The following is a 136,284-nucleotide window of genomic DNA, read 5'->3' as shown; positions in this document are numbered from 1 at the left end:
TTCATTCCTTGTGGTAGGAGGGGAGCGCCCTTAGTCACCCGAGGAGGGGGAGGGAGGGGGCTGGGCAGTCCCGGCATCCGGTCACCTGCGTGACCTTGGCCAACTCGACATCCTCTCCGTGCCTCAGTCTCCCCGTTTGTAAAATGAGGGGCTCTTCCCAGGTGACCTCTTCCAGCTCCGCATAGCCGTGCATTTAGATAAATCCTTAAATACCGACATCTCTCAGCCTATAGGCAGAAGTGACGATGGTGGTAAGCTCCTTGAGGGCAGGGCCTGGTTTTCCCTTCCTTGTAAACACAGGATTTAGCACCGTGTCTCGCGCAGAGAAGGCACTTCATGAAGGCTGGCACCGTGCCTAGCGCAGAGAAGGCACTTTATAAAGGCTGGCACCGTGCCTAGCGCATAGAAGGCACTTCATAAAGGCTGGCACCGTGCCTAGCGCAGAGAAGGCACTTTATAAAGGCTGGCACCGTGCCTAGCGCAGAGAAGGCACTTTATAAAGGCTGGCACCGTGCCTAGCGCAGAGAAGGCACTTCATAAAGGCTGGCACCGCGCCTAGCGCAGAGAAGGCACTTTATAAAGGCTGGCACCGTGCCTAGCGCAGAGTAGGCACTTCATAAAGGCTGGCTGACTGGGAGCCGCACCATTCCCAGAGACTCGGTAGGAACCCGTCTGTGACCACGCAGATCGGCAGTGAGCAAGGGCGGCGCCATCTCCTCTCCGCGGGTCGCCCCCTTTGTGTTGCTCATCAGCTCCCACAGGTTCAAACATCATCTCTATGCGGGTGACTACCAGATTCCTGCACCCTGCCCTCGGCCCTCCCCGAGTTCCTGTCCCACCTCCTCAGCAGCCAGTTGGACTTTTGGAATTAGATTAGATGTCCCATAGGCATCTCACGGTGTTTCCAAAGCAACCTTCGTTCTTCCCCCAAGTGACCTTCTAACTTCCCTATTCTCGCAAAGGGAACCACCATCCTTCTCTTCCCCCAGGTTAATCATCTCAGAGCCCCATTCAACTTTTCACTCTCCCAAAGTGCTCCATATTCAATCAGTTCTAATACTTGTCAATTAAAATGTCTCATGTCGATTCTATGGGCTCTCAGATGGCCCAGAGGATAGAATGCAGAGTTTGGAATCAGGAAGAGGAGTCAAAGTTGGCCTCATATTTACTAGCTGAATGACTCTAGACAAGTTACTTAATCTCTGCCTCAGTTTCCTCAATTGTAAAACAAGAAGAACAACAGCGCCAACCTCCCAGTGTCCTTCTAAGGAACAAATAAGATCCTTTACAAGGGTTTTACAAGATTTACAAATAAGAATATTTGTAAAAAGTGCTTAACACATTGCCTTTTGCACAATATGCTCTATATAAATTCTTATTCCCTTCCTGGTGATCAATGGATTTGGAATCAAGAAAACCAAAATTCAGATCCAGTCTCAGACCCTTACTAGATCTTTGAACTTGAGCAAGTCACTCAACCTGTCTGTCTCAGTTTCCTTATCCATAAAATAGGAATAAAATAGTTCCCAACTCCCTAGGTTGTTGTAAGGATGAAATCAGATAATATTTGTAAAGCATGTGGGTACATAGTAGGTGCTTTGGTTGTGTTCAATTGTGCCCTACTCTTCATGACATTGAGGGTTTTCTTGGCAAGGATAGTGTGAGGTTTGCTACATCCTTCTCCAGCTCATTTTATATCAATTCCTCAAGTCACAATCCTAGTTCAGGTCCTTATCGCCTCTCCCCAGGACTATTGCAATAGTCTCTCCCTCTGGTCTATCGAGCCTCCTCAATAATGTCAAACAGATTTCCTTAGAGTGCAAATCTGCCCATACCAACTCCCCATTCTTTTTTCCATTCATCACCACTAGCTCCTGACCACCTCTATGATCAAATATCAGACATCAAATCCTCTGTTTGTGGTTCAAAATCCTTCCTAAGCCAGTCCCTTTCTACTTCTCTAGTCTTATACCTTACTTCCCTGAGATCTGATGACACTGGCCTTCTTTCTATTCCTCCAATGTTACACCATCTCCCTGCTAGTCCTCCATGACTAAAAGTCTCTCCCTTCCCTTCTCTGCCTATTGACTTCTGGCTTTATCTCAGCCAAAGTGCCACCATTGAGAAGTCTTTCCGGATCCCCCTTAATTTCCATGCCTTCTCTGAGGCGATCCTGTCCAGTTTAGCCTGCTCATAGCTTCCTTCTACATAGTTGTTTTTCCCATTAGACTGTGAGCTCCTCAAAATCAGGAACTGTTTTTTGCCTTCTCTGTATTCTTTGGCACTTAGCACAGTGCCTGGCACTTGGGAGGCCCTCAATGTTTGTTCACTTCACTCAAGAGCGGTCTCCCAGGAGGCCTTTCCAGATCTCCTAATTACTAGAGCCTCTTTCCCAAACCACTTTGCAAGTAACATATTTATATAAATAAGCAACATTATTCATAATAATATATAATATAATAATAGCCAACCTATATAAAGTGCTTTAAGGTTGGCAAAGAGCTTTACATATATTATCTCATTTGTTTCCTTTATCAAAATGTAAGTTCCTTGAGAGTGGGGACTGTGCCCAGCACATAGTAAATGCTCAATAAACGTTATCTAATGAAGGCATAAAACAAATGGAAGGAAAATTTTGTGGAGCTGCACTCGGCCTCAGAAACTGCTTCTGGTTTTAGCCTAGAACAATCTGGATTGAGCAACTAACCCAGGATCACACAGCTAATAAGTTTCAGAGGCAGAATTTGAACTCAGATTCTCCTGACTTCAGGGCCAGTGCTCAATCTTCTGTGCTACCTATCTGCTCCCATCTTGTGAACTTTCAATCAGCCAAAGCTTTTTTTATCATCACTAGAGAAGGGAGGGGGACTTCTTTTCCCTTTCCAATTTCTTTTTCTTGGAAGGCTGCCTTTGGTAGTCCTTTTAATTCATGCATGAAGGACAGAGAGGAAAACCAGGGCCCAATTGTGAAATATATACAAAAAAAAAAAAAAATTGGCAAAAGCATTTGGAAGAAAGATTATGGTTTTTTGGCTTGATCCCAGAACCGAAGAACAATAGGTAAAGGTACAAAGAAGTGCTTTTAGTCTTGACGTCAGGAAGAACTTCATAATAATGAGAGCTGTTTCCAATTGGCACAAGTGTTTGGAAAGGAAAGAAATAAGCACTTATTAAGTGTCCACTATGTGCCAGGCACTGGGCTGAGGGCTTTACAAATAGGATCTCATTTGATCCTCACAACTACCTTAAGGAGACAGGCACTGTTATTATCTCCATTTTAGAGATTTCTTTTAAATGGAGGTAGACAAAGATTAAGTGAGCTGTTGAGGAGTTACAACTAACTCCAGTCTTCCTACTTCCAGACCCATTTTACTGTGCCATCTTTTATAATCATGATAGGACATATAGGTTGGTCAGGGCACAAGGAAGAGTAGATTTCAGTAGAAAAGTGCTGCAAATTATTTTATCTATAGGTCAAAGAATCATTAGGCCTTTGAAGAATGAAATGATATATTCTTTAACTGCTCTCTAGAAAGGTGATGTTATCAAAAGACCTTGGGGCAGAAAGAATTAGCTCTTCTCCCACATTTTACAGATAACAAAACCAAGGGAGGCTTAGAGGTGTGTCAATTCCGGTTGGACTAGATTGCCTTGGAGGATCCTCCCAAATCTGATTCTTCAATCTTGATTCTGAGCTCCCTCAAGTTAAGATTTGAACCCAGCTCTTCTGCTTTTAAACGATATCCTTTCCTCCCCTATCCATTCAACAAATATTATAAATTGGGTCTACCCTAGGGCAAAGCGCTGGATAAAGACAGGGGGGAAAAAAAGGAATAGGTCCTTTGGAAGTCTATATTCTCCATGTATCTATACCATAATGATCCAAATAACTCAAACTGGCTTCTTTTTAACAAATGGAGCTGCTTTGACTAATGAAGCAGGCCGGTTTTGAGATTCCTTCTCAGTTAGCTGGCAATTCAGTCAGTGAAGCTGGTAAAGCTCCCCCTTGTTCTTCTGATCATCCCTCCATCCCCTTCTCTCTGTGGTCAGCAGCTTGCTTGAGGAGACGGAATGAGGTAAAAGAAAAAAAAAAAAAAAAAAAAAACAGTGGGAAGCAGTCGTTGCAGCTTCCCACCAGTCTGCCTCTCCAGCAGAGCTTGAAACTTGTCTAATCCTTTCTTCTTTGCCCAAACCTGTTCTTAACTTTCCTTCAGTTCCCTGAAGGGCTTATATTACCCATGGGATCACTTTACTGTATTAAATTCAGGAAAAGGAGGAATTTCAGGTACCACTCTCCATCACCACTCACCCGGAAACTATGCCCTCTTTTTCATCAGTATGGAATTTCCAAGAGTCCTGCTCCACCCTAGTCATGGGATGGGGCAAAGGCAGGTGAGCTGCCTCTGGCTCAAGTCATCACCCATTGATGTCAAGGGTATAATTTAAGGGCAAATATTTATTCTGTGCCTACAGCCAGAGATTTAATGGTGCTTGGAGGGAATTGCATTATGGGGCACAGTTTCCTTTTCCTAGGGTCCTCAGAAAGGTTTGTCCTCGATGAGGAGCATAGCAGAATGAGCTGTTTGGAGTGGGAAGAGTTCATCTGTAATCCATCTGCTATAAATGAGCTAAGCTCTGGGGTAACTTCGATCCTTAACATTTCCTAAAGATGACTGCTACCTGTTCTTCCTATAATCTTGATCATGTTTTTATCCAACAATCAATCAGTCAATCCACAGTTACTTAGCAAGTATCTACTGTGTGCCAGGCTCTGTACCATATACACATAAAATGAAATAATCCCTCCTTGCATGGAAATTACATTTGGGGTGGGGAAGGAAATAAGAAGGGACAATAAGCACATTTATAGTTGTATATTTAGCTATATTATATTTATTCACTATATTTATCTATATTTCTCTATAGTATAACTTATATTTATTCACTTATATTTATTCACTTTTCATTTACACTAGATAAATGTAAAGTAAATAAATTCAGTTATATAACAAGGCAAGTTGGTAGGGAGAATATTAATAGTGAGGAGTGAGGAAAAAGTTTCATGGGGAAATCTGAACTGACCTTAAAGAAAGTCAGGGCTTTGAAGAGATAGGACAGATGAAGTCAGAGAGTATTCCAGACATGGGAGACAGAATAACCAGGGTAAGGAAGAGAATGAAGACTACTTTGTCTGGATTATAGGGAGCAGAGAGGAAGAAAGCCCCCTGACTCTGCAAAAAGAAGTTGTAAATAGCTTTAAAGACTGAACAAAGGAGTTTCTAGTTAACTCTAGAGGTGATAGGAAGTGTATGTAGTTAAGGATCTGAGGTTAAATCACTTTGGAATCAATGTGAAAGATGAACTGGAGTCAGGACAGGCCTAAAGAAATAGCACATGTCATGTACTCTGCAATGCTTAAAGCTTTATAAACAAATGTTTTTTTATAAATAAAATAACATGTTGTAAATTGTTGTAAAATCTTGTAAATTCACTTGGACTGTTGTGAAAATCTTCTGATGAGTCTTCCTGCTTCAACAACAACAATAATAATATGAATATGAATAACTGGTATTTATTTCTAAAACTTTTAGGGGAAGCTATGTTGTGTTGTAGATAAAATGCTAACCCAGGAATCAGGAAAAGTCATCTTCCTGAGTTCAAATCTGGCCTCAGATGCTCATTATGTGATCCTGGACAAGTCACTTAACCCTATCTTCCTCAGTTTCCTCATCTATAAAATGAGCTGGAGAAGGAAATGGAAAATGACTCCACTATCTCTGCCAATGAAACTCTAAATGGAGTCATGGAAAGCCAAACACAATTGAAAAATAAAAACAAAATTTATAATATGTTATTTTATTTACAAAAATAGTCCACAGAATAGGGTCCAGAACAGAGTGCTGGGGGAGAGACTGGGATGAAGATCCAGCAGAAGATTTAGGTGGCACAGTAATAGAGCATCGGTCCTGGGATCAGGAGGAGCTGAGTTCAAATCCAGCCTCAGATACTTACTAACCATGTAAGCCCAGGCAATTCACTTAACCCTGATGGTCTCCAAAAAGGAAAAAAAAAACAAACAAAAAAAAACATTAAGAAGGGGTGAGACAGGTAGGAGAACCAAGAGAGTGAAATTCCAGAGACTAAGGGAAGTGGTAGTGAAGGAAAAGAACTGGATAATTAACAGTGTCAAATAGATTAAGCAAGATGAGGGCAAAGAAAAGCCCATCCAACTGAGAAATTAAGAGGTAATTGGTCTTTTTGGAGAGAATGGTTTCAGTTGAAGTCAGAAGCCAGATTGCTAAAGGTTGAGAAGTGGAAGCAAAAGTTACAGATATGTTTTTTCAAAGATTTTGGCTAAGAGTAGGAAAAGAAATGTAGACTGTTAGTTCTTGGGGATGATAGGATATAATGTCAGTTTTCTAAGGATGTGAAAAATTGAAACTTTTTTTATAGGTAGCAGAGAAAGCAAGGAGCCAGGGAGAAATTGAAGATTAGAAATAGATGGAGATGATCTTAAAGGCAATCTGCTAAAAAAAAAAAAAAAAAAAAAAAGAATTCTATCCTCTAAGGCCAAATATGATAAATTGGATCTTCAAATATTCAAAGACACAGACATCTCCACAAAGTCTACTCCCCTTTAGACTAATCATCACCTGCTTTTTTAACCCATCTTGATAAGACATGAGTTTAAGACATTTTTCGCCATCTGCTTGTCCTGATTGGGATGTTTTTCGGTGTATTAATGTTCTTTCTGAACCACTTATAGTTATGTCTAGCAAAGATTCTTTCTCGGCTGGATTTGGCTCTTTTCAAAAACGAGGTGATTTAAGGCCATTCCAATAGACTTGGAATGGAAAGTGCCATCAGCATTCAGTGAACACTAGGGAGACTAGTGGATCAAAGCATAGTATTTTCACCTTTTTGTTGTTGCTGTTTGTTTGCTTTTTTTTCTTTCTCATGTTTATTTTCCATCTTAATCTGGTTTTTCTTGTGTAGCATGACACATATGGAAATGTATTTAGAATTGCATATGTTTAACCTTTATCAGATTGCTTGCCATCTTGCTGGAGGGGAGAGGGAGAGAAAAATTTGGAACAAAAGGTTTTGCAAAGGTGAATGTTGAAAACTGTCTTTGTTTGTATTTGGAAAATACTATTAAAAATTTAAAAAAATAAAGGACCAAAAAGAAATATTTCTCAGTAATGATTTGTACTAGTAGTCACTGAGATCCTCTCCAATTTGAAAATTCTGTGATTCCATAATGCTTGTATTTAACAAGAACTCCAGATAGGGTCTGACCAGAGCAGAGAATAAAGGGGCAAGGATCTCCTTCTTTCTGTACACTGGGCTGAACTTCTGCCTTCGGCTTTAACATTTAGTCATTTGGCTTCAGGTATCTTATCCGTAAAGTAAGGATCATAAAACCTTATTACCTGGTCGGCAATTCTGAGGTTTAGTTAATTAGTACTTAGGGCCTTGGAAGTATATCATGATATCAGAAAAACAGATAAAGTCCAAGACACAGAGCTCTTTGTTGTGTGTGTGTGTGTGTGTGTGTGTGTGTGTGTGTGTGTGTGTGTGTGTTTCTTTTAAGTTGGAAATTGCAGTTGGAGAAAGGATTATTGTCAAGAATCCTCTTAGAAGCCCTAACTGCCTTCAAAGCTCAAACACCCGTGGGCCCATGATGCAGGGCCCTCCCACTCCTGCTAGGAGGTCTCAGTTCTAGGTTTAAATCAAGGAGGTTCTTTTCCTCGGGAAACTTGATCCCAGAGGAATAAGGTTCTTTTCATGATCTCTGGTTAAATAGACCCAATTCACTCTGGAGAACTGGGGGGAAGTCCCTTATAGGTTACACTCATGCCTAAGATCTTCTCCAAAGAAACTAACAGGATTTAGCTTAGAGAGCTATTGAAAACATGTATTGACATTAAAACTTGCAATAGTAACTCTTTTTGGTTATTGTTTAGACATTTTTAACATGATCATGACCTCTTTGGGGGATTTTCTTGGTAAAGAATAATTTGCCATTCTTCCTCTAGCTCATTTTACAGATGACATGGAGGCAAACAGTTAAGTGACTTGCCCAGAGTCCCACAGCTAGTAAGTCTCTGAGATCATATTTGAGCTCCAGTCCTCGTGACCCCAGGCCCAGTATTCTCTTCACTGTATCACCCATCTTCCCTGGATTGATACTTAAAACACTGAAACCTGAAACACTGTTACACTGCTGAATAGTAGTTTCACCTTCACCTCAGTTTTGCACTGTCTCAACAATCCGCTCAAGTCCCAAGTCTCCTAGAGAACCAGAATATGGTTGGAGCTTATTCTCACGGTGATGGTCATTTTCTTCTCCTCCTGCTTCTGAACCCAGAACTCCTGACCTAGTAACCCTAACAAGATCACTATTTGATCACTCAAAGTTTAAAAGTTAAAAGTTAAAAAAAAAAAATGCAAGCAGAAGAGGCAATCGGTACCTGAGATACAATTCTAGACTTGCCTAGACATTTTCAACTACAAGGTTAGAGAGAAATATCTTCTCCCACCTCATTTGCACCTGAGGAAAAGGCTCAAAGAGTCCTGAGGAGCTCAACAGAGGACAAAAGAGAGAAAAAGTAGAAGCTATCTTTCCTTTTAGTGTCTATTGAGTGGGTCATCCATCCTAATCTTTGATGAAGCCCTGTACCATAACAAGGATCAAGGATTCAATAACGCTTTCTGGATCATCCCAAAGAAAAGGTCCTTCTGCACTGAACTAAAGCATGTCTCTCCCTCAGTGGCCCAAGGATCAAGGGGTTTTTCCAATACCCCCATTACATTCAATTCAAGTGCAATGTCCTAAATGAGGCCTTCGCTGATCCCCTGCAGCTAATGCCTTACGCCTTCCCTTGTGGCTCTGTCCTCACGTCAAATATATGCACATAAAAAGATAGACAAGATAGATCATCCTGGGATGAGTTCCAATGAGGAGTAAGATCACTAAGTGTCACAGATAGAATAAAATCCTATATTCCCAAAGAGATCAAATACATTCAAAAATACTTATAGCAGCTCTTTTTATAGTATCAAAGAACTGGGAACTAAAGAGTCCCTCATCTGTTGGGGAACAGTTAAACAAATTCTGGAATATGAATGTAATGGAATATTATTATACCATAAGGAATGATGAAGTGGATGATATCAGAGAAATATGAGAAGATCTATATGAACTTATGTAGAGAAAAATGAGTAGAAATGAGAGAACAATTTATACAACAATAACATTATAAAGAAACACAACTTTAACAGGTTTGAGAAACCAGGACAGTACATTGACCCTAAACTACTTACCTGTTGACCGGAAGTAATAGACTCAAGATGCAGGTGCAGAATGCTGAATGGGAGTTGAATATTTGTTTTGCTCAACATATGTATATTTGTTGAAGGGGTTTGGTTTTGTTTTTCCTGGGAGGGCTGAGAGGCCAACAGGGAATAAGGAGAGGAGAATAGGGAAAGAACAGAAAAAAGGTTTTTTGAGGCAAAAAACAAAACAAAGAAACAAAAACAAAAAAAGAGAGAAAAAAAAAAAAAAACAGAAGAAAAGTGGGAAGAGGCCGGATAGATAGACACATAATAACAATAATATCGAGCATGTATTCAGTGCTTTAAGATGTGCAAAGTGGTTTCTACATGTTGAGACAGTGGGTAGAGCCCTGAGCCTGAAATTATGTTCAAATCTGGTTTCAAACACTAGGTACCTTTGTGACCTTGAGCACATCATTTAATCTCTGTTTTTCCTCAGCTGTAAAATGGAAATTATAAAAATAAAGGATTCAACAAGGGAATGGAAATTATAAAAATAAAGGATTCAGCAAGGGGAGAGATTTAATAAGATAATATGCTTAGGTCATAGTAAGTGCTATGTAAATGTTTATTCCCTTCCCATATTATCTCAGTTGGTCTTCAAAACAACCTATGGGGTAAGTGCTATTATTATAGATTGAAGAATTATGATCAACACTTTGGAACTGAACACATTCCAGAAGACATGATAAAACATGCCAACTGCTTCTAGATAGAGAGGGAATAATGGATTCAGAGAGCATGTATACATATATGCATAGATACACATACATATCTAAGATATGGTTAATATGGCCATCTGTTTTGCTTGACTTTATATTTGTGATGAGTATTATTTTTATTGCCTTCTCAATGCATGGGGGAAAATGTGAGAGAAATAATTTGCACTTGAAAATAAAATTGTATTTAAATTTTTTAAAAAATATGATGGGGATAAATTCTTATGCTTAGATTTAAAAAATTGATTTCACAAGTACAGGACTGGAGAGAAAAAAGTTTGAAAAATAACTGGGAACTTAGTGGACAGTAATATAGTGGCTGAAGAAGTTAATTCAATCTTACACTATATTAAAACAGGCATCATGTCCAGCACTGGGAAGGTGATATTCCCAGTGTCTTCTACTCTGGTCAGACTTCATTTAAAGTGTCCTGGCAGTTCTGATCAGTGCTGTTAAGGAAGGAAACTGATAAGCTGGAGAGAATCCAGATCAAGGCAACCAGAACAATGAAAGTCCTTGACTTCTGTTTTATGGGGATTTAGATGAAAAAATTTAGCCTAGAGAAGAGAAATTGTCCCTTTTGACCATTTAGGGCAGAAGTAAGAACATGGGATTCAGGTTGCAAAGAAGCAGATTTAGACAAAGTGTGGGGAGAAAAAAAGAAAACCATATCTCTTTTTTTTTTTTAAGCTTTTTATTTTCAAAACATATGCATAGTTTTCAACATTCACCTTTGCAAAACCTTGTATTCCAAATTTTTTTCTCCCTCTCTTCCCCCACAACCTCCTCCCCTAGGATGGCAAGTAATCCAATATATATGAAACATGTTAAGTTCTTCGATACATAATTCCAAAATTATCATGCCGCACAAGAAAAATCAGATCAAAAAGGGGACAAAAAATGAGAAAGAAAGCCAAAAAGCAAGGAAAACAATAACATAGTGAAAGTACTGTGTCGTGATCCACACTCTCTGGATGCAGATGGCTCTCTCCATCACAAGAATTGGCCTGAATCATCTCAATGTTGAAAAGAGCCACGTTCATCAGAAGTGATCGTCATATAATCTTGTTGATGCTGTGTGCAATATTCTCTTGGGAACCCAGCTTTCTAAAATGAGACTTATTCAGAAATGGAGTGAGCTTCACCTCATCAGAAGTCTTCAACCCAGGCAGGGCCAGATGATCACTGTCGGATGTGCTGCAGATATTTTTCAGCCACATTTTGAACTAGAAGGCTGTGATTCTACAATTCTTGAATACCACTAAATATTACTGTACTCCTACTTGCTTTCACAATCTGGCACAACATATATACATTCATGGCCAGACTAGGGTAAACAAATCATATTGGATAACGAGGACATTTTGAACGATTGTTCATAAAGCACAGAAGCTTAGCTGAAAACTGCAACATCTTTGCTTTAATTGATTGATAAGCTTTCCGTCCTCCTCAAAGCCAATCACAAGTGGACTCTAACCTGTCATTTTGGAGGAAAAAGAAATCGATTTTGAAGAAGACTTTGATAACTGAGAATTTATGCCCCATTCCATAATGCCCCATTAGCCATCAGCCTTTTGTGCTACACTCTGGTTGTCTCTCTGATCTTTCCAGGATCCGGGGTCATTTCCTCTCTTAGCAGCAACACTCCCCCACTTAGCAGCTGGCTCCACTCTACCCTCCCCAGAAGGCTGTCTCATTTCCCCTGCCACCCCCAACAACTTCCTGCTGGACTCAAATATTTTCATAATGAATTTCTGCTGACCTTGAATTTAAGCCATAGTCTATTTTTGGCAGCTTAAAACCTAGGAAGGAAAGCAAGCCCTGCTTGGGATATGTGATGGAGGATGATTTCTGCCCAATGAAATCCACATTGAATTTCAAGGGGAAAAGCATGTCCAAGATAGAAATGTTTGTCTACTTCATAATACCTGACACCGTGTCTCTTGGGCTCAAGATAAGTGACTGATTTCATACCACTTCCTATTCCTGAAATAACAATGAACCATTTATAGGAGGCTAACAGTGAATGCATAGAGTGCTAGATCAGCATTATCATTCTCAAGGTCAGGGGCCTTGTCCAAGTTCACCCTCAGAGACACTTAGGACATTGTGGGGAGTCTATAAATATTATTTATATTATATTATATATACATATATATATATTATATATATATTCATGTATTCAACTATTTTAAAACCACAAATGTTCTTGGAATGGTGGGCAGAAAAATTAAAGGCAAACTACAAGAAGAAATCTTTAAATTGTTTTCTATCTACCTTTCAAAATGAGGATTAGAAAAGTTAGTCTATTGAGTTGGGCAGAAATCTCTTTAATCTGAATTTAATCATCAACCTATAAGAGCGATCTTCATTCACTTAACTTTGAACCCTGGTTTTAATATTGTCCAATGGCCCATTTTCCTTCTTCAATATTAATTTTTAAATCATGAGAAAATGAAATATCTGAATGAATTTTTTTTGTTGTTGTTGTTAGATAAGGAAAATGTGATCTCAGAACATTGTAGAGGTTTCCCCCCCTAACTTTGGCCATGTTCCAAAATGTCAAAAAAAAGGGGGGGAGAAAGAAAGGAAGAGTTTATGATGCTGAGTGAAATGAGCAGAACCAGGAGATCATTATATACCTCAACAACGATACTGTTTGAGGATGTATTCTGATGGAAGTGGATCTCTTCGATAAAGAGAGCCTTAATTGATCAAAGATGGACAGAAGCAGCTACACCCAGAGAAAGAACACTGGGAAATGAATATAAACTGCTTGCATTTTTGTTTTTCTTCCTGGGTTATTTATACCTTCTGAATTCAATTCTCCCTGTGCAACAAGAAAACTGTTCGGTTCTGCACACATAGATTGTATCTAGGATATACTGCAACCCATTCAACATGTAAAGGACTGCTTGCCATCTGGGGGAAGGAGTGGAGGGAGGGAGGGCAAAAATCGGAACAGAAGTGAATGCAAGGGATAATGCTGTAAAAAATTACCCTGGCATGCATTCTATCAATAAAAAGTTATTAAAAAAAAGAAAAGAAAAGAAAGGAAGAGTTTAAAGGGATTATAACAACAGAAATAAAAGTTTAAAGATTTCATTGTATTTTACATATTTTATTTAATTTGATCTATTAACTGTTATTGAACTCCACTAAGTACAGTTAAAGAGTTTAGTATTAAGAATCTATACAAGAAAAATTAGCTGGATGAAAAATGGCTATAATTTGGCTTGCAATATAAAGTTTAATATCCAAGCAAGGATTTTTAATGTCATAGCCCCTTTAGATAGTCTGGTGAAGCCTATGAAGCCATTCTCAGAATGTTTTAAAAAGAAAAGAAAAGATATGATTTTTCCCTCATCCAAGTTCACAGATCTCCTGAAATCTATCTCCTTAGGTACAGACTGAAGGTTAAGTTACTGTCATAGGATTATTTTCTTTAGTGAGGTTTTATACCTCTTTTAACATTTGGCCAATTCTACTTTTTAAGGCAGCCTTTTCTTTTTTGAATATTTTATTTTTTCCCAATTACACATAAAAACAATTTTTAGCATTTAAAAAATGTTTTTGAATTCCAAATTCTTTCTCTCTACTCCCTGCTCCCTGAGATGCTAAGCAATTTGATTTGGTAATACATGTGCAATCATGCCAAACATATTTCAGATTAGTCATGCTACAAAGAAAACACAGAAAAGGAAAAAAAAATAACATAAAATAAAGAAAGTGAAAAATAGTATTCTTGGATCTGCATTCAGATTCCATCAGTTCCTTGAGTAGAGGTGGATAGTATCTTTCATCATGAGTTAAGGAGCTATTTTCTTTAATATTTTTTGTGCCTCTTTTATCAAACTTAATTTTCTTTTCATAATTTTCTTGCATTGCTCTTATTTCTTTATCCAATGTTTCCTCTATTACCTCTATTATTCTTTGATTTAAAATAAATTTTTTTGCTCTTTCTTTAGCTCTTTCAGAAATTATTTTTCCTTCTTCAATATTAATTTTTAAATTGTTGAGGAAATGAACATCTTTCTTTCTTTCTTTCCTTCTTTCTTTCTTTCTTTCTTTCTTTCTTTCTTTCTTTCTTTCTTTCTTTCTTTCTTTTTTTCTTCCTTCCTTCCTTCCTCCCTCCCTCCCTCTCTTTCTTTCTTTCTTTCTTTCTTTCTTTCTTTCTTTCTTTCTTTCTTTCTTTCTTTCTTTCTTTCTTTCTTTCTTTCTTTTTGCTGTTGTTAAATAAGGAAAAAAAACCATCCATGATCTAATCTGCATTTTTCTTTGAGATTTTGCTTATGGCTGTTTTCATATCATTGGTTTTTTTTGAGTTCATAAATTGATCTTTTCTGTCACCATGGCAGATTTTTAGTCAATTGTTGTTGTTTACTCATTTTTCTAACTATTTTTGCATTTCTCAATTTTGGACTTTATGTGAAAATTGGGCTTTGTTCTCCTTGAGGGTAGGGAAGGCTTTTTCAAGCTTCTGTTATCAGCACTATTTGGGGGAGGAGGGGTTGTAAGTTTTTGGTACTTCCCAGGAGATGAGTCGATGTCTGGACTCTGATCCTAATCCAGGAAGAGCCCTTTCTTCCCTCGAAATCACAATTTCTGTCCTCTCTGGAACTTTGATTTGTAAGTGGGCATAAGGAATGGAGTAGCTTAACAGCATCTAGTTTTGAGCTCAGTGCTAGCGCAGGGGTCCCTATAACATTTTTCTGATCATTTGTCTGATTCTTTTACCACCTCTTGCCTGAGAGCTCCTGAAACTGCTTCTGCCATTGTTGCCACTGCAATCACAATCCGTAACTGGTGTTATTGCCAGGCATGCCCTGGACCAACCCTAACTCTGGTATCAAAAACCTCTCATGACCTCCTACATTGTCTTGGGCTGAAAAACTGTCTCTCTCTGAGTTTTTGTTAGTTCTACTCTTTCAGAATTCAATTTGAGGCATTATTTTCCAGTTTTTTTTTGGAGGGGAATGTTGAGAGAGCTTGGCTGTAATGCTTCCTCTATTCTGCCATCTTGCTTTTACCATTCCCTCATCCCACCCCATGTGTCTATCTAGGACAGACACTGCAGATGGACAACGAGATGGAGACAAAATTGAATTAGTTGGATGGGAGCAGGTTAAGGACAAAGTGCTTTTAAAGCCCCCACACTTCTCCCTGAAACAAAGGTTCTTTTTCCTAACATCCATATTTTTCTGCTATCTAGCTGGGAGTCTTTAAACACTACAGTTAGTAAAATTAACTTTTTATTTCATCCAGAGGGCTACAGAGAGGTGCAAAGTAGACATTTGTGAGCTGTATCATTGTAACCACAAAGAATTATGCAAAGAGAGTGCCAGAGATGTCATTAAAAAGATCCAAGACAAGAATAGGAAGCATGTTGGTCATGCACCAAGCTCAAACAATAATAATAAACCTATGAACCAGCCTGTAATGAGATCTAGAACAGAGGGATCAAGCTCAGGATCCCCAGGCTGAACACAGTGCTCCCAACCCTCCAGATTCTTGGATCAAATTTAAGTGGAATTGAGAAATATTACAAAATAAATAAAACTACAATACAACTGGGTAATATTAACTGGTGGTTTTTTAAGTCAATGTGTGACTGACAATTCCATAGCATAAATAAGTATGGATGACTTGCAATTTTTGAAGGAAAATTTACATCAATGAATTAAAAACAATAGTAACAATAGATAACATATTGCGTTCAAACATTTTCAAAATTCTTTACATATATAATAATTGTAATAATACATATGCTATTCCTTTTGAGCCTCATAACAATCCTGATGGATAGGTGCCATTATTATTCCCATTTTTCAGATGAGAAAACTGAAGCAGGCAGAGATTAAGTTACTGGTCCAGGTTCACACAACTAGTAAGTCCTGACAACAATCCCAGATTGCTAATGTACTGTGGCTCTTCTTAGCTGAAATCAAAGCTTCATGGAAGTATCTCTTTTTTACAAAAATTCTTCTTCATTATTATCATTTAATAGACTTTCAGGGAAATTAATCCAGTAGATATGCTCATTAATTTGACATTCTCTTTGAATCAACCTGTATTTAGTGAGTGCCGACAGTATATAGGTCCAGGATTCCAAATTGTGGGAAAATGGATGGACACAGCCCTTCCTGTCCCACAGGTTATAATCCAGTTGTGGAGACAAGAGAAGATAAAACCTAATCTGATGATAAATTAAATAGCACAGATTTAAATAACAGTTCCAGGTAACAAGGAAAAAAGAAGAGAAACAGAAGTGCCAAATGAGGAGAAAAGACTAAATCCAGAGGAAGGAGAGATGGCTTCAAGTTGGGAGATGTCAGGGGAATTTTCAGGATAGGCTTTTCCTTCTTTCAGGGCAAATCTCTATAAAGTTGCAGATTGTGCATATTTTTTCCTGACTTCAAACCTAAATTTGTCTCCTTGTAACTTCCACCCACTGGTCCTGGTTTGGTCCTTTCAGCCTAAATAGAACAAGTCCAAGCTCTCTGCACATAGCAATCTTTCCAACACCTAAATGTAGCCACTATGCCCCTCTGGGGCTTCTTTCTTCCAAGCTAAACGTGCTTAGTTCCTCCAGTCATGAACCAAGCACCCTCCCTGTCGTGGTTGCCCGTCTCTGCACATCAGCCAGCTTGCCAACGTCCTCTTAAAGTGAGATCTTCAGAACTGAGCCCAAGACTCCACGTGATGTTTAACAGGGGCAGAATTGCAGGAGGGGCTCTCACCTCTCTTTTCTTGAAAGAAAGCTCTTCCTAATAAAACTTTAGATTTCAATGGCTTCCTGGGTTGTCACTTCACACAATTGCCTCATAGTGAGCTGTCCACTAATACACTCAGATCTTTTTCAGAACCATTACTCTTTAATCATCTCTCCCCCATATTACACCTGTGAAAGTGATTTTTTAATTTTTGTAGCCAAGTCGAAGTCATTGCATTAATTGACTTTCATTTTGTTAAGAGTTTGCTCAAGGTATATATCCACATATCCACATCCATGTATTTGTCTATATCCATGTATACATATATGTATCTGTATGGAAATATATCTTATATATACTCATAGAGTTATCTGTGTGTATATAAATATATCTTTATGTATCTATATACATACATACATACTATATTTATATTTATTTCTATATCTTTATCCAAACTACTGATTATAAATGTTCAAAAGCATAGAGCCTTGTGGTTCTTGAGACTTGAGACTTCCTATCAAGTTGATATTGAACCATTAACAACTATTCTTTGAGTTTATTTATCCAATTAGTCTTCAGTGCATTTGATTATTTTATCATCAAATCCACAAGAACAATATGAAATATATTATCAATAACTGCTCTAATCTAAGTAATGATAGCTAAAATTTGCTTTAAGATTTGCAGAGCTTTACAAATATCCCCTCTTACAAAGCAGCTAGATGGTGCAGTGGATAAAGCACTTTGCTTACAGTCAGGAAAAGCTGAGTTCAAATCTAACCCCAGATACTTACTAGTAATGTGACCTTGGATAAGCCCTTTAACTTCTCTCTATCTCAGCCTCCTCAACAAGCCTCCTGGCTTGTTATGAAAATCAAATGAGATAATATTTGTAAAATGTCTGGTACATAGAAGGCGTTTAGTAAGTGCTATTCCTTTCCCTTATTCTCTTATTTTATCCTTATAGTGACTCTAGGAGACTTGTTCATCCATTCTGCATTCTCAAAGATCATCAATGACCATCAGGAGGGAGATGTCTTGATTTGCAAGTTAATTGGATTTAAGTGAGACAGAGCTGTAGAAAGTCACCAATTCCTCTCTTTCCTCGAGAGGCATCAGAGTCCAGTGATAATGATGGGGGGAACCCTGAAGCTGGCCTCTGACATTGGGGGGAATGCTCCAGGGTTCCCCCCATCAATAAGACGTGCATCAGGATGACTGGCAATGGGACATCCTGGCCTTTTTAAGGTAAGTTCTTTCCCCCATTCAAGAATTAATTAGGTAAAAATTGAGGCAAAAGAGGGCTAGTTTGCCTTAGTGAAAGAATTAATCTGGAAGGAGAAGATCCTTCGAGTTTCTGGGAGAGAATTGTTTGTTATTATCCCATTTTATAGTTGGGAAAACAGACAGAGGTTAGGTGATGTGACACATTCTTGGTGAAGCCATGTAGACTCTTGCTAATCACTACCATGCCAAGCATCCCTTTAACTAGCTTTTGTAGAATTCCTCCAGGAATCAAAGGCAAGCTCATTGGCTTATTATTTGCAGGGTGTTCTCTTGCTTTTTTAAAAAAACCAGGTCTCCCTTTGGCCTTCTTTTCCGACATGGTCCCTCTCCCCCTTTCTATGATCTTTCACATATCCCTGACAATTTGGTCTGAAGATATGATTTATCCAGGCCAGGTGACTTGGAACCCCCAGGGCAGCCAGGTGTTCAGCTTCCTTACTCATCTTGGCCACCACTCCCTATTAGTCATTTTTTATTCAGCACTTCCTTTAAAGGTCATTTGCGGAGGGAAAAAAAAGGTGAACAGTTCTGCCTTTTTTTTCTTTATTTTCACTTGTCATGATCCCTTACTCCCTAGAAAATGTCTTCTGCTTTCTTTAATCTTCCTTCTTCTCCCAATGTCTCTTAAAACCAAAACCAGCAAAGCCATGATGCTGCCCTCAACTTCCTTCTCCAGGCTCAGCTCATTCTGACCTTTAGCATTCCTGATTTTTTTTTTTTTTGCTTTTTATTATTTTTTAATAAGAATGATAGCTTTTTATTTTTCAAAATCCATGCAAAGATAATTTTCAATATTCACCTTTGCAAAACATTGTGTTCCAAATTTTTTCTCTCTTCCTCCCCACTTCTCCCCTCCCCTGGGCAGCAAGTAATCCAATATAGGTTAAATGTGCAATTCTTACTCTTTGCTCCAGCAGTGCCATGACCGGGTCTGTATCCCAAGAAAATCATAAAGGCCTATTTAACATGTAAAGGACTGCTTGCCATCTGGGGGAGGGGGTGGAGGGAGAGAGGGGAAAAATCGGAACAGAAGTGAATGCAAGGGATAATGCTGTAAAAAATTACCCTGGCATGGGTTCTGTCAATAAAAAGTTATTAAAAAAAGAAAAGAAAAGAAAAGAAAATCATAAAGGACCCACATGTACAAAAATATTTGTAGCAGCTTTTTGTTGTTGTTGTGGTGGTGGCAAAGAATTAGAAATTGAGGGGGTGCTCATCAGTTAGGGAATGGCTGGATAAGCTGTGGTATATGAAGGTAATGGAATATTATTATTCTATAAAAAATGATGAACAAGTTGATTTTAAAAAGGCCAGGAAAGATTTACATGAACTGATGCTGAGCGAAACAAACAGTATCAGGAACATATTGCATGCAATAACAGCAAAAATATGCAATGATTGGGGCAGCTAGGTGGCACAGTAGATAGAGCACCAGTCCTGAAGTCAGGAAGACCTGCATTCAAATTTGACCTCAGACACTTCACACTTCCTGGCTGTGTGCTCTGGGCAAGTCACTTAACCCTAATTGCCTCAAAAAAAAAAAAAAAAAAAAAAAGAGTGTGCAATGATCAATTATGAAAGACTTAGTTCTCAATGGCTCAGTGATTCAAAGCAATCCCAACAGATCTTGGGTAGAAAATGATATCTGCATTCAGAGAGAGAACTATGGAGATTGAATGCAAATCAACCCATGCTATGTACATTTCTTATTTCTGTTTTTTTTTCTCTTTTCCATGGTTTTTCTCTTTTGTTCTGATTTTTCTCTTCTAATGTGATTCATCAAGCAATGTGTATTAAAATTTTAAAAATGTGCAATTCTTATAAACATATTTCATGCTATGCAAGAAAAATTAGCTCAAAAGGGGAAAAATGAGAAAAAACAAACAAAACAAAAAAGATCAAAATACTATACTGTGATCCACATTCAGTCTTTATAGTCCTCTCTCTGGATTCGGATAGCTTTTTCCATCACAAGTCTATTGGAATTGCCTTGAACCATCTTATTGTTGAAAGAGCCAAGTCCATCACAGTTGATCACTGATGGTATTTTTATAGGATTGACCATACTCTTATAGTCCTGGACTTGACTCAATTTTCTATACATTCTTTTTTGGGATAATAATAGCTTTATATGATAATGATAATGCTTTACTGTTTACTAAGCACTTTAAAAATATTATTATTTGATCCTTATAACAACCTTATGAGGTGGATAGTATTATTATCCTCATTTTATCAATGAGGGTACTAAGGCAGAAAGTGAATAAATGACTTGCCTAAGGTCAAACAGCTAAAGCTATAATTGAACATGTTTTCTGACCTGGAAATCCAGCAGTTCATCCATTGTGCTCCTGTGTGCATCACATGGCTCTCTTCAGAAAAATCCCCTTCTTTTTTTCTCATTGGATTTGTTTTCTTTTGGGTCTACAGATTTCTTTGTTAAGAACCTCCCGTTCTTCCTGGCTGACTGTTCTTCCCCCTGCTTCTTTTCCTCAGCCTTTGAAATCTACTTTCCCCAAATCTAGAGGGGATGTCAGACTACACCCAGATTTCCTCTCCTGTCACAAATTCTTCTGAGGTAAAGTGGGTCCCTGTCCTCAAGGTTCCCATCATTTCTACCCAAGCCTTCCAAAGTATTTTTAATAGCGCCAGTGAGATTAACCAAAATGATCTTGGGAAAGTTTCATGTAGGAAGTGGGACTTGGCTGTGCTTATACAATGAAGATGAGGATTCCTCAAGGGGAGAGTGAGAAGGGGTCTTTGACAAAGGATATTTCCATGTCTGGGGCAGTAGTGGGGAATATAGTATAAAAAACCTTTTAAAGAACCGCGCCCCTTCCCCCCACTCTTTCCTCCTCTCCCTCCCCCCCCTCCCCCCACTGTTTTTGACTTAAGAGCTCATAGATCTGGAACATGGATTCTTCCCTTGGGGTGTCTGAATTTTAATAAAAAATTTGATAACTTTATTCCAATGCAATTGGTTTCCTTTGTGCTCATATATTTTATTTTATGTATTTAAAAGCATTATTCTGCGGAGGGGGTTATAGGCTTCATTAAACTACCAAGGGGGCCTTAAAAAAAAGCTAAGGATCCTTGATCTAGTGTTGGATACCTCCAGTGTCATCCACACCCAACTCCCTCCATTGAATCCCATCAAGGTAAAGGGACTTCTCTAATCACACAAACAAATAAACATCAGGATTTCCAGACCCAGGTCTTCTATCTCTAGAGTTGGTGCTTATTGACTCTCATTTTCCAGAGAACTGGGATTTTCTGCTTCTTCTTTGGAAAACAAATTACTAAAAATATTTATAATTGATGATATAGTTGTGATATTTGTGTTACTAGATTGCAAGCTCCTTGAGGACAATGATTGTATCTTCTACTTGACCTATATTCAAATGGATATGTCGTACACTCCCCTCTCCCCAAGAATTGGCGCAACCGGCTTTGAAATAATTAATAATTGAGAACCAGTATCACCTGCACCAAACAGGAGCATCTTGAGGATCTTGCCAACCAGGTGACCTTCTATGGTGGAGCTCCTCTCTCACTGTGGAGAACACCCAACTTTATATGGCACTTGCTGTTCACATACAGAGAGTTGTGAAACAAGGTATCTCTCTTAAGCCTTTGAAGGCATCTTAAGTGATGGCTGATTTATGAGGGAGCTCGTTGGAAGAGAGCCTTCAAGGTGGCGTTTTTCTCCCCTGAAGCTTTTTTTCATAATCCACAAACAGTAAGCACAGGGGTATCTTGTATCCTCTACAACTGAAATATTGCAAGGCATTCTGGAGTTTAGCCTGCCTACCCACACATGAAAGACCTAACGTGTTGACAATAATGATATGGACAAATGATACAGCCTATTCATTGCTATGTGTATCTGACACAAATGGAATAAATGGATGAGAAAGATCCAGATTTCAACAGGAGGAAAAAAGTGAGTTTAGATTGCTTTCAGGAAAGTACAAGTGGGCCCCAAACTTCTCTGAGGAACAAAAGCTGATCTCTTAATACCCATATTTTATGGATGTTATCATTTGCTTTTATTGGCCACTCAAGCATTTGAGTGCTTTCTGTGGGTCGGGCAATGGATTAAGTGCTAGTCACAGATACAAAGGCAAAGAATGTTTCCTGTTTTCAAGAAGTATACAGATTAATCATGGAGAATGTGAATAACTCTGATGTTTATGGAGTAGATATAATCTGAAAGGGAAACATTATCATCTGGTAGCATTGAGGAAGGCTTCTGCAGAAAATCAAATCAACAAGCATTTCAGTATGCTAAGCTCGGGAATATAAATAAAAGAAAGAAACACAGGAAAATCTGCCCTCAAGGAGCTTACATTCTAATTGGGGCAGAATAGTACAAAAGTATTCCTTGCAAGATCATTTTTTTTAAAATTGTCAAGGAGAGACAGGAATTCAGTCTGGAGATCGAAGTAATGGGTAGTCTGGACATCCCCCTTAAAAATGGAACTTCTGGGAGGAATCTGCCTATCAGAAAGAAAAGGGGCAGAGGTTTCTTCATTATGTAAAGTCCAAGGGCAGAGTGAATTTCTAGAGTGAAGAAGTTTCTGGGATATTGTGGCTGTCTGTTCCTTGTTTTTGAGAAGGACCCTGACATCGGGAAAGTGAGACGAGGACATGTAAGTGAATTGGATTGAAGTGATGGAGGGCTTCACTTAGATGAGCCACCAGCCTTATTTTCTCCTCCAGAGCCACATCAGTCCACTCAGTGAGATTGTAGAAAAAGAAGGGAGAGTCAGAGCAGCCCGAAGAGAAATGAAGGATTTTGTTCTGGGATTTAAGCTGCCTGTATTTATTTATTTATTTATTTATTTATTTATTTAGTGTGTATGAGGCAGTTGGAGTTAATTGTCTTGCCCAGGGTCATACAGCTAGTATTATTGTTTGAGGTCCATTCAAACTCAGGGTCTCCTGAATCCAGGGCCAGTACGCTATCCACTGCACCATCTAGCTTCCCCTAAGCTAGATCCTGAAGATAGACAAGGAGATTGTGTCCGAGTGAGGGGCAGGGTCTCCTGGTATGGATGGGAATCTGAGGTAGGGCCATAGAATCTGCGAAAGGGAGAACCGTCTAAGAAAGGAAGGAAGGAAGGGGCTCAGATGTGAGACAAAGAACACAACCGTCTCTGGACAAATGAAATGAATATAATACAGAGAGCAAGGAAGAAGTGAACGGCGGGGGTGTGCAGGATGCAACCTAGAATGAATGACGAGCTTTGGAGAAGATGCTTGGAACACGTCATCAGTCAGGGAAATGGATCAGTGAAACCGACCACGGTCTGCCGAGCAGCATCTCTGCGGGAGGTTAGGGGACCCTTGTTCATGCTATCCCTCGTGGTCCCCCCAGATCAAAGGCTAGCGGGCCAGTGTTCCGGAGCCCTTTGGCCCAAATGAGCCTTGACCACAGGGCAATTTAATGAGGCAGCTGGCGGCAGGAAGGTCCCCTCTCCGTTGCTCACTTCAGTGACTGTCTCCTGACTTTGGTGACTATCCCTCTGAAGACACCTTGATCTAAACACCAGACAAGTCACTCGGCGCGCTTTGCCCAGTTTCCACATCTGTCAAATGAGTTGGAGAAGTTAACGGCACAATTGGCTGTTCAGTTGTGTGGGACTCTCCGTGGCCCCATTTGGCAAAGATACCGGAGCGGCTTTTACTTCTGCAGCTCATTTGACAGATGAGCACACTGAGACAAACGGAGGAGGTGACTTGGCCAGGGTCACACCACCCGAGGCAGAATTTGAACGGGCGAGTTCTGCCAGGAGCCCGCACGCTGTGCACTATGGCTCCACCTAGTGCCCAGTGGGAGTGTTCTCTGCGGCTGACGATCCGGCCGAGGCGTCGGCCCGCGCAGCACTTGAATTCTGTTCCTTTGGGTTCCGAGGCCCTCGGCGCGCCAGGCTCTACCTTCCTCCCACCCCCGCTCCCCGCCCGCTGAGCTGGAGGGGACGTCGGGGGCGGGACTCGAGAGGAAGAGGAGAGGACGGAGCCCGAGGGCACGAGAAACTCGTGGAGGGGAGGGAGTTGGGCTGCGGCCGAGGGCAAGGCGGGGGAGCGCCAGTCGCGCAGCCCCACGTGACCTCGGCTCCGCCCCACGTGACCCCCACTCCCGCCCCGCGCCCTCTGCGCGCATGTGCAGGCCGCGTCAGTGATGGAGGAGAGAAGATGGCGGAAGCGGAGTGAGTGACTGGCTGGGAACGGTGGCGGCGGCCCGCGGGGCGTGGGCGGGAGCAGGGCCGGGACAGGGGCGCGCGCGGGCCGGCAGGCTGGCGGGGGCGCGCTCTGCCTGGGGCTCCCGGCCCGAGGCCTCCTTGGCACGGCCTGGGGGATACTGCGGGCCGGGCCTTGGGAGGCGCTGGGGCCGGGCAGGGGCGGGACGGCGGGGGAGGACACGCCCTGCCCACGGCGGGCCGCGGTCACGCGTGGTCGGGCGTGCATCCTGCTTGGGTGCAGGGGGCTGCATGCTCCCTGCTCTGTTTCAGTTTCCCCAACGTTGTCCTCCCCCTTAGAAGGTGGGGGCGCGCAGAACACAGACCACGGCAGGGTTGGGCCTGTGGCCCCCGTGGGCTGCATGCGTGGGGGCCCTTCCTGCTGGCCGGGGCGGACCTCTGTGTCCCGTGGGCACCGTTACCAAGGAATCCATGATCCAGAAATAATTAACAAGTTTTAAGATTTTTTTAAAATCAAGTGGGGACCGCCCACGGGAGACGCCCCCCACGCGGGTCTGACCCCCTTCTGTGAATGGGCCACCGTGAGCCTGCAGTGATTGGGCGCTTACTGAACGGAAGTGCTGCCGGGCCCTGCCCTCCAGGACCTCAGCTTCCCTCGGGCTCGTGAAATAAACTCTTGTGAGTTCTTGTGGGCTGGGGGAGGCAACCAGAGAACTTCTCTGCCAGCACTTATTAAGCGCCCGACGTGGTGTGGGCACTGCGCTGTTTGTGCATGGCTGGAGCCAGGAAGGGGCTCGTGCTGACCCTCACTGGTGTTGTGGGGCCCTCCTCCCCGGGCCTTTGACTCTTTGGGGGGGCCCTGGCTCAGCCAGCCTAGGTACGGTGCCTTGGAGGTCCTGGGGAGTGTCTGTGGCCGAGACATTTCACCCGTGCCCGTTCCTTAAGGACTTTAAGATACTTTATCTTTGATGAAAGATGCTGGAAGAACGTAGAATACATTTTATAAATTCCTATGTTAAGATTATTAAAAATATAAATCATCAGCCTACACGGAATTTTCTGTTATCAAATAAACTTTTTTTTTTTCATTTAATGCTTTTTAAATTTGAGCATATCATGCACAAGCTTTCATATTGTAATTATTTTATAGAACTGATAATAAAAAATGAGATTTGTACATTACAGGGAAACAAACATGAATAGATTTAAAAGGTCGTTAAGATCATCACGCTCCATTCTTTTCTGTGAAATTGTAGCAGGATCCTCGTGTTGCCTTCTTAATCAGTGCTATTGCTGTGTAGTGATTCAGATTTTATTTCCAAATCACAAAGAAAGCTGCCGAGGGATAAGGAATCTTATATGCATGATTCATCCCAGGTTGGCTTTCTGAAGTGGGGATTCTCTAGAAATTAATAGCTGGGATTGTACAAAATTCTAGCAACTTGGAAACCCTTGAAAGTTGGACAGGAATAAAGTAGAGTGATTTGTATTCTGTAGTTATCAGTATCTTGACTTCAAACAAATGGAAAAAATGAAGAATAATTCTTAGTCTATAAGATTCAATAAATGATACTATTTACAAAATTAGACCATGCTAATTCTTCAAGCAAAGCCTTTTAATTTTTTTTTTTTAAGGGATTTAGACATGTTACTGATACCGTGTTTCCCCGATAGTAAGACACTGTTTTATTCTTTTTTTGGACAGAAAAACACCAGAGGGCTTATTTTCAGGGGAGGGCTTATTTTAGAGGAATCTTACACAGTAAGGGGAGGGCTTATTTTCGGGATAGGTCTTATTATCCAGGAAACACGGTAGTAGTTTCTCTACAGCTTCCCCAAATCTGCTCTATGCTATTGTTGTTTTAATTACAATATAATTAAATTCTATTATATACAATAAGGCTAACTTGAAATAATTGAGAAGTAGGCAAATGTGAATTAATGCAAAGTATGGATGCATTGTTACTTAGAATTACTGCTCTGTTTTGAGGGAGGTGTAGTCTAGGACATGCAACTGTAATCAGCAAAGAACTGTGTAAGAAGTCCTGTGGGAATCTAATGAATTGATCACAGTAGTTTTTATTTGGGATGAACAGAGCTGTTCTATTTAAGTGAAGGCTATTAAATTCCAACAATAAGAGTCCTCTTTGCTGCCATCAGTGACTCCTGGGAGACATGACCTTGCTTGATCTCCTTTTTCTTCATTTGTTTAATGTGAGAATTGATTAGAGCAGTGTTGTCAAAGTCAGAAGTGGGAACCTCACATAAAGATTCCTTTGGACTACAGGTAGACTTAGAAAAGCACCTATTGACATTTTTTTTTTTTTAATTTAAATACTTCCTAGTTCTATTTTAATCCACTTTGGGCTGCACTCCAGAGTGTTGCAGCAGTTTAATACCTCTGGATGAGATGATCTCTCAGTCTTTTTTATCTCCAAAATTTTGTGATTTTTTTTTTAGGAGGGGCTTAAGGCCCTCTTCCTGTAATCTCTTTTCTAGATATCAATTTGCTTTAAAAGCAAAAACAAAAAAAGCCCAACCTTTTTTGCCAATGCCAAGATGAACGTGCCATTCTTTTGAGTTATTACAAATTCTGAATTGTTGAAGTATGACTGCAGGTAGGTCACATTGGTGGATTCCTCTGTTCCCCTTGGGCCTTGCTAAATTCATGAAGCATGTGTCATTTTTCTGGAGTAATTCGATTTTAAAGCACTTGGATGGTATAAGGCACTGGCCTAACAGCTATTTGTGTTCTTTGCTAGGTTTAAGGAGCACCATACAAGTATGGATAATGAAGCAAACTCGGGAACATCATCAGTGTCTACAGCTCCTAGCAGTACAGCCACCACCACGATCAGCACTTCCTCCTCGAGGACACCACAACCACAGATCTCTGTTTATAGTGGCTCTGACCGACACGCTGTTCAGGTATGCCAGAAAGGGTGAGGACGAGGAGATGGATCTCTTGTTTGCTTCTGCTGAGGGCAGGAGCAGGGAAAGCAAGGAATACTTTTCTCTTTCCAGAATTCTTCCCTCCTCACGATAGGTCTAAGTAAGGCCATCACTGTCTTGCAGCTGTTAAGTATAGATGAAGCTTTCACATATCCTGAGACTCGTGATACTTACAAATGTGTGGCTTGTAGTGTCTGGAAAAGTTAGGGTGCTCTCAGTCACTGCTGCCTCATCGTAGGGGCACAAGTTTAGTCCTGGAAGGTGAGAAGTTCACATTTTTGCAGCAGCTTTGGGGAATTCTCTTTGGACTTAACTAACCTCTATCTAAATTTATACTTTGAAAAAAAACCTTGCTTTGGGGAATAATCTTTTTTAGTCCTAAATAAAATATTCCAGGATTTTTTTTTAGTGAGAGTTCATAATCTCTAGGGAAATTCCTCGAGTTTTGATTGAATAAAGATTTTTTTCTTCTCTGTCTCAACACTCTCCTTCATTTAATTTCCTTAATTGCATTACATTTTGGAATCAACTCATTTCCCTGAAGGAAGAGTTAGTCTTTGCTTAAGAGTGGATTCTTGGTATGGTGATATACTTAAATTGTTCTCTGATTTAGTATCCCAGATTCTAAAGCTACATTAGAGTGCCCTATATGTGCACCTACATATAGCTATATGTAAATGGCTTTGGGGAGTAGGTACTTAAAGCCTTGATCTTAAAATAAGCCAAATTCTTCAGGGAAAATATCCATATGTTTGAGCAGAGTCTGGTATGTGACATACTGATTTACTAGTTTGTTCTAGGAAACACAGTTTCCTTAAACTTTTTATTTGACTACAAGAAAGTACCATGTTAGATGAATTACTGTTAGAAGGGCTGTTAGTACAGGGGGAACAATGTTATAAATGAATAAATAATCACATGAAGTTAAGTGGATTTTTTTTTTTTTTTTTGACTCCATGGTGGTTTCAGTTACCCTAAGAAGACCTTTTTTTTTTTTTTTTTTTTTTTGGAGAAATGGAAGTAGGCATGCATCTCTTCCTTAAGACTTTGAAAATAAGGTTTTTTGGCTTCACGATTCAGGACATTTTTGTCTGGACCTTGACCTTCTTAGTTTAATTTCTTTTGTCACCACAGAGATGTTTTTTCATTTGTTTTTGGAGTTTGCTAGCTTTTGTACTGTTGCCTTGCTGTGGCTTAAAGATTCATGAGGATACATGATGAGTTTGGCATATGGCAACAGTGAATATCAGAAGCCATTAAGACTCAGGCTATTTCCCATTTTGAGCTGAAAAGTGAGGATTTTCTTTATTCCTCTTTTCAGGTGTGGCCTGTGACATTGGTCCATTTGTTATATAAAGTTCTCAGATTTTATTTTCATTACCAATAGACAGATATGTAAAAAATGAATTAAATGTTCATAGTTATGAGTAAAGTAATTTCTAAATATTTCCTTTCATTCTACCATCTTTAATACACACACACCTGAACATGACCAACCTTGGTGAAAGTTATTATTTTTTTGCAAATAGTATTTTATTTTTTCCAATTACATGTAAAAAGAGTTTTCAAAATTATTTTTTATATTATCAATTCTTAATAGTTCTCTTTATTTTTTTAATTTTAAATTTTATTTATTTATTCATATTTTTCCCCAGTCACATTTGAAAAACAATTTTTTTTACATTTAGTTTTAAGATTTTTGAGTTCTACATTCTCTCTCTTAGCTCCATACATAATTAAGAAATTAAATGTAAAGTTATGCAAAACCTTCCTATAAAAGTCATGTTGTAAAAGAAAACATAGATCTCCTACCCTAATGAAAATTAAAACCATCAAGAAAAAATAAGTTAAAAAGAAAGAAAGAGAAAGAAAGAGAGGATGTTTCAGTCTATTTGGCCACAATCAATTCCTTTTCTAGATATGGATAGAATTTTTTTATCATAAGTCCTTTAGAGTAATTGTGGATGATTGTACTACTGAGAATAGCAAAGTCAGTTACAGTTGGTCATCTCAGAATATTGCTGTTAGTTTTTATACAGTATGTTTCACTTTGTTTATGGAGGACTTTTCAAGTCCAAAATTCAGTTTTTAAAGATTTTGAGGCCTTCAATTTTTCTTCCTTCCTCCCTATCCTTCCTCTTTAAAATGGTAAACAATCTAATATAGGCTATACATGCATAATCATGTAAACATATTTCCACATTAGTCATGTTGTGAAAGAAGAAACAGAACAGAAAGACATAAAAAAGTGAAAATAGTATGTTTCTATCTGCATTTGGATTCCATAATTCTTTGGATGTGGATGGCATTCTCCGTCATGAATCTTTTAGAATTGTTTTAGATCATTTTATTGCTGAGTAGAACTAAATCTATCATAGTTGATTATCATATAGTGTTGCTGTTACTATATACAGTGTTCTCCTGGTTCTGCTCACTTCACTCTGCTTCAGTTCATGTAAGACCAGGTTTTTTGGAAAACCACCTGTTCATCATTTCTTATAGCACGAGTGTTCCATTCCATTCATATACCACAACTTGTTCAGTCATTTCCCAATTGATGAGTATCCCCTCAATTCTTTGCCACCAGAAAAAAGAGCTGCTATAAATATTTTTGTATAGAGGTCCTTTTTTATGATCTCTTTGAGATACAGACCTAGTGATGTTTCTGGATCAAAGGGTAAGCAAAGTTTGGTTGCCCTTTGGACATAGTTTCATTTGATCTCCAGAATGGATGGGTCAATTCACAATCTACTAACAGCGCATTAGTGTCCCGATTTTCCCTTATCTTCTTCAAAACTTAATTTTCCTTTTCTATCATGTTAACTAATCTGATAGGTTTCAGGTAGTACCTCAGACTTGTTTTAACTTGCATTTCTCTATAATCAGTAGTGATTTAGAGCATTTTTTCATATGACTATAAATAGCTTTAATTTCCTCATCTGAAAACTGCCAGTTCATATCTTCTGACACTTATCAATTGAAGAATTATTTGTATTCTTAGACATTTGACTTAGTTCTTTATATATTTGAGAAATAAGCTTTATTAGAAACTTTGGCCATTAAAAATATTTCATGGCTTTGTGCTTCCATCTAGTCTTGGTTACATTGGTTTTATTTCTGCAAGAACTTTTTAATTTAATGTAATCAATAGCATCCATTTTGCATTTCATAATGTTTTCTATGTCTTGTTTGGTCATAAATTCTTCCCTTCTGCATAGATCTGACAGGTAAACTATTCCTTACTCTCCTAATTTGTTTATGGTATCTTGGTGAAATATCTTGCTTTAAATTGGAGTAGCTGCAACAAAGAGGATGTTTGAGAACATCCTGTTTTTAACAATGATAGATGCATATTCAGAGTAAACTTTAAATTATAGAAATTAGTGAATCCTGTTAAGCAGAAGGAGAATTTAGGAAGAAATTCATCGCAGTGAGCATCATCTGAGTTTTTAACAATGATAAATGTATATTCTGAGTAAACTTTAAATTGTAGAAATTAGTGAACCCTGTTAAACATAAGGAGAATTTAGGAAGAAATCCATCGCAGTGAGCATCTTCTGAGTACTGAAAATTTACTGGCGGACTGCAAGCCAAACAGCCAAGATGAATTTCTTGACCTTTTATGTATTAGTTTGAAACCTCTCATTTGTGGTTTGACTTTTTTCCATTGCTCCCCAATTGCCAGGTCATTCAGCAGGCTTTGCACCGCCCCCCTAGCTCAGCAGCTCAGTACCTCCAGCAGATGTATGCGGCCCAGCAGCAGCACCTAATGCTGCACACGGCAGCTTTGCAGCAGCAGCACCTGAGCAGCTCCCAGCTCCAGAGCCTTGCGGCCGTGCAGGTGAGATGGACGTTAATGGAGAACATGCAGGGCTCCACAGGAATACTTGGATATTAGGATTTCAAGGTTTTCAAGTATCATTTGACTCTTTCTCCTAACAAAATTAATTGATAGCAAATCATGTGATAGCACATCTTGTGTGTGTGTGTTTATTTGTGTGTGTCTGTACTAAAGGATCATGTAGCAGAGCTTGGACTTTAGCAGGGAATAGTTTAGGGTTATATAAGCTGTGTTTGCAGTTTCAAGAACATAATTTGTCATTTAAACATTTTTGACAAGTGTTTCCATTATTATTAGACCAGAGATCTGTTGCAATAAAAATCATTTAACATGTAACCCTAAACCATCTTAGTAGGTCCATGTAAAAGATCTCAGTTCCTGTAATATCTGAAAATATATCTGTTTCACATGTCAACAGATTCCCAGTTGCTGCTGCTTCTTACTAGGTTTTTTTAAATTACAAAATATCCTGGCATAAGTGAGGAAACTGAAACCTTGGGTAGCCAGTACAGCTCTAATTTCTCTATCAATGACATAGCAGTTGAGTCATGGTTTGTCTGGGCTTTGAACTGACAGCAGGAAAGTGGTGGTCAGTCCTGTAGGGCCTGGTAAGTGTAGCTGAGAGAAAACACTGCTCCTCCTGTCTTCAGATTTGTTCTGCTGGAAGCTTGTGCTTTGTGGGCCTTAGAGGGAATTCATGGAGTCTTAGACTTTTTTACTCACTGTGCTTCATAAACTCACTGCCAATAAAGGTTTAACTTCAGTTTATAAGAAACATTTTACTTGTTCTTTTAGGCAAGTCTGTCCAGTGGGAGACCATCTACATCCCCTACAGGGAGTGTCACACAACAGTCAAGCATGTCCCAGACATCTGTAAGTGTCCTTAATTGTTTCCTGGCATTAAATATTTTAATTATTAAGTTTTCTAAAAAATAAAATATTGTTTAATCCTTAAAGAGCTTAGCGAAAGCTCTTTGAGGAATAGATACATAATAGTAATTTTTAGAAGGAATAACACCTGTCAGAAGTTGATAACTAATATTTTCTGAGACCTCAGTCTCAGAACTGGTGTTAGCTTTTTTTGGATTTTTTTCTATAAGTGATTATTTCTCATGTGACACAAAATCTGTATTTTTGAATTGGTACCCTTTTTTGCTGATTACTTCTTGATTCTATGTGTTTAAACTAATTAGTATTTATGGAGAGCTCACTATACCAAGGAATGTATTAAACAGTTACACCCTGCTATTGTTTATTGATTATGTCTCATTATGTATAAGTAAATTTATATATCTAATTTTGTGCAATTAGTATTTTTAAAGTATACTTTTCATTTTTTAGCCTAGTTAAATAATATGACCAACTTTGCAAATATCTTCTTATATACTATACTTATACTATATTCTATATGTATATATACTATACATATACTAATATATTATACTTTTCATATATATACTATACTTATATACTATGCTTGAAAAACCTGCATATAATTATGTAATTGTAAGTTAAGAAAATATCAATAAACAATAAGCATTAATAGTAAAGAAAACTGTTTTACTTTACTATTTAAATATATAATTTTAAAAGATAGTAGACTAAATTGATGAGGTAAAAAATTCTAGAGCTATTTTTTTTTTTGAGATTGATTTAAATAGATTACAACAATAAGCTTTAGAAGAATTCAGAATGTAGTAGAGGTATAGTTATGTAAATATATGTCCTAAGTTGACTAAACATTCTGTTACACCAAATGCTGAACCAATCCCCATTAGTCTTATATTTTCTAGTTGAAAATTCCATATATTAAAATGCTACTTTATAATTTCTTTAGAATAGCAAATTTGCAATTATCCCAAAATTTTTACCTTATGATATGAAAAAAATTAGTTGTGAATTAAAGATTTATAGTCTTGCTAAGAAAATAAACATTTTAAATAAAATTGAAAATTCAGCCCTGAGATCTGCTTCAGTTTTTATATCTATAGCATTTGCCATTGGGAACTATGGAAAGAGCTGATACATATTTCTCAGAACTAGTAAAAGGAAAATAAGTTTATTGTCCTGTAAAACTGCATGATAGAAATCTGGAGGGATTTCTTTGAGAACTCAGTCACTATTTATATCCTTTTTTTTTCTCTATTGGGGAAAAACTTCTAGATTTGAATCTGTTCCTTATATATCTTGAAAATGAGACCTTTGTCAATGAAACTTAACTTCAAAGGTTCCTCTTCCCTTCTCCCCCAGGTACCGGTTTCACTTCTCATTTTTACTATACCATATTTCTTTGTGCAAAACCTTTTCAATTTTATGATAATCAAAATTGTCCCTTTTATCTTGGGTGATCCTCTTTTTCACTTGTGTAGCCATAAACTCTTCCCCATCCAAAGCTCCGAAAGGTAATCTCTTCCTTGCTTCTCTGATTTATGATGTGACCTTTCATATCCAGATCATGTATCATTTGGAGCTTCTCTTGATAAATGTGATGTATACAGTACAATAGTGTAAACCTATTACTGGGCCGTTTCTTAGCAATTTTTGCTAAATAATCCTTTCCCAAGTAAATTTGGTCATTACCTTTATTTAACACTGTTCTGCTTAACTATGTATGTTTGCATAGTATACTAAGTTGTGTAATGAATCTATTCCACTGAATGACCTCTTCTTTTTAGCTAGCACCAAATTGTTTTATGATCACTGCTTTGTAATACAATTTGAGATCTGGTATCGATACACATATAACTTTTTTTTATGATTACTCCTTGAGATTATAGACCTTTTGTTCCTCTATGTGAGTTTTGTTATTTTTCCTTTTTTTTTATTTTATCATTTTTTCTAGAAAATATTCCTTTTGATTTGATTGTTATGGCACTGAATAAATTAATTTAGGTAAGATTGTCTTTTTTGTTATATTGATTTGATTTACACATGTGTAATTATTTAAATTGGTCTTTATTTTCACAAAGAGTATTTTTAGTTGGAATCACATAATTCCTAGGTTCATCTTGGTGGATATACTTCCAAATATTTTATATCTGATGTAGTTATTTCAGATCAAATTTCTCTTTTTAGCTCTTATTGATGGGTTTTGTTGGATCATACACAGATGTTGATGATCTATAGGGATTTATTTTCTATCCCACAATTTTGCTGAAGTTATTGTTTCACTTTTTAGTTGACTCTCTTAAATTTTTCTAAATAAATTGTATCACTTGCAAAAAGTGATAATTTTCTTTCTCTTTGCCTGTGTGTATTTATTCCCCTCAATTTCTTTTTTTAAAATTTTACTGCTGTAGCAGTTTATTAAATAGTGATGATAATGTGCATCCTTACTTTAAAACTTCATCTTATTAGAAGGGCTTCTGACTTTCTCCATTACTTATATTGTTTGCCCTTATACTTTGCCCTTGAACTTATTTACTATATGTAAAGAAAAGACAGTTTATTTTTATGCTTTCTATATTTCTATGCTTTTAATAGAAGTAGGTCTTGTATTTTGTCTGAAAATTTCCCACAACCCTTTAATATAATCACATAGTTTTATTGTTTACAATATTAATCTGATTTGTTATATTTACAGTCTCCTTTAAGCTAGAATAGTCCTGCCATTTTTTATTTAAATTTTTCCTAGTCACAGTGTATAATCTTTCTAATAGGTTGTACTGTTCATTAATGTTTTATTTAAAATGTTTGCATCAGTGCTCATTAGCGATATGGTGTATAGTTTTCTTTCTTTGTCTCTGATTTACATATCAAGACCATATTTATATGATAGGATGAAACTGAAAGAATGCCTTATTTTCTCTGTTTATATATAGCGATTTTAAGCATCTTCTTGGCTCTCGCTGAAATGAAAGAGCATCCTGTTAGCCCATGTATTCTTCTGGTGATAGGCTGTAAGGCTTTTAGTCATAGAAATCTACTGTCTTAGAAAAATTATTGACGGTTACAACAATAAATAGTTGTATCGTGGGCTTGGTTAATCATGAATAAACATTACTGTTGCCCAATAAACTAGTGTAAAGGATGTCACTACAGACATAAGAGTAGAAAGAAGGGTCAGCCAGTTGTGTGGCAAGAGCAGACAGCATATAAGCATGAATCTTATCCATCCAATGTCAAGAGAATTGAGGAAGATCCCTAGCCTGTAATAGTTATAGAAGCACATTGACTGAGAACTGTACAGAATGAAAGGTTCTGGATCCTTGTGATTGGCCTCTGGAAAGGTGTGTCCAACCTGGCAGAGAATGAGGCTCCATCACAGTCTGCTATCAAAGCTCTGGCTTGATGCTTTATCTTGGTATGGAGATGTAGTCCTGGCTTCACAAGAGGCTAAGGCAGTGGAGTTCAATCCCTTGCTGCTCCTAAGATTAAAAGCCTGAGTTTGAACCTGAGAATAGTTCCCATCATAAATTAATCAAACTTTGTTAGAAAAGATCACTAGAAAAGCAATCTCTGACCATGGTATACTTTTATTATTTTAAAATATCTGGTTTCATCAACTTTCCCTGTCACTATCAATACATATTGTAAAATTATCTCATAATTTTCATAAATTAAATAATTTCATTAATTAAATACATTTATTTCATTAAATACATTTCACAAATTAACAGGGCCTTCCAGTAGTCATTCTTGTGGATAAGCCTGAGTTTAACTAGATCAAGGGAAGGGAATGTTCCTAGCTCATTTAATGCAGCTAGTAATGGTTAAAAGCCCTTCTTTATGATTAATCAGAAAAAGAAAATAGAATTTCTTCAGGTCATTATATTATAGATTTGTGAGGCCTGCTACACTTAATTTCATGAAACTTGATTTTATGACCACACAGTGACTTAATTAGAACTTATCTAATAGCTGGGTTGTGATCTTGGCCAACTCATTGAGCATCTTGGGCTTTTGGTTGCCTCTTTTTGCAAAATGAGAAGATTGAACTAAATCATCTCTGACATCCATTCCAACTAAAAAATGTTGTGATTATTTGAGTGTTCATACAGCCTATCACATAGCCTATCAACTAGAAAATTCACTTACATAATTCCTTTTTTTATTCTTTGTCCATAACCTTTGGTTCATCAGATCAGAGAGTTATAGATTTAGAGCTGCTTATCCATGCATGATTCAAGAGATGCTTTCTTTTTGCCTAGAATGGAGTCACAGGGCCAGCTTTGAGACCTGCTTCTGATCTGGTCCTTCTGGGCTGCTTAGTGATCTTGCTGCTTTAGAAATCGGGGCAGCACATTTTGTTGGCTGTCTGTTATTGCCCAGCACTCTGTGAAATGCTTTGAGGGACTTGAATGTGGTTAAATACAGAGACAGGATTAAAATCCAGAAACAATTAGGAGATAGTATTAGAAATGGCAGCACATAGCACAGCTCTGGTCACTCCGGTACTCATTCATTGGAAGTAAATAGCAGTTCCCCCAGTGGCTGCCCTCCATTCCTTCCCCCCATCATTTTATATTATTTTGTTTTAGCCTGTATGTTAGTATTCAGTAAACATTAAGTGCCTGCTATGTGTCAGGTACTATATTAAGCTCTAGGGATACAAAGGAAGGTAGAAGAGTCTATGCTCCTGGGGAGGCCATGGTATAATTGGGGGAGAGAGAGTGCAACCAATGATGTTCAAAGATTAAAGACAAGATTAATTGGAAATAAGAGCGGGAAGCACCAAAATTAAGGGTGTTTGGGAAAAGCTTCCTAGAGAAGGTAAGATTTTAGCCAAGACTCCAAGGAAACTAGGAGAGCCAGAAGTTGGAGATGCTGAGGGAGAATATTCTAGGCATGAGAAATGGCTAGTTAAAAATAGAGACAGGTAGAATAGCCAAGAGCCCCTTGCTACAGTCTCACAGAATATGTGGGGTCATGTGAAATAGAAAAAGGCTGAAAAGGTGGGATGGGCCAACTTAGGAAGGGTTTTGAACACCAGGTGGAATTTTCAATTTGACTCTAGAACTGAAAAGGAGTCACTAGATCTTAATTGAGTAGGGCATAAGGAAACCATTGAAGCCAAGAGGAGGATGGAAGGGAGTGGGGCAATCTGTAGAGCAGGCTCACCATCAGCAGCTGTTTGGCTAGTCCCGGTATGAGGGATGAGAGCCTGCACCAGGGTGTTGACAGTCTCAGAGGAGGAGGGGGTATGTGCAAGAACTGTGAGGAAGGCCAGATTTTCAGATAAGCAACAGATTGACTGTTAGGGCTGGGGGTGTGTGGTAAGGATCTGAGGATGATGTGTGTAATTGTGGGACTAGGAGAGTGGTGGTACTCTCAGAAAGAGGAGAGGGTCTGGGGGAAAAGATAATGAGCTCAGTTTTGGACATGATGAGTTTAAGGTGTTTATGGACTGTCTAGTTCAAAATGTCCATTAGGCAGCCAGAGATGAGACTGGAGGTCAGCAATGAGATTAGGGCTGGATCAGTAGATTTGAGAATCATCTGCATAGAGAGTATGATTCCTTGAGAACTGATGAAATCACCACTGAAGTGAGGAGGAAAAGAAGAGGACCCAGGACAGAGCCCCTGGTGGATAACAGCAGTTAGAGAATATGATCTGGAGGAGGATCCAGCAAAAGAAACGGGAGGAGTGGATCTTTGCAGAGGAGGGGAACCAAAAGAGGGAGAGGTATCCCAAAAACCTAGATAGAGTCTAGGATCAAAGGCTGCAGAGAGGTCAAGGAGAAGGAGGACAAAGAAGTCCTTGGATTTGGCCACTTTGGAGAAAGCTGTTTGAGTTGGAAGACACTGAAGGCCAGACAGAACACAGTTAAGAAGAGGGTCGGGGGAATGGCAGCCATTGTCCTGAGAGCCCCAACTGAGGACACAGTGTTCGGTGTGGTTCCCCCAGAAATTGATGCTGTCTTCAAGGCAGATGTGCAGAATCTCCTCCCAAGCATGGCTGTGCTTGTTCTGATGATTTGGATTGCCACTACTTCTACCACTTGAATCTTTTTTGCTCACAGAGCTGAGACTCTGTTAGCTCTACCTGTTTTAGTTACCTGATGAACAAGATTTTAAAATCATTGTTTTGCTTGGTGGTAAAATTCCTTACATTGCCCAGAAATGTCAGAGTTGGAAGGTAAGGGGAATTTGGGGTTCCATGCAGTTGACTTGAAATAAGCAGGCTCATCTTTCTTTATTACATCATCTTAAACAATGAGTCCTTTTAAAATGTATTTAGGTGAAAGACATTAAAGACAAGAAAGATATATTCAGTCAGTAGTAGGAGGAATCGTTGGTTCTAGAGTTAAAAAGACCTTAGTTTATATTTAGTTTTGGTAGGTGGGTGACCCTGGACAGGTGCCTTAACTTTTGTCTCAATTTCCTTATTTGTAAACTATGTAGGTTGTTGGGAAGATCAAATGAGGTAACATGGATAGTGGACAAACCTGAAAGTGTTAAGGAAATGCTAGCTGTCAGCATTAACATTTGGCACCATACTTAGATTATTTTTGTATTTCATGTTTTTTCTGTTTAATTTCACATGTTTCTTAATTTATGATGACTTTTTAAAAATGTGTTTCAATCCATTTTCTTTTCCCCAGCACCTCCTCTCATCCTTTTTCCTCCCTTAACTTTGTCCTTCATTGTTTTTTCTAAAATACTGCTAGTTAAGAGTATTGATTTAGAAGGAGGGTGACTATGTGGTACAGTAGATTGAGTACTGAGCCTGAAGTCAAGCAGACTCTTCTTCCTGAGTTCATATCTGGCCTCAGACACTAGCTGTGAGACCATAGGCAAGGTCAGTTCACCATGTTTTGTCTCAGTTTCCTCATCTGTAACATGAACTGGAGAAGGAAATGGCAGACCACCCCAAATGGGATGATCAAGAGTTGAACATGACTGAGATTACTCAACAGTATCTAGAAGGAACATATTTTATTATAGTTTTATTGATCCAGATCCTTAAAATGTCATAATATCAATGATTGTATCCCAGAAATCAGTTGTCTGTTGAAGGGATCTAATTGAAAATGAATTTAGGAAACTAGAGCATCTTTTTCCAAATTTCACTAATACTTAATATTTGGAAGTTTCATTTCTCCTTGTTATAACAACATCTTGACATCTGGATAATGTTTTGTTACTTTTGCCAATAATAAAACTTCTGTATGGAGTATAGTGTGGCATAGTGAAAAACTTTTTTTCTTTCGCCATTGTCTGATATGACACAACTGAAGTCATTTACTACCTAGGTGATAAGCCACAGCATCATTTTATTTATTTATTTTTAACTTTTGACATTCTGTAGAGGATCATACAAGCATTTTCCCATATTGATAATATGCTTGAAACTTTAAATTCCTTTTCTTGCATCTGTGATACTGTATTGTGAACTTATTCATCAATTTATATTATTGATAACATGAAGTACTTGTTACTGTTTTTCTTAAATAGAATTAAATAAAGGCTAATTTTTTCATTTAATAGTGTTTTATTTTTCCTATTCATATAATAGTTTTCAATATTCACTTTTGTAAGATTTTGAGTTCCAAATATTTTTCTCCCTTCCTTCTTTTCTTCCCTCCCCCCAAGACAGCAAGCAATCTGATATAAGTTATATATGTGCAGTTATTTGAAACACATTTCCATATTTGTCATTTTGTGAAAGAAAAATTAAAACAAAAGGGAAAACCACAAGAAAGAAAAAAGATAGCAAAAAAAAAGGTGAAAATACTATTCTTTGATCTGCATTCTGACTCCATAGTTCTTTCTCTGGATGCAAATGGCATTTTCTATCATGAGTCTTTTGGAATTGTCTCAGATCACTGTATTGCTAAGAAGAGCTAAGTCAGTCATAGCTGATCATCATATAATCTTGTTGTTTCTGTGAACAATGTTCTGGTTCTACTTATTTCATTCAGCATCTGTACATGTAAGTCTCTCCAGATGTCTCTGAAATCATCCTGATGATCGTATCTTGTAGAACAATAATATTCCATAACACTCATATACCATAACTTATTCAGCTGTTCCCCAACTGAGGGACATCCATTCAGTTTCCAGTTCCTTGCCACTACAAAAAGAGCTGCTACAAACATTTTTGCACTTATGGGTCTTTTTTCCCTCTTATGATCTCTGTGATAAAGACCTAGTAGCGACATTGCTGGATCAATTGGTATGCATACATCTTTAGCAATTCCAAAATGCTTTCTCAAATGATTGGATTAGCTCACAATTCCACCAGCAATGCCTCCTGTTGCTCCTTCTCTTCCTCTTCTCTATTCTCTTCCTCTCCCCTTCTCCCTCCTCATTGGCTTCTCATTGCTAGGGATTTCTCAGTTCATCCTTGCGGCTTCTTCCTCTGGAATGAGCTAGATTGTACAGAACCTTTCTTCAGGATTTCAAGGGATCACTTAGATACCTTACATAGATGTGTCCAAAGGCTTTTGTTCTCTCTGTGGGACAAAAAGACTGGAGTTCTCAAGTGGTTCTAGAGCATACTGTGATCTTTTTTCCTTCCCTAGTTTAGAATCCCCTCAATTTGATAGAATATGCAAAAGTAATATCCACTAAATTGTTAGGATGTTTTTGTTATTAAGTGGACTGTTGAAATAATGATGTATCATTGTTTTTAAAAGCAGGAGAAATGATATTTTAATCTTGAAGGACAGACTTTTTAATACTATAATTTTTCTTAAAAATTGGCCTAGTTATTACCTAGTGTACACTATTACTTGCTCAGATGCAACTATGACCTAATATGGGGGACTACAGAAAAGCTGGCATCCCGTTGCAGGGTAAGGGGAGCTCTTTCTGAAATTTTATTTTGGGAGCCCACGATTTAAACTGAATAGCATTTATTGCCTAGCTGTAGCTTGGTTTAGTTTTGTCACTTTAAAGCTAAAGATTTGGCCTGTGACCAAATATTTTTTCTTCCTTAGATCAACCTCTCTACTTCTCCTACTCCTGCACAGTTAATAAGCCGATCCCAGGCTTCCAGTACTACCAGCAGCAGTATTACCCAACAGACTATGTTACTAGGGAGTACATCCCCTACTTTAACAGCAAGCCAAGCTCAAATGTATCTACGAGCTCAAATGGTAAGATATGAGCTGCCAAATTTTTCAGTATCCATTTTCTTAGATAAAGAAATTTCTAAAATGATTGGTTGGGCAGTTGTGCTCTTCTCTTCTAGGTAATGACATGTCAATAGCTTTAATATTTTAAAAATATTTTAATTGATAAAAATGTTTAGACTTGTCATTTTTTGTTTAAGTATTAAATTCATAAAGTTATTGAAGGTTAGAAAAGTTCCCCTTCAAATAGAATTGTGGATCTTTTTCAGGGTATAGAATTATTACAAATTTGGTTAGAAGTTTGGAGCTGAAGAGGAGTCCACTTTGGGATTTGCAGATATTTCTTGTCCTATCCTTTACTGTAAATCTCCAATCCAGAATGGGGTTTTCCTTGATAATTCTTATAGTTGATTATTCCCCATTTCATATTCTGCCAGTTTGTTTGAATAGCTGAAGATTTTATTCAATAAACATTTATTTAGCAGCTATTGTTACTTAAAATATATTCGAGGTCCGGAGACCATGTTGACCCATTATCAGTAAACAGAGATTACTTTTGTAATACTTTCTTCCATCCTTTGCCAAATTTTTTAGTTTGAAAAGCTGAGAAGCTGGATTGTGTTACGCTGGTGGCGAATCCTGGGGCTTAGCGGTATTGAGGTTGTAGAAAATAGGGCAGGAGGTTTAGGCCGAAAACCCCACATCTTTAACCCTCATGTCTCAGCCCTGAGGCCACAACAAACTTTCAGTCAAATTTCTAACAAGAAGCAGTATTACTTGTCTTTATTATTATTCATAGATTGTCACCAGGGATTAGTGATGCCTAGTTTTAGGATTTTGATTACATTTTGTATATTTGTTCTTTCTAGCAACATGAAGTTTATTGTTTTTAGGCTGTTTAGAATCAGATGTGCTTTTTCTGTGTGTCATGGAATTTTAGTTTTTTCTTGTGAGAATTATACTTTCATGTTAAAATTTCACTTAATTCAGCATCCTGAAGAATTAACAACATACTTTATTGACAATTCAATATAAAAAAAAATGCTTTTCAGATTATTTTATGTTTAAACAAAAATTCACCAGTATGATACTGACATAAACTTTGACGCAATCTGCTAATTCACTACATTGAATCTAATAATAGTTTATAGTATGTTGTGAATATTAATGGGGACTGACATAACTTGAATAAAGTTCCCTAGTGAAGAGGGATGGTGATAAGAAATTTACATTTGTCATTATCTTGTTCTTTCTTTCTTTCTTTCTTTTTTTTTTAAATGAAGCCTTCTCAGGCTGTGCTGTTTTATCATTTTAATGTTTCATTGTGGTACATAGTTCAGTAGTGACTTTTTCTGCATGTTTAGTGTTTAAAGTTAGTTCATCTTGGATTGGTTCCATTGTTCCAATCCTGGCCCAACCCAGCCTGGCCACTTTGTTAATTATCTGACCTTGGGCCTGATACCCCTTTGTGGCATGGGCCACAGTTTTCTCATCTGCAGAATGGCAGATTTGGACCATCAGGTTCTAAATCTATGATCATAGGGGTAACCCTACTTCTCCCCACCACCAGAGTACTCGTCCATTTTTAGGAGACAAAAGATTTTTTTTTTGGAGGGAGGGATAGATTTTTTTTTTTTTGCATTTCTTATTCAGATTTGGTTTATAATCAGGATCAATACATAGGCTCCTTCTAGACATTTATTTTAAATATATAATTGCTAACTTATGGGAACACTTGTTCTGAGGAATTTCTGTCAACAAGGAAGTTTTTTGAGCTAGTCTGTTGTATATGAAATATATTTCTCAGATATTAAAGATATTAAGATTCTTCCTATTTCTAATTAGTGGAATCTTTTTGCACATAAAAAATTTAAAAGTTAGATTAAAACTTGGTAAATTTTTTCATTAGGGAATGCTTCTATTATCTTTCTATCACAAACTTCAGTCTCTCTTACTTGCTTTACATGTGTGGGGGGCATGTTCTTTTGTCTTCAGGGTTGTTTTTTTGTTTTTTTTTTGTTTTTACTTTCTGTCTGTACAGCTGATTTTCACACCTGCTACTACTGTGGCTGCTGTACAGTCTGAAATTCCTGTTGTCTCGTCGTCATCGTCATCTTCCTGTCAGTCGGCAGCTACTCAGGTGAGCGTGGTGAGATTCATTGGCTCTCTAGTCAGAGTAAATATGCATAGGAAGTTAAAATAGTGATGCTTTTGTTTCTAGCCATATGGGATACCTTTGGGGTAATTAATATTTATAAAATTAGTAAATACTTCAAAGAAGAGACAAAATATGAAGTTGCATGTTCAGCAGTAATAATTAAATAATTTGGATCTATGAGATTATTGAGCACAGATTACATAAATATATTTTCTGTGACCTGGCCTATGTAAATGTTCATAACAGTAGTTTAGTTTATTTAAGTGTTTAAAGAAGAAGGCAAGTATCTTTAGTGATTATTTTCTAAGCTTATATAACATTTTAATTTTTTGTGCAGTGGATTCATTCATTAGTGTGACATTTTATTCTTTGGGAGAGATTCCTTTACAAATGGCCTGTGATTCTAAGTAAAGGATATTTTTTTAAAAAGGAAGAAAGAAAGAAAGAAAAACAAGGAAATGTATAGATGAAAGATTCCATTTTAAGATACTAGCTATGTATTCTGCTCCAGCCAGTATTTGGAGATATCTATGGTACAAACACGTTTGGGTCATCACTACAGCTGCTCACTTGCACTAGATGGTCAGTGAGGATCTCTCAGAGTTGACTCCATAGTCTCCCACTGTCTTAAGAAAGAAGGTCAGAGGGAATGTAACTGGCATTTTAGAAGCACTTTTAAAAAACCAGTTGTTTTTTTTTTCATGATTTCATTTATTAGTTATTAAAAGTATTGACAATGTGACTATTACTCACTTTACATAAAATAACTTCTTTGCAGAAAAGGGGGCTATAAAATGGGTCTTAGTTTTCCCATACCTTTTTAAAATAAATCTGAGCTATTTTTTTCAGGAGGAAAAAAATCTACCTTATATATAAAACCAGAATGATCAGTGAGATGATCTCCTCTGGGAAAGCTCAATGGTACATTCTACAGTGCAAAGAGCCTCAAGTCAGGGAGAACTGTTTTTACATTTGACCTTAGAGGCTTACTCTCTGTGGGAACTTGAGCAGGTCGCCTCTGTTTGTCTCTGTTTTCTCATCTATAAAATGGGAGTAATAATAGCATCTGCCTCCTAGGGTAATTGTGAAGAACAAATAAGATAATGTGCAAAGCACTTAGACCAGTGACTGACATGTGGTAGACACTGTGTAAATGCTGGCTAGTAATGTTAGGACACCTAGTACAAAATTCTATTATGCCCAAAAAGCTTGTTTGGCTCTTTTGTGGTCTGAGAATTAATGGCATTTCATAGTATTTGACACCCATAGAGTAACTGCATGGGTAGATATTCCTATCTGATACCTGATGGACTCTAGCTCAGAAATTCTTCAAGTTCTTTAACATGAATTAAGGCCTCACTTTATCAACACTTACAGATTTGATGAGGATAACTAATTATGTTTTTATAATCCTCACTTTATGGAAGTCATTACAGTAGCAAGAATAAACTTTCTGTACTTATGAAATTATTAAATTGTAGCATAATAATTCCATATATAAATTGTGTAACTACTTCAAAACACTGTACTTGGCCAAAAGTTATGGGATATTTGGAATCATTCCAGGAATATTCAGTGTTAAGTTACTTAAATGAAGATTGTGTAGCATAAGGTATCATGAGTAATGAGAATTTTTTTTTCTCATTCTTGTTTTAAAACTATCAGTCGTGTAAAAAGATGAAGTTTAGATCTGTCTAGCTTCAGTTGCTATTTTGACAAAGAAATAAGATTATAAGATTAGTAAAGGAGGAGCAAGGTTGTAGGAGACAGGATCCTAGGTATTGCAAAGATGTTTTAGGAGTAATATTGTGGAATTAAAATTAGAGGTATTTCTTTAGGAATCCAGAGAATTAACATTCCAGTCCTGGTTACCTTTACACAAATTTTGAGACCCTGACAAGACAATGCCAAGACATTGAAGACAATCTTAATTTAGGAAGAAAAAGTATTTCATTAAGAATCAGGAGACCTGAGATTTACTCTAGGCTACCACTAATAATGTCACAACAGCTGATTGTCAGTGTCTTTTTTTTTTCCCCCTAATCTGGAGACAGGTAGGGGAAGGATACTATTACCTATATCCTGTCTCTTTTCACTAGTTTGTTAGAATCAAGCAAAGTAATGGATGTACAAGCGATTTTAAAAGTATTAACTTAAAAAAAAAAGTATTGTGTTATCATGTAACATGGTATTATTAACTAACAACTCCCAAAAAAGAAGTTTACAGCAATAAAGAGAATCTTGTAATTCAGCAACAAGAGTCCGTTTGTAGACAAAAAGAAGGGAAGCTTTTTCCTTTATTAGAGAAGAGCAGAAGTTTTTTCTCCAGAAATGAAGTTATGCCACAAAATCCGATTGTCATATTAACATGATGAAAAAATCCATTTGTCACATGGTTTAGAAGCCAAGTTTCTAAAATACATTTTATTTTTATATACATGTATCTCCAAGCCAGATATAACATAGTTGTTACAGAAGCACATGTAAATGTAAGTTTTAAAGACATTGAAAAAATTTTAAATATAAATAAAATTAGAAAGTTAGATAGGGAAAAAGGAAAAATGAGAACGTCTGACTGCCCCGGGGAAATGGGCATATGTAAATTATCTACAATTAACATAATGTTAATTAGTTTTCTAATTTAGAGACTTAGTTTGCCTTTTGTTTGGTGGGAATCATTTTCTTTCATTAAATTTTTCAGATAAAGCCAGTTTCTATAGAAAACTTAATTTCAGATTTGTCTCACACACATTTTTCTTTTTGGAGAGTGGCTAAGAGGATGATTTGAACTAATTTTGATGTTAAATCAGAGAAAGTGTAGTTAGACATTAAGACTGTTAGGGAAAATTAAGAGACTACTTTCCAAAGAATGTTCCAAGTCAAGATCATTAATACAGATACATTTAACTATAGGTTCATTTGTTGGTATATGTTGAATGCTAAGATAATTTTGAAAAATTTATGAATTAGAAAAGAATCTTTTTGAAGGCTGACTTAAAAAGAAAATTGTTTGAAAACTCCGTAGTGTTGATTAAATAAATGCACAATGAGTCTTCTAAGTTAGCCAGTACTCCATGTCTTTGGTGTGGTGAACATCACGTTAGCCACTTACATAGAAGAGTTATTTTGAGATGGATACACAGGAATTAAAAGGTGAATTAATTCCTTGCCCTTGAGTGTATGAAATAATTAAGGAGAAAGATAGATATAAGAAACAAGAGGAAAACATATGTAAAGCAGCTTAGTATCATTCACTGTCAGTTTCCTTGAGGGCCAGTGCTCCCTACAGTGCCGTGTGAGATAGCTGTGCTAGGGGCAGCATGGTGCAGTGGTCTGAGTTCTGGGCCTGGAGGTAAGAGGTCAGATCTGGCCTCAGACACTTAGTAGCTGTGTGAGTCAGGGCAAGTCATTTAGCTCCTGTTTGTCTCAGTTTTCTATTCTTAAAATGGGGATGATATTAAAAACTACTTCCCAGGGTTGTTGTGAGAATCAAGTGAGATAAAGTGTTCTAAAGTGCTTAGCACAGTGCTTATCACATAGTAAGCACTAAATAAACATTAACTATCATTATTGTTGGAAAATATATATAAAGGGCAGTCTTATCCTGTAAACTTTACAGGTGTTTGTACTTGATTATATTAAAATACAACTTATTGAGTTATTGTTAGACTCATTTCTAAATTAGCAAGGGATAAGTATTTTCACCAAATCATCTTCATAATTTTTTTCACCTGTTTCTTAAAAACCATCCTTTTTATTTAAGAAGTGGCTGTTTTGTTATGTTTCTTCCTTTGTGGCTTTTCAAGTTTTTTAAACACAAAATTATCTGGATGAAAAAGCAGAATATTAATATTTAATTATTACTGTAATTATTTTACCAGTAATTATTACTATATCTATGTTTTGATTTTTTTTTTATCTGAACTTGCTGTTATGTGACTCTTAGGTTCAGAATTTAACGTTATGCAGCCAGAAGTTGGGTGTATTATCTAGTTCGCAGAATGGCCCACCAAAAAGCAGTAGTCAAGCTCAGTCATTGACCATTTGTCATAACAAAACGACAGTCACCAGTTCCAAAACCAGTCAACGAGATGCTTCTCCAGAAAGTCATAAAAAAGGAGAGAGCCCCAGTTTGGAATCTCGAAGTACAGCTGTTACAAGGACCTCAAGTATCCATCAGCTAATAGCCCCAGGTAGGATGTAAACTGAAGTTGTTAATGATTGTTACAAGTGATTTGAATATTTTGATTCTGGGAAGGAATTATTTCATTTAACCTCTTAATTTTAAGCTTTCATTTGTAACAGAGTTTCTAACTCAATTTTTAAAAATGAATATTGATTATAACTAAAACTTCTGTTCTGCAAGTTATTAGTGTTAAAGAAAAAATCCCTCCATTTTCTGGTTTTAGCTTAAGTATTCAATTGTTGATATACTTCTTAGAAATTAGCAAAACAAAACACATTAATTCTTTGAATAATAATGGCACTTTAAAATCATTATTTCTTTTTATTATTTCATAAACAATTTTAATACTGCATTTTGAAAAAAGAGAACTTAGAAGTCCAACAATTAAAATCAAAATTCTAGAACAATAAAGTTGATATTTTGCATTATTGATATTTTACTAACGAGTATAATATTTGGTTGCCCCATATTAGTAAGGCATCACTTCTGTAATATTCCTAACTTGTGGGAGGACATGGACAAGAGTTGCCCAGCATTGGAGGGAATCCCCACATCGATGAGATCTCAGGTCCATTTGACTGTTTAAGTAAGTTGACCTGTAGTATAACTAGACCTGACTTTTTCTGTTCAGAAATAGGTTTCAGTATCTTCTTTCTGTATAGGCTTCCTGTTCCTTCTTGCCTGTTTGCCCCTCAAAAAACAGTCTCAAAGACAAATGAGTTTCCCCTGGTGAAAGCATTCAAAAAACTGATGGGGGAAATGGCTATCATCCAGACAAATGTTAACTACTGGCAACAGGGAGACTTTTGATGAGTGCTCTGTAAACATTTCAGATAAGATCTTGGATTGGGGAAATAGCATTTAGCTTAATTTTGTGTCATTCTCTTCCCCCATATCATCATTGGTGAAAGCAGTGTAAAGGGAGTGGGGCAGAATGAAGAAGAGTTATTTCCAAGAAAAGAAAGCCATCTGATTTTGAATGTGGAAAAAGTGCCCCCCTCTTTATTCCTTTCTTCTCTCATAAATGAGTCATATCCTTAGTTATAGCCACATTCCTTTGGGGGCTGATATGTACCTGGAAGAGAGGTAAGAACATCAGCCCAGGACAAACACATGACAATTTGAAGTCAGGGATGCCAGCCATGCTCATTGGCTGCTGAGGTTCAGATCTTCCCTCGTTTCCTACCACAGTAGCCAAAGCTACAACCGTGTAGTCATTCAGAATAGTAAAATTATCTCTGAAGAGTTTATACAACTGTCATTCACAGCAAACTGAGTCACTGAAGGGGGTTTCACTTCTGCTTGAGCAGCAGCTGTGTCCTTCTGATTTGGCTACCACCCATCACTGGTGGGAAATGGATGTGAGGGTGAGAATTTCTTTAGGAATCCAAAATAAATGTTCTTCCTTTTACCCTGCATATGGCTTATTCTTAAAAACTATTTTTACATTAAAAGTTTAAGTTATACTCTAATCTGGGGTAGTTTTAACAGTGGTTCTCTGGGAAAACTTTAGTGAAGAGAGAAAATTATTATTGATCTAGCAATAGTTTTCTGTGTAAAAATTTGTGTGAAAAAAAGTTGTTTTCCTAAGCATTTATGACTTGCTATCTTGTTTGTGTTAGCTTTTTAAAAGTAATTCCTGACATGAAATTCTAGGAATTCTTAATTTAATTAGTTTAATTTTAATTCTTTAGTTTAATTAAAATTCTTAATTTTTGGAATTCTCTCTCTTTTTTTTTTTTTCTGAGACAGTTGGGTTTAAGTGACTCGCCTAGAGTCACACAGCTAGAAAGTGTTAAGTGTCTTAAGTTAAATTTGAGCTCAAGTCTTCCTGACTTCAGGGCTGGTGCTCTAACCACTGCACTACTTAGCTGTCCCAATTCTTGGAATTCTTAAAGTTGTGGAATTTTGGATTTTCTTAATTGATCTTTTGTGTGTTTATGAAAGCATTCACATTGAATTGGTTGTTCTTGAAGGGATTCTTCAAGGCATAAATTCAGAACCATTGATTTGATGGTTTCTGAAATCTGTTCCAACTCTGACTTCCTGTTGTAACATTGTTTTGTTGTCCAAAAATGCACCTTTTGATGTCTTAGTGTAAATGGAGACAATGTAGCTTAGTGAGCAGACAGGAAGTGCTACAGTCCAAGTCCCGGTCACTGGTATAGACCAGCTGGTCAACTTTCTTTAACTCTTTAAGTTGTAGAGAAGACACTGACTTGCCTTCCCTCATTTGGGATGCTTTATACTAATGACATCACAGGTGTAGACCTTTTTTCTCACTTAGCTTTAAAACCCGGTTTGAGACCTTGTGGAAGTTTTCATTCAGTTGTAGCTGTCAAATTATTTTTTAAGATAATGAGATTTTTGTTGGACCTTCTAAATGCCTTTTTCTCAAGATGTTAATTATTTCTTCAGAAACTATCAAAAGATTTGTTATCCAAAATGCAAAATAAATTATAAACATGAAGATGTCTGGAATTTTCATCTATTATTCTTAGACATAATTGAATATGGCAATATTCATTGAGTTGTTTCAGTTATATACTAAAATTTTAGAGAAGATCTTATTTTGGAATATTTATAATTAAGCCAGCATTTAAATTTCTTTTCTACTGAAAGCTACATATCACTTTTTCAACTTAAAATTCATGTGTGACAGGTCACACAAAGAGGCAAATGGGAGGGAGTTCTCACCTGAGGTCAGTCCTCAGTCTTCAGTTAGATTGAGTGGTTTGTTTTGATTGTAATTTTTTCCCAGTGACAAGAATCCACTAAATTCACACCAAGCCAACATACACTTATTAAATGCCTACTATGTGCCAGGCCCTGTGCCAAGTGTTGGTTTAAAAAAAAAAAACAGCATTATCTCTTCCAGGATCTGAATCTAGATCTGAAATAGAGATTATGAAGTCTTTAATGATTTACATTTATTTCTGTTATATTGCTGATCTTTCCCCTGGTTTTTAAACTAGATTCATTTTTGAAAAATTAATTTTTTCTTTAATTAGGTTCTCTTTCACAGTCCTTTATATTGGCCCCAAATGAAAAAGTTTGCAAATTGGGAAGCCATGTACTTAGATACTTACCTTGAATAATGTAATTATCTTCAGACATAGATTAGGAAGTATCATGATCACATTTCAGATGGTATGCAGGAGTATAGTATCTTTGCTGACTTTGAAGCTATTTTACACATCTTGTATACCAATACATTGTATTGTATTGTATACCAAAATCATTGTAGCAAAAAATGTTCTAAAACTTGCCAAATTTCGTGGCAAGTTATTAGGAAATATCTATTGTAGTGACCTTGTATAAGATTTAACAAGTGTAAACTCAGTCCATCTGTTGATTGCATTCTGAACCATTTGTTTTTTTTTTTTAATTTTACTTTGAAATTTACCAAAATGAAGTTCTCCACATTGGAATCTTCATTGTTCTTAAATTTTTTTTTAAGTAGTATTTCCATATCACTCTTTTCTGGGAGTCTTATTACAGATTTTTTTTAATCTGACTGTGGTGTGAAAACTAGGAGTATTCCTTTAGACTTTGTAGTATTCTGAGGTATTTTGGATATAAATAGTAATTTTCATTTCTTTCTCTCACAGCTTCCTATTCTCCAATTCAGCCTCATTCTCTAATAAAACATCAGCAGATTCCTCTTCATACGCCACCTTCCAAGGTGTCCCACCATCAGCTGATATTGCAGCAGCAGCAGCAGCAAGTTCAGCCGCTCAGCCTTCAGAGTCCAAGTCAGGAACCCCCCACCTCCCAACACTGTGTCCCCGTCCAAAGCCATGGCCTTCCTGCAGCTCCGAGCAGCGCCCAGGCCCAGCATTGTTCACCCCTTCAGAGTCACCCGCCTCCTCTTACGGTGTCTCCCCCCCAGTCACAGGCGGCACAGCAGTCGGTCGTGGTGTCCCCCCCACCTCCCCATTCTCCCAGTCCATCTCCTGCGATCATTATTCATCCTCAAGCACTTATTCAACCCCATCCTCTCGTGTCCTCAGCTCTCCAGCCAGGGCCAAGCTTGCAGCAGCCCCCCACTAATCAGATACAGCCAGCCGCCCAGCCACTGAATCTTCCATCTCATCTCCCACTTCCAGCTTCCCCTGTTGTGCACTTGGGGGCCGTCCAGCAGTCCTCCTTGGTGTCCCCGGGGCCGCAGATTGTCTCTCCCACAGCACATCAGCCGTACCCCGCACTGCAGTCTCCTCCGATTCCCCTCACCACTCCCCCCCAGCTGTCGACATCTCCTCCAGCCCAGGTCCCAGCACTGCCCCTGCAGTCTGTGCAGTCTTTGCAAGTGCAGCCTGAAATTCTGTCCCAGGGCCAGGTCTTGGTGCAGAACGCTTTGGTGTCTGAAGAAGAGCTTCCCGCGGCAGAAGCTTTGGTCCAGCTGCCCTTTCAGACTCTTCCCCCGCCACAGACTGTTGCGGTCAACCTGCAAGTGCAGCCTCCTGCCCCTGTTGAGCCGCCAGTGGTAAGCCCTCGGAAGCTCTTTCACTTTCTCACAGAACTTAAAAGTAGCAGTTACTTCTCCTGCCTTCTCTTCTGTCCCAATAGCTAAAACGCCCAAGTTCAAAGTGTAAAAACAGTTTTGCAATCTCTAGATGTCACTGACTGAGGAGACAATGTTTGCTGTAGAACAGTTGCATGCTTAAGAATTTGTGGTGGTTATGAAAGTCCATCATTAATTTTATTACTATTTAAACAAATCCATCTGCTATCTTTACAGAGTTGATTTTTTTTCCCCAAGGGAATGCATTTGAACCAGTGTCATCTACACAAAGTTTTTTCTCTTAAGGTGATTATCCTTCATAGCTCCCTTCTGTTGGCGTGTGTGTTCTTAAACGTATGATTCATATAGCTAACTCTGAGTTGTACCCATTCTGTAAGTCTCACTTTTTAGGAGCGCTCGTTTTGGGGGTAGAGTCAGTACATTTGTGTCTGTGGCAAAATTTTGTAAAGTGATCTTGTAAAGTAGGGGTTCTGAAGATTTGGAAAAGATCCCAACTTTGTAATGATCCACATCATTTTTTTCTCTCATTAAAAGTAAAAATACAGTGTTAAAAATCTCATGAATTTTAGTGTATGAACGGTTAAAGATTGGGACGAAGGCCAGTCATTGTGAAGCTTGAACTTTTGAGGGATTGTCTCTAGGTGGAATAATTAAAACAAAATTTTAAAATTTCCAAATGTTTTAAAATTTATGTTTAACAAGAAGTAAGTTGACTGCCAACATTGCTTTTTTTATTTCATAACAATTTATACTTTATGAAGCTTCTGGAGTCATCTACAAAATCGTCAAAATACAGAATTAAATTCTAACACTAGGGAAAAAAAGAAGCATCTTAATGGATTAGACTAAATTTTAAAAATCTTTTTTTTTTTTTTTGGAAATTTAGAAGCAAATTTATAAGAAGACAAAAGTGTTGCAGACTTAGAGATCTTTGGAGGAAAACATCCTAGTTCTGGTTTCCAGGACTAAAATTGAGAGACACTTGTAGGATTACTTGCATTGATCTTAGTTGGCTTGAGCAGGAACTGGTAATTTTCTCTCCTTCCTTTCCATACAACTTTTTTTTTTTTTTTTTTTGGCTGAAGCAATTGGGATTAAGTGACTTGCCCAGGGTCACACACCTAGGAAATGTTAAGTGTCTGAGATCAAATTTGAACTCAGGTCCTCCTGACTTCAGGGCTGGTGCTCTAATCCACTGCACCACCTAGCTGCCCCTATACAATTCTTCACTTTAAAAAAAAGGACAAATTAATAAGAGAAAAAAATTTAAAACTAACCCAAAAGATATGTTATCCAAAAAAAATTGAATAAATTTTAAAATAACCTTCTTGCCCCTTGTCATATCTTACTAGTTTTTTTTTTCAATTTAAAAATAAAATTTCATTGTATTCTTTTTATCATTTGTTTTTGTCATGGTAAATCCCAGAGTAAATTCAGGGTAAGACTGTCAAATCTTAGTAATTTAGAAATAATGATGAAACAAAGAATTTGCCCTTTTTCGTTAAAAAAAATGGACCCATAACAAAAAAAAAAAAAAAAGATAATTCAAATCCTTTAAAGTAAAATAAAAAACTTTCCTTTTGGTACTATTACTCCTAATAAGTTTGTTTTAAGCTTTATCATTGTTTCTTATATTTTTCACTACCTCATTTTCTGATGATCTAGTTATTTTCTTCCATGAAAATAATAGGCCTTTCTGTTACCTTTGATATACTGGTTATATTGAAGTAGATTTTCATGGAGTTTCTTTTTTAATGTCAATTTCCCTTAAGTCCTGTAATTTGTTTATTCCTATACTTATTTTTCTCTTATCTTCTACCACCTCTGCCAACTCTTTTCCCTAAAATGCACATGTCTACCTGGAGTACATTTTTCTGATTGTTTCAAAATATTTAACTGGAGAGGTACATTTACATCATAACAGGGTATGAAAAATTTAAAAGGTAAGGAATGTTATTAATAAAAGGGCAATATGCTTGTTGAAAGGGTTTACTTAGAAAATAAGCCAAGGTTTTCTTTTTTACTAGGTGGAATAAAACATGGGGAGGCACACAATTTAGACTCAATAAACAAATATTTCTAGCTTCTCTAGAAAGACAGATGAAGAAAGTTCATTTTTTTGGAGAATATTGGCATTCCTCAATATCGTCATAAGATAAATATTTAAATTACTGGCCTACCAGGAAATTAGCTTTTCCTCAATTAACTTTGGAGAAAAATCACCATTTTCTTTCATAAAATTCTTTAAGTTGTGCACAAATAGTGTATCTCACAATTTTCTTTGCCTTGATTTAAAATCGTGCCCGTTATTTGTGGCATTCCCAGTATTTCTTCATTCTGATTGGCCAGTGACTTCTTTTGCTTTTACTTGAGAGGTTCAAAAGAAGGTAGTGATAGCTTAGTTGTGACAAGTGCAAAATAGTATAATTGCTCATTTTGTTGGATTAATTCAGAATTTGTCATTTGGGCTGTGGGATTTTCTCAATTTGGCTCCTTCCATTTCTTCCCTTTCAACATGTGTTAAAAGATGTGCATGACCCAACTCTTACATTTGTAACTCTTAAATAAAAAGCCCACTCAGCAGCTGCTTGAATAGCATGCCAAGGGATTGAAGAGAACGTTTCAGCAGTTTAAAAAAGATCATGGTCATGGGAAGAAAAAACAACTAAAAGTAAATACTGAAGTGTAAAATTTGTGAGTTGAAAATAGATCAAATTTAGTAAATGCTTTACTACTAACATTGATATTCTTACTACTATTGGTTCAGCAATTTTTTTCTGATTTTTTTTTGGGGGGGGTGGGGGTTGGTGTTTAAGGTGATGCAGATTGATTTGATTTTGAGTTTATAACTCACTGGTTAGATTAGCTGCTTACAGTGACTTATGTTGCCTTATTCCTTTATATGGAGGATTTTCTTTTTTGTGCTAAAATCTTATGTTAAAGCTCCCTGTTGTTCCTTACTTGGCCACCTAGGTGGCCATCCCTTCCGAGTCATAGTTTGGAATTTGAAATAGGAAGTTTATGCAATCCTTGATTCAATTCACAAAATAGCATTCTAAATATAGGTTTGTATATGACCGATTCTTCATATAGAAAGGATATTTAAATTTATGGAGCTAATGTCTAATTTAGAAACAAATGTATTGGATGATATTTGGTTTCATTTTGATTTCACATGTATTTGATAATAACTGAGTTTTAATCTTAATTCTAGATTATTAGCAGTATACAAATTGATTTTATCAAGTTGATTATTTTAATTTGACTAGATTTTTCAGTTTTGACTGTTTCAAGATTTTTTAATCTGTCAAAATTACAATTAAATATATCATTGTTAATTAAATTTTATAATCTCTATCACATTCAGTACATCCTAACTTACACTTAAGCTTTGGAACATCATGGGACATTTTTACATGATAAAACATTTTAAAAATACAAAATGATTTCAAGTTGTATTTAATTTGTATGTCAATGGTTTTCATGTGAGTGGATTTGAAAACTTTATTATAGTTTAATCCAAAAAAAATTTTTTGGAGAACGTTTTGAAGGTTTTATGGGAGTGAGTGCTGTTCAAAAAAACCTCACTACATTCTTTTATAAGCCAATTAAGAAAAGTTCTCTGGGTAAAAGAAGGGAAAGAATTGCTAAAATGACTTGTCCAAAGCCACTTGAAATGTCTGTCTAGTGAGCAGCAGAGCTGAAATTGGGACCCAAGCCCTTGACTCCTGTGCTCTTTTTGTTTCGTTGATGCAATCAGGCAAGAACTTGTAATTAAAAAAAGTCAGTACTCCAATATTAAACAAGTAAAATAAAGTTTTATTTCAAATGAAGAAACTCAGTTTTCTCAGCCTAAGGGAATTTCCCCTGAAAACAAAGATTATCTAAAATTGCATTTTTATTTTTCTCAGTGATTCTGTTTCATTCCCATTCCTTATCAGTAAGCTTTTTGTAATTTGATAACATAGTGGTTTAATTCTTTAAAGCTTTTTTCTGTCTGTAATAAAGTATTAAAAATATAAATGTGATAAATGCTATAGATTAGACATTTCATTATGGCTTCAAGAACAGCTGTTCTTACAGATGCAATAAGTTTTGTTAACTGAACCCTTGAGAACAGGAAAGAATCAAGGAGAATGGAAGCATCTTTTTAAATATGAATGACTTTCTGTTAACAGTGGAATATTTTAAGAACTTTTGAGATGTCTTAGATTAGTTTATGCTTAGCTCATATAATCATTAAGGAGAGGAGATACTGGAATGGTTCTTAGCTTAAGCCTCAAACTCCTGGTCTTCCTATACGTGAGAATAAAGAAAAACTTATTTTCCCACATAACCTGTGTCCTATTAGCCAACTTATATTGACATTTTAAAAAAAATCTAGAAGTTCTGTTTTAAGACATAACTATCTATTAAGTATCTATTAAACACTTTATATGTGCCAAACACAAACTTAGAAGTTAAACAAGTTAAAAGTAGAACAATTGCTGAAACAATCTGGATTTCAGATGTGGATTCCCAGTGTATTTTTATCAGGTAACCATGTTTAGATGTCTTGAATTGGGAGTATGTAGGATGTTTTTTCCCCTTCCCTTAAAAAAAAAAACCAAAAAAAAAGGATTCTAAAGTATTTTACTTCTTATTAGGAAAAAAAAAATATTTTCAAATTGAAAAATAATCTGCAGCCTTGACCATCATCTTTTCTGAAACCACAATGCATTTTAGCATGGCTATCAGTTCACCCGCTTTTAGTGAATTTTTGTGCAGTATCTGAAGTGATTTGTTTTCTTAATTTTTTTTGGCCAACCTTTGAAAACAGCAAATTAAATTTCATATTTAGATAGCTTTATTTTAATAAAGTTAATCGATCTTTTAAATTATATGATAGAAATATAAGCTAGAAGTCAAGCTAAACCAGTATTCTGCCTTCCATAGGTTTATCAAGTAGAAGATGTGTGTGAGGAAGAAATGCCTGAAGAATCAGATGAATGTGTCCGCATGGACAGAACCCCACCACCACCTACTCTGTCTCCAGCAGCTATAACTGTGGGTAGAGGAGAGGATTTATCTTCTGAACATCCTTTGTTAGGTAAGAGGAATAACAAAGTTTTCTGAAGTTCATCAGCTTGATTTCAATGTGCACTAGTTCTGATGGAAGAAACAATTTTATTTGTCCCTTAAGTCTTAACTGATTATTATTAAATTATTAAAAACTATTAGTTTTCATATTTCAGCAAAACCACAAGCTTACAGTAGAATCATAAGCACAAATCACAAAATCTTTGGAAAACAGGAAATGTTCATTGATTTTTACCCAAAAATTTCTTGCAGGTAACCAGTTTCCTCATCATAATTGTTAAAAAAACAATTTTAAGCTGCTCATGATAAAATTTTCATTATTTTGAGAGAATTAATTTATGTAGACTTGTGAACTATTAGAGTTAAAAGAAATTGTAGAAATGTACTTCAACCTTCTCTCATTTTATAGATGAAGATCCTGAAACTGAAGACAGGTGGAGTTGCACAGTTAGAGGGTGACTTGGGATTCAGACCCAAGTCTTTTAACTCCCTAGCCAATGTATTTTCCACTTTACCTTGCTCTTTGAAATCTTTATAGTCTAGTTAAATTTTACAGTTAGTTTCTTTGTAAAAACCGTTATACATTCATTAGGGCAGGATTAATGTCAAGTTTTTGGGTTTTCTTCATCTGAATTTCCTATGAACTACCTAAGATGGGGTCCACAACACTTCCTGGTGGATCTGAACCAGATTAAAATGTATTTGGGAAATATTTAACAAAGTAAATAAAAATACAATAAAACATAGAAAACATAACATTTCAAAACTAAGTTGATATGCAAGCTTACAGAGATACTGAGATACAGCTTTGTAATTTCCATTTCTATTTGAGTTTGACATGACTCTTCATGAACATTTTCAATGTATCATAGCCATCAGAGCACAAAATAAGTTGTAAAGACATATTGACATCATTTCCTACCAACAAAGTTAACTCTTTATCAGAGCCATAACTAACAATTTAAGTGTTTGGAGCAAGTCAGATAAGAGTGGGAAGGACTCTTGAGGAAAGATTCTGGAACAGACCCATGGATTGGAAGAAAAGCAGTTTCCAGAATACTCTAAGGCAAGAGGGTGAAGAGAGGTGAGGGAGAAGCTCTGTTCGTTTGGAAGAAAACAGGACCAGGTTTGACCAAGTTGGAACTCAGCAGATGTGTGGGAAGGTCTTAGGATGCCATCTTGGTTAGCACATACCTTCATTATCCCCAAGAGTACTTTTTTTATGAATTCCTCTGTTTTTTGGTTCTATTCTGCTGGGGAAGGACTCTTCTTCCTAGAGAATCTGGGCCTATACCTCAGGACAGGTGATCCTCAGATCTCTGTAGGAGGGAGAAGTAGTAGAGTGCTTCAGTGGAGGAAGGCCCCGTGTTTGAATCTGGCCTTAAGATACCTATAATGCAGTGGTAATAGGACCATTGAGGGTTGAATAATGTTTACCTGTAGGAAAGTTAGCAGATGGAGACAGTGTAAGGTAGGAACTTTTGCCAAGGGGCTTCCTTGTGAGGCATGTGACTCATGCTGCACTGAGAAAAGAGGGCCATTTTCTCCTACTTTCTTATCTCACAATATTCAGACATAATTCATCTGCTATCTCTTCCTTTAGTTTTGATAGAATAACCTTTTCTTGCCAAGGCTGACCCTTTTATATGCAACTTTGATCCCATTCCTTCCCTCCATCTTCTTTCCCTTTTCTCCCTTTCGCACTCAGTACTTCCTGTCAATTTCCTTCACTATAACTCCTACTTCCTAATTTTCAATTTCTCTCTATTGACTCTGCTATTTACAAACTGGATCATGTCTCCCTCATCCTCCAAAAAAAAATCCTCATTTAGTCCACTGAACTCCACTAGTTATCACCTTAGCTCTCTTTCCCTTCTTGGAACTCCACTAACTATCACCTATAGCTCTCTTTCCCTTCTTGGAACTCCACTAGCTATCACCTGTAGCTCTCTTTCCCTTCTTGGAACTCCACTAGCTGTCACCTATAGCTCTCTTTCCCTTCTTGGCCAGACTTCTTAAGAAGGTTCTTTGGGGTAGAAAGGTAGACCTATATTCCCTCTTGGAAACCTTCTCACCTCAAATGTCAGCCTTGGCTTGCCAAGTCCTGTCATTTCCACCTCCTCTACTGCTCACGTGCCCATTCTCTTTTTTATATTCCTACAGCTGAACTGGGCAGAATGTTACCTCTCATGTAAAGTATTACAGTAGCTGCTTCATTGCTCTCTCCCAAGACCAAACCATTCTCTACTCAGCTGCCAAAGAGATTTTCCTGAAATATGGGTCATGGGGTGGTACCCTCTGCTCCTTTTTCAATTCTAGGTAAATTCCAAGTCATTTGGAATTTAAAGCTTTGGTTCCTTTTTACGTTTTATTTCCCTTCACATACTCTGTGCCCTGACCACACCAACCTACTTGTTACTCCTCGAAGGATGTTTTTTAGATTATCTTAAGTAGTGGTTCATATATTTCTGGTTTTTAGTCTGCTTGCCTAGGCCTCTAAATCTCAATTTCTTTTTAAAAAATAATAATAGCCTTTTATTTTTCAAAATCCATGAAAAGATAGTTTCCAACATTCACCCTTGCAAAATCTTGTGTTCCAAATTTTTCTCCCTCTCCCCCTTCCCTAGATGGCAAGCAATCCAATATAGGTTAAACATGTGCAATTCTTCTATACCTATTTCCACATTTGTCATGCTGCCCAAGAAAAATCAGATCAAAGGGGGGGAAATGAGAGGAAAAAAAACCAAGCAAACAATAATAACAATAAAGGTGAGGACAGTACGTTGTGATCTACATTGTCCCCATAGTCTCTTTCTGGATGCAGATGGTTCTGTCCATCACAAGTCTATTGGAATTAGCCTGAACCACCTCATTGTTGAAAAGGGCCAAGTCCACCATGGATGATCATCATATAATCTTCTTGTTGCTGTGTATAAGTTCTTTTGGTTCTACTCATTTCACTTATTCAGTTCATGTAAGTCTCTCCAGGCCTCTCTGAAATCATCCCACTGATCGTTTCTTATAGAGCAATAATAAACCATGACATATTCAGCCGTTCTCCCACTAATGGGCATCTACTCAGTTTCTTGCCACCATAAAAAGGGCTGCTACAGACATCCATATACATGTGCGTCCTTTCCCCTTTTTTTTATGATCTCCTGGAATGATTCCCAATTTTTTAAACTAGTTCACAACCTCATATAGGTATGGGGTATGAATGTGGGGATTATGAAATTATGATTTATCATCAGTAAATATTTGATTTGTATACTTAATTAAATACCCAGGATCATCTAAAGATTTCTTGGGTTGTAAGTGGAAAAAGCTTAAGTAGTCTTACTCTAATGAAAAAACTTTTTTTGTTGTTGTTGTTTTTTGCTGAGGCAGTTGGGGCTAATGACATGCCCAAGGTCGCACAGCTAGAAAGTGTTAAGTGTCTGAGGCTAGATTTGAACTCAGGTTCTCCTGACTTCAGAACTGTTGCTCTATTTACTGTGCCACCTATCTGCCCCAGTGATTAAAAAAAAAAAAAAAAACCAACAAAAAGACTAATACTGAGTAACAAGATTTTTATATAAAACTATGTAAAGGTCAGATTTAATAGGGAAAAATAGATACTTAGCAAATCTCTTGATTCCAAGCTTCAAAAACAAGAATTTAATTGGATTGTTTTGCTAATTAGCAGATAGTGCTGTCTATCTAATTGCAGTAGATGGAATGCCAAATCCAGAGCCAGACCTGAGTTCAAATCTGGCCTCAGACACTTATTAATTGAATGACCCTGAGCAGGTCACTTCACCGTGTGTGCCTCAATTTCCTTATCTGTAAAATAAGCTGGAGAAGGAAATTGGAAACCACTTCAATATCTCTGCCAAGAAAACCCCCAATGGAGTCACCACGAGTTGGATGCAATTGAAATGACTAAATGATAACAAAGCACTGTGTGGGACAAAACTAGCGGCGGGCTAGGGTTTACCGTAAGATAGCTCAGAGGGTCCTTGGATTCAGAATTTGGAAGGGACCTTGGAGACCATCCATCTGGCCTTTTCATTTTATAGCTAAGGAAGGCGGTCACCTTGTCCACTTGAGGGCCTGGAAGGCTAAACCTTTTAAAATATGGTGGGAGACGAGAGAATAAAATGAAATCATTTCAGATGTTGCTCCACATCTGTAAAATTTAACTAGACTATAAAGATTTCAAAGAACAAGGTAAAGTGGAAGATTGGGCTTCTTCCTGGGCCCCCGAATGCAGAATTAGAACCGGGGAAGGGCTGAGTGTTTCAGGGAGAAGGTCTGAGGTCACAGCTGCCTCTCAAGCAGTGCTACAGTGAGCCCAAGGGCATAAAGGAAAATCCCTCCGAACGTCCCAGAGCGGGACTCAGTGCTGTGGCGCCATCAGAGGGCAGCGGTGTTAGGTCATAGGTGAGGGAGCCTGTGCCAGGTGCTGCCAGTGTGGGGATTGGTACCAGGGGCCAGATGTTCCGAGATAGCCCCAAAAGAACCAGTCCAGTATGCAAGTGCTTATATTGCTGGGGGCAGGGGGGAGGGGAGGGGAGGAGGTCCCAAAGAGTGTATATGGGCAAGTAAATACAGAACGAATGTTGGCAGAATAAATGTAACTAAATAGAGGAGATCTAGTCAGGAAGGGCAGTGTCTGTTCAGAATTGGGAGTCTAGTTGTATCTTAAAGAAAGACAGGGGTTGGGGGCCACAGAGGTGAGGGGAGTGTGCATTCGCAGCCCGGAGAGCGACGTCCCAATGGCCAGATGTAAGGACACAAGCTCTCTGGGCGGCGGACTCTCCTGCCAGCCTTGCTGTGAGGCAGACTGATGTAAGGGGGCTGATCTGCCCTGATGGGCCAAACGTGGGGATGCAGGCCCTCCGGCACAATCCAGAGGTAGTGAAGAAAAAGGAGCCCCTGCTCGCCCGCTGGTACGATGGGCTTGGTAGGGTTTCTTAAGCTGAGGGACTGATGTAGGGGAGTTGGCTTGGCCGCAGGAGGCCAGAATGGGCGATGCACTCTAATGCAGTCCGGGGGTCCTAGAGAAAGAGGGCAAAGCCGGCTCTGGGCCTGGGCTCCTGGTAGCTCTTTTCCAGGGGCGGCGGGAGCTGTTTTTGCTGTTCACGTTTATATTCTGGAGACTGAGGTGGCAGGTAGAGGAACAGAGGGATGGGCCTCATCATGTGCTAATGGAGGGAGCCTGCCCTTGGCAGGGGCTGCTCTGGCACTCTCCTCGCTCTCTCGTCTTAACCCCTCACATCCTTCCACCAAAATGGCTCTGTCCAGAGTTCCCAGTCCTGGTTCTCTCTGCAGCTCTCTCACTCTGCCGGTCACTCTCTCCTCTCAGTTCCAAGACCCCACTTTCTCCTGGTTCCCCTCCTTGGAGCTGACCGCTCCTTCTCTGGCTCCTTTGCTGGAGCCTCTTCTAACCTTGGTGTCCTTCGGGGCTCTGTCCCAGGCCCTCTTCTCGCTTTTTATCTTATATCTATTACTGCTTCACTTGGTGATCTCATCAGCCCCCATGGATTTAATTGCCATGTGTATGCTCAAATTCTCAAGTTCACTTTTCCTGCCCCACATGCTACCCAGCCCCAGCCGTGCATCTCTCACTGCCTCTCAGAGATCTCCTGCTGGGTGTCCAGGAGACACCTTGAACAGGATCTTCCACTCCCTTGGGCTCTCAGCCCAGGGGATCTCTCAGCATCTTCCACCCTCCATATTTGAGGGGTTGCCAAGGCCTGTTGGTCTCAGCTCTATCACATCTGTCCTGTGACACTGCCCCTTCCTCACCCCACATCTGGACTATTGCCATAACTGCTGGGGGGAGGGGGGGGGGGGAGGAGGCTGCCTACTTCAAGTCTGCTGACTCCAGGCCATCTTCTATTCAGCCACAAAAGTGATTATCTAAAGTCTAGGTCTGATCATGTTACCCCCTTTTTTTTCAATAACCTCCAGTGTCTCCTCCAGGAACAAAATCCTCTGCTTGGCATTCAAAGCCCTTCATCAGCCAACCCTCTCTGACCTATGTGGTCTTCTCACACCTGACTCCCCGACACACCCTGATCCATCAGCCTCCTCGCTGGCTCGTGAACAGGACACTCTGTTTCTTGACTTTGGGCATTTTTCCTGGTTGTTCCCAAACCTAGAAGGTTCTCCTTCCTCTGTTCTGACCTTCCTGATTTCCTTTAAGCCCCAGTTAAAATCCCACTTCCTACAGGAAGCTTCCCTGACCCCTCTTAATTTCACTGCTTTCCCTTTTTTAATAATTTCCCATTTGTCCTGAATATAGCTTGTTTTGTGTATATCTTTTTGCATGTCTCCTCCATTAGATCATTAACTCTTTGAAGGCAGGAACTAACTAGTGACACTTTTTTTTTTTTATCCCCAGTATTTAACATAGTGCCTGGCACATAGCTGGTACTTAAATGTTTGTTGAATTGAATTGAAAAGTAGGCTGAGTCATCCAGAATGAAACTCCTTGAGTTCAGGGATGGAAGCCTTACTCTTTGGTCTTGGCAGCCTGGGTGGAAAGCAGGAACAGGAAGAAGGGGCCCAGGTTTAGGGGAGAAGATCACATTTGGTTTTTGAGCATGTGAATTGGAGCTGCCAGGATCATCTCGTGGAGGGGTCTGTAAAGAAGTTGGAAAGGGAAGTCTTTTGTTAGGGTCACAGATTCCGTAGTCATCTGCGTAGAAATGAGCCGTAGGAAGGAAGATGGTCTCAGACGGAATCCTGATGAGCGAGGAGAGAACGGAGCCAGGAGGAGGGAAAAGGGGAGTTGGCAAAGGAGTGAGAGAGAGAGCAGGCATCCTAAGGAAGGAAGAAGCCAAAGGGGGGATGAGAAACAGTGAGGAGTATTAAAAATTGCAGTGAGGAAAAGGCTGAGTGAGGACTGAAGAATCCAGCTGTGGGACTGGCTCTCATGGTGGGGGATGCTGCACAGCCGACCACTGGGGCTGCCTCTTCACGCTGTGCCTGTCTCCCGTGCTTGCCACCTCTCATTGTCTTGTGCTTGGCTGCTGTACATCCACAAGGCAAGAAGGAAAGGCTGGCATCCCAAGGAGCCGACGGGTGTGCACCTGTCTGAGAGCGTCCAGTTGGATCGGGAGTGCCGGCCTCGGACAGAGCTGGAGGCCCCAAATGACGCCCGAGCTCTCTTCCCCTTTGCACTTTGCAAACATTCCCAGATGGCTTTCATCCCTTCAGCTGCTTCATGTGCAACAAGGGGAGAAGTATGCTTAATGTCTTGTGCGTACTAAAAAGTAGAAATCACTCAGCAGTCCCTGGGTGGTTTGAGGGAATCCCTCTGGTCTCGGGGCAGAGCCGCAGGGTGAAATGTTGTACTTGAGGCTTGCTTTCTGCGATCATCTGTAAAAGAAGGCACAGAATCAGCTGACCTCACTTTTTTCAGACCAAGTGGAGCTCCCTGCAGTGGCGTCAGTCAGCGCATCAGTCATCAAGTCTCCCACAGACCCTCCCCATGCCTCCGTGCCCCCTCCTCCACTTCTGCTCCCGGCCGCTGCCACGAGGAGTAACAGCACCTCCCTGCCCAGCACCATTCCCAGTGCAGAAAACAGACCTCCGCAGGCCATCGTGAAGCCACAGATCTTGACCCACGTTATTGAGGGCTTTGTGATTCAAGAAGGTTTGGAGCCATTTCCTGTAAGTGCCAGATGACTTTCTGTTTTTTTGTCAAGTGTTTTCAAAAAGATCAAATAGAGTGATAATTTCATAAATTTTTTTAAAAAAGCAAATTTTTTTACGTAGGATTTTTTATGCCAATAAAGTTACGCTCATTAAATGCATAGTCATTTTGTTGAACTGAACCGACACAAAAAATAAATTCAGAAATTTTCTGTCTTAAAAATGATAATTCTTTTACTTTTCTTAAGAAATTTTAAGGGAAAAAATACTTAGAAATTTGTCCAAATTAGCTGCATTTTGCTTTTTCTTTTCTTATACCTTAAGGTACCCAAAATAATACTTCAGAAGTGTTGATATTATAATAAATAAGGTAGTTTCTTAAACACTCTAATATTTTGATAAGGGCCTGTGTGAGAATGTTCCTGCCCTGTGTTTAATCTGTTTGACTCTGAAAGCATGAGTGCTTTGGAGTTCTAGTTCTGATCTAATGAGCAGTTTTCTCAGGATTCCTGCCATTTAAAAATCCCAACTTTTAAGTCAGAGAAGCTGAGAAAAAAAAGGAATTACAAGTGTTCTCTCATAGTCTTGTGTGGTCTCTGAAGCAGCCTCAGCTCAGGCCTGGCTGAAGGTGCCAAGGCTGGTGGCAGGACCTCTTCACCCGGCAGTATGGGAAAGCTGGGACTATACCTTTGTTTGGATTCATGTTGTAGGGAAACACTCACTTCCATTTAGAGGTTTGTAATGAAGTCCATCCACGAGCCCCACAGTAGTCCATGCCCCTGACTCAGAGGATAGAACACAGAATTTGTGGATATGCAAAGCTGGAAGGGGCTGGGGAGGCCCTTTAGTCTGCAGCCCCACTTTGCAAATGTGGAATTAGAGGTCCAGAGATAGGAAGAGAAGAGGTGAGGTTTAACCCTTGCCTTCTGAGTCTCAGTCCAGGACTCTCTGGGTTCTTCCCAGACTTTCAGGCTTCTCACTAGAGAAAATCTTCAGCCGTGAAGTGGCTGGTTTAGTTCATTTCATATTCAATTAACTATTTTCCAGCCATAGATTTTGTTACTCTCATACCTGTCTGTCAGAATTCTCAAAGGACAAAGTAGAACCATACACTTTTTGCTTTGCAGCTATTAAATTGAAACAAATAGATTTTGGGACTTAACATTCTCAGCAGCCTTTCTGTCCCCTGCCTTTGGGCCGCCTCTGGTGGCTTCTTAGCTCAGGTCCAGCTTTTGTCCTGGCCCTTCTTGGAGTTTTGGTCTCAGCAGTACTAGATATTCCCTTGCAGTCATGTCTGCCATGATTTACCAGAAAGCTGTCCTTCTCCCATCATGGAACATTTAGCTTTGGATTGGGATTTGTTGGGTTTTTTTTTTTTTTTTTTTTTTTAACAAAGTCTTCAAACAGATCCCTCCTATTCTCAGCACTGAAGATCTTAACTCAAATGGTCTTTTGTGACCTTCATTTCATAGTATTTCACACTTCTATTTCATCCAAACAGGCCTACATGTTTCTCAAAAAATTATACTAGTTTACAATATATGTTACTATTCTTGTTTTTCCACTGTACATTTTTGATAGGTGTGAGAGAAAAAGGGGAAATTTGAGTCCTGCCTCAGACACTTGGTGCTGATTTTGTGAGCCTGGGCAAGTCACTTAATCTCTACCAGCCCTAGTTTCCTCATCTGTAAAATGGAGGTAACAGTAGCACCTACATCCAAAGGTGCTTATGAGGATAAAATGAGTTGATATTTGTAAAGTGCTTTTGCAAGCATGACAGCCCCATGTAAATAGTAACTGCTATTGCTGTAATGATAGTACCTCCACATTGTTTTAATTAGTATCTCATCCTTAGTGATATTAAACATTTTTTAAAGTGATTATTGACAATTTATGTTTGCTCTTTTGAAAATTTTCTTTTAGATCTTTTAACCATTTCTCTTGTGGACTGTAAGACTTTTTTTTTGTGGACTTTGTAAATTTTTAATAGTTTTCTCATTATTTTAAATTTCCCATTTTATCCTTCCTCTTGGTACTTTCAGAAGTCACTTGTAATTTTAGTGCCACTTCAGAAACTTTTAAAAAAACATTTATGTTTTGGAGATGGCTAGATGGCATCGTGGATAGGGCAATAGCCATGAAGTCAGGAGGTTCTGAGTTGAAATGTCACCTCAGTCACATGATACTTAGCAGTTGTGTGACCCTCAACAAGTCATTTAAGCCCAACTGTCTCACCAAAAACAAAAACAAAGAGAAAGAAAGAAACATTTTAAGTAAACTGTCAAACATGTAACATGAGAAATCATCACAACTACTGTATTAAATAATACAAGGCTGTTGTTTTCCTCTAAATTCTTTCGTAGGGTTTAATGTCCAAATTTCACATCCTTCAAATAGATGTTCTCTGTAGACTTGTTACATTTTCATTTTTTGTTCTATTTGTTGGATTTTTTAAGAAAATTTTAAACAAACAACTAATTGACTTACGTGAAAATGAGATGTTTAATTAACTTCATTTTCTAAGCAAAAGATAATTAAGTGAAAAATCCTTTTTATTTGAACTTTTGAAAATCTACAGGATGTTAATGTTGTAGGTTTTATAATGTTTAATCATCATTCTGTACTTCATTATTTTTCTTCTCCGTTTTCCTTCCTTCCTCCCAAACCAAATTTGTTGTACATTCTTTTGTTTTGTTCATTTTTATAGGTCTTACCTTTAAAGTTAATACCCAATTCTTTTAAGAACTTTTATCTATTTCTCTTAGCTAGTTTTATGATACCTAAATAAATTTAACATGAGAGTAGTATAATTTTTTCTCTGATTTCAACCGTTATAATTTTTCCACAGGTTTAATTAGTAAGAGTTAAGTGGAAAAGTTGCCATGAAACATTTGTGAATGAATGGAGTCTTTAATACGGAATTGATAAACAAGCCTCTCAAATAATCAATATATCAAGGCATTGGACCTACCCCAACCCATTATGAGCACCCAAGTTGGGATCCTAGACAGAGACTACATCCTCTCCCAGTCTAGGGGTACCTCTAAGGAATACGGGGGGCAGGGTTCTTACCAGTCTTCAGCATGAACTCCCATTCTGGCCTTTTTTCTCTAATATCAACCACTAATTATGGCACCCCCAATATGACTTAATCAGTTTACATCAATTAGTTTTTTTTTAGAGAAATGTTTACTGTGAAGATATAGTAGGAACAGAAGTGGGGACATTCCATATCCCAAACCTTGAGAGCACTTGACCTCTGTATCTCTTCAGTCCTTGGAGAGTGGGCTCAAACCTATAGTGGTTTGTATCTAGCATTTTCTAAGATCACTGCCAAATTCAGCATAGTTGATGAGTAGATAAGGCCTCATCTTTGCTACTGCTGGTCTGTCTCAAGCAGATTGCTTCAGGGACTCATCTGCTGACTTATATGGGCTGGATCGCCTGCAAAAGTTGGACTTAGAGCAATCACTCTTTTGATCTTTTAAAGGTCACAGATCCCTAGCCAACTTGAACACTGCCTCATGTAAAAGCGGAAGAATAGACACAACAGAAATTGAAACCCCTGCGGGAGCCATATGTTCTTGCCTTTATGTCAGCACTGGATGGGGTGAACTAGGACCTCTTCCCACTAGAAGTCCTCAGCTGTTAGCCTTCTTTCTTGAATACCTGCCAGGCAACACAAAGCATTCTCTGCTTCATTTTACTGGAGAATAGCTGTTGAAGCCATGGGATGTGGTGATGACTATTTCTTAATAAACTTTATTGAATTACTTTGTAAATGTTGAGTGAGATTTAAAAAACCCAACATTTACAAAGTAATCAGCATTAAGAAGTTCTCTTTGCATATATTGTTTGGTGAAGAGTACTAAATTGAAATACTTGGAAGTGCAAAATTGTAATCCAAATCTTGACAATTTGTCTACGTTATCCAAGAAAATTCTCAAATTCTCTTCAGAGCAAATTAAACAGGAGTGATGATAATTTATCTTCATACATTGGAGCAGTCATTTAATATTACTAGTGACCCTGAAGAAGCTTCCAAATGACCTATCTTCCCAAGAAATCAATTTTTTAATGAAAACCTCTAGCTAGTTATAACAAATTATGAGACTATAAGTCAACTTCTAAACATGAAAAGGAGAAATTAGGTGTTTTTTTTTTAAATGGATGCATTTTTGTTTTGCTAGAATGTTTTGGTTTACCAGCACCTCCCCACATTCCCCCACCCCTTCCTCTCCGAACAAGGTACCTGCTCCAATTTGTCATCTGAAATTTATTTGCAGTAGGAGTCGGCTTTCATATATCAATTCATACAAACCTTTTTAATGTTTCTCATGATTTGTATTTCTTCTTCCTTGGGACAGTAATTTTTCAACTAATCCATATATCACATTTGTTCAGCCATACCTGCTTTGTGAGCATGTGCTTTTTTTTTTTTTTTTTTTTTTTTTTTTTGCTCTTGCACATTATTGTCTTATAGATATTTTCATATCTATTGGACATTCTTGTTCTGCTCTCAACATTCTCAGGGTAAGTGTAGTTGTTTGAGTGATTTCTGGATCGAAGTTTAAGAGCAATTAAATAACCTTTTTCATATAATTCAAAAATTGGGGAAATTATTTGATCAAAAGATAGCTTATTTCTTTCTTAATTTAGGTGAGCCGTTCATCTTTACTAGTTGAACAGCCTATGAAAAAAAGGCCCCTTTTGGATGGCCCAGTCATGAGTGGCGTATGTGTGCAAACTGAGCTTCAGAACAACACAAAGCATGCTGATAATTCATCAGACACTGAGATGGAGGATGCGGCTGCTGAAGGTTTGTCATTTGCATTTCAAATAAGCCTTACAGGGGGTTTTTCTTGACTTTTCATGCTTGTCCATTCCAGCTTAGCTTTTTACTTTTGTGTTGCTTCCTTGAAGAATCTGTGCTTTCATTGGTGGGGGCACTCCATCTGTCATTGCAAAAGGACATGCTCCTTCCTTCTTCACTCTGCCCATGAGCTCCCATAGATCCTCAAGGGAGGGCTTAACCTTGGTTATTTTAGAATCCCTGGGCTACTTGTGTTTTTCCTAAATAAATATCACACGTTGGAGAGGACAAACAAATTATAGCTTACTAAAAGATTTTCAAGCCACAAGTGATAAACAGCATTTTGTTTTAATGGTTGAAATGGCTCACTTTTTTTTCCTTCAGTTTTACCTGTAGCATTATTAGTTCATTATGCATCTACATGTGAATGACTAGTTTGTGAAAAAGTTCTTTTTGTTCAAGGATTAGTATTTTCCTCTTTACACATTTTAGAAAAATGAAATTGCAATCTCCAACAAAAGTTTTACTTTGTTTCTTGTTAATATTGACTTAATTTGACTTCCTATGTGAACTGGAAGATTAGCAAAGTATTATTAGAAATCTTGATTTATAAATTTTTCTTATGGGCCTAATATAAGATATTTTAATTTTAATCATTAGAATGTTCTCTTTGGATTAAGTACAACACTTTAGTAAGGAAGTTTTTATTTTGAATTTTAAAATAGGAAAAATAAATGTGAAATAACCTGAGATCTGGCATACTTTATATGTACATTGTGTGCCTCCAGTAACTATCGTATGTATACAAACATTTTCCTGCTACGTTGTGTTTCTGATGTGCCCTCTTGCATACATAAGTAGGGAAAACATGAACATTTTTTATTATTTTTAATCACTGGATTTATAAAATTCATGACATTTAGGATTATGGTGGATATGCAAGAGTGTCATTAAGATAGAAGAATCTCTTAGTCGGATGTATAGGTAGAAATGTTCAAACATGAGCAGGCTAATATGGGAGAAATATTTACTTAAAAGCATACATCATGTGTGAGTTAATTCTAAGTCAGTTTTATAAACAGTAATCAATTTCTATGTTTCTGTGACTTTATACCTTATGCATCACATACTTTTGTCACTTCAGGAAAATGAAAAATAGGCATTTAACACAAAGTGATCAGGAGCCCCTTATCTACAGCAGGGTGGATCTTAGCAAGTGGCCCATCAGCTTGGTCAGTGCCATTGAGATGCTAGAAAAGGGATGTTAGAATTTACTCTCCCCTCATTACTTTTAGATGAGAAATTAAACTGTGGCTCTAAAATCCCTTTTAGGTCTGGGCACTCCTTGCCATGGACCTCCTAGCGTTAGATCCAGCCGTGGTCACCTCCTCCTCCTTCCTCTACCCCAGAAACAGCAGCATCACCTCCATTCTTTAGTTTCCTGTGGTGGGTTTTTCTCCCTAGGACAGATCTCTTCTCCCCAGGGCAGGGCCCTGCTCCCTAGGATAGATCTCTCCTCCCTAGGACAGATCTCTTCTCCCCGGGGCAGGGCCCTGCTCCCTAGGATAGATCTCTCCTCTCTAGGACAGACCTCTTCTCCCCGGGGCAGGGCCCTGCTCCCTAGGATAGCTCTCTCCTCCTTAGGACAGATCTCTTCTCCCCGGGGCAGGGCCCTGCTCCCTAGGACAGATCTCTTCTCCCCAGGGCAGGGCCCTGCTCCCTAGGATAGATCTCTCCTCCCTAGGACAGATCTCTTCTCCCCGGGGCAGGGCCCTGCTCCCTAGGATAGATCTCTCCTCCCTAGGACAGATCTCTTCTCCCCAGGGAAGGGCCCTGCTCCCTAGGATAGATCTCTCCTCCTTAGGACAGATCTCTTCTCCCCGGGGCAGGGCCCTGCTCCCTAGGACAGATCTCTCCTCCTTAGGACAGATCTCTTCTCCCCGGGGCAGGGCCCTGCTCCCTAGGATAGATCTCTCCTCCCTAGGACAGATCTCTTCTCCCCGGGGCAGGGCCCTGCTCCCTAGGATAGATCTCTCCTCCCTAGGACAGATCTCTCTCCCCGGGGCAGGGCCCTGCTCCCTAGGATAGATCTCTCCTCCCTAGGACAGATCTCTTCTCCCCGGGGCAGGGCCCTGCTCCCTAGGATAGATCTCTCCTCTCTAGGACAGACCTCTTCTCCCCGGGGCAGGGCCCTGCTCCCTAGGATAGCTCTCTCCTCCTTAGGACAGATCTCTTCTCCCCGGGGCAGGGCCCTGCTCCCTAGGACAGATCTCTTCTCCCCAGGGCAGGGCCCTGCTCCCTAGGATAGATCTCTCCTCCCTAGGACAGATCTCTTCTCCCCGGGGCAGGGCCCTGCTCCCTAGGATAGATCTCTCCTCCTAGGACAGATCTCTTCTCCCCGGGGCAGGGCCCTTCTCCCTAGGATAGCTCTCTCCTCCCTAGGACAGATCTCTTCTCCCCAGGGCAGGGCCCTGCTCCCTAGGATAGATCTCTCCTCCCTAGGACAGATCTCTTCTCCCCGGGGCAGGGCCCTGCTCCCTAGGATAGCTCTCTCCTCCCTAGGACAGATCTCTTCTCCCCAGGGCAGGGCCCTGCTCCCTAGGATAGATCTCTCCTCCCTAGGACAGATCTCTTCTCCCCGGGGCAGGGCCCTGCTCCCTAGGATAGATCTCTCCTCCCTAGGACAGATCTCTTCTCCCCAGGGCAGGGCCCTGCTCCCTAGGATAGATCTCTCCTCCCTAGGACAGATCTCTTCTCCCCGGGGCAGGGCCCTGCTCCCTAGGATAGATCTCTCCTCCTTAGGACAGATCTCTTCTCCCCGGGGCAGGGCCCTGCTCCCTAGGACAGATCTCTTTTCCCTGGGGCAGGGCCCTGCTCCCTAGGATAGATCTCTCCTCCCTAGGACAGATCTCTTCTCCCCGGGGCAGGGCCCTGCTCCCTAGGATAGATCTCTCCTCCCTAGGACAGATCTCTTCTCCCCGGGGCAGGGCCCTGCTCCCTAGGATAGATCTCTCCTCCCTAGGACAGACCTCTTCTCCCCGGGGCAGGGCTCTTCCTGGACCAGAACCTCGGCACCATCAAACACCCGCCGTCTCTCTGGCTTCAGATGGCTGAACAGATTTCTCTCCTGACACAGTCTGGGTGATTTTGATGTGCAGATGCCCCTGTACGTGTGTGGTGACAACTTGTCGGAGGGAGACTCCAGATCCTCCTTTTGCTTTTCTTTCTCAGAAAGAAGAGAAACGCCATGTGAGCACTGAGAGTGCTGGCTGGTGTGATGGGAGGTGTCTGATGTCCAAACAGGAGAGGCAGTTATTGTGTCAGGTTGCCCAGTGCTTTTAAATCACAGCTGGCAAGAGAACTCCCCGTTACCATGGCTTTGAGACCCACAGAGTGCTTTCAGCACGGCAGCTTGTGTGAGATCTGTGGTCACGTGGCACGGACCTCGTCTGCTCAGCTACGCCCTGCCGACTTACTGTGCTAATGATGCTCAGCCTCTGGTGCAGGACAAAGCCTGGTGAAACACTGTAATACCAAAGGACCTGCCTTAACTCTCCATCCTGGAACCTGGCAGATAAAAGCAAGGGTGACCCGGATGCTGGGCCCCTGAGAAGGGGCAGCTTCTTGCGGTGGTCTTTCAGTAAGTATATTTTGGAAAGGCCCAGCTGATGGGCCAAGAGCTGTGTCTACAAGGGAGTGGAGGAGGAGGAAAAGGAGGAGGAGGAGGAGGAGGAGGAAAAGGAGGAGGAGGAGAGCAGAATGGAAAACCACTGTTTTCAGAGTTGCCCATGATTCCTCCAGAAGCCCCTCTGTGCCTTTTCTTGAGGGTGCTGTAGTGAAGGCTGCGATCTCAGAAGAAGCTGTAGCGCATCCCTGGTAGGTCAGTGCTCTGTGGGCCGAAGTGGGGAAGGCAGAAGAGTGTTTGAGGCTCAGGTATGAGAGGGGTCCTCGCCCTTTCTACAAAGACGAGGAAGTGGTGACCCCAGGAGGTTGAGGGACAAAGTCATGCAGGTGGGAAGTAGCAGAGCTCAAGACTCTCCTCAAACAGAGTCAGACCCAGTTTGCTTTCTCCTTTGCTACATCGCCTTGGCATTCAGGGCCCATGGGTCTGGTGTAGGGCAGGACCGCAGTGGGAAGGGACATGGGCAGCCTGAGAGGTCACTGTACCCCAGGATGCGAAAGTGCAAGGGAGGACTTCAGCATGTCAGGCAAAACAGTGATGGAGGATTTATGAGGAAACATGGAAAAAAATGAAACCTGATCAGGTTTGGAGGGATTAGGATCCATATCCTCACTGATGAAGACTCTGGGTCACTCAGCTGTCAGAACCCTGATGGGAGGTGCACAGACACAGCTGTTAATGTTCAGATCTCTGCTGATGCTCTTAGGTTTCAGCCTAGACTTTAACCAGGCATGAAGGGGGAGGCACATCTCCAGTTCAGACTTTCATCCTTCCTTCCTTAGCTTTGTTACAAAATGCCTCTTATGCCCTCTCCTTCAACACTTTTTTCCCTGGGGGTCAGCAAGCCCCATCAGTGATCAAGCTTGTTGATGTGTTGTATCTTGTATTTTTGAAGTTTAATTTATTTACTTAGTATTACTAGTTAACCATTATGATCTGTAAATTGATGTTACCTTTTCTTGTTTCCTTTGATTCTTAAGGTAATAAGGTAATTTGAAAGATGTTATTTTTAAAATTTCACAACTATCGGTTAATTTTTCCCTTCTCACCTTCCCTTTGCTCCCTTTTTATTAGAGTTTGGCAGTCACGAATTTTATTCTAAACCATTGTCTGTGTACTGATAGTTATGGTGAACACTGAATCAGTGTTCTGGGAACAAAAGGCCTTAAATAGTGTCTGCTTGGTCATAGGGAAGGTTAGAGAAAAGTAATTTGCTCCTGACATTACTCTAAGTCAATGGTGGTGCTGGTTCAGAGGAATAGTGTGGGGGTACCTCATCATCCTAATTGGGGGGGAAGTCCTGAGGTTTATACGTCCAATCACCTACAAAGACCTGGACTGGACTAGGCTACTAGTCCTTTGTAACCCTGGACAAAGTTTTTTCCTCCATTTAGTCATTGAAGAAAGATCATTTTCTTATTACTATTAGAACAGTAAGTTTTACATACACCTTTTTAGTATAATTTTCTTTTGGTTTGTTCATCCATTATAAAGCATTTCTTGGAACTATTATATTGTTGGAAAATGCTCTTTTAGCCATTTTTGCTCTTTCATTACATTTAATATTTTACCATCTGTCTCCCCAGTGATATCATGACTTAAGTGCCTGGCAAGCTTCTTAATGAGTACATATTATCCTTATTTCTACATTTCAGGCTCCTTAATATCATTTAAAAATATTTAAATGAGAGTTTGTCTTTATACAAAGCTTTGTTAAAAGGGACAACACAGAAAGAGTCTTATTTGGCTTCCACAACCAAAAAACCTATTAACCAGAGAAACAATTTTATTGCATATTTGTGTGGTTTATGAATATAATCATGTAAGAAAAGAGGAAAACATTTTTTAAACTGGACTATTTGTGATTGATCAATTTACTAAACAGTGCTCCTTGAATACCTGAGTGCCTATCATATTCAATACTTTAATTTAATTCAATTTGTACAACACACAAAAAAGTCTCATTGAATCAAAGCAAATAGGATATAAAAAAATATCGATTTCAGTTTCATTCATCAAACATTTTATTAAGTATTTACTATACAAAGTATACTTGCTATACAAAGACAAAAATGGAAAATAGTTTCTTTTCTCATGAAGTACTGAACACATTGTGGGATCTGGAGACAGGAAGTCCAGTTTACTGCCATTAGTTTTTAACACAACTATTCTGAAACTCAGATAAACCTTAAAATGTTTTATAAAATAAAATGCTTGGGGGGGGGGCGGGAAATACAACAAATATAACTTGTTTGAATGAATATCCGCAGTGTGAATAACTTATCAACTGGAACAAAATGATCTTGATTGATCTTCTTGGAGAAATTGAGTCTTGTGTCAGGCCTTGAAGGAAGATGCCATTGGATTTGGTTTGGGGAGAAGAGAGTTTGGGTTAAAGGAAAGTTACAATAATTTTTGACTTAAGTTATCTGAGTGTAAATATAGCCATGTGCACTTTTGATGAATGCTTCTCCAAAAGTGGCCAATGGTGGTAATCCATGAGGGAGGGTCTACCAGATAGGGTAGAGGTGGTCTACAGGCTAGTCTAAAATCTAAGTTAAACTGAAATGTGTGTTTAAAAAAATCTTACATTGATGTCACATAAGGGAACATTACATTAAAATAATGGTTATTTATCTAGATAAAGTCTTGTGCCTTGTCAAGAGAGTGAGGATGGTGTTATTGGTTACCAGAGCCATTTGTCCTGCCAAAGGAGCCATTGACTGAGAAGTTCAAGGGCTGCTAAGTACAATTGAGGCAGCTATCCTAGAAGTTTCACAAAACACAGTTAAACATTTGGAATTTTTTCTTTTCTTTTTTTTTTTTTAGAGGGATTAGAGGAAATGGACAGTGAATTGCTCAAGTGTGAATTTTGTGGGAAGATGGGATATGCTAATGAGTTCCTACGTTCAAAACGATTCTGCACTATGTCATGTGCCAAAAGGTATTTTTTTGGTCTTAATGTTTACTGAAATATAAAATAAAAATCTACAAAAACATTGGTTTAATAACTAAACTTATGTTTTATAATGTTGCAAGTGTAGAGTAGGAGTGTATAGAGGGATAATGTTAATATAGACATTTTTTGGAGTTTCTTTAAACATTTAGACATCAGATTTCCCATTTGGAAATGCCATATTCATAACTTCTGTTGGAGTTGCAGCAGATGAAATGTTCTATTGTCTATCTCGGTGATATAATAGGTGCCTAAAAGTGCCATCTTCTACAGTGGTGCTGAAGGATGATTGACAGATTTCTTCTCCCTTAGTCCTCCCAATTCCTGTAATGCAGATAGTGTTTATGAAGCCGACTGAGATGCTGAAATGAAACCTGGCTTAACTTCATTTTTTCAGTATTTTCAGGAGGCCTGCTAATTTATTCCCCCATTTTTAAATGATATTCTGAAATTAATTTTTTTAAGATTAAAATATCTTTTATTTTTGAGGTGTCTCCAAGTTAAGAAGATTGTAACTTAAAAAAATCTTTAAGAATCAGAAATATTTTTAAAAAATAGATTTAGATCATTTGAAAACTAATCATTGAACTTTTTTTAATTTAAAAATTCTTTTATCATCTAAAGATGATCAATATTAACTTGTTTTTATCAATCATTTCAGCTTTAAATTCGGTGAACCATGCTTTCATGGTCTAATATACAGCAAAAAATTCAAACAGGAAATATCCTCGATAAATTATATAGTAAATACTTTGCATTTCTTGAAAATTATTCTGGAACCCCTTCCCCTCCCCCCCATGATGGAATATACATCTATTTACATATTTGTTATTAAATGCCAGTGCATTTATATATAAGATTTATATATAAATGAAACCTAAGCTTTTCTACAAAGATTTCATAAAATTACTTAATAATATTGGAGAGATTGAAAATTATTCTATTTATTACTAAGAATAATGGTAAGCAAAATAGATGCTCTGGCTTCTTCATGATACGATGAAGTATAACTAACTGCTTTAGTGGCCTCATTTAATAGAATTATCTTAAGAAATTAAAAATAAATGTTATGTGATTCCTGCAGAGAGGCTATCACAAATATTGGAAAAAATAAAGTTAAGCCAGAATCATATAATGTTTGTTTTTATAGTTTTTTAAAATGATATTTGTTTGAGGTACTGGATATTTGCCCTTCCCATTCTTTTTCTGCCTTTCTGCCTGAAACTATCCACAACATAATTTCATCCCTTATTTCTTATCCTGTAAAAGGACTAGAGATACCATGAGGAAATGTTGCGAAGTATGAATTAGAGGTGAGGGAAGTTTCTATTGCTCAGGGCTTTTAAAATCACAGATGGTAAGAAAGCCAGGAGAGTGCTTTTTACCCCTCTTTTTTCCCTTCTTTATTCCTTATGGGAAAAGGGTAAGCATTTTTGAATAATAGAAATTTTTATAGAGGTCTTTCCAGAGATGAGTAGAATTAACAACAATAAGTGAGATGTAAATATGGATGAGCAGTTTTCCAATCTAAGTATAAGACCTGTTGCATATCTTTCCTTTAGGGGGAAAAAATGCATGTTCTATTTATGTCCATAGTTTATATTTTTTAATTTCTGGTATTATTCTCATTCAGAAAAAGTGAGGAAAATTATTTGTGTCTTTTTACATACTAATCCAATGAAATCATTAGACTTCTAATGATTATGTGATTTTTTTACTTCTCTATATTACAAAACACTATAAGAGATGCACTAATAATCACTGACCAATTGGAGAGCTAACATTTTTCTTTTTCATTCTTCACATCAAATTCCTTCTTTAAGCTCCTTTACCCTTTAAGAAAAGAAAGGAGATTGTTTTATGTGAGCATGCACTTGGAAGAATCTGATGGATTTGGGGGGAAAGACACTTGAAGAGCTCTAATTAAACTGATTTTACTTCCACTGATCTGTCCCAAAGATGCTGCTTTTTTCTTGTGAGGGAAATCAAATCAACAAAATAAAAGTACCTTTTCATAATTCTGATATTCTATAAATGTTTATATATCTTTTGGTAAAATGTAATTGAAAATGTTTTAATTCTATTGATAGATGAAATATATACTTTGTCATTTTTAAAAAATGATTTCTCTTTGCTCCTTTCAGAGGAGTGATGAAGCACTTGCAGTTTTGAAGGCTTTAGTTTAAATTTTCATTTTCTAATTTCAGTCATATTTTTAAAAGTTTCCTAAGTTTGATTTTCCATCCTTCTACCTCAGTTATTTAACATTTTAAAGGAAATTACAACATCCCATAATAATTATCTTAAATTTCTCTCTAAATCTCTTTGTAATTTTTAGCAGAGGAAAACAAAACTTAATATGACTTAAACCACTACATATACACAGTAGGCATTTCATTTCACTAGCATTAGGGAAAACAAGAATTACACTGTGGCTACAAGCTTTATGAATTAGAGTGAGGTATATCACAATTTTACCAAGAGCAAGTTTGTTTAATGGTGAGGTCATTTATGGGAAGGCCTCAGTATTTATTAAAAGTATATGGTACTTGAATATTAGCATTTACTTAATTTCCATGCAGCATGTACACATTGTCTCTTATTTTAAATCATGTGAATGTGTTCTGCTTGCTTGGGTTTCTTAGGTACAATGTTAGCTGTTCCAAGAAGTTTGCACTTAGCCGTTGGAATCGGAAGCCTGATAATCAGAGCGTCGGGCACAGCGGCCGTCGTCCGAGCGGCCCCGACGGGGCGACGCGAGAACACTTTCCTAGGCAGGTCTGTAGAAAATTCACTTCCCTCTACAATACCGTTTTCAGACACGCAAGGAAAGTGCCATGCCGTATTTTACTTGTACTGCGTTTTCCAGCTTCCCATTACTTATCCATCTGCAGAAGAAGGCCTGGCTCCTCACGAAGAGCCTGTGCCCACTGCTATGACCACTCGCCTGCGGAGGCAGAGCGAGAGGGAGAGAGAGCGGGAGCTCCGGGAGGGCCGCCTTCGGAAGGGGCCCGACAGCAGTGACCTGCTCCCCGCCGCGCAGACGGAGCCGTCGGTGTGGACGGTGGATGAAGTGTGGGCCTTTATCCATTCTCTGCCGGGTACGTGTTCAGGCTTTGGGGGCGGTTATGGTTTTTTCCTTAATGCAAATCACCCAGGAACCACATTAGATTTCTCACACTGGCTGTGCTAGATGTCTGTTGAAATGCTTTGTGTTTGTGTTCATTGGCAGTTGCTATTTAAATGTGATTTGTTTCCTCTTGCTTATTCCCTCAGCACAACTGGGTATTTTCTCAGACTCCCCCAAGTTGATAGAAACTGACTAGTCCTGTTCCTGCTGTGACACCCCCACCCTACCCCAGCCGATGAAGACATTAAGGGGCTCTCCTCTCTTCAGTCTGATTTCTCTCGAGAGGTCAGTAGAGAGATTGAATCAGACCCTCCTTTCCTTCTGCTCTTCTGTTTTTCTATTCTACCCTCTCCTTATTTTTTCTTCCCTTCCTTCCATTCTTTTTGGGGAAAAATCATATAAAAATAGGTTCCTTTTATATTTTTGAAACTCAATCAAGATCTTTTGGATTATGCAATGATTTTTCTTTCTTTGAAAGAAAAACCAAGTTCGTTTTTTCAAGGGAACCAACTACTAATTTTTTTCAAATAAAAGATGCTTCTGAAATTTTTAAATAAAAGATGAAAAGGTATTCCATTTCACTTGTTAAAGTGAGTGTGCTGTTCTTTCTTGTTTATGTTTTTCTTACTCATTCGCATTTGGGGTAGTACACTCTTTTCATCAGCTTGTTTATTTTGCTCTTCCTCTTTTTCATTGCAACAATAATCTTCCCATATCTGCTTTCTCCTGGGGGGCTGGCTAGCTTACTTATGTTACTGCAGAAACCTATGCCTTTGCTGATGATGAGATCAACGGTTTTTCATCTACTGTTTCTGTCATTCATCCTGGCCCAGTGCATGTGGCTCACAAAAGTTGCTCATTTTTTCCCAGTGTTGTATTCTCTTTTGGGTTTCATAATAACATCATGTAGTTTTTCTTGACCCAAGCATTTTAGAAGACAAGGCCACTTTGGAATTCTGTGCTTTCCAGAACTATTAAAATGTGTCCAATAATTATGAAGGACAATGAGGGTTTCAAGATCACATTTAAAATCTATAAAAAGCGGCAAGAAAAAAATAATAAATACTTTTGGAAAAGTACTTAATGTTTTACATCTACCAGCTTGATAGTATTCATCTGGAAAGAATACTTTTATCAAATTGAACTGATCAGCTTGTTCTAGAAACTTTTTTTTTTTCATATATTACTCCTCGCAGTTGGCCACTCTAAATGGAGACAGACTGATTAAAAAAATAAAATCCTTTACAGAGAAGTTAACATATTTTTAAACATAATTCCAAAAGAGTCTCAGTGCCAGTGGGCAATGCTGAGCACTCAGCTTGTAGATGCTTAGAACCAGATTTACAGAGGAGTGTTGTCTCTTCATTGGCTGCTGCTTCTATATTCAGTGGAATGTATTTCCAATTTTAGACTAGTGTAGACATTTTGTTGTTGTTGTTTTTGTTGCCAATAATAGAATCTGCCCATGGACACATTTGAAATCCTTCATGATTGAGGTTTTGCTTTTGTCCTCTTCAGGAGTGACTTTATTGAATTGTGTCTAGAAACTGCTCCAAATGCTAAGGGAGGGACTTTTTTTTTTAATGTCAAAAATGATAAATGATCCAAGAAATACCAAATAGACCTTGTGAATTCTTCTCTTCATCATTATGATTGTGCTCAGAAATTGGTTTTTGCAATGCTTCAATTTAATCTCTGAATTCCAGGATTGGAGTTAATAGCCCATGTTCATATGTCACAGGTATGGTTGCCCTGATTTCTTAAGGGTCTGCCCATCATACACAAGGAGCCTTGCGCCCTAGGATTGGTAGGCATTTAGGACAACTAAAAGTTGTCCAACTGGCTTCACATGGAGAGAAAAACAACTTCTTCTTATGGCTAATAATGATCAGTAGCCATCGAATTTTTTTTGTTGTCAAGTGTTAGGAATTAATATTAGACCTTTAATAACTCAGAATTATTTCTCTACATTGATCCAGCGGCTTACTTTGACTCTTTACTGCCTTCTCAGAGAGGGGTTTGCTCATAAGGGGCTCTGACTTGCTCGGGTAAATAACTTTCCATTTACATGGTGTCTTAGGGCATTACATAAAACCTCTTTCTCTAAAGTTTGTCCTCATAGAGCAGCTTACAGAGGGAGGAATCTCATCAAAACAATCCCTTTTCTTCTCTTTGGGTGCTTTATGACTCTACCAGAATTCACTTTGGCTCTTCTTTCTGAAGAGTATAGCTTTCTTTCTGAGGAAAGGTTATTGTCCTAAAGAAAGAATTTTTTGGTGACTAGCAGTAATTCATTCATTCTCAGAATTGAGAATATTCTGCTTTCTTTTTCCAAGCCTCCTAATATTTGTTCCAACAGTTTTTTCCTTCTTTTATTCTCTATATAAACATGTATATTACAGCTTATGTGAGCCTCTGTACTCAGAGCAAAAGCAGGTCTTAAGTGACACATTCTGTGCCTTTCTGTAAATTGAGTTGGGATATCTTCTTGGAGCCGTGGTATAATGAATTTCTTGGAATTTGTCAGATGATCTTAAGTTCTCACTGACCCATCAATTTGAACAACACATTGCTCCTCATGTCACTCTTTGTTTGAAGGCTCACAAAACTGTTCTCAGGACAGCCTTCTGTAGCTGTGACTAGGCATCGATTGGTGACCATACTTGTGATCAAGAAATTCTTATTATAATAGTACAAATGGGCAAACGATCTCTTTTGGACAGAATTAGAGAGATGAGGATTGGAATTTTATTGTTCTTTTCATTCCCCTCTTCCCTCCTCATTTGGAAAGATAGTTTCTAGCACTACAGAAGTTCAGTTTCAGTAGTAGGAATCCATGTCAAGAAATGTCATTGTTTTATTAATAACTTGTAGGTCCTTTTACAAACTAATAGGGAGACAGAAGGCTGTGTATATGCTGATGTGGTCTGTATTTTGTATACACCACACAAATCACATAGGCATCAACAATGTTTATTTAAACAGTGAGCATAGTGGATGTAATGCCCAAGTTCTACTAAACGCCATTTGTCTGGAGAAAAACTTGTGAAATTTATTTTTCTCTAATGAGTTTCTAGATGCAAATGATCTTAATTCTAAGAAATATAACTTTCTATTCTCTCTGGCTCGTCCTACATTAATATGTAGCTTTAATCCTATTCTGTGCTGAGAATAAGAAAGTTGTAACCCAGATACTGAAGACTCCATGCCCTTTGACATTGTGCTTGTTCCTTGATTTTCCCCCTTTTATTATTTGGGAAATATATTTACATGCACTTGGAAGAAGAATCTTTTCATTGGTTTACTGTTTTACACTGAGGAACAAGAACATGTGTGTTGGTCATCATGGAGAACGCCTTGCTTCTCTTCCCAAATGTAGCTCTTACATTCTGGATTCTCTCTCACTGCGCCTGCTGTCTGAAAAAAGGCTGAGCTCCACTCTCTTTTTTTCTCTTTTCTTTCCTGGGCCCTTGTAAATAAGACTGAAGAGAGAAGAGTATTACATTCCTTCCTACCCCCACCCCTCAAAATGAAGGCTAAGTCACAAGTAGATGCAAGATTAGTCACTTTCTCTCTGTCCAGTTTTGTTGAGAGCTACATCTGGGAATGGAAAAGGGACTTCTCTAGGGTGAGTAATCCCATTTTAACTCTGTAGTTTCTCTATGTGAGGAGTTGAGGATATCAGTAAAACATGTGTGAGAGAGACTAGTAGATCGAATGAGAAGATTGAGAAATTATTGAAACAAAGATTTATGAGGAAAGGGAAAAAATCCAATTAGAAAATGAAATTAAGAACCAGAAACAGAAAGGAATGGTAACATGGTGAACACGAAGGAAACATGTTCTCTATTAACTGATTTTAGTAGGAGTTAAATCATTGTTCTAGGAAGGCAGTTTTGTGGGAGGAAAATAAGGTTATGTTAGCAAAAAGAATTGATGCTTTTGACCATCTGTGCAGAGATTCAGTGGATAGCTTCATTTATGCAATTTCCTTCCTAAGGTAGCTGAAATTTATAAGTATTTAAGTACACTGGTGCTTTGTCTCTCTCATCAAAATGGCACAACTAATGATGCTGTTGGAATTTTATAATGGCTTTGCCATGCAGAGAGTTCTCCCCCTGCCTCACTCTGCTCGGTGCTAGCTTGTCACTCTTGAAGTCTCCCTTCTTTGTGGAGAGATGGAATGTAGGAAGAGTTAAGGCATCTCCCGAAATAGTACCTAAACTAGGAGAATTTGATGTGAGAATATCAAGATGTAGTTATTTAGCTAAAGATCAGTTTGACATAAGAAATGCTGTTTGAGGTAGCCACCCTTAAATCTGAGTCAGGTTACGCTGCTGCTGCTACCACCTATTGCTGTGATCACACTTAGATTTGATCATTAAATCAGTTAATTAAGCTGTGGGACAATTAATCCAAGCTGATCTCAAGTACTGTTTATGTTTCAAATGATACCAATACCTTGGTGGGTTCTTATTGGTCCAGGGTAAAGATGAAATTTTCTTTAGATATATAATTAGCTAATGATTATCTACTGTTTATGTGACAAGATAAGGGATAATGACCACAGAACTCTTCAATTTTGGAAAGAAGTGACTCCTGGGGTCACGATTTGAGACTGAGAGATGTTTTGATATTTTCTTCATTTTTTCCTAAATGAAGTTACTATCTACAAATAAACTTATTCATTATTACTAACATCTTGTGGCATGCTATACTAGAGAGGTGCTAGTCCTAAAAACAATGTGTGTCCCAATCACTTTCTGCCTTGAACTCCACCGATGGGGCTGCTAAACTAATAGAAGTATGCTATATGTTAGAGCAAGGCTGCTATTCACAATGTTTAAAGGTAATTGTAAGCCTAGCCACTTATGGAAAAAAATGAAAAGTTGCCTCACTTTATAAGTACCTGGAATTAATTATTCCCTTTACAATGGCATCATCACATGATTTCTTTTTCCTGAGGGAGCCTAAGCGTGTCATACATACATTTCCCTAGTTTTCCAGGAGATACCTACTGAAGAGCACCTCGAGATAGCTTAGTTCCTGTTAGGAGAGTAATGTTGTGTCTGGTCTGCATGTTATTTCTGACATGCTGCTTCTGCTCTTACTCACAGGTTGCCAAGATATTGCAGATGAATTCAGAGCACAGGAAATTGATGGACAAGCTCTTCTCTTATTAAAAGAGGACCACCTTATGAGTGCAATGAATATCAAGCTAGGCCCTGCCTTGAAAATCTGTGCACGGATCAATTCACTGAAAGAATCCTAACAAGAATGTGAGGTTTTTGAGATGACATTTTTACTTTTCTAAATTTGTAAAGTTACAAACTAATGTCTACTCAACAGGTTACTATTTACCGCAGTGTTGGGCAAAACACATTGAAATCTCTCACAGCATTCATACCCTCTCCTCCAGATCCAGGAACCTACCAAGGCTTCCAAGAAGCCAAAATTTCTGAAAGAAATATTGTAGGTTGATGAAGTGCAGATACCCCTGAAGACACGGTAAGCTAGAGGATGATGCAAGAAATCTGCACAGACACACTCTGCTCTAATATAGAATGTGTTGGGGAAGAGACTTGTGACATGGATATTCATCTCTTTTAAGGTAATTGAATGATGTAAGTAGGTCTTCAGATTCCCCTTATGCCTGATTTGGAATATATGCCTCAAGGGAAAGTTTCAGGTTATAGAAGAGCATGTCAGCAGAGATAACAGAAATATCAACAGTGACATCATAGAACATCCATTCTAAGTTTTCCAGACTTGCTGTACATCTCCTTGAGAGGGCTCTGCAAAGAGGGCTTTGCAGAGAATTATTGTCTTGATGGGGACTACAAATCAGGAGATTTGATCTCTGTTCTTAACTTCACCTTTGACATTCTGTGTGACTGTGAAAAATCACTTTTCTCTGCCGTTTTTCTAAACAAATGGAGTTACGATGTTTGCCCCCAACTAAAGGGATGTTTTACAAACATAGGAAAGATAAGATGTAGAATGTGTTTTAAATTGTTCAGAAAGAAAGCTTCCAACTGAATTCAAGATGGTAATGTTAGTTATGTAATGTAAGCTCTGTCTAGTATTTCTGCAGATTTTATGTATAATAGAAAAATAGAAATTTCCCATTCTGTTCTGTAAAATATAGGTATACTGACAGGGCAGTGTTAACAACAACCAGACCACACCAGACCCCATGCATCTCTTTAAGATTCATGTGCTTTTGGGCACCAAGGAAGGCTAAAGGCACAATATCCTTTGGATCTGGTGCCCATGAATGACCAGGCAGGGAGAAGGAGCAGGGGAGGCTTCTCTGACTGCTTTTGGGGTGCTTGTAGTGGAGCAACATGTTGGTCTTGGGAAGAATGGAACTTCTCCTTTTCCTTTAGTAGTGGACATAACATTTGTCAGATGAGAATATTGGATGTTCCTGGTTTTTCATCAAAGTGCTGTGAACTGCTCTTGGAGGCCATGAAGGTAAAATGCATTTTAAAAATTTAAATGACCCAGTTCAGAAATTTTGAGTTGTGCAGTATGAAAGAAAGCAATGTAGATTCTGTGGAATAACAACAGCTATCATTTATATAAGAAAATAAGAAGTAAGCACACATATACACACTCCCTTCAACATCCACAGTTTTGAAAATGGAGAATTTTTAAAAATCACAATCACATGACACTTGGGGGTGGGGGGGGAGGGGGAGAAGGTACCATATATTGATCTTCATATTCTTCCTCATTGTGAGGAAACAGCCCTCATTGCCTTGACGAACTTATATGGCTCTTTTAAAGATTACACACAGGTAATCTGGCAAATGTTCTCTTGAGTAGAGAGAATGAATCCAAGGATTTCAGTTGGTTCCATTACTCTTTTCAGAAAGATTACTTTAAGCTAGTATAAGACTAAAGAAATCACAGATATTTATCTTTTGGCTTTGTGTACTTTAGAGGTTATTTTTATACAAAAATATAGAAGGTAATTTTTTTAATCTTTTGGATGTTCTTGTCCGAATGAATGATTTGCTGGGATTCTTTTGTGTTGTAATGTTTCCAAAAGAAGAAACACTTACTGATAGTTATCTTTATCTAAGAATATCAAGACTCACCTTCAAGGCTTATAGTAGTTTATAATAGATGGAGAATTTTTTTGACTTAAGCAAACCTTTAATTAGTATTTGAAACATTGAAGGAAAGCATCTGTGTATTCTCATTATACTTAGTGGTAAGGAACAGCAGCCCAGAAAACTTAAAGACTCCTGAAAAGTTGTATATTGGGCTTCGAAATGCCTCCTCTCCTCGTTGCTTTCTTCTCCTTTGCCAGCCTCTGCCCTCCGAGGTTTGCTTCTTCATCATTCCCTGAGTGTGCAGAGCAGTGGGGAGAAGAGGAGATGGATGAGGAGAGGGAGTCCTTGGTGTCAGAAAAAAACTGACCCGGGATTTCAGGTTTACCACTGGTGACGCAGACACCAATAGAAGACTACTTTCTACCATATTTTGTTATCACTCTGTTCCTTCTTGAAATGATTTGGGCATCAGCTGATTGTCACTTGGTATTAGTTAATTGAGATTTAATCTCGTAACAAAGGAAAACACTTCTTCAGACATATTGCTAACCAGTGTTGAAATGAGAAAGTGTTTAAGCTGTGTAATGCTGCTGATCATTCTGTGGCAAGGTGTTTTCTTCAGTAATCGAGTATTATCCACTGGCCACACTCAGCACTTTGCTCCAAGTATACCTAAGCTACTCAGTGCCTCTCACAAATCTTCCCTTTTCTCACAAAACAAAATTCTTTAAACAAACTTTATTGAAAATTGGCTCATTTGCTTTCAACAAACATTGTTTCTTCCTGAATGAATTAGCCATTGTTAGTTTCCATAATGTATGGAAAAGCAAACAAACAAAAGATACTTTACCTGCTTCCATTTATAATGTTTGTATCCATCTAACTCTGAATTGGCTGTGTAGGTAGATTAATTTTATGTTGTCTTAGAGTACTGTTGTCTCTGGATTTTTAATGGTTCAGGTGAGCACCAAATTCTTTCAATTTGTCTCTCCCCCCCCCCAAAAAAAAAAAAGTAAAGTGAGCTCTTGCCTGATTTTTAAGCTGTGAATTATTTTTGAGGAAGAAATGATGTATAAGGAGGGAACATTCATTTAAATACCTATTTCTTCTACAAAATGAATTCAATTTACATTTAAGATGTGTATATGCAGATCCCCTATGAGGCATGGGGTATGTGTGGTGGTGCAGCATGAGGCAGAGCGCCATTCTGAAGTGTTTCTAGGGCTGCCAGTCTGCCGTCATCAGTTGGTGCTTTTACATTGGTCTGGCCCCAGTTCCTCTCAGAATGGTAGGCGATTCCTAGGGTCAGGGGACTTAGAGATGAACTGGTGAAAAAACGGAGAATCAGAAAGGTAAAGACAAAGGGGAGCGAGTTTGGACTAGTTGTTTGGCCAACATCACATGCACAAAGATACAGGGATCAAACTCCTTCACTATAAAATTGAATAGTTGTGTGGCACCTGTTTCTTAAATGCAAAGGGGATTTATTCAAATATACCCTGTTCATTTTCAGCTTCTCATAGATTGAAACAGTAGAACAGCTTGAAAAGTGTCATTGTAAGTACACACTTGAACAGTTCTAGACATATCAATTCTCTGAAACCATTAGTCTGCTATTCCAAAACATGTCTTAGGATGAAATCTGATACTATACACTCTCCCTTATTTAGTGAAATAAAAGCAAAAATACAGCAACATAAGGGTAATTATGGTGGAGGAACTGATAGATGCTTACACAGTTACAAGTCAGTTGTAGATAGATGGCAGTATCTTCCTAGAATCATATCTAGCTCATGAAATGACAAGATGAATGAATTTGCTTTTTGCTGCTTAAAAAGAAGCTAGGGGACCAGAAACAGTCCATGAGCACTTAGGAGCTATTGGTAGGGCTCTTCTCACACAGGCTTTAGTGAGCAATTTAGGATAGGTGATTTGTGAGAACAAATTCTATTTACTGGCCACTGTCATCGAGTTTATGCAATGGACTGAGAGGTTCTCACTCACCTGTCATATTCGGGAAATTTATTTCCTACCATCCTCTGTGTAAAAACCCTGAAGAGAGGATTTTATGAAGAAAAAAAAATTTCAGAACTTAGTGACCGGTTGCCTCTGCTAAAGTATTTGGGCAAAATGTATACTAACCCCCCTTTATGCAAACTCTTTGCTCGTAATTCTTACACCCTGTGTGTGTGTGTGTGTGTGTGTGTGTGTGTGTGTGTGTGTGTATGTGTGTATGTATGTACTTAGGCACTGAGGAAAATTAGGGGCCCTTATGATTCAAAAACTAGAGTACAGTGCACAGAATTCTAGATTTAAAATGGGGGAAATCACCTCGACACAGCCCCTCTTCCAGCAATCAGCTGCAGTTTGCAGATGCTTTTAATTGAAGTACTTCAGGGATCTCTTCTTTAAGCTGTTTGCTGCCTCCACTGGGCACATCGTGATGTCATGCCCTCATCATTGTTGGCCACACCTCTCCAAACTTGGGCAGGCCTCGAGGCTTTATATATACACTCACCTGTCCTCCAAGCTTTTGGACTTGGTAAACTGTCCAATGTGGGTCCCAGTCCATCTCCATGCCTCCGTGAGGCTTTAGAGTAGGAACTGAGTGACAATAATGCAGAGATTCCTAAAGTAATTTTACCAGGAGTGACTGACTTGAGTGTTAATTAAGAAAAAATGACAACACTACAGCGGAAACTACAGTGGAAAACATCAAAAATTAGTCTCTCAAGCATCGGACGGCGGAAATGTGTCCGATGCTTGAGAGACTAATTTTTGATGTTTTCAACGTGTCAAATTTAGGGCATCTCATATGAAGGAAAGGGCATTGTTTCAGCTTCTAGAATGGGATTTTTGATGCTAAGCAGTGGCTAAATCTGTGAAGTGAGGGGCTAAAAAAAAGTCTGAATTTTTTCTCTATTTTGCTAAACAACTCTTGATTTTTCAGAGTAAAACCTATTAAATTCAAGAAGTGTATAGTCAGACTTGCGGCATTTAATGATACAAGTATTTGGCAAACGTTTGCCTCCTCTTCATAAATATGATTTTGAAAGATGTTAACATGTGGTATTGTAAACCTATTAAAATTAGCCCAACTACTGAAAAATATCCAGTTCATAGTGATCTTTTCCTTCCCCTGAATGAGTAGGTCTCTATCAATAAAATTAGGTCCCAGCTTTCCCCAGGCCTGTCTAATTTGCTGCTTTGAGGCACTTTGTGCAGTCAATTTGGTCTTAGGTGCATTCTCTCATGTCAATCAAGTTTTTTATTAATGGTTTTTGTGTGACTTTTAAAATAGTCAACCTATCCTAGAAGAAATAGATTTGTGAATTCTCGTTTGGTCCTTCCAAGGCTTTGAGACCTACAAATCCTCTTTTCTCTCCAGCTCCGTTCTTCCCCTCCTTAATGCACTTTTTTTTTTTTTTTTTCTTAACCATTTGAAGCCCCGTTTCCTTTCTAAAAATGCTTTTCTTGTGTTTGGATACTGAGAAAAATCTCCTTTCACATGAAGGCAGATATTTGTGGAATAATTTTGTTTGTAGTGTTTAACTGCCTCTTATCTCCTAAAAGATAATGACTTTGAGTGGTTAACTTAGGTTAAAAGAAGGCACAGAATGGAATTCTGACTAGGGGCTTGTACTTGAGAATAACAGTTTCCTTTACTCTAATTTTTTTAAAAATACCTTTCAAAAGTATGGACTCATATTTTTACAGGGATTGGTACATGGTTTCTGTAAATAGAGCCACAAGTGTCTGTGCAGGAGAATTTAAAATGGTTAAAAAAAAAAAAAAAAAGTAGCGGGCTAGAAAGTAACAGGCTAAAAACAACTTTAAATTTTAAAAATTAGATTAAAGGTCAAATGGGTATTGCATACTTTTAAACTATGTTTCTAAACAGATGTGTATGTATGTGTGTATACACACATGTACCCACTTGCAGTGTATTAAGGTTCATAATAACCTCATATTGATGGTTTAAGTAATCATCATTAGAGGTTAATGTATATGCAATATGGTTTAGAGTTTATTGGCTTAAAAACTATAATCATTAATAAATTGATAAATTTTAAAATTTAAGTACAAGGCTTTTACTAAGATGTATGAAATTAACTCCAATTTTCATGTTTACATCAGGAGAATATTTCAGCCTATGTCTTATGTTAAGGAAATTAGTGGCCACTTATTTATAATTGATTAGCATCTTTTAAAATTAACTTTTCTTTAATTCTTTCTTTTTAAATATTTTTAGCCGTTTTAAATTGTAGCCAAATAATTTCTTTAAATCTTTTTATGCTGGTAACAGTGATGAATGGGAAGTCTTAGACTTGGTATCTGGGTATAGGTCATAAAATGGCATTTTTTATAAATTGTTTCCATTCTATTTCCTTCTTAATTTTTTTTTTGGGGGGGTGGGCAGGAGGATCTATCCATGTTTTGTATTAAATAAGTTTGTGAGGTTATTTTTCTAAATACCATTGGTATTTTGAGTTGAATAATGCACATGCATTGCCATGAGTGTATCGTTTATCATGGCAGATGATGATTTACCTGCATTTGCTCTATAGGGAAAGAAGGTTTAAGAAGAATAAGAAATCAATGATTTCTAGGAACCTTAAGGTGAGATAGGTTTGAGAACTATGTGAAGATAAATGGAAGGACCTTGGCATATTCATCAACCAGTGACTTAAATCAGTGGCCCTTTACCTGCCAGATGGAAGAAAAAGTCAGAATTTAGGTAAATGGTTTTTATAATTGGAGTGATAATGTCCTTGTGAGAGTTTCTCATTGTTTTCTGTGCTTGTTTTTCCTGCTTCCACTCCATCATGAATGTTTCTCTATTAGCTCATCTTTTTAGTCCAGTAATTGGTATTTTCAGGCTTTATTACAGTCTCAGTTTTGGTCTATTATCTTTGCCTGAGGTTTTTTGTTTTTTTTTGCAACATCATACAGTTCTGTTCTCCCATAGGACATTGGGTGCCTCTTTTTAACATAGTACCATTTGTGAGTTTCTTGCCGATTTTAATGCTTCCATTTATTATTTGAATGTGGAGTGATCCATTTCAGTATCTAGAAATATTTCTATGTTGCTTCTTTTTCTTTCATTCATCATTATCTTTATTTTGAGATTTATTTTTTTTCAAAATTTATATTAATTTTGAGGACTCTGGTGAGAAACTTGACTTTCCCACAGCCTGTCACTCTAACAGTATACTTTTTAAAAGTGTTAGGCAGCAATGCAAATGGGGCCTTTCTTTGTCATATTTTAGTTGCATTTTCCCTATATGGATTTAACATTTCAAATATGGTCCTGTGGGCTTCCCCATAAGGAGGAGCCTGTGCAAGCTGCCCTAATGAGTGGGCCACGGGATGGGATGGGAATCCTTGCCAAATATCCAGCAGGGTGATGGTATTTGCTAGTATGAGACGGTGACGGAAGTGAAATGCAAGCACTCCAACCATGATGTGGGCACTCTTCGGAGGTTGAGGGAGGGCTGGAAGACATGATGGAGTTCGTCCTGTGTTACTGTTCAAGGTTCAACTTTCGACTTATGTGAGATAACAAAATCAAGTTACAAAATCTAGAGGGTTGAATTTGAGAAACAAAATTTAATGAAAAGTATTCACTTTTCAGATAGGATCATTTTTAACATTTAATCCTGGGCCACAAGTTCTACTATAGGGACACTCATTTTGGTATAAAAGCTTCATGCAAGTGTACTTTTAAAAATAATTGTGTGCTTCATTCCTGGTATTAATCCTCTGGCAACTTTTGCCAGTCTTAAAAATCTTTTCAAAAGATTTCAACAGGTTGTGGTTTTTTCCTAGTGAAGAAAAAGTATGAAACTGTATTGGAACATTGAAAGTTATTTTGAAGCACCCAGGTTTTTTTTTGGTATGTGTAGTTTTGTTTTTTTTTTAATTATCTCATAGAAGGTCCCTTCCAGGAATCGGGAAGCACAGGAGAATCATCTACCAAAATCAGCCAGCCAAACTCTGGGGCTTTAGAGTCTGAGCTTCTCATTCTCTTCCCCTTCTCTTCTTCCTCTCTGGAAAAGGCCGAGTCTATCAAAATTTGTATTATACTAGAATTTAAGCTACATTTATTGAAAGTATAAGAAACTAATCCAAGTTTTATGGGATACCTTTTGCTTTTTTTTTTTTTTTTTTTTTTGCCCTTGGTATGAATATGAAATTATCTTTAAAAGCTTCACTTTATACATTTATGGATTCTTCATCTGTAAATTTATACTATATCGCTGATGTTGTAGAATATACTGGATGAGATCATTTTTTCATATTTTCAGACATCATCTGCTAAATTGAGTAGATAACAGCATAGGATTTAAAATGTCTGATTTGCAGCAATAAGAATTAGGATTAGACTCGAGATTTTCAAACTCCTTGTAAAAATATCTGATCCACTTTCTCACATGGAAAAAAAATTCCTTTCCTGTAAAGTGAGGTTTGTTATTATTGCAGTCGGTGTAAAGGATGGACACAGATGGTGGTGCCAAACATTTCAAGCTTCAAACAGTATATTGCCTCATTCTGTTCAATCAACACTTTTTACAACTCCATTTAAAGCTCTTTTCAAGGAAGCTTCCAAGCACATTCTGAGCTTGTTTCTCCCCTGGGTTCCTCCCCTTTTTCTAAAATAGGATTCTTGTAAAAGCCTCATAGTGGGGATGTGTGATTCACCAAGGATGAGCAAAGCATCGTGAGGTGTAAAATTATCTATCGAAAGAAAACATTTCAAGATGTTTGCAAAAAGCAAATGTTGCAATTATATATAGGTGTATTCTTTACCATGTATTGTATCGGAATATTCTTTGCCAGGAAATGAAACAATAGTTTTAGCATTGACTAGAATAATTAGGTTAGTGTCTATAGCTCAACTTTTAAAATGTATAGCCTGAAAATGAAGTTAAAATAATTTTACAGTATAAGAGCACACCATGATCTATGTAAAACAGATTATGTCCATTTGATGTATTTTTTTAAAGAAAAGAAAAAAAGCACTTTCATATTAACAAGTAGCATGTGAATGAACTTTAGAGTTTCATATTTGTTGTGGATTGTAGCAAAAGTGAAGTAAAAATTTAGCATTCATATGTCTGTTGGTGGCAACAACTATTGAATTGAAGCACCTTATACTCTGCTGCTTAAACTTGCTTGTAATTGCACCTTTTGGTACCTGCACATTTTCATATAGAACATTATTGTAACATTTCCTCACATGGGTTTGGGTAGAAATTTAGTGGGCCTACAAAGTCTCTTATTTATATTGTTTATATTGCAATAATATATTGTAGACCAGTTGTAAGTTCATTGCTTCAGAAATAAACGCTTCTTTCCATTTGGCTAGTGTGTTGCATTTCATCCTTGTATTTATCTATCGCGTTCAGTCGTTTTGTCTGACTCTAAATGACCCCCTTTGCGGTTTCCTTGGCTGAGATACTGTAGTGGTTGATCATTTCCTTCTCCAGCCGATTTTACAGATGAGAAAACTGAGGTAGAGAGGGTGAAGTGACTTGCCCAAGACCACACAGCTGATGAGCACCTGAGCCCAGATTTGGACCAGGACGCGGACTCTTTGTGACTCCAAGCTCGCTCTGTATGCACTGCAGCGTCAGCTGCCCGTCATGGGGGAATCCTTTTCTCGTTAAAGGACCACACAGAAGTACAAAGCGGCTTCTTTTAGAGAAAGGTAAAATAAAATCAAGCTCATCTCTTTTAAATTGGGGAGGGAGTGCTTACACCTTCATTACATGGCTCCATTCCAGAGAAGGACTGGTGAATATTTGAGAGAGACAAAAAGGTGTTGGAGGGAGAGGAGACGTTGTGGGAACTTGTACCCGCCATTCCCTGGGTTACTGGTATTCTCAGGGGCATGGTGAGCTCGTCCAGCTTTGACTGAAGCTTTCAGGGGCTTCCTGGGAGTGAATCCCCACGGCAGGCCCATTCTTCAAGGTTGTAGAGGGAGATAGGAGCAGAATCGAGGACCCGTGGCCCAGAGCCAGGTTTCAAGGGAGGCAGGAGGGCACGAAATGGTTGTGACTGGGCCTCTGTAAAATGAAGGCAGTTCTGGATTACAAGGTTTCCAAGTTCGGTGGGCTCTCAGTGGGTGCTCTTCTCTAGCCACCTAATAATGCATCGTGAAACTTCCAATATGCACTGGACATTTGGTTGAATAGCATTAAATACTGTTCTCCGACCTACATGGTAACATAAACACTGGTCAAGTTCTTGATCATTTTAGGACATGGTGCCCATTACCAGATTAAAGGATGACTGCAATTTTTAATATTTAAAATGGGATCTTGGGTTGATTACAAGTGCTTCATGAACTTGAGTCGCTCTCAAGTGTGGATTGAGTCTGCATGTCCAGTCTTTCCTTCAACTTGTCCCCCTCACAGGTTTCAGCCAAACTGGACCGCTGCTGACCTGTTCCCTCTGGTCCAGAGCCTTGGCTCTTCCATCACTCCATCCAGAGCTACCTCCTGGCCACTCAAACCCGGAACCAGGTGGGCAGTTCTCATGCTTTCCCAACATTTGGCCCAGATCTTTCCTGGCCCCTGTACTTGTTTCAGAGTGACTGTCTTCCCCCTTAGATTAGATCACACAATCCCTGAGGGTAGGGATCGTATCTGCCTTTCTGTATTCCTGGAGCTTGACCCAGGACCTCCAATGAATGCAAACATCTCCCGGGGGAGAGTTGAAGGTCAGAGCATTCTGTCTCCACATCACTCGTGACGCGCCATGTTCCATCTGTCACAAGGGCAGTTCTGCTTTCATTGTTGAGAAGACAGGAGATCCCAGCATCTCAAAAGTGCTTCATTTTGTTTCAAGAGGAGGCAGTAGGCTCAGCTGCTGTGGGAAGCTAGACCACAGGAATGAGTGGGTCCCTCCCACCCCTGTGCTGAGAAAGGTGTCTTTGGATAAGCAGACACTCAACTTGCAGCAGTTTTAGCTGGAACATCACCATCTTATTTTATCTTTTTTCCAGAGGCCTACTATTTTATTGCACTGCGAAAATTTTCATATAGAGATATATCTGCAAAAAGTAAGGAAATGAGAAAATTAAGCCACGATAAAATCTACTCTATCTCAAGGAATTCCTCTATAATCTAGCAAGACACCCCTTCAAAACACTCATTGCAGAAATGCTCTGGAGACTTTAAAAAGTTAAAATTATTAAACTAATTCAAATATATTTTTAAAAACATAAAATATAGCTGTGTGCATTCAGATCTGTAATATAATTTACATTAAGATATCCATGAAAGGAAGCCTCTCAACCATTACAAGTGACCAACTGTTCTGTAATTTCTAGTTACCGGTTCCTGGGAGCGCAGCCATATAACCAGTGTGTATCAAATGAAGGCTTTGAATTCAGGCCCTTCTGTCTCTGAGGCTGGCTATTCTCCCTCTCAAACATAGCTTGTTTATTTGTATCATAATAGTGAAAATACTCCTTGTAGCTATCTTCTCTACCTTCCCATAAACCAGATAAGGCAATATGACTTTTACAAATCCTTTTAACAATGTTTAATAAAGACCATATACCTGCAAAGTTGTCAGTAAGTCTCTAATTTACATAAGGACTTGGTACCTGGGAAATATAAACATTAATCCAGACAATTTTTCCGATCACATTACTTCCACTTTGAAGCTCTGGCACAGATTTCCATCTGAAGCACAGAAACTTCCTGGGGAAAAAATGAAGGTAGCTGCAAACTTCAAAAGAGAAAATATGTAAGGAATATTTCTTGTTTAGCAAATTTTAAAAGGTAACTGATTTATTGGAATACTGGGGCAAAATCTCTTCATACTTTTCACGATCCAAATCCCATCCATACATTTTAGTCTTTGGCCCCAAGTGGTTTCTGTGACATCCCTGGATGCTCATCCCTATATTTCCATGTCTGTTCTCCTTTTACAAAGATGATCACAATGAAATGAGTTCTGGGCTTTAATTACCCAACACAGCAACAAATTAACAGGCTATTACTGCTGCAGTTTTTTCTGTTTTCTCTGTATGATGAATCGTGAACGGAATAAAGCAGAACTTCCAGTTGACATATGAGTCCATGTGTAAAAAAGTTTCTGTTACCTTAAGCTCATGACTCCTGAACCAGTAAACTGCAGCAATGAGAAAACTGTTAATAAAATACAACCAGGTGATGTTCATCTCCACATAGGCTGGAATCCGTATGTCCAGAAACAGAATGATTATCTGAAGGAAAACAAATGGGAGCCAAGTTCCAAGAAAACAGATCAAAAGCTTGGTCAAGAGCTGCTTTTTACAGATGACCATGGGATCCCAGTCCGGTGCAAGGGGAAAGTACAGAGCAGTCTCCTTCATATAGGAAATGATGCGAACGGACCGAGTCAGGGTCAAGACTTCAGACCAGCAAGTTCCGAAAACCACCAGGAGAACCCCCAGCATGAAAAGGGACAGCCAGTAGCTTTGAATGCTAACGTAGAAAGGGCAGTGGTAGGAAGAAAAGGGCTGTTTACTCAGGCTTACGTAGATCACGGAGTCTCCCAAAACATAGGCGAGAGATGCTATCCAAATAAGGATGACTGTAAAGAAATAAAAGATGTTTCGGCCCAAGTGTGAAACCTTCGACATCTTTGAGATATTCAGGTAGTGATCCACACCGGCAAGAAGAAAGACTGGGCAGTGCAGGAAGCCGTAGGCAAAGGACAAAATCTGAGGTAACAGGCAGATGTGGTATTTTGTAAACCGAACGCCCCAGAGGGCAAAGTCCTGGAAATAAGCTATAAAAGATAAGACCATCAGAAGCAAGAAGTCAACAAAGACCACGGATATGCAGAAACATTCCAGAAGGCTGCTGCAGGTGTCCTTTCTCCGAATGGCGAGCATCAGGATGTTGAGCAAAGTTTTCACCAGGGTGATGGAGAGTACCGTGCAGCTGGGGTCCAGAAGTGGGGGGCCAGGAGATGATGGGAGCGGAAAGGTGTGATTGTTCGGAGAAACATACATTTTTTCCCTTCAGTTCAGTTTCAGAAGGCCTGGTAGAACATGGAACATGACAAAAGAGTGGCTGTTTTCTATACCTGGAAGGAAAATGATTTCAAACTTTATTACTTTATATACATATACATATGTTTATATTATACATTTTAAATGATGTAAATTGTATTTTACAAAGAAAATCTCACTATTAGTACAACCAAATTTAATCCATTCATTAACATAACCAAACCCAGTTTTAGAAATAAGAATCTAATGATACTGACTAGATTCATTAAGAACCTACTTTATGCCAGGCATAATACTAAGTTCTGGGAAAGCAAAGACATATAGCAAAGAGACACACACACACACACACACACACACACACACACACATATATATATACATATATATACATACACATATATATATGTGTATGTATATATATGTATATGTATGTATATGTATGTATGTATGTATGTATGTATTCTAAGGAGTTTACATTTTAGTAAAGGAAACCAAAACATACATAGATTGGACTCTACAAATTAAATACAATGTCATTTTAGTCTGGAAGCAAAACAGCTGAAAGAATGAGGAAAATAGGATGACCTAAGCCTTTAAAGGAGCTACAAGTAATGCTTACGTGCTGGAAAACACTGAACAGTGTTGGATGGAGAATGTTTGGAATTTTCTGTCAGAAGACCGAGTCCGGCTGACTTAAAACTTAGGGTCTTTTCCAGCTCTAAAATTCTATGGCAGAGATGGAAATGAATGAAGGATGGTCCAATTACCCAAAACACGGTTAGGCTGGACCTAGTTTCTAAGTTAGATTTTTCATTTTAACTTTTCTTAATTTCCTCATTCTCTAAACAGTTGTATTTTTTCTGGGCCTATTTACATTCTCAATAGAATGAAAGCTCTATAAAGGCAGATACTACTTCATTTTTGTATTTGTGCATATCACATGGTAGGTATAATTGAACGTAAGGAAATTATCAAGTCAATAAAATTAGAGGAGTTGGTTTTATGAACGAAAAAACCCACAGTAAAATAAACCATTGCTTAAATGTGATTTTTAAAAAGAAAACCAAATCATTAGTTTCAAAAATGAAAAAAGGTGAAGAATATACCACTAATGAAGGTGAAAACAAAGCAATTATTAGGAGTTATTTTGCTCAATTATGTATCAGTAATTTATTTTTAGTATTTTATTTTTCCAAATACATGCAAAAATTAGTCTTCAACATTCTCCTTTGCAAAACTTTTGTGTTCTAAATTTTTTCTCCCTCTTCTTCCTCCACTCCTTCCAAAGACAGCAAACAACCTGATATAAGTTAAATATGTTATGCTAGTAAATCTGACAATTTAAGGGAAATGGAAGAATAGTTACAAACATAAACTACCATGATTGATAGGAGATAGAATATCTAAATAACTCTATATTGGAACTTGAAAAGGTCATAAATGACCTTTCTAACACAAGCACCCAGACCAGATGCATCTAAAGTGAATTCTACCAAACATTTAAAGATCAACTAATAACAATACTAAAGAATAACAGGCAAAGGACTCCTACCAAACACCTTTTATAAAACATATGGCGCTGATTTCTAAATTGAGAAGAACAAAAACAGAAAAAGATTTATAGATCAATTTCACTAATGAGTAATGATGCAAAAATCCAGAGTAAATACCATCCAGGAGACAATAAATCACAAAGATTATGCATAGTGATCAAATGAAATTTATATGGGGTATGTAGGGATGGTTAAACTATCAACAAAATCACATCAATAACAAAAGTAACAAAAGTCATGCTTTTAATAGGTGCAAAAAAAAGCTTTTGACAAAATACAACGCTCATTCCTATGAAAAACACTTGAATGCATAGGTATAAGTGGATTTTTCCTTTAAATGATGAAAAATATCTATCTAAAACCACAACAAGCATTTGTTAATCCTTCCCAGTAAGATCAAGAGTGAAACAAGGATGTTCATTATCACCAATATTATCTAGTATTGTATTAGAAATGCTAGGAATAAAAGAAAAATTAAGGTATCAGAATGGGCAATGAGATAACAATAAACAATCTTTTTGCAGATCAATCTCTAAATACAGATTTTCCAAATATATCTAAAAAGTTAACTGAAACAATGAATTTTAGTAAAGTATCAGGATATAAAATATATGTTAATTAACATTTCTATATATATCACCAATCAAATCCTGAAAGAAGAGATAGTAAGAAGGACCCCATTAAAAAAAAACAAACTAGAGTATAAAATACCTGGGAGTATAACTGTCAAGACAAACCCCAGAGTAATATGAACATAATTATAAAACACTTAAAAAAATAGTCATTTCAATAACTAACTGGAGAAATATTAATTGTTCATGGGTAGGCAGAGCCAATATAATAAAAAATTATAATCCTACCTAATCTATTTATTCATCCCAATTGACCTGTCAAAAAAATTTTTTTTGACTGAGCTAGAAAAAATGATAAAACTCAATTGAAAGAACAAAAGGTAAAGAATATGACGCGAATTTGTCAGATCTTAAACATTATAAGGCAGTAATTATCAAAACTATCTGGTACAGGCTAAGAAATATAAAGGTGGATCAGTGGAACAGAATAGATATACAGCACACACTGTAGTAAATTATAGTAACGCTGTCTTTGCCAAAATGTAAAGATTTAAGCTTTTGTGGTAAGAATTCACTATTTGGTTAAAAAACAAAAAGTTGGGAAAATGAAAAGGAATCTGGTGGAAATTGGGCACAGACTCGTATTTTATACCATTTACCAAAATAAGGTCGACATGGCTATATTAAAGGGAGATGTGAGAAAATTAGAAGAATGTAAAAAATATTACTTATTAGACTTTTGGATAGGGATAAGAATTTATGGATAAATAGAAGATAGTATTGTTAGATGTAAAAATGAATACATTTATTGTATTAAGCCACATAAAATCAGTGTAGCTAAGATTAGTAGGAAAGCAAAAAATTTTGGGGGGGGAATTTATATAGTTTCTCAGATCAACATCTCATATCTCAATACATAAAGAACTTTGTCAAATTTATAAGAATATGTGTCATTCTCCAACTGATAAAGAAATGGTCAAAGACTATGAACAGGAAGTTATTTTGAGGAAGAAATCAAAAAACTACATTATTACTGATTATAGAAGTCCAAATTAAAACAACTTTGTGATACCTCACACTATCAGATTGGTTAAAATAATATGGAGAATGACAGCTGTTGGGGGGAATGTGGAAAAATCGGGATGCTGATACAATGTTGGTGGAACTGTGAACCGATCCAACTTTTGGAAAGCAATCTGAAATAAAGCCTTTGATCCAGCAACAGCACTAATAGGTGAGTTGTAAAATGTTGTATTAGCTCTCTTTGTGGTGGCAAAGAACTAGAAGCCGAGGGGATGCCCATAGGGCAATAGCTAACCAAGCTGTGGTATGGGAAGGTAATGGAGTATTACTGTCCTATGTGAAAGGATGAATAGGTTGATTTTAGAAAAAAAACATGGAAAACCTGGCTTGAAATAATGAAGAATGAAATGAGGAGAACCAAGAAAATGTTGTAGAAAAGCTATAAATGACTATTCTGAATATTATAAATAAGCAAACTACAAAAGGCACATGAGAAGTCCATGAAGATGCTATCCACGTCCAGAAAAAGAGCTGGTAATTAGAAGTATGCAGTATGGTTTAATATGTATGTGTAAAATGGCGGCCTCTAATATGGGGTGACGAGGGAGGGAAGGAGATAATTTGAAATTTAATTTAAAAAACTTAAAATTATAAATATAATTTTTTCCCCCTGAGATAATTGGGGTTAAGTGACTTGCCCAGGATCACACAGCTAGGACGTGCTAAGTATCTGAGACCAAATTTGAACTCAGGTCCTCCTGACTTCAGGGCTGGTGCTCTACCCACTGCCCCCAAAGTAACATTTTTAAAAAATTAAGATAGCAGGACAACTTTATAAGCTCTCTTGTTGAGGGATGGGATTTTTTTTTAAGCCACCTAAAAAATGAAAATGAATAGCTAGTTACAGCAGAAAATATGTACTTTCTTCTGCCTAATGACAGATAGTGACCAGAGTAAGCAATAAATAGGCTTTAAGAAGAGGAACCCAAAAAATGAGGAAAGGGAGGCCCAGGTTGGGCAGTGATTGTCCGGAAGTCACAGAACCAGCGCGTATTAGAGCTGGGATCTACACTAAACGCTTTCGGCTGCCATTTGAAGGCCTTTCTCTATCCGTCTGGTCTGGCTTCTCCCTTTTAGAGAGCTTATGTGACCAGTGTTGGGGTCCCTAGATTAAGGAGGCCATCCCCTGCCTCCTGAACAGACCTTGTCATCCGTGCGGGGCAGGGAGGGAGGGAAAGACAAAGAGAAGGAGAGCGGGAGGGAGAGAAAGGGGGAGAGAAGGGTACAGAGACAGAAGGAGGGAAAGAAAACGGGGAGACACAAGAGAGAGGGGGCGGGGAGAGGCCAACAGAGAAGCGAGAAGGAAAGGGAGAAAGAAGGGAGAGAGATGGGAAAGGAAGAGGGAGAGAGAAGAAAGAAAAAGAAGGGGGAGATGGGAAGCGGGGACACACAGGGGTAGAGATCAGTTCTCATGTGGGAGGAAAATCCTCAACACCCAGCACAGGGCGAGTCAAGAGCAAAAGTGTATCCAGGGAAGTGTGAGCCACAGCACAGAGATTTAGGAGTGAGGGGGGTCTCTGCGCAGCCTCCTGAGTGCGGGGAGCTGAGCAAACAGCTGGGAGGAGGCCAGGGAAGCAGCGCGTGGGCTCCGAGCCGCAGGCAGGAGGCCAAACCACAGGGCCCATAACCGGCAGCGCATTAATTAGCGCGGCGCTTTTCCGTGGCCGGGGGAAAGGAACCTGCTCATCAAGTCCGGAGGGGGATTTTTCCACCCTGGGCGTGGTCGGGGGTGTCCGGGCCAAAGTGGGTCACAGACAACACACAACGAACACAGCCGCCCCCAGTGACCCCAAAGCTGTTCCATTAGTGCTGCCCCCCCCACCCCCAGTGACCCCAAAGCTGTTCCAGAAGTGCTGCCCCCCACCCCCAGTGACCCCAAAGCTGTTCCAGAAGTGCTGGCCCCTCCCTGCCCCAGTGACCCCAAAGCTGTTCCAGAAGTGCTGCCCCCCACCCCCGGCCTCCCCCAGTCGTGTGCAGTCTCCTAGGGGAACAGTTCTATTTGTAGGGGCGACATGTGTATGATACACACACGTGTGAAATAAAGGAGGCGCTGCCCAACCTTCCTGGGCGCCGACAGAAGTTCCCGGGCTTTCCGGCCCTGTCCCGCCAGGGAAGGACAATTCAGCTACTCTGCATTTATGGGGCACGGCCCCGAGGGGGCGCTCTCTCCAAGGCTGGGCTGGGGGGCAGCAGAGAAATGCAGGCTCCGACCCCACCCCATCCCCCATCCCCCAGCGACCACACTGGGACCGCCGCTCTGGGGCAAGGACTCTGACAGCTCACTGAATGCCCGAGGAGCAGGAAGTCAAAGCCAAGGCTCGGGGCTGCTGAGACCCCCCTAAAAGACCTGGGGTCAAGGGGGGAGGGTCAGGAGCGTTTCTTTTCCCAGGCCCAGCCCGCGGGGACTGTTTATAATCCAGATTAAACAACCTAATACCTCTCCCCTCGCTCCCCCAGGTGACAGGGGAGGCGAAGGCCCCCAGCCCGCCTCTGGGAGGCGGCTCAGCCCAGATGGCCGCTCTAAGTGGATTAGGCCTGTCCCCGGGTCCTCTCCATCCCGAGCCCCCACTGCCGCCTCCGGCTCTGCCCTCGCGGCTACGGACGCCTGGGGACGGGAAAGAAGGCAGTCGGACCGAGGGCACACTGGGGGTGACACGGGCGCCATCACTCTGCTGTCCACGGGGCAAAGGCCCCATCCCAGTGCGGGGGAGACGGGGGAACCTCTGAGGGAGGAGGCTCCCCGTGCCCTTTGCCCCACCTTCCCCCTCCCCTTAAAGCATTCCTCAGCAGCGGGGGAGGGGGGCGGGGAGAGAGAGAGGGACACCTGGGAGTCAGGAACACCCGGATTCAGGTGCTTGAACACTCCGAGCTCTGGGCCGCTCTCTGGGGGAGGGGCGTTCCCACCTACCCCCAAATCTGCCCGAATACCCCCGCGATGGGGGAGGGGCGAAGGATAACCGCTTCCTGCCTTCGGAAAACTCACTTTTATTCTTTCTTCCCCCAATCAGTCCTCCAATACACAGGGACCCAATCTGGCCCGGCAGCTCGGCCCAAAATGGCCAGGGCTTGGTCCTGCAGGCCCGTCTCTCCCCCATCACGCCTGACCCTCCCTATGGCTTCCGCATGGAACAAGCCCAAATTGGGGGGGGAGTCTGGGGGTCCATCTGACCCATTCCTCACATTTAGAGGAGGAGGGCTAAGAAATCTGGCACAGACGGGATGTGGAACCAGCTCTCTGGTCTTAGGGCCCGGCTCCCTTGGAGCACCACGTTTTCCTTTTGTCTACACTTAAGTCAACAAGCATTTATTAAGTGCCTACTACATGCCAGACACAGAGTGAAGGGCTAACTATGCCCCCTCCCCACTCTAGTCCCTGCTCTAGAGGGGCTTGCGATCTAAGGGGGAAGAGAATGTACAAATAGTTATGGATCAATTAAGTTGGAAATAATCAAGGGAGGAAACCGGGTTGGGGGATGGGGAAAGGCTTCCTGTAGAAGGCAGGATTTAGCTGGGATTTGAAAGAGGCCAGGAAGTGGAGATGGGGGGAGGGGGGAAGAGGGTTCCCAGCATGGGGGACTCCCGAGACAATGCGGGGAGTCTGGAGAGAAACTGCCTTGTTGGAGGTCCCCGGACTGAAGGGGAGGGAGAGGACTAGAAAGCTTGTCGGGGGGAAGGCTCTTAAGGACCCGGGAACCTCGGAAGTTGACGGAGTGAGGGGCTTGGGGGGAGAGCCCTCTGACCGCTGAGCAGGGAAGGGACGGGGCTGGAGGCTGACAGACCCACTGTCAAAGTCTAGGTGCAGATGACGGGTCCGCCCCAGCTTGGGAGAGGGGAGGGAAGGGGGCTCTGGAGAAATGCCGTGAAATGGAAACGGACAATTCTTAGCAGGATTGGATCTGGGAGGTGAGAGAAAGGGAGCGCGACTCCCACCCTGGGAGCCTCCATGACTGCGATGGAGGTACAAGAACAGGGAAGGGAGGAAGCGGAAGCTGGGGGTGGGCTGGGGGAAAGGGTTCTTTTTTCTTAAAGATGCCCTCGGGACCTGTGGTTCAGTAGGGGAGGTTGGGTGTGGCTAAGTAGATCTGAGAGTCAATAGCATCAATATGATGGTTAAATCCCCAAGTACAGAAGGGAGGGAGGACAGAATGAGTAAAAACGCATTAAGTCTGACAATTAAGAGCTCATAGATAACTTTGGATGAGTTTTGGCTCAATGGGCTCAACACCCCATTGCAACATTTAATTGTTATTAATTTTTTTTATTGTGGGTCGCCCACATTTTACAGGTGGCCCATTTTACAGGTGAAGAAACGGAGGCACAGGGAAGTTAAATGACAAGAGCTTCCAATCACACAGCTAGAAAGTAAACCTTGAATTATCTCCCAATTCAAAGGTATGGAGTGGGAAAAAGTGGGGGATTATATTTTCACAACTATAATGCCCTAATCCATCTATAGTGAGTCTCTTCTGATGCAGATTTGATTTTAGCTCATGAAATTCTTCTTCCACTTCTTTTCTCTAAATCCAAAATAAGGGATTTACCCAACATATTAATGGGAGCAATCTCGGGCTCTCTGAATGTCTCTGAATGTTTCATGGACACCAATCCCTACCCCCACCCCCACCCCCTATCCCCCACCGAGGCATTCCTTCCCTCTTTGAATAAGAACTCATTCCCCTCACGTTTGCTGGTGATGGAGGTCAAGATTAAGTCCTTGTCAACAAGGTTAATTTTAATGAGTTGTGTATCCTGGTACTGGTTTTTCCTGTTATTTATCTTGTGTCCCAAACCATAGTTTCAGAGCCTCAAGAAAGTGAAAGGAAGCCTGAATTCTTGCACTTAGCTTAGATATCAGACTTTGATCAGCGATGGCTAAGACAAAAACTTTTTTTCCTATCAGCAACTTTCCTTTTTTTTTTTTTTAATCTTGGCTGCATTGATTTTGTTTAGAAAAAGGATTTTCTAATTTTATATACTCCAATATATGGGAGGAAAATGAAACTTGGAGAAATAAAGCGAGCTGCTTCAAGTCTCACTGGTGATTTGGCCCAGAGGCAGGTTTTCAACCAGGGATCTCGGACTCCAGGTCCAGGAACAAGGATATGGGTACAAGCAGGTCAAAGACATAAATCAATCACGCGTTGACTTGTGGTTTGGACAGCAGGGGCAAGTCAAGCAAAGAATTCGTCTCAGAGAACAAAAAAGAGGGTTTCATCGCTTGTGGCCCTGGAAGGTCCGTCCCAGTCCCAGGGCTCTATGGTCCTTCGGGACCCTCCCCAGAACTTCTAGTTTTCTTCAGCAGATTCTCTATCAATGGATTTCCATCAAAGTCATTCTAAAAACCGCTTGTGTTTCCTAACTGATCACTCTTTTCCTTAAAACATCCATTATTTTGCCCAGCTTCCCTTGAAAGCTCAGAACCATCCTGAAGTCTCTGGTCTGTGTTCCTCAAACAACATGAAGCTTCTTTGGGAGGACAGAGTTAAGAGAGAGTTGAGAGAGGGGGAGAGAAAGAGGAGAGAGAAAGGGAGAGAGGGAGGGAGGAGGGGAGAGAGAGAGAAAGGAGGAAGGAGGGGGAGGGGACAGAGAGAATATGTGTGTGCGAGGACAAATGCTCAGAGCTGGGAGAGGCCATACAGGTAATCTAGTCTAACCTTATCTTTTTCCAGGTCAGGAAACAGACCCAGCAAGGGAGTTACATGTACAAATTACACAAGTAGTTCCTGGAAGAGTCAGAGACGTGGAATCTTTAAATACAAAACTATTTTCATTGCAAAAAAAATGACCACACTGCAATTTTTCTTTTAGCGAAGATAAGGCAAAACCCAAAATAAAAGACTAAATAAAATGCCTAAAAATGCCAAACCATGACAAGTAGAATGACGCAGATGCGGCCTGCTTTTTACCAATTTTTAAAAGAATGGCGGTGGGAAGCTTTCTCTTTAACGAGGTAATGCAATAAGCCTTGTTGTTGTTAAAAGAAGTTTAAAGAAGCAAAGTCGTTCCAAGAGCGCTGACGGATAAAACTGAAGAAGGAAAAACAAAGGCGCTGATGATAAATTATTTTGACCATCCCCGCTGCTGCTGTACTTTTTGAGAAAAATTTTCATTCTGCACCCTTGTGAAGAAAGGCACTTTCTATCCCCAGGCCTCAGTTTCCCCTTCTGTAAAAGGAGGCCGTTGGGCCGAGTGGCCTTCTGGGTCTACTTCAGATCCAACTTTAAGAGACTCGGCTCCAATGATCCCCAAAGGGCAGCTGGGAGCTAATCAATTAATCAATCAATAAATAAAATAAGCAGGACAAGTATGAGAAGGAGTAGTAAATGCTTTCTTTCCTCTGGAGTCTTGTCAAGGAACTGACTAAAAATGAGTGAATTTGAGACTTCACTCTGCTTATTGTCTATCAAAAAAGGCCATTTTTCCTGGGCAGCAATGTACCACCCCTGAGGATCTTTTCTGACAAGATCTTCCCATATATGTGAATTAGATGTCTAAAGACTTCAACTCAAATCTTGCCTTGGATGGTTGACTCACTAAGGGTCTGAATTTTGGCAAATCACTTCACTTGAGCCTCAACTTCCTCATCTGTAAAACGGGGATGACTGATTTTTCCCATCCAACCAACTTCATAAGGAAAGCACTTGGAAATCTTTAGAATTTATAAAATAAATATAAATTAGAAATCACTAACATCCTGGGTAGCTTTCCTTCCTAAGCTCTTATAACCTCCTGTGTCAGGCTGTGGGTCTGACCAGCTCCTTAAATCTTACCGATTTACCCTCACATAAGAGCCGGTGTTAATACTAACAATATAAGAAATATAAGCCTGAAAACTGGTCAGTGCCTTCAAAGTCTTTGCTCTCTGCTGGGGAAGAGACGTCCATATATTAAGACAAGAGGAGGAGGAGGAAGAAGGGAGGATTCTTGCGAGTCTCCACTAAGTTATGGGATCTAAAATGAAGCACATTTCTGCTAAGTAGAATGGCTTCCTCCCTCTGCACCCCGCACTTCAGAACTTAGAGATTTCCCTACCTGTGTAACTCTGCCAGCCTTCAAACATCCACTCGATTCCACTTAAAATACCCCTTCCACTTGGGCCTGGAGCACCGAACACCTTGGTCCCCCTGAACAGCACCTCCCCCTTCAAGGAGACCTTTAGGTGTGACGTGAGTCAGGGTGAGGGTCTCAGTTCTAAGGGAAGCTATCGCACGATCAGCCAGGCCTGTATCCGCTGCTAACTGCCAAACAGTTCAGAGAACTGGCCGCAGACTTAATCCTGAAGGGATTTCCTCTTTAAGAACCTAAGTACAAATCCTGACCGTCTCCACTACCACGCCGTCTTTTTTAAAATGTGAAAATCTGAAAGTGCTTTAGAAAGAAGAAAAAATAAAACCCACCAGTTTTTGAATAGGAAAATCAAGTCTGAAGTTTCTACTTAGGGAAGAAAAACAGAGAGAGCTGATACCCTAAATCTCAGGCCCAATAGTCCCTAGTTTCTTATTACTCCCCTCCATAAAGTCTACATTTCAGTCAAAGTGGAGGAACCAGCTGCAAGCTCAACTTGACACCCCAGGTCCCTCTTGATCTCTGACCCTTTCAATCCTCCTCTCCTTTCAAGCGTGGGGGTCTCCAGGAAGCCTTTTCTGATCACCCCGTGGTCCCTCCTGATTTCCTTTCAATCTTCCTCTCCTTTCAAGCTTGGGGGTCTCCAGGAAGCCTTTTCTGATCACCCCCCAAAATCAGCACTGTCTCCTCCAGCAGAGGCACCGAGTCAGACTTCCACAGCCCGGAGCACAATTTAGAATCAGTGGGGATGGGAGCCCTGAGCCACAGCCAGCACAAACCCCACCCTTCCAGCCTCTGTCCCCCAACTTTTACCCTTGGCTGACACTAACTTCAGTCCAACCAATGAGCGGCTCTGAGAAGATCTGTTCATTTACTGCTCATGCACCCAATACGGTGGAATTTAAAGAGAAATAAAAGAAAACCCTGGACTCCGAGTTTTAAAAGTGGATTGTGACAAATATCCGAGAGGTACAACATCTGTCATTTCCGGACTTCAGGAAATAGGTGGCGTTTGATCTGCACCTGGAAGACTGTACAAGATACAGAGATGGATTTTAAAAATCCCATAGACCTGTACTAAAAGATAGGAGAGACTCGAATTGCACCAGTGTGGAAAACCTGTACCCATCACATCCATTTTCTAACTGTTCAGATGAAACACAGAAGGAAACCAGATCTTCGTGGATGAGAGGAAACATATATTCTCCCACATTCTAATTAAATTCTAATTTAATAATAATAATAATATTCTAATTCTCTGGCTTAGGGATCAACTCTAATCCTGAATTCTGAATATATCAGGGAAAATAGGGAAACGATTTAAAATCTCGTTGAAAATACACAGTTGGCGATTTCAGAAAAACCTGAAAAAACTTACATGAACTGATGCTGAATGAAGTGAGCAGAACCAAAAGAACATTGTACACAGTTACAACACGATTGTGGGATGATCACTAGGATGGACTTGGCTCTTCTCAGCAATATAGTGACCCAAAACAATCCCAATAGACTTGGGGTGGAAAACGCCATCTGTACCAGAGAGAGAACTAGAGAGACTAAAGGTGGACCGAAGCAGAGTATTTTCACTTTTTCCCCCCCTTTTTGCTTTCTTGTGATTTTTTTTCCCCTTTTAGTCCGATTTTTCTTGCATAATATAACAAATATGAAATATGTTTAAAACAAATGTACACGTTTAATGTATATCAGATTGCTTGCTGTCTTGGGGAGGGAGAAAGTAAGGAAGTGAGAAAAACCATGAAACCCAAAAATCTTATAAAAATGAATGTTAAAACTATCGGGATATATTTGGAAAAATAAAATACTCTTGAGAAAAAAACACAGCTGAGGGAAAATGAAGAGAATAGATTATAGAGACACAATCTTAACTGTGAAAATGAATGGGATTCTATAAATATCCTTGTTAGTCATTTTCAACCACGTCTGACTCTTCCCATTTGGGGTTTTCTTGGCAAAGACACGGAAGTGGGTGGCCATGTCCTTCTCCAACTCATTTTGCCAATGAGGCAGCTCAGGCAGACAGAGTGAAGGGACTTGCTCAGATCCCACAGATGTGAGTGTTGGAAGCTGGATTTGATCTTCCCGATTCCAGCTGCCACTTAGCTGCCCTTATAGTATAATAGTCTCCTCATATTCACCAATATTTCTTTATTTCCTTTTTTGCCACCCTTTTAAAGTTCCAAAGCGTTTCAACATCTATTACTTTACTAGGCTTTTCTTTGTCCCCTCCATTAGAATGTGAGCCCTATAAAAACAGGGACTATAGCTCTGTTTAGTTTGTATCCCCAGAGCTTACCATATACCAAGCACTGAATATATGCTAGTATATGCTGTTTTGGGGATTTTTGAGCAATTTAATCATTTTATTAACAAGAGTTATTTAAAAGAATGGCAATTTGGCCATTTCTTTCAGACCATACATTTCATCAAGGCTAACCCAATGTTTCTACATACAGTAGGTGCCAAATAATAAATGGTATTTGAATTGAACATAGCCTGGTGATAGGACTGTGTCTCTTTCTTTATTAGTGTCATGGAGCAGGGGTTCTCAAAGTATGGTCCCCCAAACCCTTTCAGGGCACTCATGAGGTCAAAACTATTTTAATAACAATACAAAATCATTATTCGCCCCCTTTATTTCCATTGTCTGCCAACGTGAAGACCAGATTAACATTTCCTCTGCAGAATTGTAATTTTGCTTTAAAAATGGATAAATCTTTAGACATGACTCAACTTGTTACTTTGCTTTTATTTTTCCCATATCGGCATCCAAGCAGACCTTTTATGTGAATGCTTGGCAATAAAAACAAGAAGTGATGAAATATTCAGTGTTGAATGACTTTTTGAATTTTGTGGTTTATCCTGAAACATCTGTGCTGATATTTGCTCTCATAATGCAAAAACAATTTGCGATTTACATGTGCAAAAATGAAAACCAAATGCCACTCTTCTCACTAGTTTTTCATAAAAATCTGCTAATTATGTTAATATGTAATTGGGTTTATTCCTGTTCTTTTTAGAAGAGTAAAATGTTTTTTTAAACTATCAATTTACCTCCCTAGGTAAGTAGTCAAATAATATAAACAACCAATTCTCAAAAGTAGAATTATCGAGTATTCACAACCATGGAAAGAACGCTCCAAATCATGAGTAATAAAAGAAATTCAAAACAAAGCAACCCCAAGGTGAGGTTTGCCCTCACACCCAATAAATTGGCAAAGATGACAGAAAATGGCGACAATCCATGTTGGAGGGTTGGAGGATGACAGACAAACTAATACACTGTTAGTGGAGCTGTGAGACGGTACAGTCATTTTGGAAAGCGATTTGATATTACATAAATAAAGGGACTAAAACGCCCATGCCTTTGATCCAGGTACTCCATTATTAGCTCCAAAATAGTCATAAGAAGAAAACATCCATAAACTCCAAAATATTTATAGCAACACTTTTTTTTTGTGATAGCCGAGAATTGGAAACAAAGCTGATATCCATTGACTGAAGAATGCATAAAAAATTAAAATTGTGGTATATGAATGGAATGGAATATTACCACACTATAAGAAATGATGCGATTAACATAGATAAGTATGTAAAGCTCTGTATGAACTGATGAAGAGTGAAGTCAGCTGAGCCAAGAACAAAACATATACAGTAATTATATCAATGAATGGGAAGAAGAAAAAATGGGAAAAAAAAACCCCAGAATGATAAGGATTCAAGTGACTTGAATGGAGAGATGAGAAGATAATCCTCCTGCAGGTGGAAAGTCTATAGTGGCAACAGATTGTATTTTTCAATGTACTGAGTAGTATTGTTCTAATACTTCCCTATTTTCTTGTTTTTAAAAGCTACTATTTTTAATGGGATGGCTCTCTAAAAAGGAGAAAACTATGAAAATATTTTTAAAAAGACATCAATAAAACTTACTTTAAAAAATTATCAGTTTTAATTTCTAACACAGTAAATAGTGATAGACATAACTCATATAAACAAAAGCTCTTTGAAATTAATAATGTTAAAGAGTGTCAAGTGATCCTGAGATTAAAAAATTTGACAGCCAAAACCAGGAAAAATGGGTAGAAGTTTAATGCTAGAAAAATAATCCCAACCCTCCAAAAGAGGAATAGGGAGGGGAGGGATAAAGGGAGGAACGGAGAGAAAAAGGGAAGGAGAGAGTTCCCCTTCCGGGAGACCTTAAAGCAAAGGCTAACTGGTGGGCAGGCGGCAGGGGAGATGTTTATTCCTGGTAACTTCTAAGACAGAAGGTCCCCGAGGTTCCTCTCAACTCTGAAACTGGGACTACTCTTCCATTCTATGCCGGGTCAGTCTCCTCACTTCCTCAATCATCTTGGTTCCTCATTCCTGTGTCCATACAGCAGTAAATAAAGGCAGATGGGGAAATGGACATCCTCAGAACATACTTTTACAATAAGAACATTTCCTCTATCACTTTCTTTACTCAGTTTCCTTATCTGTAAAATGGGGATAAAAATAAGCCCTACTTCCCAGAATCATTATGAGCATAAAATGAAATATCTGTAAAGCTCTTTGCAAACCTTTAAGTGTTACAGAGATATCAGCTATTATCATTAACAAATAATTTATAATTTATATTATATTACATATAATTATATATTGTAGTATGTATAACATATATATGATGGTATATATTATATAATGCTATGGAGGACATATATTCTATTTTATTATATGTTATATGTGAAATACATTATATAGTGTTATATGTGACATACATTATATATTGTTATATGTTGTGTGTGGCATACATTATATAATGTTATATATGCTATACATGACATATTTTGTATATGTAATATATGGTGTATGTTAATATTTTATCATATATAATTTGTATTTATAATTATATACTTTATCATTATAATCATGAACAAATAATGATAATTCGGAGACCTGACCTCATAGCAATGTAATATTACCAGCTCCAGTCATCTCTACCTCCACCATGTCCCAGCACGAGCCCACTTTCACCCTGGCCCTAACCAGACCCGCCTTTCCGAAGATACTCCACTTGACTCTCCTTTGCCCACACTTTGACCCCTCTCAGTTCTCCCAGTCTCTTCCCTCCACTCCAGCTTCACGGAAATCCTAAGTAAATCATTACCGTGGCAGACAATAGGGAAGGCTTGACCCAGTGTCTATCCCGGTAAAGATTCACTTGGCCAAAGAAGGGTGGCTGGAACCCCTGGCCCTCCCTCTGTCTGGCCCAACTCCTCCCGAGCTGCTGAACAGAGCTGGAAAGTCCTGGGGCTGACCAGCGCCTGCCCCAGACAGGGATGGAGCTCTCAGAAACCTTTCCACCCACTCAGGTCTCCAAGTCTAACTTTCTCATCCTTCGAGTCCCTCCCAGGAACGAGGGGCGGGGAGAAGGGAGGGAGAACTTCTTTTCTCTTTCCCACAGCTTAAATGATTGTCAGTCTTTCCACTCCTTTCCTCCCCTCCTGAGTCAGGAAGGAGGATAACCCCTTCCTTTTGTTTGCTTTGCTCCCCTTCCCCTCCTGCCTGACTCCAATGATCACCCCTATTCCCATCTCCTCCTGAATGTCCGCTCTCTCCCTATTCAATGGCTCCAGGAAAGCCTCTGACACCTACATCCTTAAAGCTTTGGCCCCAAGACCTCAGCCAGCTGAAGCCCCCTTCTCCCCTCCTTGGACTCCCCGACAGAAGGAAGCCCTCTGAAGGCAGGCCCTTCCTTATCTCGCCTTCAGGTCCTCCAGCTACCCACAAGTGAGAGGAGGCACTTGACCAACATTGGTTAATGAGCCCGATCTTCCAGGGTCACTCCATAAAGGCCATTTTTCTGCCTAAATCTTCCTGCTGACTCCTGGAAAACTTTCAATGCCCCCTCCCTTCTCCCCTTTTGGATTGAGAGGCCCTGCATCCTCTAGTTCCTGTCCTTCCTTATCTCCTTCTCAGCAAGAACAGCAAATTCAGTGTTTTTCAAGGTTGCAGCCGGCCCCTCCTTTCCCAACCCCCTCCTCCAGCTAATCTTGCCCACTTCCCGCCTCCACCAGCCTTATCTCTCTATCTGATCTTCAGCCCCGGCTCTCAGCCAGCTGGGACCCAAAGCTCTATCTCTCTCATCAAAGCCGGCTCATCCCTTCTCCAATTACTCCTGTCAGGCCCTGCCCGAGCCACCCTCTGCCTCCAGACCTTGGTGCTCTCCGATTTTTTCCTCCCTCATGATACTAATACACACATACATATTTAGATGTGTTATTATTATCCGAATGTTAATCAGTATGTGTGTGTTGTATATTACTCATATTAAAATAACAATTATATAGATGAACTAAATATATACACATTGCTCGAATCATGTCACAAATATATCTCAATTGTATAGATTATATTAAGACCCAAATCCATACAATAGATCATCTATACATTATATATATATATATTATATGTAGATAGTCTATATACTATACATTCTATGTTTACAACATATACATATTATATTCAACATATATGTGTGGCAATTAATATGAAACAGGTTTACAGTTTATGAATATTATGACTAAATATTATGAATATGAAATACATTTACATTACAGATTACATTTAATATGTATATATGTCTAGTCAGACATATGCACAAACATGTATGTATGTATATAGATCAGTAGAACAGAGTAGACAATCTGTAGCATTGACAAGTATAAAGATAAATGGGGGGAGGGAATAAGAATTTATTATTTAGGGGCAGCAGATTAACCTATATCAGATTGTTTGCTGTCTTGGGGGGGATGAGGAAGAGAGGAGAAAAAATTGGAACATAAAGTTTTACAGAAATGAATGTTAAAAACTATCTTTCCATGTATTTAGAAAAATAAAGTACTATTGAGAAAAAAGAAGAAATGATGAGCTCAATGATTTTAGAAAAACATGGAAAGACCTCCATGAAATAACCAATAAAAAGCAAATGGTTTTAAAGACAACTTTTTGAGCAACTAAGGCATTCTGTTATAAATACCCAAATTAATCTTAAAGATCCTACAAAGGAAAATGCTGTTTGACTCCAGAAAGGAATGTTGCTGTGGTGTAGGAAAATTATGAGCTGGTTGATTTAGAAAAAATATGGAAAAGACTTGGGCTTATGAGAAAAATGCTTTCTACTTTCAGGGAAACAGGTGACAAGTAGAAATAAGCATAGTATGGTCTTACATATATGTGTATTATGTGGATCCATGTCTATATTTATACTTAGCTATGGATATATATATCCACACTTAATTATAGCCTTCCTTAGGATAGTCAGGAAGGGAGGGGAAAAATAAAGTAGAAAGTACACACCAAAGAAAACCAAGAATAAAGCAAAAAAAAAAAAAAAAATCTAGACAGCTTTGAAAGTGTGTACTATTTATTATATAATAAAATATTATATTTTCTTGAAATAGAAATTTATCATTTTATATTGAATCCTCTTGTGATCTGTGAACGTGATTTTTTTTCTTATTTTGTATTTAAGTGTAAAATAAGAATATTTACAACAAAACCACACAAAACCCTAAACCAGATATATGTTTATTAGTTCTAGCCCTGGAGCTATCTTGGAGAGGAGAAATCATTTGCTGAGGAGGTCCACCTTCCTCCCCACCCACCATCGGTAACAAATACTAACTAGCTGCCATAAACATGGCAGAGCCCTCCAGGTCACCAGTCCTAAGTCTGGTCTGGTCCTTAACAGTCATTAATTAGGAAAGCAATTCCTAAGAGAAGGGGCTGCCATCCCCCCAAATCCTCCAGAGCGGCTTAGTTGAACGCTGAGGAGAGACAGGGGTGCTTGTGCCCCTAATCATACCATGCCCTGAACACCATTTCCCTTCTATTTCTGATGGCGACCACCCAAAGCCTTAAACCCAAGACCTCTGGGGATGGCAAGGCTTGGAGCCCGGTGCCCTTAGGATCCCCACCTGGGAGCATCCCGCCTTGCTGAGAGGGCAGCTGCGTAAGCCCCAAACAGGAAAATCCTTACCAGGCCTCGGCCCTCTCATACAGACAGGATTTCATCTCTGTGAATGAAATCCCCCAAGGACCACGGACACTTCCACGGGATGGACAGCCAAAATCTGCCCCGTCGGGTCTCTCATCAGAAAGTAAGCTCGGGGGGCAGGGGCTGCCTGGCTTTTCCACAATATCCCTTACATTTTAGCTCCTAACACATATATCTCATTTGTTCCTCACAACCCTGGGAGGTAAAAGCACTTACCTTACTTCCCCTGATTTACAGATGAGCAAACTGAGGCAACCTTGCCCAAGATAAGTATGAGTAAAAGTCTGAGGTAGGATTTGAATTCGTGTTATCATCAAGCCCAAAGATCTACAGAGGCAGCTAGGAGATACTAGCGTGCAGAGAACACTGGACCAGTGGATCTTAAGAAGGTCACAACCTCTGTATTCCTCAGTTTCCTCAAATGTAAAGTCGAAATAAGCACTTCTTGCCAGCCCTGACATTGCCCAACCGGTCTCCTTGCTTCAGAGCCAGCCTCTCTCCATCAAAGCCAGCTTACAAAGCAATGTCAAGTTTGGCAGGATCCTAGAGGGCCAGAAGCCAATGTCGGGGGCCGGGAAGCTCCGTCAGGGCCAAGGTGCCAGGGCTGTCAGTCAGAGCAGCAGGCTGTCAGCCTGAGAGGGGGAGCCTGAAAGGGCTGTCAGGGAGGGAGAGTCCAGGAGCTCCATCACCTGCTCTCCTCCTCATCCTCCTCCCCAGGCTTTCCTGCATCTTTTTACATGATCACTCAATCAATGGGCGGATACAGGGCTTCCTAGGTACCGGCACTCAGCAGGGTGCTGGGGATCCCAAAGAGAAGTGCTTCCAGCTCTTGGAGGGCTTACATTCTGATGCAGGAAACCGTAGGGATACAGATAAACGTGCATATATACAAATATGAATGGCGTGCACAAAGTGAATCCAAGGTAACGTGGGGAGGGACTGCGCGGCAGCTGGGAAATCCGAAAGGTGGGACTGGAGCAGAGCCCCAAAGGAGACCAGTGTCCGAGAGGCAAGGGCAGAAGGGAGAGTACCCGGGCAGGAAGGACTGACCGCCACCGAGAGCCTGGGAACTGGAGCATGTGCAAGCAGAACAATGGGGCCAGGGATGGGAAAGGTCAAAGACAAAGGAGCTCGTGCTTTATTAGCACTAATAAAGAGCGCCGGGTTTTATGGAGCAGAGCTGGCGTGATCAGACCTGTGCTTCAGGAAAAGCAGGGTGGCGAGAGTTAGGAAAGCGATGATGAAGGCCCAAGCTAATAAATAAGGCCGAGGAGAACGTGGACAGGAAACTGAGATAAAAGAGGCAAGACCCAGCAACTGGGGATGTCACCAACCTGAACGCTGAATGGCAAATTCAACAGTGACCGGCAAGCTGGGTCTGAGAGCTGGGGAAGAAGGGAAGGACCGCGAGCTCCACTTCGGACAAGGTGGGACATTTCTATGGGACATCCCACTGGAAATGTGCGATAGTGGGTGGCAATGGATACCACCTGGGGGGAAAGGCTGAAAAGCCATCTGGGAACCAGGTCATTGAACCCATGGGGGCTGACGGAGTTACTAAGGATGCTAGAACCGGCTCATATCCACCCCAAGAGCTGATTATTACATTTTCAAATCGGCAACCCCCAAATCAGGATTTAACTTATTGTTTTGCTGACCGTCTAGTTTTGAAAGTGATAGAGAAAACGTTCATAATGCTGTTTAAACTTGAAAGTGTGTGGTGTGCACCTCCCCTCCCCCAAGAGAGCCTGTTAAACATTTGCCAACATATTCCCAGAAGAAAAAGTTCTCAAAAAAGAGCCCCACATTAAATGGACAATTAGTAGGAAATAGGATTGGGGAAAATTAGGGAGAAAGAATATCCAGGAGAAAAAAGTGAAAGCAGCAGATTATTATTATTATTATTACTACCAACATTAATATGTGCCAGACACTGTGCTAAGCACTTTACAATTATTCTCATTTGAATCTCACAACAGCCCTGGGAGGTAGGGGTATTATCGTCCCATTTTACAGATGGGGAAATGGAGGCCAAGAGATGCTAAGTGTCTGAGGTTGTGGGTTCTAAAATCTCAAGGCTTAAGGAGGAGGAGGGAGTGTTGGCAGTTGATAAGTCTTCCCTTCTCAGACTGCATTATATTGGTTTTGTATTTCCCCTACAGCAGTCTCACCATCCTGCATTAGTCACCTGTGTTTCAGCCTTATGAATAATGAGCTCTGATCCAGGCACTGAGCCTTCTTCCCATTCCTCCAGTACAACGCTCCCTCTCTGGGCGCTTGCACAAAAATCTGAACTGTTCCCTCTTTCTTTCTCCCCTTCGGGGGGATCCCTGACATCCATCCTTCAAGGCTCTTATCAATCCACCTCCCACTGAAGCTTCTTCTGCGCCATCCCCCCTTTGCCTTCCTCAGCTGCACATTTCCCCTTTGCCCCCAATTATCGTGCATTGATTGCGTATACATGTGCATGTTGTCTCGCCCCTAGAACATAGGCTCCTCCAGGCCCTCTTGCTTAAAGGCAGCACAGGGCCCCGAGTACAGCCTCAGACTGGACAGATCACTAATCTTACCTCAACTGGGGTAAGAAGAGAAGGAAGAAAAGAAATAAGCATTTATTAAGCACCTACTATGTTCCAGTCACTGTGTAAAGCACTTTATTTCATTAAAAAATGTTTTTTCTTTTTTTTTTTTCTTTACCATTTTTAGATCATTTGAAATAACCTAAGGAGGTACTCGGTCCTATTACAATTCTCATTTTATAGTTGAAGAAAACGCAGGCAAATAGAGAAAACCAATAATACCTTGATTTTTTTCAGCCGATGATAACAGCTGACTATTCTGATGTGCTAATTAACAAATCATCCTGTTTAGTTTCTTTAAATCCTTCTAAACTAAGTTGGAGGGGATATTTCACCGGGTTCACCTCAGCAGAGAAGAGTGACATCCTCTTCTCCCCTTTTATGGGGGTTCAGAATTTTTGGGTCCATGACAGGCAACCCATGGTTGCCTAAGTCACAGGATTTAGCACAGGTGAGATTCCTTTATAGAGATAGACTGACCCCACAGGATTAAAAAATGGAAGGAACTCGGACTCAAAATCAGTTCCGATGTAATTGTTCCAAATCTGACTTTTGCCCCTTACCAGCTGTGTAAGCCACTGAAGCTGCCTGAACCTCAGTTTCCTGCTCTGTGAAATGGGAATAATGATAATGATGATGACATCTGTGATTCTCACTAATGAGAGCATGATAAATGAAGATTTATTAAGGCCACAGGGTGCAGGCTCTATAAGAATTGGCCATATAATTCCATATTATAAGGAACTCTCCCTCTGCTCTTCTAATACAGAGAACAATTAAAATCTAAGCCTCGAAAATGAGAGCAGGAGAAAATGTTACAGCCCAGTCTCTAGGGGGAAGCCCATTTATTTTAATTGCATAAAACGGCTATTAGCCACCAATGCCCCAGAGAGCCTAATTCTACCATCCCCAGGCTGATGATGGTAAACAATTCATCTCCTCTTGAAACAACACCTTAGGATGAAAATGAGGGAAAAGGTAGGGCAGGTGACAAAGGCAACTCCATCCCGACCTATTCAAATGTCACAGCTGCTATGAAAAAAAATGGGAGATGGACTAAAGAAAGGATGTGAACAAAGACCCTGTGATTCTGATTGGAATCAATCCTTATCACAAGGGAATCAACAGAGACCAAGAGGATTACTTCATGGAACAGAGAAAAGCAGGTGAAGGTTTAAAAAAAAAAAAAAAAAAAAACAGTTTAAAGCAAGCTTGGCCATGACCCACTTTTTAAATACATTAATCAATCTTGTTGAACCGTTTCTCTGCTCTCCCCCCATCTGTTCTTCCTTCCTTTCCCCCAACTAAAAGTCTTTAGGAGAAGGAGGGAGGGGGATTGGAAAATATAGCAGAAGTAAGAAATAAAAGAAAAATACTTTTAAGCTTAATGAAAGACTGAAATAAGCAGGATTGTCTTAAGAACAATAGAAGAGGAGGGAAATGGAAGGATTATTCTCATGCACTGAAGAGCCTTCAGATAGATTGCTAAAACAGAATGAAGCAGTCCCACAGAAAGAGAACAAGAATAGAAATGAATGAAAAAGTGGGAGAGCTTTTTTTTGATGATGGTTTTACCAGGGAAATGGGAAGTTGGAGCAAGAAATACTCAACCGCGGAATGCATTTTTCCTATCACACAAGGCCGCTAGGACACAGGGTGGACCTCCCTGTGGCCACTCGGACTGGCGGACACAGATAGGTCATGAGCAGCACCGCAGGTCACCACAGAGCAATGAAATCACAGATCCTCGAACAAGGAACAATATTACTCAGTTAAGATGCAGATAAAGTTATTTTGCATTTTTCATCATCCTGGAACTTGACCATCAAGCCCAGCACCCAGCTGTACACTTTTATCAATACAAAGAAAACTTATGCTGCTTCTTTTAACTACAGTTACAACACAGAGGCAGAGTCGGAAGGAGCCCAGCTCTGGGTTCAAATTCTGCCTCTGATGTCGCTCCCTTTGTCAGGATCCCCAGGTGAAGGGCTTGTGATTAATGGACTAAATCACAACTTCTTCCTGGCAGTGATGCACACTTTTATTTCACCTGGGTCACTGAACTTACCTAAATCCCGATAAGCTCCGGGAGGTCCCAGAAGCTCATTTTGATTTCTGCATCTCAGGCACCTCGCAAAGCATCTAGCACTTCCAGTGGTTCTCAAACTTTTGTTCTCAGTATCTTCATGTTGTTAAAAAGCTAGCAAGAATCTGTTCAGAGAGTTTTTGTTCACACGGGTTATATTTCTAGCTATTTACTATATTAGAAATAAAAAATAATTTTGAATTTGAAGACCCTCTGAAAGGGTTTCAGAGACCCCAACAATTCTTTGGACTACATTTTGAGGACCACCGACTTACACAGTAGGCACAAAACACCTGGTGTCCGATGACAAAAACCCTGGAGCCCAGCTTGGTCCGACCCAAACAGCGGGGACTCCCGGCTGCCCTTTATATCGAAGGGGCGATCGATCAACAGACATAAGCACAAACACAAAGGGCAAAAGGCAGTTCCTTCCTTCCCTTCCAGCAGCTTACAATCGAATGGCGGAGGGACACAAGGCGTAGTTATACCCAACACGAGATAAATAGAAAATAACTAGCAGTAGGAAGCCCGGCTCCCAGCTCTCGGTGCCCCTCCGGGGGTCTTTGCCACCCTGGAGGCACCTCTCCAGCAGGAATCACTCATTGCTCCAACTTTGCTGCCCAAGCTAGTCTTTCCAAGCTTTTAAATCGGAGCGGGGATTAATCAGGAGCCTTAGCTAGCAAAACGCTCTTTTACCTCCTTACCCCTCCCCCCAAAAAGTGAATCTTTAGCAGAAAGCCGCCCTGGAAGCCTTCGGCTTCTAAAATACACGACTGGGTGGTTAACCAGAAAGTGCAAATCATGAAAAGTGAAGGAGGAGGGTTTTTGTTGTTGTTGTTGTTTTTAAATTCTGCTTCCTGGCCATTTAATATACGTTCGTACTCTCTGACACCAAAAGCAGTCAGCAGCAGACCCAACAAGGACAAGTAAGGTCTCTCTTCCTGGAGGGCAGAAGTCTTGAGTTCTCTCCAGTATTAAAATGTGTAACTAAGGAGCTTGGCCACTTCCCAAGGGAAAGGCGATTTAGGTAAGTTCAGTGACCCAGGTGAAGTAAGTGGGTGAGGGTGAGCCAAGGGGAGTGTATTCAAATATTACTCAGGAAAAATGGAAAGATTTGGGAATGGAGTAGGGAGGCTCACAGGCCTTGGAGGAGCGCATCCGGGTGTCTGGCAGCCACCCTGCCCCCAAGTTGTCCATCTTGGGAGGTCGTCCACGACCAGTGAAAACCAAATACAGGGGTTCAGCCGAGGGAGAACGCCCTTCCTCCAAGTCCAGAATGACCGAGTCACAGAGGCGATCTTATCTACTCCAGTCCAGTCCTGACCAAGTCCACTCTACAACACCCCCAGTAATCAGTCAGCTCAAAGATTTTTTTAAAACACCAAAGAAACAATTTAAGCTGTACAGTAACTCAGGTAACTCTACCCTTGAGGGAGAGGAGGAGGGGAGGAAGGGAAAGCAGGGGAAAGGGTGATGGCTTGGGTCCGCCAATCCCCACGGCTATAGGCTCCCCCTCGTCATTAGCAAAACCCAGAAACGTGAAGCCCCAGCCAGGTAGCCTCCACCCTCGCCGGCGGAACTCCCGGGTCTAGACAGCCTCTCTCGGAAAGATGTGGCCAGTAGTCTCCCTCGCCCCCGACCTGCCCCCGGGAAAACAAAAAAGGGGCAGCGGGCGCCCGGGTCTGTCCCCTCTTTCCGACCGCTCTCCTGAGGGAACAGCCGGCGGGGACTGCCTGGTCTGCAGAGAGAAGGGATGGGAGCCGGCCGGGCGCGGAGCAGTTCCAATAGGGACCCCTAAAACAAAGCAGCGGCCGAGATACTGGACCGGGACGCTCCGGGCGCACAGGAGAGGGCGGGCGCACGCGCTGGGACTCCCGCAGTAGGCAAGAACAACGGAGAGAGTGCAGACAAGCCCACAGCGATCTCGGCGGAGCCCCAGCAGCCAGGTGCGGCGCCGAGGTTCCCCCCACTCCCGCAGCCAGGTGTGAGGTTCCCCCATCCCTGTAGCCAGGTGCAGCGCCGAGGCTCTCCCCCTCCACTCCCGCAGCCAGGTGAGGCGCCGAGGTTCCCCCCCACTCCTGCAGCCAGGTGCGACGCCGAGGCTCCCCCACTCCCGCAGCCAGGTGAGGCGCCGAGGTTCCCCCCCACTCCTGCAGCCAGGTGCAGCGCCGAGGTTCCCCCCACTCCCGCAGCCAGGTGAGGCGCCGAGGTTCCCCCCCACTCCTGCAGCCAGGTGCGGCGCCGAGGCTCCCTCCACTCCCTGTAGCCAGGTGAGGTGCCGAGGCTCTCCTACTCCCGCAACCAGGTGAAGCGCCGAGGCTCCCCCCAATCCCTGTAGCCAGGTGCGAGGCTCCCCCACTCCCGCAGCCAGGTGAAGCGCCGAGGCTCCCCCCAATCCCTGTAGCCAGGTGCGAGGCTCCCCCCACTCCCGCAGCCAGGTGAGGCGCCGAGGCTCCCCCCCATCCCCGTAGCCAGGTGCGAGGCTCCCCCCCATCCCCGTAGCCAGGTGCGAGGCTCCCCCCACTCCCGCAGCCGGATGCGGCGCCGAGGCTCCCTCCATCCCTGTAACCAGGTGCAGCGCGGTGAGGTGCCGAGGCTCCCCCACTCCCGCAGCCGGATGCGGCGCCGAGGCTCCCTCCATCCCTGTAGCCAGGTGCGGCGCCGAGCCTCCTCCACCTCATTTCGGGACTGAGAGTGGGGGGAAACCGAGGGTCTCTCGCTGCTGCCCCTGTGAGTCCCGGCCACTGGTGGCCACAACCCCCCACCCATCGAACAGGAAGACCTGTGGGACTCCCGCGCCTCAGCTCCTCCCCCGTACTGACGCAGGCAAGCCGGGTTTAGTCCTAGGGGTGCTGCCGACGGGGCTCACCTCGGCAGAGTTGGGGTCCGCAGGGGGCTCTCCGCGAAGGACGTGAAATAAGGGCCGCGGCGGCAGCCGGCGGGGCAGAGCACCTGGCGGCGCCAGGTGACCGGGGAGCCACGCCCGTCCAACCGCAGTGCCTGCCGCTCCCCACCTTCGCCCCGCCCCGCGCTCGACGAGGAAGTGCATCTGCAGCTGCGGGGCTCGGAGCGCCTTGGGACAAGAGGGAGACCCTCACCCCGCCCACCCCGGGGCCGGAACCACCCTCACCCCGCCCATCGCTAGGCTCGGGACGAGCCTTACTCCGCCCACGCTGGGGCCTGGGGCTGGGGGCTGAGGGCGGTCAGGTGCGCTCCGCAGGTGAGGGCGTGTAGTCCCCCTCCGGGCTGGGGAGCACGCAATCCGAGGCTGAGAATAGCTTTACTTACTTTCTCTCGCTGCATCTTCCAAGTCTCCTGCCGGGGGCTCCAAGGCTTCCTGGCCCCATTTTACAGATGGGGAAATCTACATCTGGGACACCCTCAAGGGCGAATCCCCCTCCCAGCATCCCCCGGGCCTGGGACGGAGTCTTGGGAGCATGAATACCTCAGCCCGGCCACCGGTGGGGAAGCAGGCAGGGCAGAGGGGGCGAGCGCGCGGAGGGAGTTCCCCGAGGCCGGCGGGGACCCGGGCAGCCGAGGAGAGCAGTGTGAGCGGCGGCTCTGGCCCGTCGGACATGAGCTTTCCCATCTCCCATCAGCGCGCGGGAGCTCCCTTGTTTTAATCGTCCAGACGTGTGATGGGGCTCCTGTTAAGGGTGCGGATTAAGTTAAAAGTGTGTTTTGTAGCCGGGGGAAGGGGCTGGTTGTTAACCTTTTACTAGCGCGCCGCCGAGCCTAGCCAGGCAGGTATAGGAAGGAGTGGTCCTTGTGTCCTCCTCCCTTTCCAGAGATCGCTGTATGATGTTTAGGGCTGTGCAGATCTTGTGTAAAAGGACGTTTAATAACAGGGTGGGTAGGGTTTGAGAGTGGGATTTTTTGAGTTAACAATCCCCCCTGAGGCTGGTCCCACGGCAGACTGGTCCCCCAGGAAAGGGGGTGAGCGCCATCTGCTGGGGAAAGCGGGTAATAGAAGCCGGCGCGGAGCGGTGCCAGAGCGTGGGTGTCGGGAAAAGCAGAGCTGCCCGGCGGGCTGAGGAGGCGCGTGATGCCGCACGGTGGCGTGGGACAGGTGGGATTAAGGACTGGGGGCAAAACCAGGGGCCCGCCCCTCCCCCAAAGGGAAGCGGCGGCGGAGGGAGAGGATGCTGGCGGCCAGATACTCTGCGGGGGAAAAAATGGAACCATCGCTCCTACTACAACCTACTAAAAGTTCTGTTCTTCAGTTACGGCTGACCCTTCATGGCCCCATTTCGGGTTTTCTTGGCAGAGACACCGCAATGATTGGCCATTTCCTTCTTCAGCTTATTGTACAGATGAGGAAACTGAGGCAGACTTGCCCGGGTTCGAACTCGGGAAGATGGACTTCGTGCCTGGTACTCTCTCCAGTGTGCCCTTAGCTGCCTAGGATCGGAGCCCTCGCCGGGGCTTTACTAGAAGTCATTGTTAGTCAGTCCCTACGGTGTTGGGAACAAGTTCTGTTTCCGTTAAACTGTGAATAAAACTCCAATTTAAGCCTTGTGAACCTGTGCTTGGAAGGGACGTTGGGCGGGGGGCAGTGAGCCAGAGAAATGAGAAGTCCCCGAATTCCACACGCTATTTGTGTTATATAAAAATAATAATAATAATAAAAAAGGAAAGAATGCTAAGGTTTGGAAGCCAGGGACCTAATTTCAGATCATGATTCCACCACTTCCTGTGTAACTTTGGGCAAGTCCAATTTCTCTCTGTGACCTCTGTTTCCTCATCTGTGGTCAGCGGGGCTAGATGACTACGGTAACTTCCAGTGTGGTGGTCTGCCCACGGAACAGCTGGGTCAGTCCGGTAGCCAAGGAAGGCGGCCAAACTCACCATTCTGCTGATTAAGGCGGATGTGGGTGTACCTTTCACAGGCTGGTCCCATCCTGGCCGGGCTTCTGACTGCGACTAGAAGGCTTTCCACCAAGTGTCCACGTATCCGTGAGGTGGCTGGCTGACTGTTAATAGCTCCGTATTGGGTTCTACTCTTGGGGGCTTATATCTTTAGACAAGATTACCACTCTCCCGTTTGTGCGCCATCTAGAATCCACTGCCTGGGAGGATTTGTTTTTGGTCTCCATCCAACTCTGGAACCGTCTGTCCAAAGGGGAAGTGACACAATGGGTTTGCTGAATGGGCAGGATTTTGTTTCTTTGGTGGTATGAATCAGCAAATAATAGCTCTGAAGCAGTCAGCTTTTAGCAAAATAAAGGAAAGTGTAACAGGATGCTGGTATTCCAGGAAAGCATCTAAAGTTCTACTGAAGTCCATGCTAGAGCTGGGAGATTTTTCATCAGGCTCTGTCTGTTTTGGCATGTCTTGGATGACCTAACTGGGTGATGCAAGCCCAACAGAATCCCATAAAACATCAGATGGAGATGAAATCAAGTCTTCCTGAAAGGCACACAAAACTCAGGTCTCACAACTCCCAGCAGTCTATCTGCTTCCTTTTCACATTAATAGACTGTAGAATAGGCTGTGTGATTCCAGTCAGATTCCTGAGGCTCTTCGTTGCTGAGTCAGTGGCTACCTGGGCCGTTAGAAGGAAGAAGGAGTTTTCTCTCTAAATTGCTCCCTCGCCAGATGAAATCACAGATCCCATTTTGTTTTGTTTTGTTTAAAGATCCTCCCAATAACATCTCATGTTTACCCATGGATCTAAGGTTTGCAAAGGATGCCTCGTCAGACTCTGTCTCTGACATGATTACATTGGATTAAATAAGCTGTAGTCGTCCATGTTACAAACTGAGGTTAGTGATGATACATGTGCTTTCCCATTTTTAACCCAGCTTGGACATGCAAAGATCTTGTCCAGTCTATCCTCAAGCCTTCCTGATACCTCCATTCACCCAAAAGCAGAGTGATAATAGATTCCCGGTTCAAGAGTGGCAGCCACTTCAGGTGTTCAAGTCTTGGGTTAAACCCAGGAAAATATGATTGTGATACTAGAACTATGGCCAGCTCCTTTGGGAGCCTGGGTTAGGATAGGGGGATATTCGCTAAGGGAAGAGCTTCTGATGTTGGAATTTGAAGGCTGGGTATACTTTTTGTATTTTATATTTCCATACTGTTCCTGTTTCTTTGAGGTTGGGCAGAGGGAAAATTGATTTATCTCAGGATCTCCAGTGTTTCTCTACCTTCTATATTAAGGACTTAGTTTTACATATTTGTCTCACCAGTAACATTACCCCAGTTCCCATTTTTGGGTCATATTTTCTTTTTTCCCTTCCTTTATAAATGTATTTAATACTTTTCCCCAGTTTTAAAACAATTTTTAAAAATCTGTTTTTAAAACTTATGAATTCCAGATTCTCTCCCTTATCCCCATCCTAGCCCCCATTAAGAAATCACATGTGAAATTAGGCAAAACATTTCCATAAAAGTCATGTTGTGAAAGAAAACGTAGATCTCCCATCCTAAAAAAGAAACCCTTGAGAAAAAGTTGAGAGAGAGAGAAAATGTTTCAATCTGTATTCAGACACAATCAGTTCTTTCTCTAGGTATAATAGGATTTTTCATCCAACGTCCTTCAGAGTGGTCGTGGAGCATTGTGCTGCTGAGAATAGTAAAGTGATTCACAGCTGAACATCCCAGAACATTGCTGTTACACAGTACATTTCACTTTGCTTGAATTTGTGGAGGACTTGCCAGGCTTTTTTCTGAGAGCATCCTGCTCATTATTTACCATAGAACAATAGTATTCCATCATAATCACATACCATCATTTATTCAGATTCCCCAATTGACAAACATTCTCTCAATTTCCTTTTTTTTTTTTTTACTCTGAGAAGAGAGCCGCTATAAATAATTTTGTACATAAAAGTCCTTTTCCTTTTTAAAAAATATTTTTTAGGATTCATATCTAGTAGTGGTATTGTTAAGTCAAAGAATAGCATAAATGTATAGCCCTTTAGATATAGGTCATATGTTCTGATTATTTATCAGGTAGGGTATGGTTCTTATTTTTTATAAGTTTGACTCAGTTCCTTCTATGTTTAATAAATGAGAACTTATTAGAGAAACTTGCTTAAAAATTCTTTTGTAAAAATTACTTTTTAAAAAATATACAATTAGAATACAAGAAAGAATATAATTACTATTTCTAACTGTATTCCCCCCATTTATTCTATTCTCTCTCTCCTTTCACCCTATTTTCAAAAGTATTCTGCTGCTGATCACTCCCTCCCCCAGTATGCCCTCCTTTTTATCACCCTCTCCCTTTCCTGTATTCTATTCCCCTCCTACTTTCCTGAAGACTAAGATAGATTTCTATACTTCTGGGTCATATTTTCAGTGATATTTTGGAGAACCAGAAGTGACAAGGGTTTCTCTCTTTTTTTTTTTTTCAGCCTCGATACCCCAAGATTTCTTTCAAGAGGATCAAGAGTGTTCAATTCCCCACCTTTAACACTACCTATGGAGGCAGCCAGGTGGTGCAGTGGATAAAACACTGCCCCTGGAAAAAGGAGAACCTGAGTTCCAAATCAGCCTCAGACACTGAACACGCCTCAAAACAGGGTTGTGGGGAGAGGCAGAAAAAGACTGTGGGCCATAGAATGTTAGAACCAGAAAGGTTCTAGAAGCTGGATCTTCATGTTACAGAGACAGTACCTTAAGAGCAGAGAAAAATGGCATCTCCCTCATTCACCAAATGGTTGAGCCAGGAATAGAAAGGTCATATGGTACTGTGGGACCCACTGAAGCTGGGGGGCATTATAGGGGCCCTAAGTTTGTGTCCCAGGGACTATGTGGGCAAATCCCTTAACTTGAGAGTCTGGCTCTCCTTGAGAGGAGATGGACACGGTGTGCAGTGTTGTACGTCCAGGATCCCATTAACCTTAGAGTCAGGCCCAATTACTGCGGGTCTTGAGCCAGAAAGCTGGACACAGTGTGCAGTGTTGTATGTCCAGAATCCTGTTAACCTTACAGTCATGCCATTTTTTCTGTCAGTGTCTGGGGGTCCTGAGCCAGAAAGCTGAAAGGGAGAAGTGCTTTGTAGATTGTAAAGAGAACTTACCACTTTTGTTTTCAGGTTTTGGACAGTTATTTATTTCCTATATGAAAATAGAAATTCTAAAATGTACGTGCAGTAAAGTCACACAAATATTCGTTGACAATAAAACTTGAACAATGTTCAGTAACAATATAGAACTATGGTTCTAAGAGAACTTACCACTCTTGCATCATGATGCCCTCATCTCATCTCTCCCAGCCCAGGGAGAATGACTTCCTCAGGGCCACATGATGGGGGACCGATGGCCCAGGACTCGAACCCTGGCTTCCAGGCTTAGAGTCTAAGTGTTAGCCAGAGCTTCCCCTCCCAATAAAGCCCTGAATAAGAGCATTCAGAGTCCTGTTTCGGCACCGGCTGGCTCATTAGCAGCAACCCGATTCAGACTTCCAGAGTAAATCATTTTAGGCCCTCAAAACTGAATAAATAGATGCTTTTCTATTTAAGTCTTCCCAGTATTCCTCACTGTGGAGGAAAATCCTCAACATGTATACCAGGGGAGAGCACACTCTGGGAGCCAGTTAGCGGCAGAGCTTGTCCATTTTGGCCTATTGAGATGGTTGTACAAGGACAGAAAAGGGAACCAGTGTGGGCAGAGAATCAGAAGGGAATCCCATTCCTTTTGTTCTTAGATGTGTCCTTCCAGGCTAGGCTGAACTAAGCTGGTCCCTCTGAATGGACTGTCTCTAATACTAAAGAGTCCTCATTCAGCCTGTTTTCTTGGGTATGAAATAAATCCCTTAGGTCAACATGAGCTCTCCTGTGCTAAGTGAAATGAGCAGAACCAGGAGATCATTATATCCCTCAAAAACGGATGTATTCTGATGGCAGTGGATCTCTTCGATAAAGAGAGTTAACTCAGTTTCAATTGATCAAGGATGGACAGAAAGAAAACTGGGAAATGAATATAAACTATTCACATTTTTGTTTTTCTTTCCGGGTTATTTATACCTTCTGAGTCCAATTCTCCCTGTGCAACAAGAGAACTGTTCGGTTCTGCACACATATATTGTATCTAGGATATACCGTGACATATTTAACATGTATAGGACTGGGGGAGGAGGTGGAGGGAGGGAGGGAGGAGAAAAATCAGAACAGAAGAGAGTGCAAGGGATAATGCTGTAAAAAATTACCCTGAAAAAAAAATTACCCTGGCATGGGTTCTGTCAATAAAAAGTTATTTAAAAAAAAAATACACACACACACACACACACACACACACACACACACACACACACACACAAGCTTTCCTGTGAAGAATGCTAAGGCTAAACTGCTTCCTTTCTTAACTAATTTTCAAAGCACTTACAACCTGGGGGAGAGAGACGCAAACGTAACATACCAATAAGAAACGTGGTTCCCGTTTCTGCTATTAGAATGAAGTTCATTGTGAGCATCAGCTTGTTTCTTCAGAGGGAAGAGAAATCAAGTGCAAGGGATGCTTTGGGTCATCTGCCACTTTCCCATGAAATGTGAGTGAAATGAGGGAATAGTCTCCCATGGACTGAACTGTTTCCCCTTCCTCTTCCTCCTCCTCCTCTTCCTCCTCCCCATGAATAAGGAGAGAGAAGGCTGACTTTGTGCTCAAAAGGAGCCGAGTTCAAACTCTGCCTCTGAGATGCTCCCCCTTAGTCTGTATCCCAAAGGACCCACATAGATAAAAACACTTGTGGCAACTCATTTTGCAAGTGGCAAAGAAATGGAAATAGAGCAAGTGCCCTTTATCTGAGGAGCGGCTGACCAAGTTGAAAATACCTAAGTACATGTATGACTGGGACTGAAAAGTGTGAGGTCACAGAATGGAAAGGTTCCATGATACAAAGATAGACCCTGGGACAGCCCCCCCAGTAACTCCCACCAATCTGGTTGGGCAGACTGAACCCGTCACCCACAATCATCCCAAATCACTGACCCCTTGAAACTTAAGAATTATGTTTTTAATTAGATGTTGCCAATATCAAATGGGCACAATTTTGCTTTATTTCTTCTTGGTGATTTGGAGCCATCTTTCAGACGGCTGTTAATATTTTGCAATTCTTTTTAGAGTCATTTTATTGTCTTTTGATCATTTATCCATGGGGGGAATGGATTTTTGGTGGTGTGTATTTGTATCGCTTCCCTGTGTATCCTGGCTATCAGTAATAAAAGGAGGTGAAAGGAGATGTCGCCAAGAAAAGCATGATAGGAAGAAAAAATAGGCTGGTCACTTGTGAGAGTGAGAGACAGCAGGTGGAATTCCACCGGCACCATTCCTCATGCAAGGAGAATTTGAGAAAGCCCTTTAATGTCCATTAAATATGTCCAGTTAAATTGTTTAGTTGCCATTTACATTTAAACTATTTCCTCTAAATGCATTTAAAAAAATAAAACTACCTTTAAATCACAGCCTCTAAGTATCCCTCAAGATCCATTAGTTCTCATTCATTTTAACTCTTACATGACCATGGTTCATGGGTTTTATGTTCTTCTGGGGTTTTTCCAGCTAGATGGTGCAGTGGAGAGAATGCTAAGACTGGAATCAGGACAACCAGCTTCAGGCATTTATTAGCTGGGGGACCCTGGCCAAGGATAATGTCTGCCTTAATTTCATCTTCTGTAAAATGGAGATAACTACTTACCAAGAGTTGTTGTGAGGGTAAAATGAAATAATATTTATAAAGCCCTAAGCAAAGTACTTGGCACACAGTAATTGCTATATTAGGTGTTATTATTACTAAACCATTTCCCCATCACTACACATTTTGATTATTTCCAATCTTTTACATCTACATCTACATCTACATATATATATGCAGCTATAAAAATCTGAACACATAGCTTTGTTGTTTTTAAGAACAATTTTAAAGTATATTCCCAAAAATGGAATTACTGGGTAAAAGGATTCAAGTATTTTTGTTACATTGTACTGCCAAATATCTTTCCCATAAAGATTCCACAAATTTGCAATTCCACCAGCAACAAAGCTACCCCCTTCTTTTCTACCATCTACCAGCATTATTTTTTCCTCTTAACTATTTTAGATAAATTGATGCTAAGCACTTCAAATTTATTTTTATTTGCATCTTTGTTAGTGAGAATGAGCATTTTTCAAAAGTTAACAATTTGTATTTCCCCTTTTGAAAATTGTCCAATATCCTTTAACCATTTATTCATGATAGACTATGAGTTAATTTTGCATTTTAAGAGTTTCTTATACATTTTTGTTGAAAATATTTCCCTAATTTTAAAACTATTTTTGTTATATTTTATTATATTAAAATTATAATTCTCTAAATATTTATCATATCCTTAATCATTCCTTCAATTATTGAAAAAGGTCATTGTTGGAATCTTTACAAACTGCTAACTCATTAGAGATGATGTTTTGGGCCAGAACCTGAAACAAGGTACTAAGTAGAACTAATTGATACAAAGCTTGTGTTCGCACCTTTACTCAATGGAGTTCACACGTATTCAGTATGAGATATACTTGAAACAAGGCCGTTAACTCAGTGGAATTGACAAAATGATGGTTCTCTAGTTCACATATACTTAGTACTTAATATGGCAAATGGAGATGCCCCTCATCTTTCTGTCTCTAAGATGTCATTTTTCTGTCTATCTGCATCTGTGTCTCCATCTCTCTTTGCCTCTGTCTCTTTCTTTCTCTCTTACTAGTGGAAACTTGTTCAAGATCAGTGGCACATGACTTGAAGGTCATTCGTAATGATAAAAATGATATCTCCTTGAATCTAAAAGGTTCATCCTAGTGTTGGTATCTTTTTTTCACCTTTCTCCTTTAAGCTCCTCTTTTTACTCCTTTCTGAAAAGGTGAGAATGCCTAAAACCCAGTCATCTTCAAGGGAACAGAATTTTTAGTATTTTCCATTTTCAGAATTACTGACTTTCAATATTCACAAATGGTGTTCACACCAAAGCAAATTAAATCAGAGTTCTCTTGTCCATCAAACCAGTAGAGATTAGGTAGAAATAATAGGATTCTTTAATTGGAGATAGTGACAATATCAACATAGTCTTTAGAATGTCTTCTTTGGCAAGGTAGCTGTGAGAAGAAGTAGAGCAAGATCTACGGGGGGTAAAACAAAATATATAAAAAGGAAAGGTAATAATCAAAACACATTTGAGAAAATATCAAATATAATTTCTTACTTTCTACTTCTCTGTTGAGGACCTATTTACTAAAATCATTCATAATGCCTTTATTTCAATAGATTTCCTATATTTCCTGATTCAATAGAAATTCCTTGAGGCTACTCTGGTATTCTATTTTGTATTTCATTCAGAGAAACAGGTTTCCAAACTCATCTCCCTAGGACTTCATCCAAGAGAACTATTTTCTCTTTTACTTGTTTATTTTGTTTCTTCGTTTGCTCATTTAGTAATTTATTTAACATTGTAAACTTACCTCTTCATACTTCTCTACTTGAAAATCATTGTTTCCCTTTTTGTTCTTCTTTCAGTTCTCTACAGTTGCTTTTCTTTCTCCCTTTCCAGCTGATCTCCAATTTAAGAGCTTGCAAGTTAGGCCCCATGGTCTTTTTTTATAACAAATATTTTTTAAAAAGCCTTTATCTCATTGGTTTTAATAAACATACTTCACTTTATTGACAATTTCAAAAAAAGTTTACAATAATAGAAAGCAATTTGCATTATCACATTCACTTAATGTACTAAAAGTTACCCTTAACAATTATCATCATTATACTGCAACATATTTAACATATATAGGACTGCTTGCCATCTTGGGGGGGGGGGGTGGAGGGAGGGAGGGGAAAAAAACGAAACATAAACGAGTGCAAGGGATAATGTTGTAAAAAATTACCCTGGCATGGATTCTGTCAATACAAAGTTATTATTAAATAAAATTAAATTTAAAAAAAAAAACAATTATCATCATTGACAGCTCTTTACTGATCCCCAATGGGACAGATAATAAGTGATCCAGGACTACTGTCTTCATTAAGAATGACAAAAGAGAAGTAAGGGCAAAGAGGCCCTTCAAAAGCTATGTCTGAGACAATGTGGATAAGGCTTCTGTCTCTGACATCATAAAACGCTATATATTTATTTTCACAATCAAGGAAAATTCCCACTTTGAGCACAGGCTGCTTCACCTGAAAACCATTTTGTGAATTTAACAGAGAGAAACTATTTCCACATGGGAAGCTTGCTAGGGTCATTTCATGCTCAGATGAGGACAGTTTTCCCTTTCCCCTGACTGAATCTTCGCAGACACCCAATTCCCACTCTGTCTTATTTTCCACCTCAACCTCCCAATAATGTTTTCCTGAGGTAAAAGTCTGGATCCCCAAAACAGCAAGAACACAGTCATTTCTGTCTTTGTTGTCAGGCAAGTCCTGATGGACACTTCCATACTGGACCCTCTTCAAATCTTGAGAAAGCATGAGATGAGGATTGGCTGATTCGGGATCAAGAGTTATGTCACTCCAGAACTTCAGGAGCACTTCTCTCAAGCATGTGATGGAGCAGCTGCTCAGGGAAGGTGAAACAAGCTCAGGTTCTTGAAGTAGAAGCTCATCATTCCTTTCCAAAATGCCTTGCATATCCCGGAGCATTTCCAAAGGTGCCTTGTTCAAATTATTCTGTACTTCTAACATCATTTCTTGCAGATTCTGGATTTGTTGGCTCAGCTCGTCCATGTTCTCCTCCATTTTAGCCAGGCCGTCTCTGGATTCGTGTTGTATCCTTTCCAAGTGCTCATATTCTTCATCCCATAAGAACTGGTGAATTTTCTCATATTCACACATTACTGAATGTTTCAACGTGGATACATTCTCCTTACACCATAGCTTTCTCTTTCTCGCGTTTTCCAACATAATTTCATACTCCTCCTCTGTTTCTCCCAAGACAGTCTGTGTCTCCTTGAGCTCATCCCTGCACTTGTTGGCAACGGTTTCCCAAGGAAGGACTTTGTGAGCCTTGTGCTCTGGGGCTGATGAGCAAGAACCGCAGAGTAGCCTCTGATCCTCCTCACAGAAGAACTTCTCTTGTTTCCCATGTTGATCACAGGTGGTCAGGCTCACCGTGCTCTGCAGCAAATGAGGTCGGAGCTTTTGGCCAATGACGGCCAGGCTCTGCAGGTGGCTGTTGGGCACCAAGTCTTTGCATCTGATGACTCCTCTGCACTCTGGGCAGGTTAAGATTTCAGTGGCTCTCTCCTTGCACTGGAGAAGACACTCTCTGCAAAAACTATGTCCGCATTTGACTGTCACTGGGTCAGAGAAGTAACCCAGGCAGACGGAGCAAGTAAGGTGTCCCTTGAGATTTTCAATTAAGTCTCTGGCATCCATATTCTTCCTTCTTGGATGTATTTCTCAGGAGCAGATCCTAGCTCTGGCTCTTGAGCTCTGGCACCAAAAGATACCAGCACTGAATTTTGCAGGTCTTTTTATATCCCTTCCTCTGCTTAGCCCCTCCCTTTATTCCATTCCCTAGAGGTGAAAACTCCTTTTTTTGGAGAAGGTTAAGCACTAGGGCTGAGTTCTCACCTTCCTTCTAATGGTAGAAAACATTATTTCCTCTTAGCACTTTGTACTCTCCAAATTTCCTGGCACATGAACTAATGGACAATGGAATCCTTGTGGACTATTTCTAGGACTTATGGACATGTATAAATTTTCATGTGGATTCTTGTTATTTGTTACATTACTACTAGCCTGTGTTATAGTGCTATGTGCTTATGTAAATTATGTGTAATGTTTCCCATATTGATGGATTTACGTATACCATGTCTATCTGTTTCAAAGTTCTGTCTCATATTGATGGATTTATGTGTACCTGTTTCAAGTGAGCCCCTTCAGAAACCCACTAATCTGATGACTTCCTATTTCCTTTGGTGTTTTCATCTCCCTTCCTGAGGTGTCAGGGAAGGTGTGATCACCTTTTTTGTGGGGTTCTCACCTCCTTGAGAAGTCAGGGAGGTCATGACCACCCTATGTTCTAACACAAAAGAAAGGGGGAGATGTTGGAATCTTTACAAACTGCTAACTCATTAGAGTTGAGGTTTTGGGCCAGAACCTGAAACAAGGTGCTAAGTAGAACTAATTGATACAATGCTTGTGTTGGCACCTTACTCAATGGAGTTCACACATTTGGGAAATTTCAGGGTTTAGTATGAGATATCTGAATTCACACCTCCCTTGAAGCTCTTAGGGCCAGAGAGCACTATGGGAGAAAACTCATAATCCCTCTCTCTTGTATCCCATGAGATATCTGAATTCACACCTCCCTTGAAGCTGTTAGAGCCAGAAAGCACTATGGGAGAAAACTCATAATCCCTCTCTCTTGTATCCCATGAGATATCTGAATTCACACCTCCCTTGAAGCTGTTAGAGCCAGAAAGCACTATGGGAAAAAACTCATAATCCCTCTCTCTTGTATCCCATGAGATATCTGAATTCACACCTCCCTTGAAGCTGTTAGAGCCAGAAAGCACTATGGGAAAAAACTCATAATCCCTCTCTCTTGTATCCCATGAGATATCTGAATTCACACCTCCCTTGAAGCTCTTAGGGCCAGAGAGCACTATGGGAAAAAACTCATAATCCCTCTCTCTTGTATCCCATGAGATATCTGAATTCACACCTCCCTTGAAGCTCTTAGGGCCAGAGAGCACTATGGGAGAAAACTCATAATCCCTCTCTCTTGTATGCTATAATTCCTCTCTGTAATATATAAGATACAGACTGAGGCTCTCAGGGAGAATTCAGCCAAATTACACAGAGAGTGGAGCATCAAGTCAGCAGAAGCCACGAGTCAGAGTTGAGCTAGAGCCAGGAGAGAGTTACTTCGGAACATTGCCAGGGGTGGGAGAGGAGCATTCAGGGAGGAAGCCCACAAGCCCACTCTCGGAGATGGAGTCACATTCATTCCAACTTTCACTTTGGTGCTGGCTGGAGGCTGAAGAAAGCAGATGCAGAG

General features: G+C 39.9%; 3 protein-coding genes and 1 long non-coding RNA gene across 5 annotated transcripts; 2 read left to right on the top strand and 2 right to left on the bottom strand.

Annotated features, from left to right (window-relative positions):
* Window positions 1-24,243: 24,243 nt before the first annotated feature.
* On the top strand, window positions 24,244-88,518 carry PHC3 (polyhomeotic homolog 3). 2 transcript variants are annotated; one of them, XM_051983160.1, is made up of 15 exons: window positions 24,244-24,270; window positions 27,024-27,189; window positions 30,899-31,054; window positions 31,850-31,927; window positions 40,938-41,096; window positions 43,114-43,212; window positions 47,177-47,423; window positions 51,028-51,902; window positions 56,877-57,030; window positions 64,432-64,682; window positions 69,324-69,483; window positions 75,989-76,103; window positions 78,761-78,893; window positions 78,985-79,216; window positions 84,363-88,518. In XM_051983160.1, the coding sequence occupies exons 1-15, from the start codon at window positions 24,257-24,259 to the stop codon at window positions 84,515-84,517; spliced, it is 2,994 nt and encodes a 997-aa protein (XP_051839120.1). In that variant the 5' UTR covers window positions 24,244-24,256; the 3' UTR covers window positions 84,518-88,518. The 2 variants fall into 2 exon arrangements, with proteins under 2 accessions (XP_051839120.1, XP_051839121.1); XM_051983161.1 differs by lacking the exon at window positions 43,114-43,212.
* A 7,328-nt stretch (window positions 88,519-95,846) lies between these two features.
* On the bottom strand, window positions 95,847-123,317 carry GPR160 (G protein-coupled receptor 160). The gene is made up of 2 exons (XM_051983170.1): window positions 123,187-123,317; window positions 95,847-97,397 (listed from the first exon to the last, which is right to left on the bottom strand). Exon 2 carries the CDS (start codon window positions 97,321-97,323, stop codon window positions 96,310-96,312), a length of 1,014 nt encoding a protein of 337 aa, XP_051839130.1. The 5' UTR covers window positions 97,324-97,397; window positions 123,187-123,317; the 3' UTR covers window positions 95,847-96,309.
* A 123-nt stretch (window positions 123,318-123,440) lies between these two features.
* On the top strand, window positions 123,441-128,483 carry LOC127552874 (uncharacterized). The gene is made up of 2 exons (XR_007951600.1): window positions 123,441-123,537; window positions 127,682-128,483. It is a non-coding gene; the product is annotated as an uncharacterized LOC127552874 (long non-coding RNA).
* Window positions 128,484-128,864: 381 nt separating this feature from the next.
* LOC127556985 (probable E3 ubiquitin-protein ligase TRIML1) lies at window positions 128,865-134,654 on the bottom strand. The gene is made up of 2 exons (XM_051990488.1): window positions 133,563-134,654; window positions 128,865-128,891 (listed from the first exon to the last, which is right to left on the bottom strand). The coding sequence occupies exons 1-2, from the start codon at window positions 134,652-134,654 to the stop codon at window positions 128,865-128,867; spliced, it is 1,119 nt and encodes a 372-aa protein (XP_051846448.1).
* Between the last annotated feature and the right edge of the window lie 1,630 nt (window positions 134,655-136,284).

The sequence above is a fragment of the Antechinus flavipes genome, chromosome 3 (genome assembly GCF_016432865.1).
Source record: "Antechinus flavipes isolate AdamAnt ecotype Samford, QLD, Australia chromosome 3, AdamAnt_v2, whole genome shotgun sequence".
Lineage (NCBI taxonomy): Eukaryota > Metazoa > Chordata > Mammalia > Dasyuromorphia > Dasyuridae > Antechinus > Antechinus flavipes.
This window is presented reverse-complemented; position numbering and strand designations above follow the sequence as displayed.

Bases quoted from the DNA above. Each gene is read 5' to 3' on its own strand.
- GPR160 (XM_051983170.1), bottom strand. From the start codon at position 97,323: ATGTATGTTTCTCCGAACAATCACACCTTTCCGCTCCCATCATCTCCT.
- LOC127556985 (XM_051990488.1), bottom strand. From the start codon at position 134,654: ATGGATGCCAGAGACTTAATTGAAAATCTCAAGGGACACCTTACTTGC. The intron at 128,892-133,562 runs GTCAGGGGAAAG...CCATCTCAATAG, and splicing joins TGGGTGTCTGCGAAGATTCA to GCCAAAATGGACAAGCTCTG.
- PHC3 (XM_051983160.1), top strand. The intron at 27,190-30,898 runs GTATGCCAGAAA...CCCAATTGCCAG, and splicing joins CTGACCGACACGCTGTTCAG to GTCATTCAGCAGGCTTTGCA. The intron at 64,683-69,323 runs GTAAGTGCCAGA...TTCTTAATTTAG, and splicing joins AAGGTTTGGAGCCATTTCCT to GTGAGCCGTTCATCTTTACT.